This window comes from Orcinus orca, chromosome 15 (assembly GCF_937001465.1).
Source record: "Orcinus orca chromosome 15, mOrcOrc1.1, whole genome shotgun sequence".
In the NCBI taxonomy this organism is placed as follows: Eukaryota; Metazoa; Chordata; class Mammalia; order Artiodactyla; family Delphinidae; genus Orcinus; species Orcinus orca.
In genome coordinates, this window is record NC_064573.1 from 39,112,740 (window position 1) to 39,256,918 (window position 144,179).

Genomic DNA, 144,179 nt, shown 5'->3' on the forward strand with positions numbered 1-144,179 from the left:
AAAAAGGTAGTAGCCATTTTCATGGTTTCAGGGTGGCCTTGACTCTGTGTTGTTCCACAACAGTCTCAGAATAGCCTTTTCTGATTATTGTTTATATCTTGTGAGGCCTAGCTGATGTTTTGTTAGGAACATTATAGCTTAGTGTGAAAATTAATAAAGGGAAAAGTCACCAAAATGGAGTCGGGAGGTCAAAAGGGGGAGCTCTCACACACTTACCACTAGACCTCAATACAGATCCCAAAAGGAAGAGACAAACCCTATCACTCCAGCAGAAGTGACACTACTACCACCAGCAGGAGGAAAAAAAATAATTTCTCCTTGCCTGGCAACAACCCAGCCAATGAAAAATCCACTATACTTCAAACTCCCAGTTTCCTCCAATGGACCTCTTGTTTCTAACAGCCCCTCCCAACTCCTCCTCCTCTATAAAAGAGTTTTCTCTCTTGTTTTACTGGGCTTGCCTGTGGTTTGCCATAGTCGCATGTCCTGAATTGTACTTCTTTGCTGTTCCCACATAAACTCATTTTGCCACTAAAAATAACTGGATGTTTTATAGTATCCACCTGCCGATGCAGGGGACGCGGGTTCGTGCCCCGGTCTGGGAGGATCCCACATGCCGCGGAGCGGCTGGGCCCGTGAGCCATGGCCGCTGAGCCTGCGTGTCCGGAGCCTGTGCTCCGTCCGCAGCGGGAGAGGCCACAACAGTGAGAGGCCCGCGTACGGCAAAAAAAAAAAAAAAAAAAAAAAAGATTCCAGAGAAGTCTGTAGGAATCTAAGTACATTTTTCTTTTAAGATAACATATATTCCACCTTGAGGGGTCAATATTATATCTAGAGCAACTCTGTTTTGATCACTGCCTATCCAAGCTTATGAAATTTTGAAAGAGGAGTTCTAGGACTGGTGGTATTCATTTACCTTTCCTGTTACTTCCCTTCCCTAACACATAGCATCCCCCCTCTTACTTTTTGGTGGAGACAGAAACATCCCTTCCTAGGTGTGAAATGATAGGGATTTTAGACTTTTGAATGTCTTGACTGTTGTGGTGTAAGCCATATAAAAAGTTGTTAATGGGGCATTGCCTGGTGGTCCAGTGGTTAGGACTCCACCCTTCCACTGCAGGGGGCATGGGTTCAGTCCCTCGTTGGGGAATTTACATCCTGCAAGCCACAAGGCGCAGCCAAAAAAAAGTTGTTAGTAATTGAATCTAATTAACCAGGGAATCAACTGATTTTTTACAAGGGAAATATACTAGAGGGAACTGGGTAGCACTCAAAGGAAAATGGATACAAACCCAACAGTTAGTTTTATTATATGTTTTAGCTAAATCACAAGAAAATCACATTAGGTATTAGACTCATACCAAGGACTAACTGAAGATAAAAAGAGCAATATTAAGAATGGGGCCTTACAAGTATTGTGGTCAAGAGGTACCCAGAGTCTTAAACCAAAAGAGAAGAAGAAAAATAACTAGAAAAATAAAGAACAAGAGCATACGTATTAAAGCATGATAATCTGTGATTCTTGGTATTTGGGTCTAGTTCTGTGGGTCTTGAGTAGGAGTTGTTTACTTTATGCAGTTTTTAACTTGATCTGAAGGGCTTGGGTGGATGTTTCTCCTATCTGGAGTTTTCTACTTCTGCGGATTCCTAAGACTCCTCAGATGAAGGTCTTCTCCTGTAACAGTCTTCCAGTGTGGTGGTTCCAAAACATGTCTGTGAGTTGTTGACGCTCCTTCCATCAAGAGGCGGAGTCTATGTCCCTACACCCATGAACTGGGGTGGGCTTTGACTACCTTGTCTAATAAAATAAGACAGAAGCAACGTTGTATGACTTCCAGTTGCCCCTGGGACACTCACTCTAGGAGGCTTCTGCAGTTCTCTAAGGGATCTGCTTATCCTGGGGCTGCCATGCAAAGAGATCATGTGAAGATGAGAGGGAGGAAGGAGGGGAGGAGAGAGACAGATGAGGAAAAGAAGAAGAAGGAGGAGGAGGAGGAGGAGGAGGAGGAGAAAAAGAAGAAGGAGAAGAAGAATGGGAGGGGGAGGAGGGGGAGAGATGAGAGGGGAAGGAAAGAAAGGGGAGGGGAGGGGAGGACAGGGAAGGGAAGGGGAGAAGAGATGGGTCTGAAGGTCCTAGCTCTTTCAACTCCCAGTTGTTTGAGTGTTCCCAGCCCAGGGACCAAACATGAGTGAAGAAGCCTTTGAGATGACACTAGCCACAATCTGGCTGTAACCGCATATGAGACTTTAAATGCTAACTGCCTAGATGAGCTCAGTTAATTCCCCAGATTTTAAAAAGATTTTATTTATTTATTTTTGGCTGCATTGGGTCTTCACTGTTGTGCGCGGGCTTCCTCTAGTTGCAGCGAGCAGTGGCTACTCTTCATTGTGGTGCGCGGGCTTCTCATTGCAGTGGCTTCTCTTGTTGCAGAGCGCAGGCTCTAGGTGCGCAGGCTTCAGTAGTTGTGGTGTGCAGGCTCAGTAGTTATGGCACACGGGCTTCATTGCTCCGCGGCATGTGGGATCTTCCCGGACCAGGGCTCAAACCCATGTCCCATGCACTGGCAGGCGGATTCTTAACCACTGTTTCGCCAGGGAAGCCCAATTCCCCAGAGTTTTGAGCAAAATAAAATGGTTGTTATTGTTTGAAGTCGCTCTTTTAGAGTGGTTTGTTATGCTCCAAGAGACAACCAGAACACAATGAATTGATGATGGCTCGTGTCCATCTAATTGAGAGACTTGTATCCAGGGATCAGTACCTTGGAATTTTATTGTCATGTAACTTGATAACAGCACTTGCTAAGGTCCTTTCTATTGAAATTGTTCTCTGATCTTCTTCATAATCTAAAAGCTCCTGGTCTAAGATTATGTAGAAGCTGATTAGGTGACTGGTGAGGACAATGGCCATGCATACCTTTTGGTAGCAAGACTAAACAGCTTTCCCTAATTTATTATATTTAGTACCATTATCAGAGTAGAGGAGAGTAGTATACTCTATTGAGGATTAATTCATAATTATCCTGAGAGCATCGAAAAAACTCCATAGTCTTTAATTTAGTTCATAAAATGTATTACACACACTATCAGTGGACAAGAACATTTAAACCTGAAATCTGTAAGTAAAATCTTTTGTAGACTGTTATAGTACAGTCTTTGTATATGAACATTAGTATGCTTTTTTTAAACCTGAGAAATACATTATTGAAACATATGTAGGGACTTCCCTGGTGGCCCAGTAGGTAAGGCTCCATTCTCCCAATGCAGGGGGCCCAGGTTCAATCCCTGGTCAGGGAACTAGATCCTGTATGCATGCCGTAACCAAGCATTCTCATGCCACAACTAAGAAGCCCGCATGTCGCAACAAAGATCCTGTGAGCGGCAACAAAGACCCAGTGCAGCCAAAATAAATAAATATTTTAAAAAAGAAACATATGTATATTAATAACTTACTTATACATAGCACAGGGAATTATAGTTATCATCTTCTAATAACTTATAAAGGAGTATAATCTGCAAAACTGCTGAGTCACTATGCTGTACATCTGAAACTAATATAATACTGTAAATCACTTATACTTAAAATTAAAAAAATTTTAAAGTAAAAAAATAACTTACACAAAGTTTAACTTAGAAAGACTGAAATTTTTTAGCTTGTAAATTTTCTTTTATCCTAAGTTTGGTAAACATAAGAGCTCTCATAGCAGTTTTGGGTCCATTACAAAGTGGAGAATGTGAAATAAACTTAATTATTTCTATTAGGTTTCCTTTTTTTTTTTTGTACTGAAATAAGATGCATAGAATTAACATCTTAATTACATAGAATTAACCATTTGAAAACGTACAATTTAATGGTATTTAGTACATCTGCAATGTGTTGCAGCCACCACTTCTGTCTTGTTCCAAAACATTTTTATCACCCCAAAAGAAAATCCACATTAAACACTCACTACCATCCCCCACCTCCCATGCACCCTAGCAACCACTTTCTGTCTCTGGATTTACCTATTCTGGATATTTACATATAAATGGAATCATAAATATGTGATCTTTTGTGTCTGGCTTCTTTCACTTAGCATAATGTTTTTGAGGTTCATCTATCTTCTACCATGCATTACTATTTCATTCATTTTTATGGCTGAATAACATGCTACACTGTTTTTATTATTGTAGCTTTGTAGGAAGTTTTGAAATCAGAAACTGTGAGCTCTCCAACTTTGCTTTCCTTTTTCAAGATTGTTTTGGTCATTCAGTGTCCCTTGCAATTCCATATGAATTTTAGGATCAGCTTTTCTATTTCTGCGCAAAAGACCATTGGGATTTTAATGAATTGCACTGAACCTGAAAATTGCTTTGGGTAGTATTTCCATATTAACAATATGTCTTCCTATCTATAAATAAGATTTGTCTTTCTACTTATTTAGGTCTTTAATTTATTTCAACAGTATTTTATAGTTTTCAGTGTATACCTGAAAATCCTCTTGGTTAAATGCATTCCTAGGTATTTTATTATTTTTGATGTTACTATAAATGGGACTGTTTTCCTAAATTAATTGTCAAATTTTTCATTGCTGGTGTATAGAAATACAACTGATTTTTTTGTGTTCATCTGGTATCCTGTAATTTTGCTGAATTAATTTATTAGTTCTAATTATTTTTTATGGATTCCTTATATATACAATTTTCTATATATAAGATCATATCTTCTGCAATAGGATATACATTTACCTCCTCCTTTCCAGTTCCGATACCTTGTATTTCTTTTTCCTTGCCTAATTTCTATGGCTAGAACTTCCAGTATAATGTTGAAAAGAAGGGGCAAAAATAGGTATCCTTGTCTTTCCTGATCCTAGGGGGAAAGCTTTCAGTCTTTCACCATTAAATATAGTGTTAGCTGTGGGTTTTTCCATACATGTTCTTTATTATGTTGAGAATAAAAATATTCCTACTTTGATGAGCATTTTTTTTTCTTATCATATAGGGATGCTGGATTTTGTCATATGCTTTTTTTTCCCCACTAACTGAAATGATCATGTGTTTCTTCTTCATTCTATTTATATGGTGTATCATATTGATTGATTTTTGTATTTGAACCACCCTTGCATTCTTGGGATAAATCCCACTTGGTCTTCATGTATAATCTTTCAATATGATGCTGGATTTGGTTTGCTAGTATTTTGTTAAGGATTTTGTATTCCTTGTATACCACATATTCATAAGTGATATTTGTCTACAGTGTCTTCTTGTGATAGTCTTCCTTTTTTAAGTTGAAGGGGCATATCTTCTTGTTACTTGGTGGCCATTCCAAGAAAGCCAAAGATAGTTTATGGAAAAAAATGCATTGTTCTAAATTTGAGGCCTGTATTTGGGAAGACAAATTGAGAAATATGGTCAGAGGACCCAAGATATGAAAATAAGTCATAATTATCTAAGGGCATAAACAGTTACAATTACTATTTTGAAAACACAGCAATAATTAACAATGTCAATAAATACAGATCTAACTGCATGTTGTGGAAAGCCATGGTACACTTGTTAGGGGAACCACTGACTAAAACCGCCCACCTTAGCCAGGCCCGATAGTAAACACTTGCATGAGTTATCTTACAGCAGGAGGTCCTACTAAGGAACGCAGAACTAACAAGCTACCACCAGCTGGAAGAATTTGGGAAAGGTCAAAAGGAGAGAGGAGACGTCAGTCCATATGTCCTAACAGCCTCCCAGAATCCTTCTTGCTGGAATCCATCTTGGCAGAGTGATGCACAAACCATTAGGAAGGACCCTGAGTCAGAAGGATTGGCCAGAGACAACCCGGAAACTAACTCCATTACCCTAAAGCCTGAGACTGTGAGCCACGTGGCAGAGCAGTTCTCCTGGGTTCCCTTACCCTGCTGCTCTCCACCCGGGCACCCGTTCCCAATAAAGTGGACATATGAATTATATATATTCTCTCCGCAGCTAGATTTTGCTCTCAGTGACATATATGTAGATATGTATAATTATAAATAACATAGACTAGTGGTGTAAGTACTAAATAAGTCATTCAAGTCAGTTAATGACATAGAAAGGAAATTCTCACATGTATTGGACTGGTTGGGAAAGAAAAGAAGGTAGAATTCAAGGTGGTCTTTAAAGTTAAGGTAGACTTGGGGCTTCCCTGGTGGCACAGTGGTTAAGAATCTGCTTGCCAATGCAGGGGACACAGGTTCGAGCCCTGGTCCAGGAGGATTCCACATGCCACAGAGTGGCTGGGCCCGTGTGCCACAACTACGGAGCCTGCACACCACAACTGCTGAAGCCTGTGTGCCACAACTACTGAAGCCCGTGTGCCACAGCCGCTGGGGCCCACGCACCTGGAACCCATGCTCCGAAACAGAGAGAGGCCACCACAGTGAGAAGCCCATGCACCACAACGGAGAGTAGCCTCCACTTGCTGCAACTAGAGAAAGGCCACACACAGCAACAGAGACCCAATGCAGCCAAAAATAAAATAAATTAATTTAAAAAATAAAGTTAATGTAGATGAGATAGAGAAGGAGGGAATGGGAAGAGTTGGAATCTCAGGTGAAGACAATTTGGGAGAAGATATGAAGCAATTTTGGTGGCTTCAGGGCTCAGGGAATAGTGTTGAAGATACTGTTAGGTCTTGGGAGACAGGTTAAAGTTGGACTAAGTTAAGGCTTAGAACTAGACTAAGCAGATAGGATAAAGAAAAGGATGTAAAATGAGGGAAAGAGAAGAATGTAGAGATAGGAATTGATATTGGAGTGAGAGGAAGAGGAAGGAGAGTTACCTCACCTCTTGAGGTATCTCTGAACCTCAAGCTGTAGTGACATTAAAAATGGGAAAGAGAAGCTATACTTATAATCAAACAAACAAATAAATAGGCAAAGTTCTTGAACAGTGTTTCCCAAAAGATGGCTTAGGAATTCCTGTGGTTTCTTATATACCTTTCTTGAAATTTCTTGTAGTAATATTTAGAATATGACAGCATCTGTCTTCTGTTTCTTTTGTGAATTATCATAGTTAAGACAAGTGCTATGTCCAAATGTGCTGAATTAATTATGAGATTTCTGAAATTAATTTTTAACTATGTAATATATGAATATGTTCTTGTAAAAAATGAAAACAATTCAGACACAGCTTAAGGGCACCAATTCTTATCCTCTCTTATTTGCATACTTATGAATTCTTATAAAATATATACTTTTATAAAACAAACATTATACTGTACTTATTTTTAGTAACTTAAAATAAAAACAATCCACCATTGGATTTATGAATCTTTTAAACTGCTGCATGTATTGTGTAAGAAGAAGTATCACAATTGATTTAGCCATTTACATGAAGAAAGTCCCAACTCTTCACTGTTACTGAGCTGGACCACACAACTAGCATTTAGCGCCTTGTGCAAACACGCTGGTGTTTAAGGGATTTTTAATTACCCCTTGGTAAATACAGTTTCTCCCAGGAGGAGGGTTCTAAGCCTGGCAAACCCCGCCCCGCCTCCGGTCCAGACCCAGGCGGCACGCCCCCCGACCGCCTCTCCAGGGCGCGTCTCTTCCCCGCCCCTTCCGCTCGGCCTCGGCAGAGCCTGTTCGGTGGGCAGGGCGTGGGTAGGCCGTAACGTCACTGCCGGCTGGTCGCCATCTTGCTGGTTTGCGGCCGATCTTAGAAGTGGCGGCAGCGGTGGTGAGGGCGTGGGGAAGGGTGGGGTGAGGGGGCGAGGCCGCGGCGGGAGCGGTGAAACTCTCCTCCCCCTCAGCCTCACCGCGTGGGACGGCGTGAGCACGGTATCGGAGGGATGTCCGCTTTCTCTGAGGCGGCGCTGGAGAAGAAGCTGTCGGAGTTGAGCAACTCGCAGCAGAGCGTGCAGACCCTGTCCCTGTGGCTAATCCACCACCGCAAGCACTCGCGGCCCATCGTCACAGTGTGGGAGCGGGAGCTGCGGAAAGGTGAGTCGGCCGCGCCTCTCGGCCTCTCCCCGCCGCTCCCTGCCGCTCCCCGCCACCCGGCCAGTTCCCTGGCATCCCCGGGACCACCTCCCTCCTTAGGAGCCCCACTCCCCTAGCGACCCCAACTCCCGACTGCCCCGCACGCCGCCTCCCCAGGGCCCCGGGCTTCCTGGCGTCGGTGGTCTGCGGGCCAGGAGGAGCGGCGTGTACTGCGTTTCCTGCAAAGTCTACGTTTAGTAGGTGTTGTTGAAGAAGGTATTGTATAAAGGATTAACATTTCTATTGGTTTAACGCGAAAACAGTAGCCAGGGGCTCAGCACTCCGCACCTAATTACAGTCAGAAATTTAGGCAGTCAGGTTTTTTCATTGGGTACATTATAATGGAGGATAGAGGAGGGGAAAGATTGGTATGGGGAGATACTTCCATTATTTCTATAACACATCAACTCAAACTTGTGAAATTAAGGGGAAACAGTTTTAGAGCTGGGGAGTGTAAAATAAGATGCGTGATGCAATGGAAAGAACTCTGAATTTGTAGATTTCAGAGGAGATGGATTAGGGAGATTTCTTAATTTCTGGATTGCAAGTGCCTCACCTGAAAATGAGGGAATTAGATTAAGTTGATCTAAGGTCCTTTCTTGCTCTATGATTACATGCCTCTGGGGCAGCGTCTTTATTTTGCAAAGCTTTCTATAGTGCTCCTGTAAATGAAGTTAACTTTTTTTCAGCTGTAGTCTGCTGTCACTAAAATATCTAGAAGAATCATTTCACTACTGCAGAGCAGATTTATCCGTAAGAACTGATTGTATGATGGTACGACTGAAAATTAAAATATTTCATTTGCTTAGTCTGAATTTGTACCTTAATTCTTATTTCATTCGGTAAAGAGAATGGGCACTCTTAATTGTTGTTTCAGACATCCTAATGTACCTGATACGATGGTTATTATTAATTGTTTTAACAAGCCATTATTAATCAAGTAGATGCTTGTGTACTGATCCATATGAAAGCCACATGATGATTAATATCAGAGCCAAAATGTGGCATTGGCTATATAGAGTGGAGACATTCTGTATGTTTTCTTGTGTATTTGCTTGTGGTTAATCCCTTAGAACAGTGGTCTCCAACCTTTTTGACACCAGAGACTGGTTTCATGGAAGACAATTTTTCCACGGACCTGGGGGGGAGCAGGATGGTTTGGGGATGATTCAAGAGCATTACATTTATTGTGCACTTTATTTCTATTATTATTACGTTGTAATACATAATGAAATAATTGTACAACTCACTATAATGCAGAATCAGTGGGAGCCCTGAGCTTGTTTTCCTGCAACTAGATGGTCCCATGTGGGGGTGATGGGAGACAGTGATACCCTAAGTGTGTTGCTTATGTCCAGTCTACTCCGTAAGATGCAGCTTAATTGTCACTTGCCACTCACTGATAGGGTTTTGATATGAGTCTGCAAGCAGTTGATTTATTATGGTCTCTGTGCAGTCAAACCTCTCTGCTAATGATAATCTGCATTTGCAGCCGCTCCCCAGCGCTAGCATCACCGCCTCAGCTCCACCTCAGATCACCAGGCATTAGATTCTCATAAGGAGCATGCAACCTAGATCCCTGGCATGCGCAGTTCACAGTAGGGTTCGTGCTTCTATGAGAATTTAATGCTGCTGCTGATCTGACACGAGGTGGAGCTCAGGTGGTAATGCGAGTGACGGGGAGCAGCTGTAAATACAGATGAAGCTTCGCTCACTTGCCCACTGCTCACCTTCTGCTGTGCAGCCCAGTTCCTAACATGCCATGGACCAGTACCGGTCTGTGGCCCAGCAGTTGGGGACCCCTGCCTTAGAATAAGTTGATGTAGAGCCCTGTTTTTCACTTCATATGTAAGTGTATGTGTATTGGCTGTCATGGAGGAATTCACCTGTGAGTGGCCGAAAAGTTTTGAGAAACACAGATATAAATGTCTGGCAAATAGCTGTGAACTTTGAGAAGGCAGGAATTGTCTTTGCTTTTCTACCTTACTAGATATGAAAATCAGCAACAGGTTTATATTTGGGGGTGGGGTGGGGAGGGAAGAAAGAGCATAAGGATTGGTACCCAAATTGTTCTTAAGAACTACCACAAATCAGTAGAAAAATGGCCATACTGTTAAAAGGCATTTTACGTAAGTGGAAACCTGAAAGGCCTATAAATGATACTCAATCTTACTAATCAAGAAAAAATAAATCAATGAAGTACCACTTTAGACCCTTTGGTTTGCAAAATTAAAATTATGATAGGAAATGCCCTGCCAGTCCAGTGGTTCGGACCCGGCGTTTTCACTGCCTGGGACCCCAGTTCGATTTCTGGTTGGAGAAGTAAGCTCCCGTGGGGTACAGCCAAAAAAAGAAAAAAAGAAAAACAGGTGTGACAGTACCTAGGATTGGTGAGGATGACAGGAAACAATAACTCTCTCACACTGCTGACTGTAGTGTAAAAAAGGAGATGTGTTTCCATTTGTTTCCATTTGTTTCCAACTCTAAAGAAGTTGGAAACAAAGATGTGTTTCCATTTGTTTCCATTTGTTTCCAACTCTAAAGAAGTTGAAGGTATATGTCCTTTGGCCTACCAGTTCCATGAATATATCCTGGAAACTCAAGAAATTATGTTTATTGTAGCCTCTTAATAACAAAATTAGATAAACACTTTAAACATCTCATTAGTTAGAGTATGGACAAATATATTTTGTCTTTCATACAGTATAATATAATACTGTCCAACAGTTTTTGTGAATGAACTAGAGCTGCATGAAACAACATGACATGAATATTGGGCTAAGAAAGCAAGGTGCAGACTAATATGCTATATAGTGAAAGTTTGAAAACATGCAGAACAATACTCTATATTGTTTACAGGTATCTGTAGCTAGAACATGCATAGAAATGATTAACACCATAGTCCAAGATAGTGGCTACCATAAGGAAGAGAGGGAATGAAAATGGATCTGTGTTAGCTTATAGTACATATATATGAAACATTTTTTGAAACAAATGGAAAATGATAAGATGTTCTATTAGCTGAGTTTGGGGATGTTTTCATATGTTAAAATGTTTCATAAATAGAGTTAAAGGCATATAAATAGATGCTTTAGGAGGAGAATAGTGTTGGGTGATGATGGTGATGATAGAAATGGTAGTAATAGTGGAGGTGATGATCATGCTGCTGCTGCTGCTGCTGCAGCTGCAGCTGCAGCTGCAGTTCTCAGTGTGCTCTGGGCTTTTCTGCCAAGGGTTTCCTTTCCTTGACACACGATTGTGCCTTTGTAGGGTGTAGCCATTATGTCCTCCCCATTCTCTGCAGTTTTGCTCATCAACTTTAGGATCCTCTCTTTCCTTTAGCATAATGATAGTGACAGTAATTTACTGAGTACAAGGCATTGTTTTAGACATCTTACTGTGATATCTTGACTCCTCACATTATCTCTGCAAAGTAAGTATTTTTGAAAGGAATTGATCAAATTTGAAATGTCAAGAAATTAAGGAAAATTAGTTGAACATTTTGTATTAAGCTAGGCATTCTTTAGTTTCTTGAAGTGTTTAAAGAAGACAAAAATGTGACATCGGTAGGAAAAATTACTGCTCAAAATATGAGAATGAGTAGGTAAAATGATACGTCAGATATGGTAATCATGCAGTTGTGAAGATTTCCCCTTTGTCCACTTTTCTTATTTTTATGTCCTTTAAAGAAAGATAATTTATTTTTGGAGGAATATACCCCGTGGCCCTTATGAAGACCAAAGTAGCTATAATTTCCCTGATAAATGCAATAGAGTGTAACCAAAAACATAAGTGACCATTTTGTTGTTTTGTAACAGCTCTATTGAGTTATAATTAAGATACCATACAATTTACCCATTTGGTTTTTAGTATATCATATATTGTAAAACCATCACCACAATAAATTTTAGAACATTTTCATAACCCATGCCTTTTAGCTGTCATTCCCGCTTCCCCACCTCTAGGCAACCACTAATTTACTTTGTTTCTATAGATTTACCTTAAATGGAATCATATGATATATAGTCTTTTGTGACTAGGCTTCCTTTGCTTAGGATAATATCCTCTAGGCTCATTCTTGTTGTAGCATGTATTTAGTACTTCATCCCTTTTTATGGCCAAATAATAATCCATTGTATGCATTTATCCATTCATCAGTTGATAGACATTTGGGTTGATTCCACTTTTTGGCTATTATGAACAATACTGCTATGAATATTTGTGTACAAGTTTTTGTGTGGATGTGTTTTAATTTTTCTTGGATATATACCTAGGAATAGAATTGCTAGGTCATACATGAACTCTACATTTAATGTTTTGGGGAGTTGCCAGACTGTTTTCCACAGTGACTGCATCATTATACATTCCTGCCTGCAGTGTATGAGGGTCCAATTTCTCCACATCTTTAACAACACTTATTATTATCTGTCTTTTTGATTATAGACACCCTGTTGGGTGTAAAGTGTCTTGTGGTTTTGATTTGTGTTTCCCTGATGACTAATGCTGTTGAGCATATTTTCATTTGCTTATTGGCCATTTGTATGTCATCTTTGGAGAACTGTCTATTCAGATCCTTGCCCATTTTAAAATTGCATTGTCTTTTTTTTTAATTTTAGAATTTCATTTTTTTTTATACAGCAGGTTCTCATTAGTTGTCTTTTATTATTAAGTGTTCTTTATTTTATTTTTTAAATTTATTTTTTAAAATTTATTTTTACATCTTTATTGAAGTATAATTGCTTTACAATGGTGTTAGTTTCTGCTTTATAACAAAGTGAATCAGCTATACATATACATATATCTTTATGTATTTTACATACAAGTCTGTTATCTGATCCATGACTTGCAAATATTTTCTCCCATTCATTGGGTTGTCTTTTCACTTTCTTAATACTGTCTTTTGAAGGTGATTGTTTTAAACTCTGAACTTCTCAGTAGTGGGCTAAATTATAAATTAGCCCACTAATTAAATTATGTTGCATTAATTGCTGTAGAAATATCATCCATGAATGTACCAGAATTTACAAAACAACACTGACAGGCTCTTTCCTACATGCAAACACTAGGCTCTTTCCTACATGCAAGTACAAGAACAACAAGTCTCTGCAAGAGTTGTAGAAAGAGAATAGATAGGAGGAAGTTCTTTGTAGTTGATTAGAGTTGCTGCTTTCAGTAGTCTAGTTGATTGAGTCGTTTACACTTGCCTCTTGTATGTTATTCATATTTGAGTCTTAACAAAATCATAATTGTCTCAGCCCTTTAGAGTATGTTAATTCACCCTGTATTTATTATCTTATATATGTCTAGCATTGGATATATTCCAGTCATAAAACGTGTTTTTTTGGTTTTGTTTTGGCCATGCTGCATGGCTTGCGGGATCTTAGTTCCCTGACCAGGGATTGAACCCGGGCCACAGCAGTGAAAGTGCCAGGTCCTAACCACTGGACCGGCAGGGATATATTTATATGCCAAATATATTTCAATTAAAAAAATAAATAAAAAGAAAGAACGTTGGTCCCTGCCCTCATAGAATTTGTAGTCTCATGGGGAGGGCAAACAACGAACAAGAAAATTGTAAATATAAGTTTTGTATTAAGTGCATTTAAGGGAGGAGAACCTTAAGTAGTTAGATGGTGAGGGAAATGATCTCTGTAAGGTGACCTTCAATTAAAGACCTCTCTGAACCAGCTATGCCATAAATGGGGAGGAGGTATTCAGCTACTGGGATATGTGAAGATGCTGAGGCAAGAAATAGCTTGGAATGCAAAGAGCCAAACCTGTGAATGTTCAGCCCTTGAGTGCTCTTTACTGTTTTTCCCCCACTGGCAACAATTAAAATATTAAAATGCCTAAAGTTTAGATTTTCCTTCTATTTGTAATCACTTGTTAAAATCAGTACTTTGTTATCAATAAACTGTATTAGACATCTTTCAGGGAACTAATTATCACTTTATATTGTATTATAGACTGGGGGATTATGTGTTGGTTATGAAGTAGATAGTGGGTTCCTATAGGTGGTTGTTTTCCAAGTTTTAGCCTGCATAATCTCAACATATTGCCTTTGATAAAGGTTCTTAAATATGTCGAATTAACATTTATATTCATGAATATGGCTTTAGGTTTGTAAGTGGTGCTAAAATAAGTATATTCTTAGATACTCTATTTGGTTTTAGAAAAATACAAAAGGTTAAAGAACATTTTTCATCCTCTTTAAAAACATGTAGCCATATAAATCCTTAAAACGAAGAGATTCTGTTTTTGAATTGACAATTCAATGGCTTTTATATTGTCTAATACTGTTATTTTGGAAATACTATACTTTTTTGTAGTTAGCATTAAACAAGTAAGTTAGACAGTGTTTATATTTTGTTAATTACACTAAGAATTTGTTTTTCTCAAATCTGTATGACTTTTATGCACCTCAGTGTAGTCATCATCCAGCTGTAACAGTTATATTCTTTGTTAACAACTTTAAAAAAGTTAATTTCTTAAAATATCATCAAATATCCAGCTAGTATTTGTTTCCTTGATTGTCTCACATTTTTTAAATTTTAGCCAGTTATTTGAATCAGGATGCAAGTAAAGTTTCTTCATTGCATTTGATTATTGTATTTAAGTTCCTTTACATCTATGGATTCCCTCTTTTATTTTAAATTTATTGTTTGAAAAAATCACATTGGTTGTTACATAGATATTCTCAGGGTCTAGACCAGGGATTATCGACTGTATGATTAAAGGATCCCTTTATTTTTGTAAAAATTATTAAAGGCCCCTGATCTTTCATTTATGTGGTTTATATTTACTGGGAGTTATATTAGAAAGTGAAACCTTGAAAAATATTTATTTAATAATTATTATTTTAAAACTGTGGTACTAAATTGATTTTATGTTAACATAAAATGACATTTTTAATGAAAAATAACTTAAAAATATTAGAGAAAGGAGTGATTGTTTTACATTTTTGCAAATCTTTGTCTGTCTTAATTAAAGACAGCTGAATTCTCATGTCAGCTTTTCCATTCAGTCTTCTTGTGATGTATATCACATAACCGCAGGAATATAACACTGTACACAGGTGAGAGGATGAGAGCGAAAAAGACAAATAATGTCTTAGTATTATTGTGAAAATAGTTTTGAGTTCATGGACTCCATGAAAGGGTTTTGAGGACCCGCCAACAATTCACAAACCAGATACTAAGAGCTAGGCCATTTCCTATTATTGGTAGTTAGATCAAGAGGCTAGCACCCATTGCTTTGCCTTAAGCAGACATATTCCCTCCAAAATGTTAATTCCTACTCAGTGTGAACTTAAACCAAATTTATGAAATTTCCCTTTGGGTTATAATATAATTTTCTTTAGGTTCTCTTTCCTATAACATACAGCTTTTTAAAAAATCGATGATTTGATGTTGTTTTTACGGCTCCAAAATTTAAGGAAATTATCCTTAAATTTCTAATAAAAATAAAGGTGTGCGCCTGCATTAAACAAACATAATTATAGTTCATAATTTTACAAGTGTATTTTTGAATAAAATGAAATTTTCATTTGATATGTAAAAGTTTCTCCTGTTGGTTTCCTTTACTCATCAAATACCTATTGAGCTCCTGCTCTGTTGCTAGACCAAGGATGATTCAGTGGATAAGGGAGACATAGCTTACATATCAGTCAGGGCAACAGACTCTGCTAAATTAGTAACTTCATAGTGATACAAAGAGAAATATCAATATAATTGGGAAACTAGCTTAGTTTAGGCAATTGATTTGAGATTTGAATTTACTAGGAGCTGTACAAAGTATGTAGACATAGTTTTTACTGTTGCTTTAATCGTTTGAATGTCGTTTTATGTCAAACAAAGGTTATTTGACATTTTAAATGTAACATTTCAGTTCACAACTCCTTTTTGGAACTAGACAGGATAATAAAGTAAATATTTTAGGTAGACTTTTAATGTTTTATGTCTGCAAAGAACTTTAAGTGATTTAAGATTTTTAAAATCCTTTTGTTTGTAAAAATGTATGAAGAGGATTATAATAATGAATTATTTATGTAGTCACCTTGCAGTCATCTAGGTTATTTGGTCATTTTTGGTTCTCTTGGCTTTATCAGGTACCTGTTAGTCTTGTTCTTCTTTTTTTTTTTTTTTTTTTTTTTTGCGGTACGCAGGCCTCTCCCTGTTGTGGCCTCTCCCGTTGTGGAGCACAGGCTCTGGACGCGCAGGCTCAGCGGCCATGGCTCACCGGGGCACGAACCCGTGTCCCCTGCATCGGCAGGCAGACTCTCAACCACTGCGCCACCAGGGAAGCCCTCTTGTTCTTCTTTTTATAGCTTTTCCTTAGTCCCTTTTATATCTATAATAACTGAGAAACTAAGAAAAAAATTACCATTCTATATACTTTCCAGGTGTATTTTTTAAAATACAGTATATTTTAGTAGGTAGTAACATGCATGTAATACGAAATTTAAAAGTCACAAAGCCTCCTTTCCACTCTTCTCCCCCTGCCACCCATTTTCCTTACCCAGAATCAATCTGTTAAGTTTATTCTTCCAGAATTTTCTATGCATATATAGTCATCTACATATGTTACAGTTTCTTTCTCTCTTTCATGTTTAGACAAATGGTTGGATATTGTATAGATTTCTCTGTGCTTTTGCTTTTCTTTTTAATATATCTTTCAGATTATGATGTATTTATATATATGATGTTGCCTCGATTAAAAAATGACTGCACTGTATTCCATTTTATGGATGCACCAAAATTTATATAACTGTTACTCTATTGATGAACATTTAGGATGTGTCAGTTTATCTTATAGTTTATAAGTATTAATTTATGTTACTAAATATTCTTATTTTCTTAACGGTTTCAGCTGATAGAAGTGGTAGGCATTGGTTTATCACACCATTTTTTTTTTAAGTTCTTTTTACCTCCACCCATTTGAAATGCCTCCTTTAACATACACTCAGTTTTCATATATATATTTGGCATATTTGTAGACTGTCATTCTGCTCCATTCATCGGACTACTCATGTATCACTGTCACACTCTTTATTATGTTATCACATCTAGTAGGACATCCCACTCCAACCCCCCGCCAGCCTGCAAATTGCTCTTCTTTTTTTTTTTTCCCCAGAGTTTTCTTGTGTCTTCTTGTTTTGTTTTTCCATATAAACGCTAGAATCAACTTGTCATTTGCAAGAAAAAAATTATTTTGGTATTTTATTAGCTCAAAGAGAATTCACATCTTTTTTTTTTTTTTTTTTCTTTCTGCATGGCATGTGGGATCTTAGTTCCCTGACCAGGGATTGAACCCGTGCCCCCTGCAGTGGAAGCTCAGAGTCTTAACCACTGGACTGCCAGGAAATTCCCGAGAATTTACATCTTTATGATGGCTAATCTTCTTAGGCTGAGAACCGTGCAGTCTTATTCTAAATGTATTTGTTGTAATTGTTTAAGTAAGTGGTTCTCAAACTTGTTCAGGTATTCGTTCATGATGCCTTGTAAAGCCCTGTGAAGACCATCACAAAATGCACATTTAAGTTTACAGTAACTGTATAACTTTGCACTAAATGTATCTCATTTAATTCTAGTACAGGCTAATAGAAGAAAGTGTCAGAGGATTGTCATGTTATGCGAAAGCACTTAAAACTGAAAACATTTACATTCATTAAGGTTTTGTTTTTTTCTTTGTAAATTGGGAAAATGGTTTGCATTGGTTGATTTTTGTGATGACATTTTGGTCCAGTTCAAGGAATATTCTTCTTCAAGAGCATGGTTTAAAAACCTTATCTATTTATGAATGGATGAACAAGATGTACGTATATGCAATGGAATACTACTCAGCCATAAAAAAGAATGAAATAATGCCATTTGCAGCAACATGGATGGACTCAGAGATTGTCATACTAAGTGAAGTAAGTCAGAGAGAGAATGAAAAATGCCATATGATATCACTTGTATGTGGAATCTAAAACATAACACAAATGAACCAATCTATGAAACAGACTCACAGACCTAGAGAATAGACTTGTGGTTGCTAAGGGGGGCGGGGGAGGGATGGACTGGGAGTTGAGGGTTAGTAGATGCAAACTATTATATATGGAATGGATAAACAACAAGGTCCTACTGTATGGCACAGGGAACTATATGTGATAAACCATAATAGCAAAGAATATAAAAAAGAATGTATATATATGTATAACTGAATCACCTTGCTGTATAGCAAAAATTAACACAACATTGCAAATCAACTACACAACAATTAAAAAAAACCTTTGTCTATTTAATTCAACATGCTGTTTTCATCTCTTTAGTATTGGAATAAATCATAATGTGTATGGTATTCTATTTTATAGATTATTCTTTTAAACAAGGAGGTTTGGGTAGTTAAGGACCATGTTTTTCCTGAACTATCAAAAAATTCAGTTTTCTTAGTAGAAAATCATGAGTTATCTTGAAGAGCACTTGTGATGGTTAATTTTATGTGTCAAATTGACTGGGCCACAGGTGGCTTTAGATATTTGGTCAAACAGTATTTTGGGTATGTCTGTGAAGATGTTTCTGGCTGAGATAAAACATTTTAATCTGTAGAGTGAGTAAAGCAGGTTGTCCTTAATGTTGATGGGCCTCTTTCAGTCAGTTGAAGGCTGGAATAGAACAAAAAGGCTGATGCTTCTGTGAGTAAGAGGGAAACTTGTCCTGCCTGACTGCCTTCTTTCCTTCCTTTGGACTTAAAGTGAAACATGGGCTCTTCCCGGATCTTGAGTCTGCTTTCTGACAAGTGCTATGCCATCAGCTCTCCTGGGTCTCCAGTTTGCTGACTGCAGATCTTGGGACTTGACAGCCTCTATAATCACATGAACCAGTTCCTTATAATTTCTTTCTGTGTATGCACACACACCTTATTAGTTCTGTTTCTCTGGAAAACCCTGAGTAATGTATACATAATCCAGATTTACAACAATTTAATTAGTAAATCAACTAATACTTAATGTGGATTTAATCAAGTTTATTGTTTTAGAATTTTAAAAATGCAGTTGATGTGCTATAACTAGCACATAAAAACGCTTAATGATTAAGAGTAATTTCACTTTATTTTTAAAATTTATTTTTATTTATTTTTTTGGCTGCGTTGGGTTTTCATTGCTGTGCACGGGCTTTCTCTAGTTGCAGCGAGTGGGGGCTACTCTTCGTTGCAGTGCACAGGCTTCTCATTGCAGTGGCTTCTCTTGTTGAGCACGGGCTCTAGGCGCGTGGGCTTCAGTAGTTGTGGCACGCGGGCTTCAGTAGTTGTGGCTCACAGGCTCTAGAGTACAGACTCAGTAGTTGTGGCACATGGGCTTGGTTGCTCTGCAGCATGTGGGATCTTCCCGGATCAGGGATTGAACCCATGTCCCCAGCATTGGCAGGTGGATTCTTAACCACTGTGCCGCCAGGGAAGTCCCACTTTATATATTTATAATTGACACTTTAGGTGTAATTTTTGCTTTCTTCCATCAATATGCTGATGATTCAATATTCTTTTTTTTTTTTTAGCAGTCTCAATGTCACTGTATTTCTTGAGCACCTCAAACTCAGCATGTACAATGCAACACTTTGTCATCTTTCCCCACTCTTGTCCCACTTCCCTGTTACTCTTCCTGTATTTCCTATTTGAGTGAAAGGGATTACCGTCTACCAGTTGCCTGATTTCAGAACTTCAAGATTATCTTGACAACTCTCTTTATACATACCTCACCTGCAGCTTTTTATTGCTATTTTAGCAGTATTCTGTTTGTCTCTGCTCTCCCATCCCACTGCCCAGCTCCTCATCTTTTACTAGCACTCTTGCAGTAATCCTACTCCTAGGTATATATTCAGAAGAATTGAAAGTAGGTATTCAAGCAAATACTATACAAGAATGCTCATAGCAGTGTTATTCACAGTACTCAAAAGGTGGAAACAACCTGAACGTCCTTTAGTGGATGAATAGATTTATGTGGTATATCCATGCAATGAAATATTATTCAGCCATAGAAAGGAATGAAATACTGATTCATGGTACAATGTGGATGAATCTCAAAAACATATGAAGTGAGGACTTACCTGGTGGTCCAGTGGTTAAGAATCCTCCTGCCAGTGCAGGAGACATGGGTTCGATCCCTGCTCCAGGAAGATCCCATGTGCTGCGGGACAACTAAGCCAGTGTGCCACAACTACTGAGCCCATGCTCTAGAGCCCATGAGCTGTAACTACTGAGCCCACACGCCACAACTACTGAAGCCTGCACGCCTAGAGCCTGTGCTCTGCAACAAGAGAAGCCAATGCAATGAGGAGCCTGAGCACCACAACGAAGAGTAGCCCCTGCTTGCTGTAACTAGAGGAAGCCTGTGTGCAGCAACGAAGGCCCAACAGCAGCCAAAAAACAGAAAAGAAAGGAAAAATGAAGAGAAAGAAGCCAGACACAAAAGGTCGCATATCGTAGGATTTCATTTTATATGAAATATCTGTTGAATACCAATAGAATAGATGATTCCACAAAGGGAGAAAGTCGTTGCCAGAGACTGGGGGGGAGAAGAGTAATGGGAAATGAATGACTGTTTAATGGGTATGAGGTTGTCTTTGGGGGTGACAAACGTGTTTTGGAAATAGATGTAGGTGATAGTTGCACAACTATATGGCAAATGCTCCTGGATTATACACTTTAACATGGTTAATTTAATGTAATGTGAACTTTCTCTCAATTAAAAAAAAGATGATATAGGGAATTACCCAGCGGTCCAGTGGTTGAGAATCCGGGCTTTCATTGCCAAGGGCACAGGTTCGATCCCTCGTTGGGGAACTAAAATCCCACAAGCATTACAGTGTGGCCAAAAAAATAAATAAATAAAAATATAAAAATAAAAAAAGGTGGGGCTTCTCTGGTGGCGCAGTGGTTGAGAATCCACCTGCCGATGCAGGGGACACGGGTTCGTGCCCCGGTCTGGGAAGATCCTACATGCCGCGGAGCGGCTGGGCCCGTGAGCCATGGCTGCTGAGCCTGCGCGTTGGGAGCCTGTGTGCCGCAACGGGAGAGGCCACAGCAGTGGGAGGCCCGCGTGCTGCCAAAAAAAAAAAAAAAAAAAAAGTGATATAAACACATTGCACTTTTATGTGTCTTTTTTGTTGTCACAAACTACATTTTTTTTTTTTTTTGGCTGCGCAGTACACCATGTGCGGTATGCAGCATGCGGGGTCTTAGTTCCCTGACCAGAGATTGAACCTGGGCCTCCTGCATTGGGATCGTGGAGTCTTAACCACTGGACCACCAGGGAAGTCCCACAAACTGCATCTTATATATGTTGTGTGCCCATCATCAGACTTATTATTATTTTATACATTTCTATTTTAATTCACATAGGAAACAAAAAGAGAAGTTACCAACCAAAAAATAAAGTAATACTGGCTTTTATATTTACTCATGTAGATACTTTACTGATGTTCGTTATTTCTTTATATGGCTTCTAGTTATGATCTAGTGTTCTTTCATGTCAGTCTGAAGGACTCTCTTTAGCATTTCTTGTAGGAGACATCTACTACCAATAAAGTCCTTCAGGTTTTGTTTACCTTGAAATGTCTTAATTTCTTCTTCAGTATTGAAGGGTAGTTTTGCCAGATTTAAAATTCTTGGTCGACATTCCCCACCTCACCCCCACCCCCAGGGGTTTAAATATGACATCTCATAGCCTTCTGGCCTCCACAGTTTGATGAGAAATTGTTAATTTTATTGAGGCTCCCTTGTGTTTACATGACAATGAGTCGCTAATTGCTGCTTTCAAAAATTCTTTGTCTTTGTCTTTGGACAGTTTGATTATAATGTTTCTCAGTGTGGGTCTCTGAGTTATTCCTACCTGGAGTTCATTGAGCTTCTTAGATTCGTAGATTCATGTCTTTTTTAAAATTTGTGGAGTTGGGGGCCATTATTTCTCCATATATTCTTTATGCACCCTCTTCTCTTTCTCAGACTCCTATAATGTGTGTTTGTTAGCTTGGTGGTGTCCCACAGGTACATTTCACTCTGTTCTCTTGCCTTTATTCTTTTTCTTTCTGCTCCCCAGACTCCATTTCAATGGTCTTATCTTCATATTTGTCAGTTCTCTTTATTCTTGACATTTTCTCTGGTGTCACCTCCATGTACTTTTTATTGCTATTATTATAGCATTTAACATATAGTATTTTAGTGGTTCTGTGTTGAGTTTCTTATTACTGGAGGACTGAGCCTATTCCTTTGTTTCCTCAACGTAGCATACAGTAGATACACAGTAAGTATGTATTGAGTGAGCTACTGAATGAATGTTGCAAAGTATATAGAATCTGAGACTTTTAGAGCTAGAAGTATTACAGAATGTTTTGCTGTTTTTTTTTAAGAGTAGTGCCTGAATTTGGAACTTCTGACATCTTAAGGCAAATATTGAACTCCATTTATAAACATTTACCTGATTGAGAGAAAGACTTGAAAAACTTCCAGCTTTTTCAGTCTATCATATTGTTCTGCTCTTGCCATATTTATCCATCTTTAGAGAAGTGGTTCTTAAAGTGTGGTAACTGGATCCCCCTTGGTGGATCACCAAGACCCTTTTAAGAGGCATATGGGACAAGGTAAAAAATGTTTTCATAGTACTACTGAGATGTTCTCTCTCCCCTGGCCCTTTTCACTGTGTTGGCATGTTCTGTGGTGGTGTAAAAGCAAAGGTGGGTGAAAACTGGTAGTGTCTAATCAGTAGTCAAGGCAGAGACACCAGACTGTACCAGTAATCATTGTATTTTTCACACCACACATTCACAGCTTAAAAAATATATCACTTACCTGACAGTGCTCATCAGCGTAGCTCAGATTACTAATTTGGTTAAATCTTGACCCTTGAGTGCCTGTGTCTCTGTGCGTGTGTGTGCGTGTGCACTTTTTTCGTTGTGTAAAATATACATAACATAAAATTTAACGTTTTAACCTTTTTTTCTTTCTCTTTATTGTGGTAAAATATACATAATATAAATTTACTATTTTAACCATTTTTTAAGTGTACAGTTCAGTGCAGTTAAGTCCATTCACATTGTTTTGCAGCTGTCATCACCATCCACCTCCAGAACTTTTTTCATTTTCCCAAACTGAAACTCCATTCCCATTAAACAATAATTCCCTTTTCTCTCCCAGCACCTGGCAACCACCCGTCTACTTCCTGTCAGTTTGAATTCAGCTACTCTAGTTGCCTCATTTAAGTGAAATCATACAGTTTATTCTTTTGTGACTGGCTTATTTAACTTAGCATAATATCTTCAAGGTTCATCCATGCTGTAGCATGTGTCAGAACTTCTTTCCTTTTAAAAGGCTGAATAATACTCTTGTATGTATATACCACATTTTATTTATTTGTTGATGACATTAGGGTTGCTTCCACTTTTTGGCTATTGTGAATAATGCTGGTATGAACATGGTTGTACAAATATCTGTTTGAGTCCCTTCTTATTTTGAGTATGTACCGAGAAGTGGAGTTGGTAAATCATATGGTAATTCGATGCTAATTTTTTTAAAAATAAATTTATTTTACTTATTTATTTTTGGCTGCATTGAGTCTTTCGTTGCTGCACGCAGGCTTTCTCTAGTTGCAGCGAACGGGGGCTACTCTTCGTTGTGGTGCTCGTGCTCCTCATTGTAGTGGCTTCTCTTGTTGCAGAGCACGGGCTCTAGGTGAGTGGGCTTCAGTAGTTGCTACACATGGGCTCAGTAGTTGTGGCTCACGGGCTCTAGAACACAGGCAGGCTCAGTAGTTGTGGCGCATGCGCTTAGTTGCTCTGCGGCATGTGGGATCTTCCTGGACCAGGGCTCGAACCCATGTCCCCTGCATAGGCGGGAAGATTCTTAACCACTTTGCCACCAGGAAAGCTCTCTGTGTTTAATTTTTTGAGGAACAACTGTACTGTTTTCCATACTAGCTGTGCCATTTTACATTCCTACTTGCAGTGCACCAGGATTCCAATTTCTGCACGTTTTCATCAGTGCCTGTTATTTTCTGTTTTTTTCTTTTTTGTTTTGAAAAAAGACATTCTAATCGGAATGGAGTGGTATCTGTGGTTTTAATTTGCGGTTCCATAATGACTAGTGATGACTATATATGCAAGAGTTTTTTGCTATGCTCGCTCTTCCATTTTATTGGTCTATATGTCTGTCCTTATGCCTATACTACACTATTCTGATTACGATAGTTTTCTAGTAAGTATTGAAATCAGTAAGTATGAGTCTTTCAATTTTAATTTTCTTTTAAAATATTGTTTTGACTATTTGGGATCATTTGGGAATCTATATGAATTTTAAGATGAGTTTTTTGATTTCTACCAAAATGCCATTGGGAGTTTGATAAGGATTGCATTTAATTTGTAGGTTGCTTTGAGCAGTGTTATCTTAGCAATATTAAGTCTTCCAATCCGTGAAAATGGGATGTATTTCAATTTATTTGTATCTTCTTTTATTTCTTATTATAGTTTTCAGTGTACAAATCTTACACCTCTTTGGTTAAACTTATTCCTAAGTATTTTATTCTTTTTGATATAATGGTAAGTAGAATTCTTAATTTCTTTTTTGGATCATTCATTGTTAATCTATAGAAATGCAATTCATTTTTGAATGTTTTGTATTCTGCAACTTTGCTGAATTCATTTATTAGCTCTAACAGTTTTTTTGGACTCATTAGGGTTTTATACAAGTAACATCTGTGAACAGAGATAATTTTACCTCTTCCTTTCTAATTTGGATGTCTTATTTCTTTTTCTTACCTAATTGCTATGGCTAGAAGTTCCAATACTGTGTTGAATTAAAGTGGTAAAAGTGAACATCCTTCTCTTTTTCCTGATCTTAGGGGAAAAGCTGTCAGTCTTTGACTATTGAGTATTGCATTAGAGGTGATTAAATATCTTTTTAATAATCTGTGTGACAAAATGGGAAGTCTACATAAAGTACCGTATACTGAACATTCTGGAGGAAATATGCCTGTGTGATTGAGTTGTGAGCTAAACCAGATGCTTTTTTCATGGAGCACCATTTTATTTGAAAAAATGACAAGAGAAACTGTGATTATTCAGACACGGATATTTGGCAGATGTTTTCTCAAAAAAATGAATACAATGAACCTGTTCATCAAGGAAGACAACTGACAGTATTTGTTGCCCATTATAAAATTCAAGTTTTCAAGCAAAAATTAGAATTTTGAAAAACTCAAATGTGCCATCATGAGCCTGACAACTTCCCAATGCTTTTAAACACTTTTCCAGTGAAATCAATAGTGATACTTACAAATGTGATTTTTTTATATTGCCTAATAAAATGTTTCAGCAGTTGGAATGTTTGTGTAACTCAGCAAACCAGTATTTTTCAAAAGACTTATGCATGATGTTACAAAATTATACAGGAGTCAAAGATCCATTCAAAGAGCATGGTAGCTTAAAGTATTTTAATGTAAGAGGGTTTTAGCCGTTCATTGATATGTTTTCAGATTCCATATTACAATTTAGAATCTTCTTAAAAACTACAACTTGTTGGATTTTGGTGTAGTTTCAAAGAATATCCACAATTATCTGTAAAGACTGTTAAAACATTTTTCTCTTACCAAGTTTATATTTGGATGTGGTCTGCTTTTTTTTTAACTTTACTTTTACTAAAACAATATATTGTGGTATGTTTAATAGGAAGCACATGAGAATCCAGCTGTATTCTGTTGAACTGGAGATTTGCAAAAACGTAAAACAATATGATTCCTCTCACTTAAAATTTTTTTGGTGGAAATATATTTTTTAAACAAATGTTATTTATGTTAACATATAATTTTAAAAATTGTTTTTAAATGAACTAGCACATGTCTTAAGAATTCCTCTGTTTTAATTTTTAATAAGGTAAGTATTGGTGGATAAACAAAAGTTTTTTGGGGTTCTCAAGAATTTGTAAGAGTATGAAGGGGTCCTGAAACCAGAAAGTTTGAGAGTTGTTCTCAGATTAACAGAGACCATGGGTGCTTTGCATTAATTTTCTTTTAGTTCATCTCTATCTTGCCTAGTTTAATGTAGTAATTGTTTTCGTTCTTAAAGCTTTAGCTTTCAGATTCTTTTGGAGTTAAGTCACTGAAATTGATATTAATGTTTATAAATAAATATGTAGAGTGAACACTGGATTTTGTTTCAACCACCCTCTTCTGGGAGTGCTTTTGTAGTGATTTTTTAGCTTCAAAACTAGAGGACTTAAAATGAAATTTTTGAAAATACTGTTTAGTTTTCTGTAACTACAGATTCACATTCATTTGTAAGAAATAATACAGAGGGGTCCTGTTTACCCATTTCCAGCTTCCCCCAATGATAGCATCATGGGAAACTAGTTTAAAATAAAATCTCTATAGATATTGAAAAACATCATAACTGTAATATTGACATTGATATAGTCAAAATATGGAACATTTCCATCACCACGAGGAACCCTCATGTTGCCTTTTAATAGCCACATCCACCTCAATCCCGGCACACCCTTATTTAACCCTAGTTTATTGAATTTTTCTTTTATGCGTTATGCTTTTAGTGTCAAGTTTAAGAACTCTGCTTAGCCCTGGATTCCAAAGATTTTTTTCCCTGTGTTTTGTTCTAAAATACTTATAGTTTTGCATTTAAGTCCATGATCCATTTTGAGTTAATTTTTATATAATGCGTGAAATTTAGGTCAAGGTTCAAATGCTCCAGCACCATTTGTTGAAAAGGCAGGCTGTCTTTCCTTTATTGAATTGCTTTGCTCCTTTGTCAAAATTGACTTGAGTGTATTTGTGTGAGTCTGTTTCTGGATTCTCTGTCCTATTCCATTGATCCATGTGTGTCTCCCTCCACCAATGCCACAGGTAATCTTGATAGCTATATGATAAGTCTTGAAATTGGGTAGATTGATGCCTTCCACTGTATTCCTTTGCAGAACTGTTTTAGCTACTCTGGTTCTTTTGCCTTTGTCTGTAGACTTTAGAATATAATCTGGTCTATATCAATAAAAATTATTTTGCTGGGATTTTGATAAGAGTTGCATTAATCCTGCCTATCAGTTTAGGGGAAATTGACCTCTTTATTATGTAACATCTTCTAATCCATGAACATGGTATATTTCTCTATTTATTTTGATCTTCTTTGACTTTTTTTTATCAGTATTATGTAGCTTTCAGCATACAAGTCCTGTACTTGTTTTGTTTTATTTACACTTAAGTATTTCAATTATTTTGAGCAATTTAAAGGGATATTTTATTTTTAATTTTATTTTTCTCATATTTATTCCTAATATATTGAAATACAACTGATATAATAGCCAAGACATGGAAACAACCTGAGTGTCTATCAAGAGATGAATGGATAAAGAAGTTGTGAGATATGCGCACACACACACACACACACACCACACACAGCAGAATATCATTCAGCCTTAAAGAAGTGAGGAAATGCTGCCATTTTTAACAATGTGGATGGACCTTGAGGATGTAATGCTATGTGAAATAAATCAGAGAAGGAAATACTGTACAATCTCACTTATATGTTGAATCTTTAAAAAAAAAAAAAAAAAGCCACAAACCCAAACTCAGAAAAAGAAATCAGATTTGTGGTTGCCAAAGGTCGAGGTGTAGGAGGGGGAATTGGAAGAAGGTGGTCAAAAGGTACAAACTAACAGTTCTAAGATAAATAAGTAGTAGGGATGTAACGTACAACAGGATGACTATAATTAACACTGTTGTATGATATGTATGACAGTGTTAAGAAAATAAAGCCTAAGAGGTGTCATCGCAAGGAGAAGAAAATTTTTTTATCTTTTTGTTTTTGCGTCTGTACGAGATGATAGTTAACTTACTGTGGTAATCAGTTCACAGTATATGTAAACCAAACCGTTATGCTGTACACCTTAAACTGATATAGTGCTGTATGTCAATTATATCTCAAAAAACTGGGGTGGGGGAAGCAGCTTTTTCTTTATTTTTATGTGTCAATTTCATTTTTTCTTTTTTTTTACTTTTATTATTTCCTCATGCTTCCTTGTGTTTATTTTGTTCTTCTTATTCTAGGTTTTTGAGGTGGGAGCTTAGATTATTGATTTTAGACTTGTTCATCTTTTCTAGTGTGTGCATTTAGTGCTGCAAGTTTCTCTCAGCACTGCTTCAGCTTTATCCCACAAATTTTGTATTTTCAACATATTTGCATATGCTAGTTGAAGCATTTTTATGATGGCTGCCTTAAAATCTTTGTCAATAATTCTCAAATCTCTGTCATCTTAGTGTTGGCATCTACTGACTGACTTTTTTCGTTCAGCTTGAGAGCCTCCTGGTACTTGGTATGATGGAAATTTTGCTGATCCATAGATTTTTTTGTATTATATTATGTTATGATACTCTGGACCTTACTTAATCCTGTTTAAGCTGGGTTTCTCTGACACTACCGCATCAGGGGAAGGAGGTGTTCTTTGTTACTGTTGGGTGTGAGTGGGAGTTCTGGCTCCCCACGAGACTTCCGCTGATACCACAGAGTTGCTGGGCCACGGTGGAGGTGCTGACTTTCCACTAGGCCTTCTGTGACACCACCCCAGTGAGTGCCTCCTTACTGCTGAGTGGGGTGGAAGTCCAGGCTCCCTCCTTTGCCTTCTCTGACACTAGTCTGGAGAGGTGTTGGGCTTCCACATTACAGCCTTTGCTGGTGTGGATGTGAGTGGGGTCACAGATTTTTCTTTTTTCTCTTTTCTTTTCCTTTCTGCGGTGTGTTTGGTTGGAGTAGATAGGGTATTTTCTAAAAGTTTTTCTGTCTCGCTAGGCTGCCCTTTTCCTGCTCCTTTGACGAGAGTGAGAAGGCTTTTGTTGGAACTTTTTATATCTGCACCTGTTAGGATTTCTGGGGTGCTGGCCTCTTCAACTTTGAATCTGAGATATATGAGGCAAAGTGAAAACTCTGGGAACTCACCTTGTGTTGAACTCCCAAGTTCCCTAGCCTGTCTTCTGCCTTTTCTTTTCCTATGTTTGGTTTATTTATAATGTCTAGGATTTGTATTTGTGCTTTGCAGGAGGAATAGGGAAAAGTATGTCTGCTCTATCTTCTCAGAAGCAGAAGTCCTCTACAAATTGGGCTTTCTATTGGAATTGGTACACATCATTTGGAACTCTGAGACTAGTGTGTTCTACCAGTATTTTCTTGTCTTTGATATTATAGGATATTTTCGGGCTTGCCTGTTGTGTTAGTATTTTAACAAGCTTATTTTAATGTAACTGTATGCTAAACACTAAATTTTACTTTTTATCGGTTTAAAACATACATTTGTTGTATGTGTTTTAAAGTACAGTAGTATGTAAAATTGCTAAGTAAAAATTGATTGCAGAGAGGTCAGATATTCCCAGATTAATCTGTAAATTCAGGGCAGTCTGTAAGAAATGTAAAACTAATTCTATAGATCATTGGGAAATGTGAATGTGGAGGAAGAGCCAAGGCAATCTTTGTCTTGTGAATTTTGACAGTTTTGAAGGGAAAACAATAATGAAAGTAGTGTGCCCTTTTAGGTATCCACGTAGACTGTAAAGACATTGAAATTAGGAGAGTATGATGTCGGTAGAGGAAGAGAAATATATATATATGAAAGGAACAGAGTAGAGATTTGTGAGAAGACCTATTTTATGTGGGCATTTGGTAAATTAGACACTTGAAACTCATGTGATAAGAGATGGAATATTAATAAATGATTCTTAGATTCCTAACTAATATCATATGAAATTAATCCAGTTGAATTAAAGATATAACATTGAAAAGAATCAACTATGGAGTCATGTAAGAAAAATACATATTTATAATCATTTCTAGTTTTGGATCATGAAAGGACTTTCTAAATACAATATAGGCTGTGAGTCATATAGGAAATAGATTTGGCTACATAAAGTTATAAAATCCCTGAATGCAGAAAATATCAAATTTTAATTTAAGCAACAGATTTGGAGAAAATATTTGCACTACCTAAAACAGGAAAAAGCTAATATGCATAACATATAAAATGCTCCTGTGAGTTGATAAAAAAACAAACAGCTCAGTAGGAAAATGGGGAAAATGATGTGAGTGGGGAACTTGAATTGAATTCCTTCAATTTACAAAAGAAGGAATATAAATGACTGAGAAATCAGCTTTAGTAATATATAGGGAATTGCAAATAAAAACAGGATCACTTTACTCCTGAGAGATTGGCAAAGATCTTAAATATTAATAGTATTATGTTGATGTTGGGAAATGAGCATTTTCACGTGGGAGGAGTTCAAACAGTTGGCCTTTTTGATGGGCAACTTGACAATATCTGTCAAAATTTAAACTGCATACCTATCACCTCTGCCTGTCAAAATCTATCCTATAGAAATACTTGCTCAGGTTTACAAACATAAAAGATATTAAAGATTTGAAACAACATATATATATATATATATATATATATATATATATATATATCATGTGACTAAGTAGTTATTAAAAGGAATGAGGCTCTTAAAGAGAGTTTGTAACAGATCTGTTTATGAACACAAAAATGCTTTGGATATATGAAGTGTGAAGAAAACTGTAAAGCATTATGTGTAACATGATCTTACTGAAGAAAAAATTCTGTGTATGTGTGTATCTGTGAATAAGTATATAGTATTTGCAAAGGCACATTAAATGGTATGAAAAGGATACACATACTAAATAATTAACTCATTCATGGTGAGGGTGTGGAGATGAAAGGAGATTTCACTTTTTATGCTCAATTTTTATTTAATTTTTAAATTAACTGTTTATCATAGACTTAAAATTATATACAAAAGTAAGTAAAGACAATAAGATTTTGAACTTCCATGAACCCATCACCCAGCTGCATTGTTACTAACGTTATACCTTTCTGGTTTCATCTACCTAAATCTTTCCTACCCTGATACCTACTTATTTTCCTGTTTTTTTGTTTTTTTAAAGCAAAACCCAGACTTCAAACCATTTAAAACACATATGTCAGGATATATTTATAATAGATAAATTAAGCCTTATATTAAAATTTTAATGTACTTGTAAGAGCTCTGTCACACCTAGTGTGAACAGAGTCCTAGAGTGAACCTAGTCCATGTTCAGTATCCTAGATTCCTTGAAAAATGTCTCTTTATAGTTAATGTTCAAAGTAGGATCCAAAAAGTTCCACTCATAACATTTGGTTAACAGTTCTCTTTAATTTGTGTCCCCTCTCCCCCTACATTTTTTTCATGTAGTTTACTTGTTGAGGAGACTGTGTCACATGGACTACAGAATTTCCCTCCTTAGGCATTTGGGTAATTCCGTCCTTATGGTGTCATTCCCAAAGAATACTGCATTACCTGTGTTATGCACTTCCTGCTGCATCACATTAAGAGATACCTAATGTCAAGTTGTTCTATATTTAGGGATGAGATTGATCAGTGGATTCAGTTGTTATCATTATGAATCCATTATGAAGTTCCTCATCACCTTTCACCCAGTGGTTTTAGCAGCTTCTGATGGTGGTTGGTTAGACTCCTTATTTTATCAGGAGTTGTGAAATTATGAATTTCTAGTTCTTTTATTCTTTCTGTGTTTATTATGCAGAATTCTTTTCTAACAGTGCCTCTCAAAAAGTGTAGGCCTCTGCAGCATCAGTATCACCTGGGAATTTGTTGGAAATGCAAATTCTTGGGTCCTATCCCAGACTTACATCAGAAACTATTGGTAGGAACCAGTTATCTGTGTATTAACAAGCCCTCTAAGTGGTTCTGAGGCATGCTGCAGTTTGAGCATTTGTTGCATAAGAACTTTCTTCATCAGCCATTGTTGACTCTGAAATTCAGTTCATCCAGGAAAAGGAGGATAAATGGCTTATTTTTTCCCCCTTGTCAGCTAAATTAGTTCTTCTGCAACCTTTTTTTTTAAGTATTTTTTATGGATTTATGGATTTTTAGCTATTTGTGTTTCAGACCATTGTAGTCGTTCTTTTTGATATTCTTTTGCCAGTGGCAGCATCTTGGGGCATTGCTTGTGTCCTTTGGATACAACCTTGGTAGTTTTTAAAATAATTTTCTTACTTTCTATCACGACGAGATGTTACAGGCTCATCTTATGTAGTTCCTGCTTTTATTAACAAAATGTTATTTAGGGACCATAGTATGTGTTGATTGATTTCAGTGCATTTCTTTTAGTGCGTTTAATTACTTTAATACTTCTTTCATTGGTAAATGGGGATAATAACTTATTCTGTAGGGTTGTTTTGAAGACTAAATGAGATACGTAATAAACTTTTAGAACAGTGCCTAGGTCATAAGAAACTAGTCAGTATTATTTTAAAGATATTCTTAATAGGCCAAAAAAGTTTTAGTTTCAGTTCCACTCTATAAGCATAATGTGAATATACAATGTGATGTGTATTCTTTAGAACTCTTCCAGTTCACAGTGTCTTTTATAGTGGTGTAATGGTCCAGGATGAAGTTTGTGCTTTTCAAGATTTTAAGAATTCATTTGTTGTGTATACCAAAATGAAGGTTTTTAAAATTTGAGGAAGCAGAATTGCCTTGGGCCTTTTAGAATGGGAAAGATGTCCATTTGTCTGGGCCTAGGTGGAGTTTTTTTTTAAACCAGACATTGAGACAGGAGAGATCATGGGTAAATGCCCTTGCAGGACAAAGTCAGTTGGTGGAGCACCAAGTCAGTACTACCCAGAAGCCCTTTTCAGCATGGAGGCTCAAGTTAATCATTTAATATATAGCTCATGTTTCCATGTTATGACTTCTTTGTTGGTAACTCTTGATCCCCCTCAAATTCTTTCTTGATCTTCCCCCAGAGTAAAGCTATCTACTATGTGTGTGTTTGTTTGGATGTGTGTAATTCAATACTGTTAGATATCTTTCTATATTTGTATATAAATCTATCTCATTTTTTAACAGCTATAGAGTATTGGATTGTATGAATGTACCATGATTTAATTAGTTCTGTCTTTTGTGTTTTATCGTTAATATGCTTAGTGATTTCTTTGTGCATTTATGAGAAGATACCCATAGGATAAATTCCTAGAAGTGAAATTTGCAGGGTCAAGGGATTTGTGCATTACATTTTTCATAGATATTGCCAAATTATTTTTCTAAGAAGTCACACTAATTTATATTTTAATTACAATGTCTGAAGGTATCTAAAGGTGATAATCTTACCCATATTCTTGCCAACTTTAGTTAGTGTCAGACGTTCATCTTGATCAGTCTAACAGGTAGAAAATGATAGTTGGTTTTAATTGCTTAACATTTGTACTTTTTGACCTTCCCCTTCACACTACTTGCATATTTTTCAATGGGGTTATGATTTGTGAGAACTCTAGAATGGAGGAGGGGAAAAGTAAATATTTGAACTCAATACACTGAAAATAAGAAAGAGTGCTAGATCTGTAAGAAAGTAAAGTTTGTCTTCCATAATCAGAATTTGAAGTTGAGGTTTCTGAAAGTAGTGTAATTTTACATGTGTTCCCCTTTCAGCTGCTGGGTGAGGTTAAGACCAGAAGCTAAGCTAGTAGAACAAATAATTAAAGACATAAGTTTAGGCCAAAATTGATTGATTTAGTAAATGTTGAGCAAATTATGAATCAGCTGCTAGCCTTGATTCCATAGATTGGTAGATGAGACTGACAATTGTTGCTTTAGATGGAATTTAGTTGGGAAGCACCAGATTAAATTAAAACAATTATAGTTGGAGTAAATGCTCCATAGGAAAAGTATGAGGTGGTATGAGAGCATATCAGGGCTGCCTAACCTATGTGTAGTGGGTGGTCAGGGAAAAATCAGAGGAAACCATTTAACTGAGGTCTAAAGCATGGGTAGGAGTTGGGGAAATTGGAGGAGGAGTAGTGTTGGGCATGAAGAGAGAGTAGTGTAGAGGTAGAGACAGACCTTTTTGGGCCTTTGGTTCATGTTAAGGATTTAAAATGTTATCTGGAGAACAGTAGAAAATCTTTGAAGGATTTTAAGCAAGGGATGGGCTACCAAAAGTGTGAGGCATCCTGGCAGTGATACAGGAGTATGCCAGCTCTATCCATTTTTCACCCACCTCAGCCATTAAGAAGCAGCCATCTGTGTCTGACTGAACTGTTTGTCCTGCCTGGGATCGATAGGATCCATTCAAGAACCATCTGTTGACTATGCGTTTTCTGTGGCAAAGAATATTACTAAGTTAAAGCAGTTTCTGCCTTACAGCCACCTATCCATCCATATGAACATGTTTTCTAGTCTGTGATTCAGTTTATCAGGGAAATAAATAAATAGGGCTGTCCAACAGTTGTTAATAAATCCTTAATAGATTTTTGTTTCAAGATAATGGCTTTTCTTCTGATGTCCTTCTATAAGAACTGCAGTAATGCTCATTGGTGTGTGTGTGTACATGCATGTGTGTATATACATATATATATTTGTTTATTAAATTTTTTTGCTGCTTCTCTATATAGAATGCTTCCCTTGGAAAGAAGGTTCCTGTATTTACAGATAAAACAACGTTTTTTTTAGCTATTTGTTGTGTTTATGAGCATTATCATCTACTGTGGTTATAAATTTCAATCTACATAAAAACACAGTGATTAAATTAGATTATGATATTCTGTATCATATCAAAACAAGTAGGCATATGGTCTGAACAGTGTAAGAAAATAAGTAATGATCCTATCACTTTCTGATTATGAAGAAATAAAACTAGATTATGAACTCAGTATGAATTAGTGAGACTAGATGGCATTTCTGTAATCCTTTGAATAAGTTTGTTTCCTATTGTTTACTAGTCTGGATTCTTCTTTCTGAAGCTTTGTAATTGATCCTTATTTGAATTGTTTGTGAATTATTGTGAATCCATTTCTTACTTGTGTGATGAACTAAACTTGTATCGCCCTTTTTGGGGAGTATGCTCAACTTTTTAGGTAATACTATGTTCTCTTATATTAGCCAGCCAGACTTTATTATTATTATTATTTGTTTTGATGTACCTATTCATATACAAGGTCCCTGGAAAAGGGCTATACTTAGTACCTACAGGAGCTTAAGATTTAGTTCAGTGAGGTGAGATATAAGAAAATGGTTTCTCACAATACGTTGACTAGTCCTTACTTGGCTTATATTGGTACAAACATAGCAGTATACACACAGACTAACGGGGATATAATATTGAATTTATGGTTGCTTTCTCTGGTGGTGTCATATATTAGTGAAGACAAAGAATTAAAAAAAGAGAACTAACATACTTAGTCATGTCACCTATCATGTGCCAGTTTGTATGGTGCTTGCAAACTCCTGATTGAACAGGAAAGGTTATTTTTGGTCTGTGCCCAGCATGGTCCCTGGCACATAGCAAACATTAAATAAACGCTAGTTAAATTGAATGGAAGATTGAGAAAATATGTGTCTTTATAAGGAAACTGTGAACTGTAAAAACGTAGAAGTTGATTACATCAGACCCATTATTTAGCCTTATATTCTGTTGCCAATAGAGTTATTTCTTTAAGAAATTATGAAATGGCTTGTTTGCCCTTTCTGTTAACTTTGCATGTCTTTGTAACAATTTATGGCTCTGTTATATATAACTTATAAAAATTTATTTGAAAATCATTTTTGTGATTTTCTTCTGGAATTGCTTGTTGTGATTTGTTGCATTAGTTTATTATTTGTTCTACATAAAGTTTTAAATGGAAGTAAACTTTTCTCTGAAAATTTGGAGAAGGGTATAATTTATGGCAATTTCTAGTTTTTCTCATATTTTAGCCTGGGTTCCACAAGGAAAGAAATGAAAATTATGTTTTGGTATTTGGATTCCATACTAAAGCCATGCTCCTGGTACAGAGTTCATTCTTTGGAATATACTGGGAAATGTGTGTTGAAATCTTGAAAATTTTTACTTTAGTGTACATTGCAGAAATGATTCTGAATTATTTTCAAGAGATTAGTAGCTCACAAATTTTAAAAAACAGTGTAAAATGTATACTTTTAAATGTTTGTGGTAAAATAAACATAACAAAAAATTGACCGCTTTAATCATTTTTAGGTGTGAAGTTTAATGGTATTAAGTACATTTATCCTGTTATGCAACTATCATTAGCATCCATCTCCAGAACTCTTTTCCTATTATAAAACTGGAACTCTATACCCATTAAACAGTAACTCTCCATATCTCCCTCACCTAGCCCCTGGCAATCACCATTCTACTTTTTCTTTGAATTTGACTATTCTAGGCACCTGGTATAAATGGAATCACACAGTATATGTCTTTCTATGACTGGCTTGTTTCATTTAACTTGATGTCCTCTGGGTTCATTCATATTGTAGCATGTGTCAGAATGTCCTTTTTAAGGCTGAGTAGTATTCTATTTGTATGTATATACCACCTTTTGCTTATCCATTCATCTTTCGACAGACACTGGATTGCTTCCACTTTTTGGCTGTTGTGAATAATACTGCTAACATAAAATATTTTGGTTGAGTTGCTACTAAATCTTCTCTAAAGGTAGTATCCTCTTTCATTTATGACAGTAGGCATAGTCCAGTTGTAAAGAGGGAATGCTTTGGAGTTGGACTTTTAAGATTCAAATCATGGCTGATCCCTTCCTGTCTGTTTCACTGTGGGCAGATAACCTTTTTGATGTCTATTTTTATTCAACTGCCAAATGCAGATAATAATGGTACCTTACATTATATGGATAAATTAGGTTTTATATATATATTTATCTATATATATATAAAGTGCTTAGAACAGATTTGAGTATTTAAACTCATTTTGATGCTAAGAAGGCAAATACTTGGATTAAATAATACTTCTAATACTTGGATTAAATAAGGCCTTTTCTTTGTGTGAGGTGTTTTGTGGGCAGAGGCAGAGGTAGGTACAAAAAAAAAAAAAGATAGGGTTGAATACTGGGAAAGTTACCATTATTATTTTCATGGGAAAGGGTCCTGGTATCTTAACCAGTTATACTCTATGGCTTGACTAACCAGACAAGCCGGAAGAATCAGAAATTGGTCTCTGTATTGCCATCTCTCCCTTATCTTTATTCTATGCTAGCAACTTTCAAAAGCATGAAAATTGGTGGGCTGCAACTTTAGACAGGCAAACCAGGTTATGCAGTGGGTGGCACAGGTTTGTAAGGTCCGATCAGTTGTGACTCAGTATTTTACAGTTTCTTATGAGAAGGTTGGGATGCTAGTTTCCCCTAAAAGAAAAATGTGAACTCAAAAGTGGGTTAAATTTTAAATTGAATACTCAAATCTTGAGGACCAAGTGCACCTGGCCCAAATATTTGTCTTAAATCCAATAAACGGGCCCACGTGAATAGTGCACTGGATTATCAGTCCTGATCATAAGTCCCCTACACCATCATAATGTGGATGCCACAAAGTATGTTGTTTCTGAATATAATTGTACAACTTTGAATGATTCAATTTTAATTCTAGTAAAATTGAATTATGAAAATAGTCAATATAAAAGATTGTGTTCAACTAATAGGTTTTCCTTTTATATATGAATCTTAAGTCATATTTAATACTACTATGCCACTTAACATTGTAACCAGTAAAAAATGGATTCTGGTCAGCAATTAGTGAAATCTTATCTGCTCTTTTGGGAGGATGACTATACCCACAGAATATAGTGAGTAGGGGCATATTTTTGTCAAGATGAATCAGTTATTTAAGGCCATGTAATCCAAAGGGGGGAAAAAATCTAAACTTTGTCCATTTGGTTTCCCTAACATTTACTCTATTAGCTTGGCAAATATTTCTTTCATAAACAAAAAATATGTAATTGATTGAAGTGATATCTCTTTCAACCTATTTTACATTTTGTATTCTTTTATTTGACAATAATATTGAGTTTTAAATCAACATGGGTATTAAAATAGTCATAAATTCAGTTAAGATTTAGGGTACCATTTTAATAACATGACCAGTCATCATCTTAAGTGGCTGTATTTCATGTAGTGTTTAATAGTTTTAATAAAATTTAGTACAGGATAGTCAGAGGTGAGGATTTCTGTGTATAAAACTATTAGTTTGGAAATAATTATGACTAGCAATCAAGGATCGCTCAGCCAAGATGGATTCCAGTGAGAAGGATTCTGGGTGGTTGGCAGGATGTATGGACTGGCATCTCCTCTCTCTTTTGACCTTTCCCAAATTCTTCTGGTTTGTGGTAACTTGTTAGTTCCACGTTCTGAACCAGGACCTTCTGTTGTAAGATAACTCATGCAAGTGGTTACTATCTTGCCTGAACAGGGCGGGCGGTTTTGGTCAGTGTTTCCCTTAACAGTCTCTTCGTCTCACACTGGCTCTGCCAGACACAGGCGAGGAGGGGCCAGGGCCTTCCTCAAGCTGCGGCCTTGGCTTCCTCCCCGCCCGCCTGCCCACCTGACAGCTGGTCCATCCCTGGCCCTATGGTGCTCGTGTCCATGACACGAGGTGGTAGTATTTTTATTTTTAAGGTTTGATTTTTTTTTTAATACAGAATTAGGCTTTTTATCTTGTGTCATGTAACAGTCTATTTCCTTACCACCAATATCTTTTTAATTTTGGAGTAAATAAATAATTTGGAATAAATAAATAATTTTGTTTTGGGAAAAAAAAGACTAATCAAGGATAAGTGGTTTGGGCGACTTAGAACTGTAAGGAAACAGATATTTCATTGACTATCTCTGCCTCTTTAGTTCTCTTTTTTCCTCACATGAGTGACCTTCAGAAACCAGAGTAGTTATCTTTTAAAGAATAATGACTTGCTAAGTTTGGTAGTAGAATGAGAAGTTAGGGTTGAACATAATACAAAAAGGTTAGTAAGTTTGTCGTAGTTCTCAAACTGCTTAATTCAGGTATTGAGAAAGTTTGTCTAAATTAAGTGAGGATATTTTAATTAGGTTAAATTTTTTTTTTTTTTTTCAGCCAAACCAAACAGGAAGCTTACTTTTCTCTACCTAGCTAATGATGTCATTCAGAACAGCAAAAGGAAGGGGCCAGAGTTTACAAAAGATTTTGCACCAGTTATAGTGGAGGCTTTTAAGCATGTTTCAAGGTATGATAATTGTTTTGGGTACTAGGTAACCTGTTGTAAATGCCTAATGTGTCCTTTTGCTAAAACTTGCCTTAAGACATTAAAATAAAACAAAGTATATATTTCTTTGAAGTTTTCACTTGAAAAGACTTACCTGTAATGGCATTTGTAAATGTGTTAAATACTTGCTGTGAAGGAAACATTTTTTGAGCTGTTACTAAGGTGGGCATTTGGAGTACCTGAATTTCACCTTTTCCTTAAGTAACCAAAAGCAACTGCCATTTTGGAATGAAATTCATTGAGAATGAATGTGTTGAATTGAAAATTTGTGTGCTTATAAAACTATCAATCTTCCAACTAATATTTCTGGAAAAACTTAGTACCCCTTTCATGTTGCTTATAATGATTTTAAGGTTTTCTAGTGTGTGGGTGTATGTCATAACATTTTTTAATGCTTTGGAAATATAGAATATTTAAAATAATCATAAGCCTGTTGAAAATTTTGCTACAGAAAAATTCTGAAGGTAGAAATCTGTACTTTTAAAATGCTTATTTCCAAACATTATATGCAAATATTTGGTAGATTACTGGGTAAACATTATTGGGGTAGGCGATTAAATCAATCTAAAGTATAGAATTCAGTGGTGAATGATGATCTGTGTTGAATGATTTAAGGATGAAAATATACTTACCACATGCCCTGCAGGTTCAGTCACAGTAGAAGCATTTTTTAAACAAATTATAGAGTGTGGAAAGAAAAATTACAGAGTGTGAAACACTGCAGTATGTTGCTTTCTTAAATTAATATTATTTATCCTTCAATTTAGATACTCTTACCATCTTTTCAGGTGCTGGTATTTCTTAGAGTTTAGTCCTGAGCCTTCTTCTGGTGTCATATTCTTTACTAGCCCTCTGGGTGATTTCATACATTACATGTATTTATTTATTATCCATACCATAAAAACTGGCAATCTTATGCTTCAGTCCAGATGTTTTTCCTTTTAGTCCTGTATATCCAATTGCCTTTTGATTTCTAGTTGTATGCCTCCAAACATCTCAGACTCACTGTGTCTGTTATTGAACTCACTATGTCCTTCCTCCCTGTCAAACTTGCTTCCTCTCTGGGTTCACTCTGTTGATGAATGGCAACTCCATCTATCCAGATGCCCATGTGAGAAACTAGGTGTTATCTTGAACTCTCTGTGATATAGTGATTTATAATATATCAACTGTCCTTTCTCCTTCACGCCCCTTATCCCTTATAGTACATATAGTTCCCTCGGTTCTTTAGATTTCTTTCCATTCCAATTACCATAATGTCATTTCTGTATAATTACAGTAGCCTCCAGTATTGTTTAATCCACTTAGGAAACTGTAGCCAGAGTTGCAGAGCTGATACAACACTCTCTTGCCTTTGAGTGGTTCTCGTTTGTCCTAGACATCAAGTCTCAGGTCCTGAGTAAGACTTCAGGTGTTCCTTCATGGCCCAGGCTACCTGTTCAGTCTCCTGTCTCACATTCCCCCTGGCCATCCCCCCACCACCACACTCTCTCACACACACTCTATACACTATACAGTTTAAGCTAACTGAATCTCTTTTAGTTCTTTCTGCCTTAGGCCTTTTAATATATGTTGCTTCTCCCTAGAATTCAATAAAATATTTATTGACCACCTACTATGTGCTAGTCAGTGAGGATACAGTAGTGAAAGACAAAGTTCTGTTCTAATAGAGCTTACATTTTAGTGGATGACAAAGTAATAGACAAGTGAATATATATTAAAATGTCAAAAGATAAGTACTGTGAAGAAACTTAAAGCAGGGAAGGAGCTAGAGAGTGTGATGGTGCTCAGTTGTTTTATGAGATAAAGATTGACTGTTTTGGGGAGGTAGCATTTGAACAGAGACTAAAAGGAGGGATGAAACGAGCCATTTGACTCTAGGAGGAAAGGATCCTAGGTAGAGAAAAAACTTGGCAGAAACAGTGAGATAGCCATGTGCTGGGCATGTTTGAAGATCAGCAAGGAGATTTATATTTAGGAAATGTGGACTGAGAGGTAGCCAGGAAGCAGAATATGTCCACTTTGTGGCCCAGGATAAGAATTTCGCTTTTATTCTTGGTATGATTGGTGGTTCTTAGAGAACTGAGAGCAGTATGATATGATTTACTTTAGTAGGGAATAGAATGAAGGAGATAATTGTGGCTCATTCTATAGTGGTAGTGATGAAGGCGGTGGGAAGTGGTTGGAAGTAGTCTGCTTCCCACTTCCCTGTACATCCAGTCTTTAGAACTCAGATTAAATACATCATTTCCTCAAATACCCCTCCTCACATATCCTTCCTGATCTCTCTTGAAGTGGACTGTGTCTCTCTGTTAAGCCTGTTTTTAACACCCTGTTCTCTTTTGTGGCACTTATAAAAATACAGCTGCCATAAAGCTCCATTTGTATCTCCAGTGTCAGAGATAGTACCTTGATCAATAAATATTTGTTAAATAAGTTTAAAAATCACCCATTAGAAATCTTCCTTAGCTTTATGTTCATCCCCCATTAGGTTAGGGGTATCTTCTTGATAACCCCTAGTCACCAGTACTAACACTTTCATCATTTTTTGTTTAATAATATGTCTCTAAGCTCTTTAAGGGAAGCAGGGAATATGTCTATCTTAGTCACTTCACCCCTGAACTGCTGGTCACATAGTGGAACTCAGTAAACATTTGGGCAGCTTTTTTCAGGGAATGAGTGTCATTGTATTTAAAATCACCATTTTCTTTGCAATAGCACTATGCATTTTACTGTTAATATTTTTATCTTTCTTTAGTGAAACTGATGAAAGTTGTAAGAAGCACCTTGGAAGAGTGTTATCTATTTGGGAAGAAAGGTCTGTTTATGAAAATGATGTATTAGAACAACTTAAGCAAGCTCTGTGTAAGTATATAATCTTTTATCATTATCTCTTCATTAAAATGTATTCTCTGATTAAAACTTAAATGTTCTTTCAATTCAGATGGCGATAAGAAGCCTAGGAAGCGAACATATGAACAGATAAAGGTGGATGAGAATGAAAACTGTTCCTCTCTAGGATCTCCAAGTGAACCACCACAGGTAGTGGCTTTTCTCTGTTAAGGGAGTTAATTGCTAGTACTTCATGTAGCCATCAAGCTTTACTAATTTCAGTGTTTTACTTCTGTAAATTGACTTTTATTATAATTCTGGGTACAGGAAAGAAGCTATGTGAATAAGTCTTATTTTCTGATTAATACATTGCTTATGTTTAATGTAGTGTGCTGTATATTGTATATTAGGCGCTTACATTTTGCGTAGAAAGAGTATTTGATTGCTAAGTATAATTAGGTCTGATGAGATATCTACCATTTAAACAGTTTCCTTTTAAATAAATAAAACATTATATGATAAGACTATTTTGTTGTTTGATTTAAGTATGCTAAAAATTCCATGCCTAGAGATAAGCACCACTCTTTTAAGTATTTTTGCTTTTAAACATGTAAGAATGCATGTTAGAGTTAACGAGTATGTATTCATACAGTTCTATGTAACTATATAAAACCATGTAGTTCCATGGTAATAAAATAAGATGAATCAGAATCATTATCTTAATACTCCATGTCCTCCCAGGTTGATACAATATAGCATTTTCTAACCATCAGATGATTCCAAAAAGACATTTTTACCTTAATTATGTGGGCATTGAGTCTTAAAGCTTCCTGTTTCTATGTTTCAAACATAGGAGGGATAGATAAAATTTTAAAGGAGAAAATGAAGACATAGCCATAGTCTTAAAACAAGGTAAATATTGCCATGGGCTACAAATGGTACAGAAACATAACTCAAAATGTGAGCCAGAGTATGGTTCCTGCTGAGCTTTTGTCTGGAAGCAGACATGGTTTGCATAAATTAGTATCCTGTAGAGTAACAAGAACTTAAGGAGTTGGAGACCTGGACCAGAACTCACTGCGTGAAACCTGAAGGTGGATGGAGCTCTTTCCGCCATGAAAAGAGCTTGAAATAAAGATACAACCAATTACTGCCTGGAATTGTGGATTTATATCAGTGTTAGTACTTAGGAGGCAGAAAGAATTTGACTGAGGGTCTCAGCTAGTACCTGAGTCAAGCCCCTCTTGGGGCTTAATGACAGGAATGCTGAAGCCCATATGGTCACCATGGATAAGAGCTTGAATAGAAATGTAATAGGAACATAACGTTTGGAACAACCAAACGCTAAGGCTTATATTTCTCTCTGTTTGGTAATAATTCAAGACAAGCCCCGTAATGACACCATGAACAGTATTTTACCCCAGTTCTAAATATAGGGTCTTACCCTCTCGTAGTCTACCTCATGAAAGAGTAACCTAAGTTGTACTTCCTGGAGTTTCTGAGTAACCACCTGACTCTTCTCTAGTACTTCTTGTGTAAAATGCTGTCGCGTTTTGTTTTATAATGACCATTTTCAGATTAGTTGTACTGCTTAATTCTCAGTGGTTCAGCTTTATAGTTACCATTTTATATATGTCATTCTTTATAAGAATGGCTAAAATTTCTCTTTATAGAATGTAGTTGAACTCATTTCATTCTCCTCTATCAGGAAGTCCTAGGCTAGTGTTGTTTCAGACAACTTTGCTTTCTTATCTGGATCCTTGACTGAGCGTTGGGAGAATTAGCTCATGTAGGAGTGTGAAGGTGCGATGAGAGTAGGTTGTAATTAAAGCATGCGTACATCGTCAAAACCGTAAAGCCAGGTTTCTTCTTAGAACTCCAGAAAATTTTAGAACTTTCTAAGACTGATTAAAAAATAAAAATATATAAGTTGTTTGGGATACCATGAGAAACAAGCTTCCCGGTAATTGTCATTGCTCTTAAGCTCACTTTCATTGTAGAGGGGAAATATAACAAAATTATTTTTTTAAATATTGGGATTTTAAACATGTAGTGGTGAATTAAAAGCACACTTGGGATAGTATATTTCTTATTAGGTTCCACTCATTCTTATCATGTTTGATCATTTGCTATGTACTAGACCCCAGTGATAGCATTTTTTATAAGGGAATAACTTAAAGAAAAATCAGTTACTGGCTGTCGGTGTCATCTAAATATATACACAGAATTTGAATATCCTATATGTTTCCTATATCCTATCATGTATGTGTGTAATTTCCTAGTGTTCTAGAATCTAGGCTTAGAGATGAAAAAAAGAAGGAAAAAAGAAAAAGGGAGGTGGGATGGGAATGGAGACTAGCAAAAAGAAAATTTACTCCATTTTCTTTGGAATAACTTTAGATATATTATGAATTGTGAAATCATCAGCAGAGACTTGCCCTTCCCTCCTAATTATAGCTGGTATGAAAACAGTGCAACTAAAATATTCTGATGATAAAATACTGGTTAAGCATTATATAAATATTAGTCACCAGATGTATGGAACTTTGTAATATTTTAATGATCTTAGTAATAAACCATAGGATAGTTAAGGTGCCATATTTGAACATACATATTCCAAAATTACATTTCTCTTATGCTTTAACTACTTTATTGAGAAATGGAATTTGGGGGGCTCTTGTATGTTGTGGTAGATGATGATTTGTATCCCCCATCCCCCAATATCCAATTTAATACAAAAAATTCTTATGTATAATGATAATACAGTGACTATAGCATATATAAAACTTGTATTCTCCAGGTTGAAATTATAGCCTACCTTTTACCACTGTATATATTTGGCTTATAAATGAATCACATTTTAATAGTCAGATAATTATTTTTACACTATCTGTCTCCACCACTAGAAATATCTATATGTTCCCAATTTATATATTTCCAATACCTAATATAGTGTAGCTTTTTTCTTAATATGTGAAAGCAATGGACTCTGAAAGCAGTTTAAACTAATAAATAGCCCATAAGGATTAAGGAATATGAAATAAATTTCAAGTCTTTTATATTTGTTTAAGCTTCACTAATTTTGGTTCTAAAGTTGTATAACTTTTTAGACTCTAGATCTCGTTAGAGCATTACAAGATCTAGAAAATGCAGCTTCTGGTGATGCAGCAGTTCATCAAAGGATAGCTTCTTTGCCTGTTGAAGTTCAAGAAGTATCCCTACTAGATAAAATAACAGGTAAGAAAAGAAAATGTGATCTGGAACTTTTTTGGGAGTTGGAGTAAGGAAACCACATATGGCATTGTTTTTGTTGTGTAATAATTTTGTTATTCTGTGCCTTTCTTAGATAAAGAATCTGGAGAAAGACTTTCTAAAATGGTAGAGGACGCTTGTATGTTGCTGGCAGATTACAATGGAAGATTGGCAGCTGAAATAGATGATAGGAAGCAACTCACTCGAATGTTAGCAGATTTTCTTCGTTGTCAAAAGGAAGCCCTTGCAGAGAAAGAGCATAAATTGGAAGTGCGTAACCTTTTCCTTATTTAGTGCTTATTTATTTAATTTATTTTTGGTAGGAATTTTAAAATAGCTTAATATTCCTGAACATTTTGCATTTTTTGGACATAGATCTTTTTAAACAATGGCCCAGGTAAGCTACTCCTTGCATTAATTGGTTTCTTTTTATTTGAACCAAATCAATCTGCCTAAGTAAATTTAGAAATTTGGAATTCGCAAAATTGGTTGCATTTTAAAATTATTCACGTGAAATTCCAGTAATAGTATTTCGTCTTCTGAGCTTAAACCTTTATCTTCAAGAACAAAAATAATGGGAAAATAACAGTTGGCATAAAGTCTGGTGTCAACTACAGTAAATTACGGTTGGACTTAATTTCTGTCTGACTACATGCAGTCTTTTGGGTATACAGTTATGAAATAAAGACTTTTTGCTATGAGTATCCCCAGTCTCCCTGTTCCTGAACATCATTTTTGTTTGGGAAGGTAGTCTTCAAGTTACTCCTTTATTCCTATCCCTGATTCTGATGCTTAACATATTCCTACCCGACTCTTGGCTCAGACACACCCTTAGGTAGAAAGTTATTATTGTTTCTTTAAATTGAATGATGATTGATACTGTTGATGAGAAGTCTGGACACCCCTGGAAGGTGCAGGGGTTAAAAGAAGAAACACTCAAATTTCCTTTGAGTAGAGTAGCCATTGTCAGGGGTGGATGAACCAGATTGGTTTTATTTAAAAGAATCTTTCATTTGATTAGTTCTTGTTTAAATTGTTTGCTGCTGTAGCAATTTCTTTTTCAAATAATATGTAGGAGAATTTCTCATATGTCTGGATCCCTTTTTTAAGACAGTTCTCTTTAAATTTGTAGGTATGTTATGATGCTGCCTCTGTTAAGTTGCTTTTATTTATTAGAGTTTAGTTCTTGTTTCAGCAGTCTCTAATTGTGCCAAAGATGATTGCCATCTCTACCTGTGAAAGCAGTTAATTAGTATCAGCAGCAGAGCTCTCCCACCCCAAATTGTAGCACTGTTTAGCATTGCACCTTTTCAGTCTGCCCCTCCTCTGCTCACATATACACACTCATAGTTGTTGGCATTGTACTCTACCTTCAGAGAGGCTGCCCAATTTTACATAGAAAGGAAAAGATAGAATTTTTCAAAAAAGTACATGTCATAGTTAACTTGCCAGTTTTTGATCTTGTGATGGAACTTCAATCCTAAACATACTGTTACTTGTTTTATTGTTAGCAGAATTAAGGGTAAGTAATGTCATACAATTTTTGTCTTTAGTCTTTGGTATGGTTTCTTTAACTTCTATTGAGCTTCTGTTGCAGGTATTGGACATGGGCGTATCTTCTAACGATGTCATCATCATTAGCATATTCTTCCTGCTAAAAATAAATATCAAAATCCAAAGCCTGAATTGTCTCATGTTTTTGAAAATTGAAGACTGAAGCTTTGTTATTCTACTGCATACTGCTTTCTCACTTAAACTGGTTATATATCACTCGTTACAAAAATAGCATTTATGTTTGAAACGTGTAGAAAAAAGACCAGATACCACCCCACTTTAACTCCCTCTTTTCCCAGTGCCTTCCAGCCAGAGTTCATGATTGATAATTATAGGTGGTGAGGCTGATGATAATAATGGCAGTAAAATTTACCATGTGTCAGGTACCAGCTGGATTTCATGATTGATAATTATAGGTGGTGAGGCTGATGATAATAATGGCAGTAAAATTTACCATGTGTCAGGTACTTTTCTAAGCACTTCACATATATCAACTTATTTAATTCTATGTAGCAGGAAATGTTATTATCCAGATTTTACAGATAAAGGAAACTGAGGTACTGGGAGATTAAATAACTTGCTAAAGGTCACAAAGAGGTAGTGAGTTGTTTAGAACCTAGGGAGTCTGCCTGCAAAATGACAATTTTGCTTTCAGCTTTTGCTTAAATGTACGATTACAGCAACAGCTAAAGCCCTCTCTCCAACTCTGTTTCCTCCCTCCTCGGAGGTAATCACTTTCTTAAAATAAAGTGTTCTAGGAACTTTTTTGTTGTTTTTTAGCATGACTGGATTTTCATATTATAAATAAACCACCTAAATTATGTCAAACGTTTCTTACAAGTAAAAAATATTTAGATTTCTAATAAACTAGGAAGTTATTCCATATAACTCTTTGTAAATTATCATTTATAACTATGTGATTCTTGTGTCAGAAGATGTGAAAATGATTTGAGTTATTTAGATACTTTTTTGTACCAAGTAGGTGGTATCCCTTTGAAGTTGAGGCTGAGAGGTCAGGATTTATACTTACCATATCAGCTGTGATAGCATCACATAGTTTTCACTTATCAGGCATCTTTGAACATCAACTGTGATTGACTAGGTATTGACATGTCATTAATTGCTCTTTAAAAAAAAAGACATAAATTTAAAGTATCAGCTCAGGAATTGGCTATTTCATATTTCTTAAGGAAGCCACTGTTAAAGCATTTGTAATGAATGAAAACATGAAGTGTTTTCAAAATTTTTGAAAATTATGAATCATTTTTTAAACTTGTAACTACCTTCAGCTGGTTATTAAAGCAGTTAACTTAGAATAGACTAATAAACCTAATTAATAAACCTAATTTATGTTTAAAAATCTATTTCATAGATTGCTATGGGAATCATTCGCCATGATAACATCTTTGTTGCTCAATTTTTAATACTTTTTTCATGATTCAATTGGTATAAGAAAACATGCTTTTATAAAATCCCAATTTAGACTTCCATAGAAAATTGGAAATCAAAGTTTGATGGCTCTTAAAAGGAGAAATCAAATCATAGTTCCAAGTTCTAGAAGTCAGGATGGGAAAGCTGTCAGAAAGGATAGTGTTTATCTTTTGTAGTCTTATATCAGTATATTCAGAGTTACCTCATTTAAAAAAAAATGAGGGGGGCTTCCCTGGTGGCGCAGTGGTTGAGAGTCCACCTGCCGATGCAGGGGACACGGGTTCGTACCCCGGTCCAGGAGGATCCCATATGCCGCAGAGTGGCTAGGCCCGTGAGCCGTGGCCGCTGAGCCTGCGCATCCGGAGCCTGTGCTCTGCAATGGGAGAGGCCACAGCAGTGAGAGGCCTGCGCACCGCAAAAAAAACCCAAACAAAAAAAATGAGGGCATAATCATTTTATGAATGTTGTTTCTTTATGTCAGTCCCTTCTGATGGTGTCAGATTGCATCCATTGAGTTGCTTTAAGTTTTGTGCATTATAGGTAGTACCAGAGAGAACATCCTGGTGATGCAGGTTTGTACAGCTGTGCTAGTATATCTGTTGGATTGATTCTCAGAAGTAGAATAAAATAGGTGGGTCAAAAAGAATGTCTGTTTAAATGTTGATAATGTACTCAAGCCCTCCAAAAGGTTTTGCCTTTTTAAACTCCTTGAAGTATAAGTGCATCTTTTCCTGCACAACCTCACCCAGCACTGAATGTCAGTGATCTTTAAAATTTTTGCATATCTGATAGGTTAAAAAAAATTTTTTTTATTCACTCAGATTGGTCATTTAAAAATATTTATTAGCCTTTTTATTTCTGCTGCAAATTTCCTATATCCTTTGGCTACTTTTCTGTTTGGTTCTAAGTTTATGGTTCTAAGACAAATTAATATTTGTCTTTGCCTTTATAGATTCTAGGTTTTTTGGATATAGTTAAGATCGCCTTCTCAATTCATAAATACAAGTTTTCTATAGTTTTTTTCCTCATAATTTTATCCATTAGGTTTTTTGTTCATGGTATATATGATGTAGGGATATAACTAATTGTCTGAAAGTGATAGTAAATGTCCCGTCATTTATTGATTAAAGATTAGTCAATTAATGACAGTCTATATTTTACTATATTGTAAAATGCCATTTCTGTCATTTATTTCTATATATACATGTGTATACATGAATGTGGTCAGTTTTCTGTTCTACTGGCTCATTTGATTTACCCACATTTAGCTGCTTGGTAGATTTTTGTTTTTATTTTCGGTATTTTTCATGTCTGTAATTTTAGCTAATCATTATTGTGCATATGAATTATATTTTCTTCCCACTTATTATCATATATATTTGCCCTCGTAATTAATATTTTAAATGACATTTTGCTAAGTAGACTTTTTTTTTTTTTTTTTTGCGGTACACGGGCCTCTCACTGTTGTGGCCTCTCCCGTTGCGGAGCACAGGCTCCGGACGCGCAGGCTCAGCGGCCATGGCTCACGGGCCCAGCCACTCCGCGGTATGTGGGATCTTCCCGGACCGGAGCACGAACCCGCATCCCCTGCATCGGCAGGCAGACTCTCAACCACTGCGCCACCAGGGAAGCCCAGTAGACATTTCTTAATTGGTCTTTTTAAGAGGGCTTGCTTTTATAAAATTTTGTTTTCCAAAATGTTCAATTTCCATTTTTTTAAGATGCTTAAAGATCAATTTTGTTTTGCCTGAGACATTTAGTGATTAGAAATGCTTAATGTCATCTCCCAATATAGGATATAAGAATGTTTGAAATATATAGCACTGAAAATGCAAATTTAAAAGTCTGTTGCTGAAGGTGTTGTTTTCATGTAGCTTTTTTGATGGTTATTGATTTATCAAATTACAAATACCATTCAAGGGGATAGTAGGAAGAATATGGAGAACTGCTTATGGAATCTTTCATCTGTGGTTCAGTTATTTCTTTATATTTTACTTTGTTTTTCCATTGAAATCATATTGATTTGATTTAAATTTAAAATTAATTTGATAAGATGGAGCTATATGGATTTTTTAAAGGAGCAAATGTTACTATTTTCTTAATGATTTCTTAGATAATTTTTCGAGATCGAAATATATTAAGTCTAAAAACTTTTTATGGTTAATTTATCCATTAGTCAAGAATCATGTAATCTTTTAATTATTTTTATTAATTATGCAAATAAGCTATTTTCATCATAGAAAAAAGCTACATACGCAAAAGGCTTAGCGCCATGTATTGGGTCCATGTATTATTTTGCATATTGTCCTTTTCATGTAATATTTTATGTTCATCTTATCATGTCAGTGCTTTCCTTTTTAATATGGATATATCATAGCTATCTGTTCTTTATGACCAATTGCTTTCATTGGTTTGATATTATAAACAGTATTGCAGTGAACATCTTTTTTTTTTTTTTTGGCCATACCATGCGGCTTGTGGGATCTTAGTTCCCCGACCGGGGGTTGAACCCAGGCCCTCAGCAGTGAAAGCACCGAGTCCTAACCACTGGACCGCCAGGGAATTCCCAGTGAACGTCTCTTTTATTAACCCTTTACTCACTTATTTTTTTTAAATAAATAAATTCATTTATTTATGGCTGTATTGGGTCTTCATTGCTGAGCGCAGGCTTTCTCTAGTTGTGGCGAGTGGAGGCTTCTCGTCGTGGCTTCTGTTGTTGCGGAGCATGGGCTTTAGGCTTGCAGGCTTCACTAGTTGTGGCACATGGGCTCATTAGTTGTGGCTTGTGGGCTCTAGAGCTCAGGCTCAATAGTTGTGGCGCACAGGCTTAGTTGCTCCGTGGCATGTGGGATCTTCCCGGGCCAGGGATCGAACCTGTGTCCCTTGCACTGGCGGGCAGATTCTTAACCACTGTGTCACCAGGGAAGCCCCCTTTACTCACTTATATCATCTCTTGTGATAAACCCCTAAAGGTGAAATTGCTGATTCATGTTAAAGACTTTCAGTAAGATTACACTAGATCATTGTCTTCAGTGATTCCCGGATAATCATTACCTATATAGGTCTTCTCTTCTGAGCCATTCCTTTTCTCTAGAGAAAATGTTTTAAGTTTGCTGGGTAGCTAACATAGGGCATCTGTATTCAGAACCTCTTATCTGTGTGATTTGGATCTCCAAATGCAGATCTTTGGCTTAGTTTCTTATCCCTCATTTTTTGGCTCTATGGGATGAGTTTGAACAGATTGATGTAAAGATATCTATTTGATCTTCATTGTCAACCTTAAGACTCACCGTTATATTTCAAGGAGGTTGATGCCCCAAAGTCCTGAGACTTTCAAAATTACTCAGGGTGAATTACATTATTTTTGGTCATTATCCCTGTTTCAGTTTTTTCCGTCTTTCAAAAATTTCAGAACATTTGTGTACTGTGGTTCCCTCTTCTCTGTCTTTGTGGGTTTCTGCCCTTATAAATTGTTTTATTATTTTAGTGACTTTTTGGGAGGAGTGGAGATAAACATGAGTTCACTTTGTTATATAAATGGAAGACCTTTTGTGTCTAATTAAATAGAACTAATAATATGTTTCATAACTCCTGCCAAATTACTCTTGTCTGTTGCCTGGTTAACAACTGATATTCCTATTCCCTCTCTTAACTGTCTACATCACTGCAGCCAGATCTTTTAAGAAAACAGGTCTCATCATTCCCCTATGTAAAACTCTCCAGTGCTTCCCATTTCACTTCTGGATATTAAACTCCATATAAGGCCTATGAGATCACTAGTCTTGAGTCTCCATTTAACCTCATCTTGTAACCATCTCAAAGGCATCCATTTTGCTCTTTAAGCAGATGAAGCAAGTTCTCACACCAGAGCTTTTGCTTTGCTGATTGCTAACAAGGTGGCTGGAGTGCTCTCTCGTAATCTTTACTTAGCTGGTTCCTTTTTTCATTCAGGTTTAAGTTCCTCTGTCACCTCTTTAGAGCCCTTCTGTATCCATTTCATTTGATTCCACCTACTCTTCTCCTGTATTACATTACTGATGCATGCCAATACATTGCTCCCTACCACTGTATTACATTGTCATTTTTGTTTTTTTAATTTTTTCTTCATGGAACTTACACTGCTTGAAATTTAAAACTTTGTATACTTAGTTATCATCTGTACCTGCCTGGAATGTGAGCACCATGAGAAGAAGAACTTTGTTTTGTTTTTCATGTTTATTGCTATATCCTAAGTGCTCGGAGCAGTCCTTTTCCCCTGGTGGGCAGTCAGGTGTTTTTGTTGAGTGAGTAAATGATAGTTGGCCATCGAATGATGAATGAATGAATGAATGCTAGTACAAATGTAGTTTGCAAGGAGTATGTAATGTTTATATTTTAAATTGGTGATTTCTTTTGTAGTTAAATTACAAAAGAATGATGCTTTGATAAAATGATTAAAGATACTTGATGTTTTTGAAGAAAGTCGTATCCAGCACAAAATAGGTTAACTAATTTTTTTTTTTTTTTTTGTGGTACACGGGCCTCTCACTGTTGGGGCCTCTCCCGTTGCTGAGCACAGGCTCCGGACGCGCAGGCTCTGTGGCCATGGCTCACGGACCCAGTCGCTCCGCGGCATGTGGGATCCTCCCGGACCGGGGCACGAACCCGTGTCCCCTGCATCGGCAGGCGGACTCTCAACCACTGCGCCACCAGGGAAGCCCGGTTAACTAATTTTAAGTCATGTTAGTATAGCCCAGTACTTTAAAAAAAAGTGGTTGTGTGTTCAAGGACTGTGAATTCTAGAACTGCAGCTGAGCATTTTGAACAAAAGAATGAATGACCATTTTGAAATTCTAAAATTATTTTACCAGTTTGCCCTTTTTTTTCCTTTAGTAGAGTAACACATTAACAACATGTTAGAAAACATGAATGACAAATGAACAGTAGTACTCATGAGTCCATAAGTGCAGAATTTGTAAGCATCACAGTGCTACCTGGTGGAAGAACTGGAGCTACAAATGAAATCAGACCTTAATCCTGTGTTTGTTCATTAGGCTCTAATTGCTCTCTGCTTGTTAACTCCTTCGTGGAATAGAACTCATAATAGTAATATCCTTCAAGAGGGGCATTGCTCTCTCAGCTTGCTGGAGCAGCTGAGAATTACTAGGAATGAGATGAGATTGATAAGTAGGTTGGAACCAAATTGTGAAGGGAGTGAATGGCTGGCCGAGCAGATGGTTACAGTAGTCCAGAGGACAGAGAGGACTGGTAGTAGTAGTGTTTGGAGACCTGGTTATAGTTGCTAAGTGGATTAGAATGGCAAGAGATTTACAATAGGGAAACCAAGATATGACTTGATTGGAAATTTTTATATTGTGGGTAATGAAGGCCTGAACCATAGTTGATGATAGCAGTGAGAAAATAAAGGAATGGGCAGGTATGGGGAACAATTAAATCACCATAATTTGTTAATTGGGTCTGAAAAGTAGGAGGAATCAGTGATAAATGAGATATTGAAAATGATGGGGCACATAATTCTGGCACTGACTAAGAGGATATTGAACTAGGGAGCTAGTTTGGGGGGGGGGGGAGGATGATTTTGGTTTTAAGTAGATCAATAAATTTTAGTTCTTTAAAAGAAATTATAGAAGTAGTATGTGCTCCTCATGGTTTAGAAACCATTGGTAAGCACAGAGGCCCCCTAAAGTCTCATTACCCCTTAAATAACCCTTGACAAGATTTGGAAGATGGAATCGATTATTACATTAGCATCTAATGACATTTTTACACATTGTCCTTTTTACACATTTACTGTAAACGTTTTCCCATGATTACAGATATTCTCATTTTAATAGCTAGATCATATTCTGCTTTAAAGAAGTATTTCTTTAGCCAGCTACCTGTTTAGCATTTGTATTTTCCAGTTTCTTGCCATTGAAAAACATTGTTTTGAATCACCTTTTAGCTAAAAATCTTTGCTTATCTGTGATAATTTTCTCAAATTCCTGGTAGGGGAAAACAAGAAAAAGTAATAAGCGATGTGATTTTCATGCTCAAGTCAGGTAGTTTAAGAAAATGAAATGAACGTCCTCTGCAATGGCAAGGGAAGGTGGAAGTGGGGACTCTTATTACATTGTGGATATAAATTCTTATATCACCCATTCTATGTGAAGGACAGTTGGCAATAAGTACCAGAGCCCTTATTTTACATGATTTTTTCCTGCTTTTGGCCTTCTGCCAGATCATTTTAGATTGCATAGTACTCTAAAAGTAGTTAGTGGGACAAATTCTGGGAGCACTTAAAGTGATGGTATAGTTTTTTTTTCTTTTACATTAAAAAAAATTGTAGTTAAGATAGACATACAATTGATCATATTAACCATTTTTAAAAGTGTACAGTTCAGTTGTGTTAAGTATATTCATGTTCTTGTGTAACCAGTCTCCAGAACTCTTTTCATGTTGCAAAACTGAAACTATACCCATTAATCAACTCCCCATTCCCTACTGCCCTGGCTACCTTTCTCTATGAATTTGTCTATGCTAGGTATCTAATAAATGTGGAATCATACAGTATTTGTCCTTTTGTGACTGGCTTATTTCACTTAGCATTATGTTCTCTAGGTTCGTCCATGTCATACCATCTGCCAGAATTTTCTTTTTTAAGGCTGAATAATATTTCATAATATGTATAATACCACATTTTGTTTTCCCAATTATCCATCAGTGGACACTTGAGTAGCTTCCACCTTTTGGCTATTGTGAATAATGCTGCTGTGAACATGGGTTCATAGCAGATATCTCTTTGAGTCTTTGCTTCACATCTTTTGGGTGTATACCCAAAGGGATTGTTGGATCATATGGTAATTCCGTTTTCCATTTTTCTGGGAAAATGTTATTACCATACTATACCATCTATAATGACAACTATTTTAGATTCCCACCAACAATGCACAGGGTTCCAATTTCTCCACATCCTTGCCAATACTTGTTTCTGTTTTTGTTGGTCAGTAGCCATCCTAATGGATGTGAGGTGGTATCTCACTGTGGTTTTGCTTTGCATTTTCCTAATAGTGATATTGAGCATCTTTTCATATACTTGGCCATTTGTTTACCGCCTTTGGAGAAATCCTTTGTCCATTTTTTAAATGAGTGTTTTGTTTTTTCATTGAAAAGTGATGGTTATAGTCTTAGATTGATATTTGTTACTCGAAATAGTTTGGAGATCATCTAACCTACCCAGTGCTGGAAATTATTTTAGCACACTTCCTGAAAGATAGATTAATCTTTCTTCCCAAAAGATAGATTAATCTATCTGCTTGAATGTTTCTGATGTGAAGGGAGCATACGGTTTTGAGAGTAGTCTTCTCCATTTTCTGGGCAGTTGCTAGAAATTTATTATATACTTTTATTTATGAAATTTCACAAAAGTATTTGTTCACCTATATGTGTATGTGTGTGTGTACATTCACATTTATTCGTTGGGGAAAACGTGGAATATACCAGAAATCCAGAATGGTAGATAAAAACCACAACCTACTATTGATATTGAAATTGCATAATTTGAAATAGTAGCCCTCTTTTAGTTTCTCCCTCTCTTCTCTTTCTTCCTTACCGACCAGTTTTATTTATAGAAACCCAGATCCTTTTAGTGGTCTGTAGAGAATCATGTTTTTCTTATTTTTAGATTTTATTACATTATTCATATATTATTTGTCATTAAAAAATTTACTTGAGGGCTTCCCTGGTGGCGCAGTGGTTGAGAGTCCGCCTGCCGATGCAGGGGACACTGGTTTGTGCCCCGGTCCGGGAAGATCCCACGTGCCACGGAGCGGCTAGGCCCGTGAGCCATGGCCGCTGAGCCTGCACGTCTGAAGCCTGTGCTCCGCAACGGGAAGGCCACAACAGAGAGGCCTGCGTACCACACACACACACAAAAATTTACTTGTAAAGTTATTCCAGTCAACTATGTCAAAATAAAGGACAGAGATGTGGAAGTCATGAATAACAAAATAGTGCAAGTCCTGGTGTGTCTGAGAGTGCCTTTCCTTTCTGCTCACCTGTGAATGTCTGCTTGGCTGCATATAGAATTCTTGGGTCACTTTTTTCTTTTGGCCTAATTACTGTATTTTTTCCTTTCTCATACACATTTAACAGTTTGACTATCATATGTCTAGGATATTGGCCTTTCATTAATTTGGCTTGACATTGATATGCCCTTTTATCGGAAAAATGCATGTTGTCTTTTATTTTTGTTAATTTTTTATAGTTTCTCTTTAAATTCCTATTACATATATATTGAACCTTTTGAATCTTTATTCCACATTGCTAATCTTTATTCCACATTGCTTATCTTTTTTCATCATTTTTTCTCCTTTCGGTTATTTTCCTTCAGTTTTTCCCATGAGTTTTTGTTGATGTTGCTGTTGTTTTTGTTGTAGTTGTCCTTCCTCGCAGCATGCTTGTCTAATGGTGGGAGTGGAGAGTTTTGTCAGTTTTTTATCAGTCTCTATTGAAAAAAAGAGATTTATTACAGCTTTTACTTGGCCAGTTCACAGATTCTGCGACTCTGAGGCAAGTGCATAGGAAATCAGAGTCAGAGGAGGTGTTAGGGCCAGAGTTTTGGGTGTTTGCCCAGTCAGCCCAGACCTCACTGGAGCTTTGCCTCTCTTTTGCCAGCCCACCAGCCACACCATACAGCACTCCTTTAGTCATTGTGGTGCTTGGACCCTCTCCGTGCTGCTGGGAGTCCCCACGGGCGCAGGTTGCTTTGTTAAAGTGATACATACGAGAGTCTGCAGTATAAATATCTGTAACGACTGTAAAATAGTCCTGCATCCAGAGCTTGGTGAAGTCTACAGGAGTGTTGGGACCTATTCAATGTAAATGTAAAATACTGCTTAATTTGCTACTGTCTACTTTTTTATAAACCTTAATATATGTTTCTTTGTAGGTTAGCTTCTTATATTTTTTATTACTAGCAATGAGTGCTTAAAGCATTTTCTCTCCTTTTATTTTTGTAGCAAAATTCATTTTTTATTTGAATTTATTTATTTATTTTAAAATTTATTTATTTTTGGCTGCGTTGGGTCTTCATTGCCGCGCACAGGATTTCTCTGGTTGCAGTGAGTGGGGGCTACTCTTCGTTGTGGTGTGCGGGCTTCTCATTGCGGTAGCTTCTCTTGTTGCGGAGCATGGACTCTAGGTGCGCGGGCTTCAGTACTTGTGGCTCGCGGGCTCTAGAGTGCAGGCTCAGTAGTGGCTCACTGGCTTAGTTGCTCCACGGCATGTGGGATCGTCCCAGACCAGGGCTGGAACCTGTGTCCCCTGCATTGGCAGGTGGATGCTTAACCACTGCTCCACCAGGGGAGTCCCTATTTATTTATTTTTTTATACAGCAGCTTCTTATTAGTTATCTATTTTATACATATTAGTGTATATATGTCAATCCCAATCTCCCAATTCATCCCACCACCACTGGCCCCTCACTTTTCCCCTTTGGTGTCCATACGTTTGTTCTCTACATCTGTGTCTCTATTTCTGCCCTGCAAACCAGCTCGTGTGTACCATTTTTCTAGATTCCACACATATGTGTTAATATACGATATTTGTTTTTCTCTTTCTGACTTACTTTACTCATATGACAGTCTCTAGGTCCATCCACGTCTCTACAAATGACCCAATTTCATTCCTTTTTATGGCTGAGTAATACTCCATTGTATATATGTACCACATCTTCTTTATCCATTCGTCTGTTGATGGGCATTTAAGTTGCTTTCATGACCTTGCTATTGTAAATAGTGCTGCAGTGAACATTGGGGTGCATGTGTCTTTTTGAATTATGGTTTTCTCTGGGTATATGCCCAGTAGTGAGGTTGCTGGGTCGTATGGTAATTCTATTTTTAGTTTTTTTGGTTTTTTTTTTTTTGCGGTACGCGGGCCTCTCACTGTTGTGGCCTCTCCCGTTGCAGAGAACAGGCTCTGGACGCGCAGGCTTAGTGGCCATGGCTCACGGGCTTAGCCGCTCCGTGGCATGTGGGATCTTCCCGGACTAGGGCACGAACCTGTGTCCCGTGCATCGGCAGGCGGACTCTCAACCACTGCGCCACCAGGGAAGCCCTAGTTTTAGTTTTTTAAGGCACCTCCATTCTGTTCTCCATAGTGGCTGTATCAATTTACATTCCCAGCACAGTGCAGGAGGGTTCCCTTTTCTCCACACCCTCTCCAGCATTTGTTGTTTGTAGATTTCTGATGATGCCCATTCTAACCAGTGTGAGGTGATACCTGATTGTAGTTTTGATTTGCATATCTCTAATAATTAGTAATGTTGAGCAGCTTTTTACGTGCCTCTCGGCCATCTGTATGTCTTCTTTGGAGAAAAGTCTGTTTAGGTCTTCTGCCCATCTTTTGATTGGATTGTTTTTTAATATTGAGCTGCATGAGCTGTTTATATATTTTGGAGATTAATCCTTTGTCCGTTGATTTGTTTGCAAATGTTTTCTCCCATTCTGAGGGTTGTGTTTTCGTCGTTTATAGTTTCCTTTGCTGTACAAAAGCTTTTAAATATCACTGGGTCCCATTTGTTTATTTTTGTTTTTATTTCCGTTATTCTAGGAGGTGGGTCAATCTCTCCCGGCTTTTAGATTACTTTTCCTAATCCATGGGTTTAGGAAATGTGCAAGTAAATAGGTATTTGAAAGTATATGTTTGGTGAAAATAATGGGCTCTGAGAAAGGATCTTAAGGATCATTTCAGTAAGCAAAGTAAATATATAATGAGTCTTTATACTTTTTATTCTTTAAGTAAAGAATATTTAAATTATTTCCTGTAAATAAAATATTTATTACAACATAAATAATGTAGAGCTTTTTTGGCTGCATATAAACTTTTTTCTAGGCTCTGAGGGGTCTTTTTTTTTTTTTTTGGTGGCGTATATTTTTGACAATGTAGCACTGGCATTTTTTTGCTCATGCTAATTTTGGGACTACCTCTAACTTTTTAAACGTCAGCCATTCTTTTTTATTTTTTTTTAATTTTTTAAAAAAATTAATTAATTTATTTTGGGCTGCATTGGGACTTTGTTGCCGAGCGCCGGCCAGCTTTCTCTAGTTGCGGCAAGCAGGGGCTGCTCTTTGTTGTGGTGCACGGGCTTCTCATTGTGGTAGCTTTTTTTGTTGTGGAGCACAGGCTCTAGGCCCGTGGGCCTCAGTAGTTGTGGCACACGGGGTCAGTGGTTGTGACCCGCAGGCTCTAGAGCACAGGCTCAGTAGTTGTGGCCCACGGGCTTAGTTGCTCCACAGCATGTGGGATCTTCCTGGAGCAGGGCTCAAACCCGTGTCCCCTGCATTGGCAGGCAGATTCTTAACCAACTGCTCCACCAGGGAAGTCCACGTCAGCCATTCTTAATCTTGGAGTTGTTTGTCAGATTCTTATGTAATTAGTTTTTAAAATATATATATGTCTATGTTAATTAATTGAGTCAATGTTTAAGCCTGTAGAGTTTTTTTGAAAACTTGACTTTTGTTATTTCTTGTTTTGGTTCTCTTGGCTTTGTTTCTTCTTCAGATTTCTTAAGGATATATTCTAAATTATAGATAAAAATCATTTTATGTGTTCAAGAGATAAGGCTAAAAACGTGCCTGTGGTTAGAAATTTTTCTCCGTTAATTGACTTGGTCTTGGATTCGTGAACACATCGAGAGGCAGTTTAGCCTTGTGCTGAAGAGTAGGGACTCTGGAACTGGATTACCTGAGATTAGACTCTGGCTTCACCACTTACTAGCTGAGTGACATTTGGCAAAGCGTTTGACCTCTCTGTACCTCAGTCTCCTTGTCTGTAAAATAGAGATAATAATTACACCTGCTTTATATGGTTATTATGAGATTTAAATGATTTGGGTGCTAAACTGCCCAGCATATAGGAAGTACCTCAGAAGTTGCAGCCCAAAACAAAAAGACTTGGAGGTTTTCTAACTAGTTTATATCTGTTCTCTCATTTAACCAGTGAATTTATGTTTTATTTATAGGGATACTCTAAAAAGAGTATAAGATATCTGCAATGTTTTATATCTGTAGTCCTCTCAAAAAGCGTTTATAGTCCTCTCAAGAAGTGTTTACATTCCTAGTTATATTCTTAGCATCTCAGTGATTGCAGCTGGATTCCTAAGTTCTTTTAAACAATATGTTGAATCATTTTCTAAGATTCTGACTTAATCTGCACCAGGCCTACCTCTCTTGTTTATAGAGTCTACCTCTTTTCAGAATTAGGTACAGTATTTGCTGGTGTGTACCTTCTTGGTAGTTCTTCATGACATCTGAGATGTAATTGTCTCAGGAATCGAGTTGGTCTGAAGTGTTTTTTACCTTTTACCCCAGCATTCTGGAATGTAATTGATTCTGTTAAGAGACTTGGACTTAAATAAAGTGTGGTGTTCACATTATTTCCTTGCCTGACTTAGATTTTCACTCTATTCTGTAGAGAAAACAAAAGCAGAATAGATTTCTTTTTACGATGTCAGACTGAGTGGCAGCTTTTCCCACCTCCTAGAACTTATAGAAAAGATAATATATATTAAAATAAATTATAAAACCTAGTGTAGTCTGTCTTTATCATATAATTATATAATAAAGATGTATACATCTTATGTTACATATATATTACCTAAATATAAAATATAAAGATATAATGAAGAGAGGGAGATGAAACAGGAAGAGAAATGAAATGGAAGGAGAGAGATGAAATGAGAGGGTTGAGGTGAAATGTAGAGAGAGAAGGAGCTGCACTGTTCAATAGGTGGCCACTAGCCACAGTGATATTTAAATTAATTACAATTAAATAAAATTTAAATTATCAGCACTAGCCATATTTCAGATGCTTGGTTAGCCACATGTGGCTCTTGGCTACTCTGTTGAATAGTGCAGATGTAGAACATTTCCATTGTCACAGAAAGTTCTATTCATAATGATTGATAAAGATTGCTTAAAAGATAGATGTAGATAAAGTGGGGAAATTATATTTATTACATATGAGGTATGTAATAACTCCACTCTAATAAGAGAAGGAATGCTGTAGGTGCCCCCCTCCCTCAAGTGGCAGTCTTCTTAGAAGGTGGATTACTGACAGGAATTGAATTGAAGAAATAAACCACATCCTGGCATGTGCCCTCTTAAAGGTGGGAGCATCTCATTTACACAAATGCTCTATGCTCAGAAGTGGAACACCGGGAAGAAGGAGGTTGGAACAACACAGTAACTAAGGGTGTTGCAGTGGAAACAATCAGGAAGGTCGACTCCTGTGCATTCCCCCCTTCCTGGGCCAGGTACCAGTGGTGAGGTGTCTGTGTCTTTGTAGGAGCTTGGAACAGGGGAAACGGGTAGTGTCTCCTCCAGGCTGGTGAAACCCAGGAGTGATGGGGATCATCTGTATCTGGAAAACCATTCCCTGGGATAATTCATGTTGGATCTTGTCCACTTTACTGACATCCCAAGTACGTTGTACATACAGTCTAATTACATAAAGGTAGTAACATCACTGGAACCATCAAACATTTTTGAAAGGACAGTACGTAAGACAGCAGATTCAAGAGGGAAGAATTTTCCCCTAGGAAATAGTTGATAGAGGATTCAGCACAGTAATGTAAACTACTGAAAATGCCTAAACACCTCGAGATCCTGTCCCATCGCTAATTAGCATTCATCAGAAAACAGGGTGTCCTCACAGCCATGTTATGAAAAGCTCTGTACTGTTTTGTTCTGATCAACAAAGGAATGTTTGGGAATTCTAGGCAAGTAAGCAAGGAAACAATGTAAGCAATGACATAAAAACCTCAATGGCTATGAAACGAGAGTAGGTGAGAGTGGAACAGTCGAACAAGTGAGATACTTTGTGAAATTTTGCAAAACTAAAATTGTGCTGATGAAGTTTAAACATAGTGTAGTAAGTCAGTGCTCCATTGTTGGCACATGATGCATTCCTAAAAATGTGAATAAAAATAAATTATACTAAATTTTAGTAACAAAAGCATATATTAAGAGGGACAATTTTTGCCCAGAGAGATTTTTTTAAATTACAAACTTCCTTGCTGTAGTTATTGATGTTTTTTAAGCCCCCATGTATTATTTGAGATATAAAGTTAGTAAGGACATAAATTAATTATTAAATATAGACAATGCAATTTAAAAATAATATAGTCAGGAAGAACTGATCTTCAAGTTGAAGGATTTAGTTTTTATTGAACTGGATATTGCAGTGCTGATTTTGACATTTTGACAGCAGTCTCGTCAACTTCTATCTGTCAAGCAGAAGATGTGTAACAATTTGTCATCTTCTCTTGCTTTCTTATGAAATGTAAAGAAGCATTATCGTCCTCTCTTTGGATTTGTGAAATTCCCCTTACTTTTGGATTACTGGAGTTTTTGATGTTGAATCCCAATTCAGAATAGTAAAATTCTGTTTTCATTATCTTTTAGCATGGAACACACAGCAAGCCAGCCAAAGTCCAGGGAGTATCTGTGTGGCAAGTATTCGCCACTCTTAGCATGTCTGATTTTTATCCTTGTATTTTTGTTGTTTGTTTTTATCACAAGTATCAGCACCCACGTACCTCATCAGACTTCTGTACAAAACTGAAATGTTGACAGTAGTATCATGATAGGGTAGCTTTGACCTGTTTGCTAACGAATGTGTGAAAATCTGAATTTGGTGTCACAAAAGCTGTTTAGCATTATCTGTATATAGTGTATATACGTAGGGAGTATTAGGTATACTGGTATATAGTATATATACATTTCACACAAAATGAACTTTGTGTTGTAAATGATAACAGAGTTAAGAGTTTCCTTTGACAGTAGAACTCAGCATGAGGCAAAGGAACAAAAACAGAGGAGAGAAAAAAAGATGGAAAGAAGGAAAACTGGGAGAAAGAAAGAAGATAGGAACAAAGAGTACAGCTTTCTTCACACCTGCCAGAATTTAATGTTGGTTCCTATCCAGCAGCTGCTATTGCCAGATGACTCTTTTTCTTCAGCTCGCTACCTAGACCTGTCCGAGAATTTATCTGTAGGAAGGAGTGGAGCATCTGGATGACTAGTGCTAGTGAGGTAGATTGACTTTTAGGACGTCAGCTCGGGCTCTGCCTGCTAGATTTCATTCTCTCTGCAATCCCATGTTGTTACTCCTTCCTGACTCATCAGTGAGCACCATTTTCCGTCATTTTGAGTGTCTACACTCATAATGAAAACAACAAAAACTCCTATTCATCAAGAAACCCTGCTCTTGGAGCCTCTAAGAGATTATTAGTTTTTAGATTCCCAGAATTCTTTGGCCTCTTGAATGCAATATCCCAATCCTGCATAAGGGAAACATTTCCATACATTATGTGGGTGAAAAATTACCAGTGCCTAACCTGATACCTGCTATTGCACTTAAACTCCATTGTAAGGGAGATCATTTAAATTTTTATCATAAAATAATAACTGATACTTAGCATTTACTCTGTGTGAAGGTACCATTCTAGGTACTGATCGTATTTTTATTTGTGACTATATGAGGTGGATTACTATTATTATACCTGTTTTATGAATGAGAACACTGAGGCACAGAAGTATTAACATTATCTTCAAAGGAAATTTGAAAAATACATTAATTACATTAAAATGAATACATTAAAACCACTTAGCTCCTGATAACACTTCAATGTATTTCCTTAATCTTATAAAAATCATAGATTAAAAACACCATTGTAAGCATAATTATAAAAATGTTAAACAGTTGTAACCGTACTGTATGTACAAATTTACATCCAACTCAGGTATTTATCTTGGTTAGTCTTCAGGGAGTATGGAGTATGGATTAGAATAATGAACTGAGAGTTAATGGGTTTTAGAACTTACTGTGTGAACTTGAAGAAATTGTGCAATATCAAGCCCTTTTTTTCAAAATGTAGATATCAAACCTAATGATTTGTGAGATCTATTTAAGTTCTAAAATTCAGTGCTTTTGACTTTTCTCCTATTCTCTTCTTATAATTAGAAACTTCTGAATACTTTAGAAATTCATTTCTTGAAAGCAATATGCAGAGTTTAAATTTTTTTCCTTGCCTTTTATTCCTAAAACACTTTCCCATCATAAAAACAATACATGCTTATTATAGAAAATTTGGAAAATACTGAAAAAAAAAAACCAACTCAAAAGTTTACACGAACCTCTGAAAACACTTATTAATATTTTAATGCGTTTCACTCCACTCTGGGTTTTTTGTTTGTTTTAAATAATTGTGTATATTCAGTCTCATCTTTTTAAAAATGTTTGTGAAAGTGATTTTTTAAAAACATTATAGGTGGCTAGCATTTATTGTATCTTTTGTTTCCTTTATTTCAAACAGGGGTGGAACTTTAAAAAAGGTCCATTTATCCACATCAGGATAAATAAGTTGTACTTACTGGATTTACTGAAAGAACTAGGTCCATGTGACAGATTGGGGTGGGGGGGGGGATATTTACTATCAAGAATATTGGAAGTTATCTGTTCACTACAAGTCATTTCCTCTCTAAGTTCAGTCCTTCAGTACACCATTGTAATTTATTGGGGGAGTGGTATTTTTGTTAGCTATACCTTCTAATTTATTCACTCCTTACTTTTGAAGTAAGATTCATGTTAGAACTAGAATTTATCTTGTAATTTTCATATCATTGCACACATAAGATTTGATAAAGTAAAATGTGAACCTCTTAGATAGTTAAATCAATCAAAATTTTAAGGAGAGCCTTATGTCATTCACACTAACAGTCTCACAGAAAGAATTCTGTCAGGCATAACTTCCTAAAGCAAAAATTCTTTGTAAAGCATCTGCCAAATTTGGTCATGCTTAGATCAGGTTATGGAGAAAGGCACTGCTTCAAAGTAAAGCCAGTCCCATTCTTGGGATCTTTCTAATATCAGCGATCGTATTCCAATATAAAGTAACAGTCTTGGGTGTTTTTTAGGATTAATAAACTTAGTACATTTTAAAATTGAGGTAATTTGCATACAATGAAAATGTACATATATTAACTAGGCAGGTCATTATCAGTAAATTTGATAAATTCTGATAACTTATTAGATAATAAGTTATCAGAATTTATCAAATTTACTGATAATGACCTGCCTAGTTAATATATGTAAACACATTTTGCTACAGTAATGTGCTTTATATTCTAATTCCTAATGAGATTGTAGTTACCTTTTGACTTTCGGGACCATAGCTAAATGTGTTCAGTTTTCTTTGATTAAAAAGGTGTATTCATGAAACACCAGAAAGATTGCAGAAATAAGAGAACATGGCCCTTTTTAACCTTTTTTGAGTTGCCAACAGGTTTGAAAAATGCACACGCGCACAAATTTGCTTACAACTTCAGTTGAATTAGGGCTGCCTCTAATATGCATCTTTGGCTCACAGTTTAATAACCATTGGTCCATAACTAGTGCAAGTTGAATGGGAATCAATGTGAATCTTGCATTGCTTTCATTATCACTTTTTGCTGCTTAAAAATTTCTACTGTCAGTTCCTACATTTAGATTCCTCTAAGCTAACTGCATCAACATGATCAGGACCTGGCTTGGCATCCCTTCATGGAAGAAAGCCGCGGTCATGTAGCTGTTAGCATGGTGATATAGCTATGGTAACATAAACAGTGTTAAGCTACACTAAGTGTTCAGAATATGGAAAGTACGTTCTGATTTATTGGACGCTGGTTAAACAACAGCCAGATTTATGTATTGAACTCGGGCTGAATTCTGCGTTAGCAAAGGGAATTAACTTAGCACAGTGTTTATTCAGAGGCAGAGGCCAGGATGGCAAAGGAAATGGAAACAAAATACATTGGAGAACAGTTGAACAAATGGGGATATCAGAGATCAGACTTGAGGACAGGCATAATTTATGTGCTACCTGTCTTCAGATGCTTTGAAAGCTATCAGAAGAGAAGAGTTGGGTTTACATAAGAAGGCAGAACCTAGGACCAGTGGATATGTTCCAGGTGACAAGCAAGACCATTCTGGCAATTAGAACTGGCCTAATGTGAAAGGATTACTTAATAAATGTTTCAGCCTCAGCTATCTACATCTACAGCAAACCTTAAATACAGCCCCAATCCTGGCCAGATTAATGTAAAACCTCTCAATAAAGATTTATTTACCTCAGTTTTTATTGCCTGGTAATCACGTACAGCTTTTGAAAAAATTACAAAGCATGCCAAAAGGCAAGAAACAGCCTGAAGAGACAAAACAAGGATCAGCAACAAATTCTTGTATGACACAAATTCTGGAATCACCAGTTCAGGAATTTAAAATAACTGATTAATATGTTAACAGCTCTAATGAAAAGTAGACACCATTCAAGAACAGATCTAAGTAGAGGTGAACATGCTTAAGAAAGAATCAAAAGCAAATTTTAAATGTTAGAACTAAACACTGACAAATGAAAAGTGCTTTTGATGATCACCTCAGTAGACTGGACACTGCTGAGGAAAAAATCAATGAGCTTGATAGTGGAAACTTTCCAAACTGAAATGCAAAAAGAAAATAGAACAAGCAACAACCTCCCCTCCCAAACAAAACAAAAACCAAACACAGAGCATTCAAGAATTGTGGGACAGTTTGGAAAAGTGTAACATACATGTGCTTGGAATACCGGAAGAACAAATGAAGCAGAAGAAATATTTGAAGTAATAATGGCCAAGAAATTCCAGAGTTAATGACAGACATCAAACCACTGACCCAGGAAACGCAGAACAAACACCCGACAGGATATCAAAAAATCTAGTCTGCACTTAGGTGTGTCATATTCAAACTGCAGAAAATGAAAGGCAAAGAGAAAACCTTGAAAAAAGCCAGAGGGAAAAAACATCTTACTTGTAGGCTAAGAATTACAGTGCACTTCTCAGTAGAATCACACAAGCAAGAAGGGAGTGGGGTGAAAACTGTTCAAGGAAAAGCAACCTAAAATTCTATATCCAGTGAAACTGTTCTTTAAAAGTGGAGGATAAAGTATTGTTTGCTGTTACTGAAGGTGGTCAAGAAGAGGTTGAATGACAAGGACAAGAGAAATGTTGGGTCTAATGTTTGCCTCACTGTATTCTATATATAAACAACTGGCTCTGGGAGATGGTAGTATATATTCAGCAAACATGTATTTCAGGTTTTTGAGGAATGTTACAAACCAGATTCCCTTCTTGGAGCTTCACTCTGGACATGAGCATATTGGAGATTGGAGCAGGGATGTAGCAGAGAAACTATGTGTGCTCCCAAACAGCCCAGAACCTCTGATTTGTGGCCTGCCTGTTAAAGCCTTGTGTAACAGTGTTCCATGGGACACCCAATTTGGGAAATATCAAATTGGCTGACCTCCATGACCCTGAAATAGTGTGATTCTTTAGAAACTGGGTAATACATACTAAGGGAGTGAGACCAGAAGGTCACACAGAAAATGAAAATAATTTAGGCTAAAAGGTCACACAACATGAAAATTTATAGAAAGCATAATTAAGTCTACTTCCTAACTTAAATATCAGACAAGTAGAAAAATTAATTTGTTATATCTCACTTCCTTAAATTCCTTCTTCCCACTTGATTTTGAAGTTGCTTACAAATAAATGACCTCAGTTATATGCTGCCTATCAGCTCCTGGCTCCCCCTCCCCCTCCAAGGTCAAAACTGATGATTAGTGATAGGTTCAACTTTCCTGGAATATTGGTCATCGTTCCTGATTGGACTAGCCCCTTGCCTTTTCTTGTTTCTTTTCCCTTGTGTCTTCTGTATGTTGCTGCTATTATTATTAGTCTTTCTTTTGTTTTGTTTTTTTAAGTCTCTAGGCCCATATGCTGTTATTCATGAGAAAATGACAGCTCCTCTCCATTACTGGGGATTCCAGAGATTTTTTTTTTTTTTTTTTTTTTTTTTTTGCGGTACGCGGGCCTCTCACTGTTGTGGCCTCTCCCGTTGTGGAGCACAGGATCCGGACGCGCAGGCTCAGCGGCCATGGCTCACGGGCCCAGCCGCTCCGCGGCATGTGGGATCTTCCCGAACCGGGGCACGAATCCGTGTCCCCTGCATCGGCAGGCGGACTCTCAACCACTGCGCCACCAGGGAAGCCCTCCAGAGATGTTTTAATGGCAGAATTAGACTACCTAATACAAGTCACAGTTTGTTTCCTAAACATGTTGGATTTTGAGTTTTAGGGACATAACCGTTAGTCCTGTGACTGTGGTGATCCTATATTTCATGTAAGGTAGATTTCAGTTGGATAACACACTTCTAAAGAATACCCATCCCAATAACAATTTCAAGATACGAGAGGCAGGATAGCATAATGGTTAAGCATGAGGACTCTGAAGCCAGACTGTCTGGGTTTCAAGCTTTTTTGACCTTGTCTGTTGACCTAAGAGGAAGTTTCTTAATTAGTGGTTAATTGTGCTTTAGTTTTATTATCTGTAATGCATGGATAATAAGAGTCTCTACCTATGAAGATTAAATGGACCACTTAGAACAGCATTTGGCATTTAGTAAGCACATCAAAATCTTGGTTCGGGTCACACTCAATCTAGAAATTTATAAAGCTTATTTATAACAGTATCTACCCTCATTACAATTTAGCATTTTTGATTTTTTAAAACCCAGCCGATAGCCAGGTAGGCATTGGGTTCCTTGCAGAAAACTAATTCCCTGAGAAAATATTAAATCTTTTTTCTACTTGTTAATCCAGAAGGCTAATGAGCCTTCATGGTAATAGAATTATAATTTACTAACAGGTGGGAATTACCTATTCCAAGAATATTTTAGAAGTAAAATCTGCTTTTATTGTAGAATACTTATTTAAGAGAATGATAGTAAGCCCTCAAAGGAACTGCAAGATATAAGACAGTCTGTTAGATGACATTCATTTACACTAAAGTATTTCCCACTAAAAGGTAACTTTTCTGCAGATGGTCAAGGAAAAATGGTTCCATCAGAGATGTGTGGGATAATGTGAAAAGAAATGAGAAAGGATTTGATATTTTACTTTTAAAATAATTATATATACAATAGTTTTTAACAATTGCAGGACTAGATCCCAAGCTAAGTTTGGGTATTTGTTTTCTAGAAGACAAGTTAGGGCAAATCCTGAGATCTTTACCTGCTTTACACTCTGTTACCTGGAGATGGCAACAGACTTGACTAATCTCCCCGACATCATGGAATTTCTTGGCCGCCTTTAAGAAAATAAGTGGTATTTTTAAAATATTGATTGATACTTCAATTAACTTTTCCTGTCTAATCTAGCAAAGAGCCCCAACCCCAGGGTAAGCAAAATGAAGTAAATTATGGTGGATCCTGAAAAATGAGAATCAGAGCTTCTAAATAGTTACATTGAAGAAAGTCACTTAAGGAAGACTTGTTAACATTTAAAGAGAGGCAGAAGACGTAATGAAATACATATCAAAGAACAAAACCATTTAGGGGTCTGCAGAAGAACAAATAAAATGAACCAGGATTATGAAGATTACCATCAACCTAAGGGGTTCTATAATATGTTCTGAAGATTATGTCTTGATACTATTTTGAATGAAGATAACTAGCTCCACCTTCAACGTTAATTTGTGCTTTTGTGACCCAAGGACCAACTTATTTTATTCTCAAACATGTAGTTACTATGACGACTGATTAAAAATGATGTAACAGGTAAATTTTAAGTAGCCAAAACTGAACCAACCAGATTTCAGACTGAGAATACATATAGTGAGATATAAAGGGAGAAATTAAATTGCTTAGGTGTTTGCATAGATACAGCTTGTGGAATACTATGGAAATAAGATATCGTATGGAAATACTACATCACTCCATCTTTAAGAAATGCTGTTGTGGAGAAAGTCTTTAATACTAGGATGTCCATGTTTTTTTGGCTGAAAAAAATATCCTCATATGTCTTTTAAAACTGGGGGTTGTCCAGCCCATATTGTTATACTTGAAAGGCACCCTAAACATTGATTTCACAAATGAAAAGTGAGAGAGAATGCATTATCAAAGCCTTGTTTTCAGAGCATTCCGGAATCTGGATTACACTCAAACTTGATTCCTACAAAAGCTACACAGCTTGCTCACTAGAATCAGGATTGGGCTTCCTAACTTGATATATTCCTCTTTCTGCTGCAGCAGCTGTCTCTCAGGAAGTGGGTAGGAAGGAAGGGGCAGTAATATGGTAGGCATGATGCTTGAAATTGTTGACCACAGCCCTTAATGGCCACTAAAGATGCACATGTGGGTATAGTTGAATTTCTCCCAGTTTTTTTTTTTAATTCAGTCATGTATGAAAGAAGAGAGCAGAATTATTAGTAGCATGTGCAAGGTAATGGCAGCCCCTATATATATATATATATATATATATATATATATATATATTTAAATTCAGAAATAGTTAAGCTATTTATTTTAAGCAACTGAAATATTAGAACAACTGTATCTGGATCAGCCCTAAAATGAATAAGAACTCCAAATTTTAGGAAATTTATCCTCTTAGCTGTTTTTGGTGCAAGATGGTTCTGATACCATCCCCGAATGATAACTGCAGTTCTGTGGCACTTCATAATTGGAAAACTTCCACATTAACTTATTTAAGCCTCACAGCCCAATAAAATAGATACCCATATTTTACAAAGGAAGCAGCTGAGGCTTAGATAATCTTAGGGTGCCCTTGCCTAAGATTACAGGTAGTAAATTGAGGAGGTGGTACTTGTATCCAGATCTTTTGACCTAATGCCCAGGAGAATCGACTGGGGACCTCTTCACACCCAGTGTTCTGCTGAACACTGTAAGGAATATAGATACACACAAAGTGTGTTTCCCCCTAATTATGAAAACTAGAAAACAGTATAGTAGTATTTAAGTTCAGAAATAACTTGAATAGTAGCAGATCATAGGAAGTTAGTGTGAAACTAAAGTAGGAAAAGTTTCTATGGCAAAGTTTGGTCTTAAAATAGGTCTTGTAAAATGGAGATTTGGACACAATGTATACTCAACATTAGCTGTAAAGAAAAGCATTTCTAGTGGTGGTTCAGATTTCAACCTAGCTCTAACCCACTCTAACTGCACACAAGATAAATAACACCTCCTGATTCATTAATGTTGAAATATAGTCAGACGAGGGTTTGCAGTTTTAGGGTGGTGGTGGTGGTGATACCGGCAAGTAAATTAAGAACAAAAATACAGACCTTGTTGAATGAGGGGGGAATAGTGAGGGAGAAGTAAAATGACTCATGTAAACAAACAGTCAACAGGAAATGAGGTGAAGCATTGGTTCCCAAAGTGGCAGCTGATCTTTCAGCAGAAATTCTGCAGGCCAGAAAGGAGTGGCATGATGCATTTAAAGTGACAAAAGGGAAGAACCTACAACCAAGAATACTCTACCCAGCAAGACTCTCATTCAGATTTGATGGAGAAATCGAAAGCTTTACAGACAAGTAACAGGTAAAAGATTTCAGCACCAGCTTTACGGCTGTTAATGGAACTTCTCTGGGTAAAAAAGAAAAGGCCACAACTAGAAACAAAATTACAGAATGAAAAAGCTCACATATAAAGGCGAACATACATTAAAGGTAGGAAATCATCCATACACAAAGCTAGTAGGGAAGTTAGACAAAAGTAGTAAAATTATCCGTCCACAATAAGGAGGTAAGGGATGCACAAAACAAGATGTAAAATATATCAAAAACAGTAATTGTGAGGGGAGGAGAGTACAAATGCAGGGTATTTTTAAATGCATTTGAAATTAAGAGATCAGCAACTTAGAGCAATCACGTATATATATAGACTTCTATTACAAAACCTCAAGGTAACCGCAAACCAGAAAATCTATAATACATATAAACACAAAAAAGAAGGGATCCAAACAACACTAAAAATAGTCATCAGATCACAGGAGAAGAGAACAAAAGAAAGAGACCAAAGGGGACAGGGCGGGAGGGATAAATTTGGAATTCGAGATTAACAGATACAGACTACTATATATAAAATAGATAACAAGGACCTACTGTATGGCACAGGGAACTATATTCAATATCTTGTAAAACCTATAATGGAAAAGAATCTAAAAGAATATATATAGATATATTCTTTAAATATATATTATATATAACTGAACCACTTTTGCTGTACATCTGAAACATTGTAAATCAACTATACTTCAATTAAAAAATTAAAATTAAAAAAAAGACTTTTAAATACACAGACTAGTCAGAGCATGATACCTTTGCAGTAAAAGCAGTTCAGTATTTATTGCTGAGGGAAGGGGCTTAATTTTTTAATGCTTTGGCTTTTCAGCAGTTTTTTTTTTAAACTTAAAATTAGGTCCTTCCCCTTCTTTGGGACTGGAACAGAGCTAAATTCTTTTAGGAAAAAAAAAGGTTATTTAGGTTAAAACACAAAATAAGTCTTTTGAAAGCTGTTTTTGCAAAATGCAGGTTTAGTTAGAAAAGAATGAGAACAATGAAAGAGACTTATGTAGTGGCCTTACCTATTGATGTGTTTATCAGATTAGACTATCACACCTTTGACTTTCCCTGATACATGCATGCCACTGGGTCCACGTTTGTGTTTTCTCTTTCATGCTTAGGGTAATTTTTCTGGTTTACTGAGAATAAAAAGAGATATTTCTTTTCTCCCACTCCAGCTTTATTGAAGTAAAATTGGCACATAAAATTGTATATATTTAAAGTCTACGATGGGATGATTTAACACATGTATTTGTGAAATGATTACCACAACCAGGTTAATTAATATATTCATCACATGGCTACTTTGGTGATGAGAACACAAGGTCTACTCTCTTAGCAGTGTATCAAGTGTACAACAAGTGTACAACACAGTATTATTAACTATAATCACCATCTGTACGTTAGATCCCCAGAGCATATTCATTTTATAACTGAAGGCTTGTACCTTTTGACCAGTATCTCCCCATCTCCCACCCCTGCTCCACCCCAGTCCCTGGTCACCATCATTTTCTGTTTCTGTGAGTTCATCTTTTTTTTAAGGGTCCGCATATAAGTGAGATTATATAGTATTTGTCTTTCTCTGTCTGGCTAATTTCAGTTAACATAATGTCTTATAGGTTTGTGCAGGTTGTTGCAAATGACAGAATTTTCTCATTCTCATAGCTGAATGTTCCATTGTATATATGTACCATGTCTTTATCCATTCACCTGTTGACAAAGAGTTGGGTTTCTTCCATATCTTGGCTATTGTGAATAATGCTGCGATGAACATGGGAGTGCAGGTATCTCTTCCAGACACTGATTTTGTTTTGAGGTCAGTGTTAGATATTTGTTCTGACACCAGGAGGGCGCTATCTGTTTTATTACATGTTTCTCATGCAAAATCTTTGAGTCAGGTCTGTGGAACTAGGAGTGGGACAATGGCAAGCTTTTCTTTAAGTGATGCCCCTGCTATAGGAGCTGAGCCGTTGGTGAAGGGAGGGGGTGCAGGAGCCTGTGTTCCTCTTGGCTTGCCTCTTCTCGTGAAGACCACCACCTCCTGAATCGGGGGCAAGGGTTATCCGTGCCCCAGTATTCTCAGCTTCTGCATCTAAGGTAGAGCCTGTGTTTCACGGAGTGGGGCTGAGCAGAAGGGCGCCCTCAGGCTCTTAAACTTAAAATTTTTGAACCCTTAATCCTCTCTTTTTTTGTTTACTTGTAAAGTAGCCTTGACTTCCCCGCCCCCCCCCACATGGCTGTATTTTATTCTCCTATTGCTCAACTTTATTTTCTTCATTTATACCTGAAATAATATTGATATTTATGTTTTTTTATGCCTCCTTCCCCCTGAAATGTTAGCTTTGTAAAGGCAAGAGACCTCATCTGTTTTGTTTAACACTGTTATCTCCAGCGCTTAATAAATATATACTAGCCATATGCTGGGGACTGCCATCACAACACTCCCAGTCTTGTAGGGCAGAGAGGAGGATTGTAAATAGACAGTCAACAACATTTTTCTAAAGGTGTGCATTCATGGTGCTGTGATGATTCTGACCTAAGAGAATTACTATCATTATTGTACATCAGAATCAAAACAATATACATATCTTATTGTAAGCATTGTTGCCATAGGAAGCCAACTTGTGGAATCTTGGAGCCTCTTTCTAGACCACCAGTGAGGCAATTGAAAAGTTTTGGGACTATGGCCTGGATCATAGAATTGGGTAGTTCGTCAGGTTTCATCTGGTTTTTTCTTCAGGCTAACATCAAATAGTTAACCAGGGCTACTTAAATCTTTTGTCTTTCAGATGAAAGTCTGCCTGTGACAGTAGCAGAAAGCTTTTGATTACTACTTTTGTTCCTAATATAGTAAAGCACGATTTTACTCGCTTATGAAGGATAATCATCCTTCTCACAGGATTATTGAGAGGATTAAATGAGTTCGTATTTTAATGTGTGGCATATTATGGGCATTCAATAAATGGCAGCTTTTGATTATGTTTACCAAATTTCTTGTATGCAGTGTTGCCAATTGGGAGAAGGCTTTTATCAATAATTGCCACAGATCCTTTGAATCAAAGGATTAATATAAACCTTAATAATTGAAGTACAGCCTATCTGGATGCTAGAAACTAGAAATTAGGGTGAGCAGTAATGACCACTAAAGGCACATAAGACATTTCTCAAAACATCTAGCCTCGAGAGGAGCAGAGAGTAATTACTTCTGAGCATGTTTGAACAGCATCTGGCTATGTCATGCTGACCCCAGAGTACTTTAGGTGTTACTTATTAGAGAATGATTTAGTAAGAACAGAGGGACAGATGGAGATATGTGTTTGCCCCCCATCAGCATGTGCTGAGGAAGACACGTATGCTAAATGAGATGTGTGTGGAGATCCGACTGAAGAGTATGCATCTAGAATGAAATACTCTGGTGCTTCTCTTTTGTTTGCCACTCCGAGCTGTTATGCTGAAACCTACCTGATGTTCCAGTGTGTCACTGGCAAAGGGGAAAAGGGAACAGGAAAATCTTACCTTGAGGTTATAGATCCCAATTAAACTCTCTTTTACTCAACCTTGATCTTCATGATGGATTAGAAATTCAGGAACAGGCAGACATGGCAAAGATTGACCCCTCTCTTGTGTGCCCAAAGCTCTCCTAGAACATGTCCAGCTTTCAACCTTGTCTGCTTTGTCTGCCATTGTGCCCAGTTCCTCATGCTTCAGAAATCTTCTCCTTTCCCTTAGAGCAGTTGCGATATAGTAATTCTGACAAACTCCTTTCCCCAGGTGTAGTTATTCTTTAAAAGAGGAGGCTCAGTAACACAAAGTTTGCTAACTGATTTCATTTTAGACAGAAAAACCGTGGAGAAGTAGCTCACAAGTTGGCTGTGTATTAGCATCCTTTGGGGGAGCTTTTACAAAATTTGAGAGCTCTGGATCCACTGCCAGAGATTCTCATTTAATTGATAGATAGTGAGGCTGGAGTTCTCTTGAAAATTCTGAGTTTCTTCAAAAATTTCCTAGGTGATTCAGTCAGAGTTGAGAAACAGCTAAAGAAGAAGGGCTCTTGGTGGAGAGACCCTCGACCCCAGATGAAAGCTTATCACTCACCTGGTCTGTCTTGAGATCACCCTCGGTCAGAGGGAAGGAGAGGGCTGTAGGCTTTATAGAGGGAATAATACCCACTTTCTAGGTTCCCCTCTTCACATCCCACCTCTGCTAGGTGATGGAGTAAAGAAGGGTCCTCTCTCCTTGTTGAAGTCTGGAAACTTCAGTTAAAAGATATTTCCACTACAGAGAATGGGCTGTTTCCCCCTAAGCCAAACATGATCTTAATTAGTTTCCAGTCTCTGACTCCTTAGGCTGCTGTTTGCAGGGTTGCCTAACCTTCTTTTTGTGGCATTGTAATCCTTTGGTGATCTGGCAAAGCCTTGGACCCCTTCTCAAGTTAAATATTTTAAATATAGAAAATAAAATGCATAGCATTACAATGGAAGCAAGTTATATTGAAGTAGAGCTTATTGAAATAATAAAAGTACAGTAATATATGCTTCTTTACTGATACATTAAATTACATGTAGCAGTTGGTCTAATAATTTCAAAGTAGTCATAAATGTAAACAATATTTTAAGATAGATGTGAAAAACTGTAAAGTAATATTGAAGCAACTGGTTTCTGTTAAACTCACAGATACTGATAATGCTCCTGTGGTCTGCTGCCAACATTCAGAATTGAAAACAGTGCTAAATTTCAGTTTAAGTTTGTGAAAATAAATATATACTTTTTCTTATCCAAGCTCCTGTATACCTGAAAATCTTATATGCTGTGGTTAAGTATATTAATATTTTAGTCTTCTCTTTACAAGTGTGAAACAAGAGCTTACGATTGTGATTTTTCATAATAATGAGTTTACCTACTTATTTCCCAAGTCCCTCTTTTAATCCTAAAGCTCACATTATAATCTCGTTATTCAGCATAAACTGAATGTTTTACCAGATTTAATGTAGAGCATTAGCTAGATAAGCTAGATAGCTCTTCTCTGAACTCCCAGAAGTGCTAATGAGAGTGGTTTGATGTTACAGGAATACAAGCGCAAGTTAGCCAGAGTTTCCCTGGTGCGAAAAGAACTCAGGTCCCGGATCCAGAGCCTGCCGGACTTATCTCGATTGCCCAATGTTACTGGCAGCCACATGCACCTGCCCTTTGCGGGGGACATCTACAGTGAAGATTGATGACCAGTCTCTTTCCAGGGCCCAGGACTTTGCAAGAGATGGAGACAGGTTAGGTGGATAGTCCTGTAGTGTTATTTTTGTATATTGTTGAGAGAGTGACATTAACAAAAAGAAATAAGTAATTTATAAAATTGTTTAAAATGTTGGTTTGTTTACTATTTTATTGGTAAGTTAACATGACTTAGTTTAAACAACGTGAATCTCTGTGTATTAATAAGCTCACAAATAGTGATTATTTTCAAAAGATCTTTTTGTAAATTTTTTTGATTCAGGGTCTTGTGAGAAATTCCATGTTTCTATTTCTTCATGTATTTTCAAATGATTTTCTTTATTTTCTTCAGTATCTAATCACTGTATAGTATGTAATTCCTAAAGAGTAAGAACTAATGAGGAGTTTGTTGAGAATTTATTATGGTATAGTTAGGACTTGATTGTAGAAGGGACTAAGTGTTCCAACTTAATTTTCACCCTTCTCCCCAACCAAAATATCAGTTCTGTGCCTCTCAATGCCTTTGATTCCTATTTCCTAGAGGTCAGTAATTTAACAGTAAATATGGATGTCATTTTGAGAGTCAGATCAGAACCTAGAGAACTTTTCCACTATAGTACTATAGGGGTTCCATTCCAACTGCCACAGTGTAGAATAAAAGGAGTGTTAAACAGGGACCCCCTTGAATAAACTGTTTATTATTATTTGGATAGATTAATATGAAAATGCTTTGGAAATGTTATGAATTTTGACATTGTACCAAGAGAACAACTCTGATTCTAGAACTGATTTCTAGTTGTCAAATCAGGCTCCTTTTAACATAATTGATCCCTTTAACACAAAGCCATCTGTGGGATTAAAAGAAGTGTAAAATAATGATACTTTATTATTCTCTTAGCCATTTAACTTTAAAAACAATAGTATTTTTAGCTTTAATATCTCAAGAACACAATATTCATTAATGTTCAGTAAAGTAGCCTGGAACATTATTAATGTTTCCTTAAGGTTTTTGAATGACTGTATATTTGGAAATTAAGCAGTGCTACACTACAGGGTAGATCTGGTAAATATTATATTTGTATATTTAGAATTACCAAAACAAATGTACTTTTTTTTTTACCTTTTATTTCTAACCCTGTGTGTTAGAGCAGTTGCATGCTCTCCTGCTTTCTCTTTAAATCACATTGTTAAGCTGTGGATTTTGTACTCAGTGATGACTTAGAATGAACGTTTTTTTCATTCATTACTTTGCATATTAGAAATTTTTCTTTTCGTTGTAAGAAGATTCAATTGAGATAGTCAATAAAACATCTTTTAGATCCCACAAGCCAGTTATGTCTCACTAGTCTGAATGGCTTCACTCTTTCTCAGTATTAGAGATTATAGCTAAAATGAATTTCTATGTGAAGGAGAAGACAAATATTTATTTTTAGTAGCCAGTAGTTTTGGGAACAGTGCTTTTAACAGTTTGACCTCTCAGAAACAGACACACAGAGAAGTAGTTCCCACATATGGCTTATATTCCAAAGTTTTTTAGTCAACTTTTGGGACTCGGGGCACATTTTTTCACAGGAAGGGTAGTAATTAGATTCCCTGTGAACACTACCACAGAAAGCTCACCCAGGAATCTAATCCACTTAACCATGAATATACTTAACTTGTAATGTGGTTGACAAATTACTGGTAGTAGATCCTGACCAACATTTGTAACGTCACTAAGAAAATGGTGTGTAGCAGCCAGACTTACACATTGGGGTGTATGTCTGTCTTGTGTACTTCTGTCCCTAGGTGTAGGATATGTAAGAAAAAGATTCAGCATGGTGGTGGAGGGTGTAACCAATGCACAATTATTAAAACCTGGTTATACCTGTTGTAAAAGTATGCCACATAAGTTAATTTTTGTTAAAGTGAAAGCAAAAGCTTGTGTATTAATTTATTTTCAGCATCTTGACCTTATTTATGATCTGCTGAAGTGTTGATTTATCTATTCAAAATGCATTTTTTCCATTTAAAACTAATTTATAAACTATGTACTCCTGGGAAGATTTGAAACCTATTAGAAGTTTGTTGAAATATTTTCACCATTTAAGACAGACTTCTGACATAGATACTGATTTTAATGCCAGTATCTGCTCTAAATATTTATGATAAAAATGCATTATTTTTTAAAGAGCTTGATGCGATTTGTGATAAGTGATAGTACTCAACCTGAATCCTACTCCCAATTTCACCCTTTGACCAATCCTCCACAAACCTTCAGTTGTTGGTTGATTTACTGACTGTAAACACAAATGATATGGTCTGGTTTAGAAGTTATGTTTTCAGCCTTATGATAATTAACATGGTAAGCCTTAGCAGTAAATAGCTTTCCTTTCTAAAAGGGAGACTACATTTTCTCAAGAAATGGGGCTAGCTGGGGGTACTATAATACCAGATTCTGAATCATGAGCATTTTCTTCACTGTGTACGTGAGGCAAATCATGCATTTTTGAGTGCAGCTTGGCCTGGCCCCTCAGGAGAAAAGCATGTCACCACACTTGCAGTAGGGGTATTTTGGTTTGAATGGATACCATCATTCTTTTCTCCACAAACAGTGCAGAGAGCTATCTGGAGTGGCAGTTTGAACAGATTCCCTGGCGTTCCCTCTGCTCCTTCCATCATTACAGTAAGTAAAAGAACCACATGGGGGAACCCGGGAGTCTGAGAAAAAGAGCTGTGCTTAATAGCCAACCTCCCTTTCTATGAAAACCAGTCCAGGTGCAGCTATTTTGGTACCTCTTCTCACATGCACTCTGCGTCAGGGTGTTTCTGTAAGAACTCCTTCAGGGTCAGCAACAGCCGGGATGACCTTGTCATCTTGACTTGCAAAATTAAAATAACAAACCTAGGTTGTCAATTGTCACTGTAGATGAGCAACTCATCTATTATCATTATTGAACAGGTTCTGAGAAATCTTTAGAAAGAAAACACTCAAAAGTACAAATTAATAAGGAAAGTTAGAATGTCCTTTCTGAATTTTCCATTCAAAAAATTTATATTATATGAAATAACATAAAGCTCTATACTGCTTTGATTTATATTAAGAAGTAGCTCCTAAGATGTAGTCTTGTTTAATAGTTGTTGCACTGTATCAAAGCTTTTTAAAGTGTAAATCCAATTCTTCTCTGTATAGAAAGGGAGCATTGTGTTACTTACTGAATTTATTTATACAGAGCATTTGTTGCCATCTGTAATTCCAGCCATCCACACATGAGTCTGTTCTGAGGTGGCAGTAGCACACGGGAAGATGAAGTTTCCCTATTTCTTTACCCCTTTTTCTTTGGTGGTATCTGATGAAAATATAAGATGTTCTTAATAAAGTTTTACGTTCTTTTTGAGATGTGTAGATTATTTTTGTGAATTTGTTTAATTGGATATGGGGTGGGGAGGGAGACATTGATGGACTGGGAGGGAAACAAAGTACTGGAAGTGTCCAGCAATATTACCGTGGAGAAACTGCCAAAGGAGATTCTGTTTGCATGGTCAATGGGAACCGAACTTGAGCGAACATCCGAATCACCTGGAGGGCTTATTAAGCTATAGGTTGCTGGGCCCCACCCCCAGAGGTTCTGGGATAAGGCCTGATAGTTTACATTTCTAACAATTTGATGCTAATGCCACTGAGTTTAGGGACCACATTTTGACAACCGCTGCTCTAGAGTAACTTTCAAGTCCGTGACTTGCTTCATGATTTAAAATTCCAGGTAATTTCAGGCAATTCCAAGTAATAAGATAATAAAGTATGGGTTTTACAGTTCCGTATATAGCAGGTTCCTTTGGGCAGAGAACGAGACCATATCTTGTTTTGTGACCTACTGCACAGAAATAAATAGTGCTTTTTTTCTTTCTTTTTTTTTTGCGGTACGCGGGCCTCTCACTGTTGTGGCCTCTCCCGTTGCAGAGCACAGGCTCCGGACGCACAGGCTCAGCGGCCATGGCTCACGGGCCCAGCTGCTCCGCATCATGTGGGATCTTCCTGGACCGGGGCACGAACCCGTGTCCTCTGCATCGGCAGGCGGACTCTCAACCACTGCGCCACCAGGGAAGCCCAGTAGTGTTTTTGAGTGAACAGATTCACTTGGTACCTTGAAATCCCTGGAGTACAGGTCCTCTCACCACATCTTGAATTTAAAGCAGAATTGGAAAATACTAGAAATCTGAGGGAATCTCTAGGGCAGTGTTTGCCAAACTCCTTTTATAAGACTCACTTGGGACGTTTGCAAAAAGGGCACATACCTCCTGAATCAGAATTCTCTGTGATTCTTATCTAGAAAGTCTGGGAGGTCTAGTCCTTAGGCTAGTGCCCCTGGTTTTCCATTCTGGATGGCCTCTGGTCACTTTATCTGTATCCGGGTGCTTCCCATTCCCATTCCCATTCCAATCTTCTCCCCTTGCAGCAGTAGGTTTTATACAGTGGGACCTGCATCCAGAGATTCTGTTTCTGAAGATTTGGGATAGATTTGGAAATCTGCATTTTAAACAAGCTACCAAGATGATTCTGATGCAGGTAATTCTTGACTGTACTTTGAGAAACAATGCCCTGCAAAGCAAATTATGGTCTATAACATACAATGATGGTAGGTCACGCATTTATGGTACTTACTGTACACCAGGGCTGCTCTAAGCACTTCACATATCCTTTGCGATAGATGCTCTGATTATTCTAGTTTTACATATGGGGAAGCTAAGACACAGTGTAAATTCTGTGTGACCCTGAGCAAGTCAGATGGTGAAGCTGGGATTCAGACCCAGCTCCAAGTCTGACTCTGAGCCTGTGCTTCTGAACCACTTCATAGTGCTGCCTGTTATACTGATATGTTGTGTAGCAGCTCCATCATCACCATATCCACATTTTGCATAACGTGAAGTTATAGTGAAATTATAACATGCAAATATTCAAATTAAAAAGTAACATCTTAGCTAGAAGTGTGGTGAAGGAGGGGGGCTTTTGAAAAGATATTATACGCAGTTGTCTTGTGTGTTGTTTTTATTGAGGTAAAATGTATGTAACATAAAATGCACCATTTTAAAGTGTACTCTGGCATTCAATACATTGATGATTAACACTGTTGTGCAACCATCACCACCATTCATCTTTAGAACATTTTCATCTTCCCCATTTAAAACTCTGCCCATTAAACTATAACTCCCTCTCTCTCCAGCCCCTTGCAGCCATTTTACTTTCTGTCTCTATGAATTTGACTTCTCCAGGTACCTCATATAAGTGGAATTATAAAATATTTGTTATTTTGTGCTTGGCTTATTAAACTTAGCATAATCTCCTCTAGGTTCGTTCATGTTGTATCATGTGTCAGGATTTACTTTTTTTTTTTTTTTTTTCTGTACGCGGGCCTCTCACTGTTGTGGCCTCTCCCGGTTGCGGAGCACAGGCTCCAGACGCGCAGGCTCAGCGGCCATGGCTCACGGGCCCAGCCGCTCCGTGGTATGTGGGATCTTCCCGGACCGGGGCACAAACTCGTGTCCCCTGCATCGGCAGGCGGACTCTCAACCACTGCGCCACCCGGGAAGCCCAGGATTTCCTTTTTTTTTTTTTTTATAAAGTTTCTCACCACAGACATTCTTTTAAAATTAATTTATTTATTTTTGGCTGCGTTGGGTCTTTGTTGCTGTTCGGGCTTTCTTTAGCTGCATCGAGCGGGGCTACTCTTCGTGGCAGTGCGCGGGCCTCTCATTGAGGTGGCTTCTCTTGTTGCGGAGCACGGGCTCTAGGTGCACGGGCTTCAGTAGTTGAGACACACGGGCTCAGTAGTTGTGGCACGTGGGCTCTAGAGCGCAGACTCAGTAGTTGTGACTCACGGGCTTAGTTGCTCCGCGGCATGTGGGATCTTCCCAGACCAGGGCTTGAACCCGTGTCCCCTGCATTGGCAGGCGGATTCTTAACCACTGCGCCACCAAGGAAGCCCTTGAATTTCCCTTTTTAAGGCTCAGTAGTATTCCATTGTATAGATATAGAATGGTATATTTTGTTTATCCAATGGATATTTTGTTTATCCACATTTTGTTTATCCATTCGTCTGTTGATGGACCTGGATTGCTTCCACCTTTTGACTATTGTGAATAATACGACTATAAACATGGGTGTACAAATATCTGTGCAAGTCCCTGCTTTGATTTCCAATTGGTTTTTTCAAAGCAATTATTTATATTAGTATCAATGAAGTAGAGTTAGAATGAACTATTGATAGGGATAGTCTAGACAACATTTTAATGAATACCTATGTTTAAGGCATGGTGTTAAATCTTGTGAGATATACAGAGATTATTCAACTGCATGGCTGCTCTCAAAAAACTTACAATCTAGTGGGAATGGATACAGTAACAATTTTTAGAATTGACCAAAGCTTGCTTTTATTTTTAAACTAGCATATTTTTTCCAAGCCAGTGGTTCCATAGGCCAGCATTAGCCTCAGCTGGGAACTTCTTTGAAGTGCTGAAGTCTCAGGCTCCAGACCTACTGAATTAGAAAATCTAAGGCTGGGGACCAGCAATGTATCTTTTAAACAAGCCCTCTAGGTAATTCTAATGCACACTCAAGTTCCAGGTTTGTTTTGGGTACCACTGTTCTAGGCATCCAACACCTTACCTCAACACTTTATTCTCAAGTATGGGAAAACTTTAGAGGGAATAAAAGGACTTGGTCCAACAAAAGCTATTGTAAAAAAGTGTGCTTTTCCTGACAAGCCAAGGAATGCTTTTTATCTGCCTTATTTCTACTCTTAGGAACCCCACTCTGTCTGCCCTGGCAAATTTCTCCATATTTTCTTATTTCATTTCTCTGTCTAGTGCATCTCTTGTCATTCTTCTGAGGCGGGTAGAGTGAAGGAGAAACAGTAATGCAGTCTGGGCTCTGACCATTATCTGCCTTATCTAAAAGACTGATTAGCCCTTGGTATAATTACACCACCACAGGTTTAGCCATTTTAATTGCTGAAGTCCCTGTGATTTTATTTCCAACTTGTTGGATGCCATCAAAAATGAAAACTGTATTTTACTGCCCTTTTTGTAAATGAATCACTGACTAAAATGGAATGACTAAAGTGAATTTTAGAATTACACATTTCACATTTGAATTCTATGCATCATGGAAAAGGTAAAAAATTGAAATTTTGAATTAATTTAAGTGAAATTGTTATGCAGAGCCATTAGCTTATTCAGATGTATCTAGAAAAAATCAGTTGTATCGGTATTGTTTAGTTTGGTTGATTGTCTTAAAGTCATTTCAAATATACAAAGAAATATTTTTTAAAAATAAAACGTGTTTATTTATGGAAATACAAGTTAAACAAGAAATTCTGAGGTTTAAATCATACATTAATACATTATTACATTAGTATTTAGTGTTTCCTTTTTCCAGCTCTTGATATTTATGTTATAAAATCTTGTAATACTCTTATGGGATTGAGTTACTAGCAGAGAGCTCACAATGCTATTTGATTCTTAAGGGTCTTTGCATAATTTAGTGATAACTGCCATAAGGTGCTTGTGGGTTTGGTTGTGGTTTTGTGATTTGAACTGTTAGACCGCTTAACAGAGGGAAATTCAGTTTTCATTCTTCTTTTTCAGCTGGTATTTGAGCTCTGCAGGACCTCGGGCACACTTCATGTCCATGTCCAGTTCCTTGTGCCTTTATCTAATTGATAGTTCTTGATACCCTATCCTAGTCATTAGTGCTTAGCATTCTCCCTGTTAGAGTTGCTTGTCCCTCCCTACCTTGGCTAGCATGAGGAAGAAAGACTAACTTCTTTCTATTTCCTTTGTCTTTTCTTCCTTGCTTTTATGTCCATTGATGGACAGAGCAATTACAATTGTGGTAAAGTTTTACATCAACAGAATAAAGCTCTTTTACTAGTTGGGTGTAATTTTCCCACCAGGAACCAATAAAAAGCAAACTACTAATGATGGAGCTTATTGATTGGTTAAAATATAATTTTTCCTTAACCAGCAGGTTTTGCAACATGGCTTAGAGCTTTTTTTTTTAAGGCTAGTATGTTTTTCAAAATGTATGACTTAGAAATAATATTTAAACAGAAAACCTAATTATTTTAATATAGTGGAAGTGTTTTAGAAATAATATGTAAACAGAAAACCTAATTATTTTAATATAGTGGAAGTGTTTTTAAGGGCGTTTTGTTTTGTTTTGTTTTGTTTGCGGTACGTGGGCCTCTCACTGTTGTGGCCTCCCCGGTTGCGGAGCACAGGCTCCAGACGCGCAGGCTCAGCGGCCATGGCTCACGGGCCCAGCCGCTCCGCGGTATGTGGGATCTTCCCGGACCGGGGCACGAACTCGTGTCCCCTGCATCGGCAGGCGGACTCTCAACCACTGCACCACCAGGGAAGCCCCTAGGGCGTTTTTAAAAAGCTCCATATTATTTAAATTAGTTTTAGAATCCTTGTAGTTATACAATGTAATAATTGGTAATTCAAATAACCCAGGGCAATAGGTATGCAATTTTATTTTTAGATGTTACTTAATCATAGTCATATATGAAATTTAATCTTTACTAGATATATATTTTGCAGCTTAATAATTACCTTTGAATACTTTGATGAGGTTAGATATAATGAAGAGATTTCCCAAGTGCTTGTTTGCTGTCATTTTAGAAATTGTAAACAGTTACTTTCATCATAAAAAGTTAGAGGCAGTGTTAAGCATCATTTGGTTAAAATATTCCTCTATTTCATATTTGTTTTTGAACATTGATTTGGTTTCCATTTTTGTTATATTACTGAGTGCATTACATGGATATGATAGCATTCTGTAGGCAGTTTATAATTTCTTGGTACTGTAGTAGAAATCTCATTTGTTGTTAAAGTATAGTATTAAGGATATATAGACTTGTTTCATTGTATGCCACTTAGTGAAATTGTAATTTGTATTTTATGTCCTCTAAGAATGCACAGTGTACTTTTCTAAAGGATGAAAACTGTCAGTAATTGTTTGCAGAGGTCTTCAGATTAAAAAAATTAAGCAGTCTTCTATTTCAAAAGACATACTATCAAGAGCCAACAAAATTCAGCTGGAGTTGGAACAGCAATTGAAATATATTTCTTTGCTGTCTAGGAAGAAGTTTAATGAGTTCTTTACAGTTTCAAAAATGGCGCCAACTAAACTGTAGTGACTAGTAAGAGGAAGGTGGTCTCAGAGTTTGTAGATTCCCAAGAAAACTGTAGTTTCCCAGTCCAAAATTCCCAGTCCAGCTTTTCAAGATTTCATTGACCTAAGTTGTCAGAAGCCCAATTAATAGGGATGTATAGTGTCTAAATAAATCCCTCCTTTCCATTTAATACAGCAAATGTAGTTTCTATGGTTTTTGAATGAATGTGTTGAGCCTTTAATATATGGAAGTTACCATACCAGAAGCTGAGAGAATTCAAACATGAGTAAGATGCAGCTCTGCCCTTACAGAGCTCAGAATCTAATGTGGGAAACAGATACTGACTATATTATAATGTATTAAGTTCTACACAAGTGGTATGAAAAATGTGGAACACTGAGAAAAGAATGGTTGATGTCTATGGGGAACCGTTGCCTAGAGCTTTATAGAAAAGATGAAGGACATTGGAATTCATCTCTGTTAACTAACCATACGTCAAATAAGCAATGAAAAAGATTTTTTAAAATGTGTTCTGTACCTGAACACAACAATACTGATGAATTAAATGAAAATTAAGCTAAATGAAATAATATATATAAACATACCTTTTGCTCAGTGGAAATCTGAAGGCATTAGATCTTACTCATGTTGAATAACATGGCTAGGTTTAGGGTAAGTCTACTGGAAAGAAGGGTAAGATTTTAAGGAAGAACGTAGTTACCTGATTTCAACCATGTGCTGCATGGGCCAAATGACAGAAGCTGTCTTCAGGATTGTTCCTTGCCCCCCCAGCCCCTACCCCAAGCCACAGCTATATGTGTAAGTACACGTATGTGTGTATGTATATATACACACACACATTTCTCTGTGGCTAAAAAGGTGATGCAGTTTTTTTATTCTATTCATGTTGTTGGAAATTCTGTGATAGATAGAACATGGTGTTTAGTTTCATAAAACCCAACTCTGTGTCTGAACTGTATTGCAACAATTGTTAAAGTATAGACCAGTAAAATAAAGACTCTAGCATATAGAAATGAAACATGATGTGCAGTCTGATTTCTTTCACTATATTGTCATGACTGGGATTGACTATCTGACAGGGAGAGTGGAACAGATGGCAGCTATCTGTCTGAACTGTAGACCAAGGAGCATGCCACTTGTTCTTGCTGCTAACTAGCTAGATTTACCCTTGGGTAAATGCAGCAGCTCGTTTGTTTAACCACATAATTTGAGGAATGCCGTTTCTGACTGTGTAAAGGATTTGAGGCAACAGCCAGGACTACATACTGGCTGAGGTAAAATATTTGAATTCTCTTTGGAGGAGCATCCCTCACCCAGCTTTGGCTGTGTCGCTCAGACCTGGACCTTTAAGTTCAAGACTCAAGTGAGGGTTCTGTTCACCGATTAATCTAAGGACTGATTTGTTGGAATCTACTATATTTTCCTGCTTTTATTGAATTAATAATTCCCCTGCATGAGCCTAAAGGCTTACATATTTAATTGAGGTTATGAAACTCCCCCAGGTTTCATAGCCTCAGGTTTCATTAGGCTTACTGATCTGAGTAAGTAAGTGTTTTTCTCTTGTCAGAATTTAGGTACTATAGTTTTCAAGGAAGTGCCTAGAGAGAGTATTATCATATTTGATGTGTGTATATAAGACTGTGGTAAGAAAGTTTGTAAATTCTTTAGAAGAGAATTGGTATGCCAGAAATAGTTTAGGTAGACCATTCTCTCTGAGCACTTTTATCCTAGACAAGATGCTGTACCTTAGAGAGAGATACTTGAAGCTCAGGGGAATAGTGAAATTCTTACTGAATTGATGTGAGGGAGCAACACAGCACTGATTGGAATCTTAGCGGTGGAGTGTGCTCTCCCCAAAACCCAAAAGTCAAGTTAGATTTTTATTTTTATTTTTTGGCCACACTGTACGGTTTGCAGGATCCCAGTTCCCCGACCAGGGATTGAACCCAGGCCACAGCAGTGAAAGCCTGGAATCCCAACCACTAGGCCACCAGGAACTCCCCCAAGTTAGATTTTTAAACAGAAGTTTGAAGTCAGCCACCCAACTGCTCCTTTATATTCCATTTGTCAAACAGTCGTGTCTTTCATCAAGACAACAGCAGAAGTTTAGGAGATATTTAAAATTCAGAAGCATTGCCTGTATTGACTTGGGAGTTCAACAAAAACTGCTTTAAACCTCCCCAAAACTGTCACTATTAAATAAATAGTCCTGCTTTTGGCCACAAAATTAAGAAGTTAAATTTTACCTACCTAAAAAACTTTTGTCTCTTTTCATTAATCATATAATTATCAATTATATTTAAATACCAGGTATCCTGCCTGGTGTGCCCCTGAGGGTATACGAAAAAAAGTAGCTGGTACTATAGCTAGCTAGTAATACAGGGAGAATTATTTAGAGCTATACACTGTAAATGTAATTCCAAGATACTGAAACGAAAATCCCAAATACAGATATTTAAGACCACTACCCAATCTTTGTGCAAAGTTTCCCTAAATTCAGAGTGAAATTTTGGAATAACTAATCTGAAATGAGTTAGATCTAATGCTATGACTGGTGATTTTACATTTTTAAAAGTTAAGGATTCAAAGACATACTTTAAATAGTGTAAATCATATGTATATTTGATGTGTGTGTGTGATTGCATATTAAAATTAGTAAGAAAATATTCTCTAAAAAGCTAATAGTTCTAAAAAGATAAATTTTAAATATTTCATATCAAGAAAAGGTTAAAAAGACTTAGGTTGAATTGACTATATCAAAAACTATATACTTTAAACACCTGTACCACTGCGTTCTCTTTTGTCTGTTAACTTTAATGACAATTGATAATTGACCTCAAGATTTATAACCAACATTTTGGGGTGCACAATATATAAGAGAATATGTTGATTCCACAAGTGTTGCTACAATTTCTGTCCTTGAGAAAAGTAAAAGATGATTTGGAATTATTCTAAGCAGACATGTATATAAATCTTGTATTTACAACTCGTAGAGCCATTACAGGAAGACCCAGTTGAGGCTGTAAGGGCCTCTTGTCCATAATTCTGGAGGTTGAACCACTTGGAGTTTCTGCATTTCATGAAATGAATTCATAGGTCAGACTTCCATTAACCTCCACTACCTACATGCCACCTCAAGAAAGCAGTCACCAAAGTAAATCTGTCACTTGTTAGAACACCAAATTGCCTTGAATTGAACCTGAACTTAGACTGAAGATATATTAGACAAGTGTTGATATTGTTAAAGAAAAAAACAATCTAACACTTGTTAAAAGACTTTATTCAGGACCTTTGTGATAGGTATCAAGACTATTCCAATAGGGGAGAAAGTTTGAGCTCAACTCTGTGCTAAAGACAGCTGGGGATTTATGGCCAAGGAGCAGAGTAAGAGGATCGGTGGATGGAAAATTACTAAAAGGAGATGTTGAGGGTGGGGAAATTCTTGCTAAACTGACTTAGCAGGATTTTTGCTATAACTGGGCTAGGCAGGCCAAATACAAAGCCCAAGGATGAGGCCTAGTCAGAGGGCTCAGAGAAGCTTGTCTAAAGTTTGGTCAAGAAGAGGGTCTTTGTCCATATAATTAAAACCAAAAAATGTTTACAAATACCTCAAAACAATTTGCCTACATCATTAACGAGATGCTTTCAAAGGACAACCACCACAGGGCAATGCTAGATCTTGTTATTCATCTAGTGGTTTTATTGTTGGTGTTCATAGTTTTTCAATTTTTTTGATCAATTATGATAATACCACAAATTTCTTGAGCACTTTCAACATGCCATCCACTCTTTTAGATGTTTTTCACGTACCATCTCATGGAGTCCTCACAGCACCTTTCTGTGGTAAGTACTATCGTTACCCTCATTTTACATATTAGGAAACAGACTCAGAGAAATTAAGAATTTGCCAAAGATTACACAGTTAATAAATGGCACAGCCAGGTTCTGCAAGGCAGGACCACGAAGACTACAGTCTTAACCAGAAGGTTGTACTTGTTTTTAAGAACAAACAAGTAATTCTTAGAATTAATTTTATTTAAATGAACAATATATGGCTTATCAGGTTATAAAAGAAAAGATACTTATATTTGGTTGCAGGGTTAAAACATTCAAATAGGCATTTGGTAATATTAGAATTAAATTTTAAGTAAAAGAACTCAGGATTTTTAAGAATTTATCTTTTCCAGCTCTGCCTCTGCAGTGGTCTAGGTACTATTACTATTCCTCAGTAGAAGTATCAGCAACATCCTATTTCTGGCATCACTACTAATTTGTGCTCAAAAGTAGTAGGGTTTCTTGGAGAGGGGCTGCTTCCACATCTTCTGACTGAGAGAATGAAGATAGTCTGGAACTTTTCTTTGCGAGAAAGCAAGGCAGATGCTTTCAAAGTTCTGATGGGGCTGAAAGAAAAAAGAAGGCAGCTTAAAAGGGCCTCTCATTGGTCAAGATGTAACAATTTAAACATCAAAATACAAAATAGAGACTAAATTAAAACAAGTAGTCTATAGAAAAATTGGGATTTTCTTTTCAAATAACTAGTATTATATGCAATTGATTTTTATTCAGAAAAATTCCTATTTATATTTAATTGTACGTTTAGTCCCAGGACAGATGGAAGCATACTGAACACTTTCTGGCTGAGTTACACCCAGGGGTTACAGCCCGCACAGCTCAGACTGGGAGGCACACAGGCACAAGTCTCACCAGGCTACTGTGTGCGAAGAGCTGTGCAAAGGCTTGTGATCAGGGCTTTGAGCATTTCTCTGTGTGTTATACATCAATAAATGGCTTACTAAAAGCAAATTAAAAAGGCTGAGAGTAAGGATCCAGTAGAGGGAGAAGATGAAGAAGGCAGGGCTATTCCACTGGCCAACTGCCCTGGGTCAGAGAAGGGGTGAAATCCAGGATCGATGGCCAGACTGGCCTTGCTGGGGAGGAGGAAGGCTGCCTCTTCTGGAACAGGAGGGAAGCAAGAGAGGCACTGGTGAGAAAGTGAGAGAACTCAGCTTAAAAGTAGAGCAATGTGGGCTTCCTTGGTGGCGCAGTGGTTGAGAGTCCGCCTGCCGATGCAGGGGACTCGGGTTCGTGCCCCAGTCCGGGAGGATCCCACATGCTGCGGAGCGGCTGGGTCCGTGAGCCATGGCCGCTGAGCCTGCGCATCCGAGCCCTCCACAACGGGAGAGGCCACAACAGTGAGAGGCCCGCGTACCGCAAAAAAAAAAAAAAAAAAAAGTAGAGCAATGTCTCAAATGTGCAATTGTACTTTGACTGACCCACCTAGGAACATTACTCAGAGTCCTAAAATCTGAGTAGGGATCACATTAAAAGTCACCATTGTGCTTTTGCAGTTGCGGCCCAGGGGCTGTGCTGAGGGAGACAATAGTGGACAGCATGGAACCAGGGTATATTGAAGATGATTTTGGTCTACAGATTGTCAACTATCTGGTGCCAAAGTTCTTTGTGGACACAAATGAGGCAATATTAGATCTTTGTCTCCCCTTGCCCCTTTCCCACCCATTCCTGTTGGTTTGATTTTCCCTCTCAGGGTTCTGCCCACCCCATCCCTCTCTGGCTGGTGAGGGCCTCCAATTAGGCTTGCTGCAGTCCACAGGATCAGTGGTTCTCTGGTCACATGTTCCAGTCTCCACATCCAATGACTAGACAAGTAGCCCAGAGCTAAGCGAGCTGTGTTCAGGAAGCACTGTGGTAGCTGGGAGGATTCATCAGCATATGAACAAGTGCCATGGCAACGAGATGGAGGTCCAGGAATCAGGACTGCTCGTAGTCTGAGCCCTGCACATGTGCTGCTTCTCTTTATAAGACTATCATTTTCACTTAACTATCTACACTGTAATATTTAAAATATTTTATTGAAGTATACTTGATTTACAATATTGTGTTAGTTTCAGATGTACAGCATAGTGATTCAGTATTTTTGCAGATTACACTCCATTATAGGTTATTACAAGACTCATGGTATAATTCCCTGTGCTGTACAGTATATCCTTGTTGCTTATCTATTTTATATAGAGTAATTTGTGTCTGTTAATCCCATACCCCTCATTTGTCCCTTTCCCCTTTCCTCTCCCCTTTGGTAAGCACAAGTTTGTTTTCTGTATCTGTGAGTCTGTTTTGCATATACATTCATTTATATTATTTTTTAGATTCTACATATAAGTGATATCATACATTATTTGTCTTTCTGTGACTTATTTTACAAAGCATAATATTCTCTAGGTCTAGCCACATTGCTGTAAATAGCAGTATTTCATTCTTTTTATGACTAATATTCCATTGTATGTATATGTATGTGTATATATGTCTTATTAATCCAGTCATCTGTTGATGGGCACTTGGATTACTTCCATGTCTTGGCTATTGTAAATAGTGCTGCTATGAGCATTGGGATGCATGTATCTTCTCGAATTAGTGTTTTCATTTTTTCCAGAAGATACCCAGGAGTGGAATTGCTGGATCATATGGTAGCTCTGTTTTTAGGTTTTTAAGGAACCTACATACCCTTTTCTATACTGGCTGCACCAATTTACATTGCCGTCAACATACGCTGTAACATTTTTAGGTAATTTTTAATTTTCATTTTTAAAATAACAGCTTTACCACATCTTTTTTTATCTTCATCTGTTGATGGGCACTTAGGTTGTTTCCATATCTTGGCTATTGTAAATAATGCTGCGATGAACATGGGATACAGGTATCTTTTCAGATCAGTGTTTTTGTATTCTTTGGATAAATACCAAGAAGTGGGATAGGTAGATCTTGTGGTAATTCTATTCTTAATTTTTGGAGAAATCTCTATACTGTCTTCCACAGTGTCTACACCAATTTACATTCCTACTAACAAACAGCGTACAAGTCTTTCCTTTTCTCCACATCCTTGCCAACACTTTGTTGCCTTTTTTGATACTCACATTTCTGACAGGTGTGAAGTGATATATCATTGTGGTTTTGATTTGCATTTCCCTAATAATTAGTGATATTGAACATCTTTTCATGTGTCTGTTGACCATCTGTATGTCTTCTTTGGAAAAATGTCTATTCAGCTTCTCTGCCCATTTTTTAACAGGTTATTTTTGCTGTTGTTGTTGAGTTATATGAGTCTTTTATAAATTAATCCCTTATCAGATATATCATTTGCAAATATCTTCTCCCATTCAGGTTTTTTCATTTTATTGATGGTTTCCCTTGCTGTGTAGAAGCTTCTTAGTTTGATGTAATCCCATTTATTTTTGCTTTTGTTTCCTTTGCCTGAGGAGACATATCTAGAAAGATAATGCTAAGACTGATGTCAAAGAGCATATTGCCTATGATTTCTTCTAGGAGTTTTGTGGTTTCAGGTCTTAACATTCAAGTCTTTAATCCATTTTGAGTTCTTTTTTTTTCTTATTTTTTGGTGGTAGGCGGGCCTCTCACTGTTGTGGCCTCTCCCATTGTGGACCACAGGCTCTGGACGCGCAGGCTCAGCGGCCATGGCTCACAGGCCTAGCCGCTCCGTGGCATCTGGGATCTTCCCAGACCGGGGCACAAACCAGTGTCCCCAGCATCGGCAGGCGGACTCTCAACCACTGCGCCACTAGGGAAGCCCTTGAGTTCATTTTTATGTATGGTGTGATAGTGGTAGTTTCATTTTTTTGCATGTGGTTGTCCAGTTTTCCTAGCACTATTTATTGAAGAAACTAACCTTTCTTCATTGTATGTTCTTAAGAAAATTTAAGTTTTAAACTTTTGAGCAGCAAAGAGGCTTGGAAACGTATTATAAAGTATCTAAATTGTTTATTTAAAGAGGTTTTAAAAGGTTGAATACAGTCCTAGCCTATCATTTAAAGAATGTTTATCTATGTTCCAGGAAAGACTTATGATAAACTGTTACTATGTTATTTTTTTTAAAAAATTGCAGTATAATTGCTTTACAATGTTGTGTTAGTTTCTGCTGTACAATGAAGTGAGTCAGCTATATGTATACATACCTCCCTCTTGGACCTCCCTCCCACCCCACCCCCCATCCCACCCCACCCCCCATCCCACCCATCTAGGTCATCACAGAGCTGAGCTTCCTGTGCTTTATAGCAGGTTCCCACTAGCTAGCTATTTTACACATGGTAGTGTATATATGTCAATCCTAATCTCCAAGTTGGTCCCACCCTCCCCTTCCCTGACTGCGTCCACATGTTTGTTCTCTACATCTGCGTCTCTATTACTGCCCTGGAAATAGGTTCATCTGTACCATTTTTCTAGATTCCATATATATGCGTTAATATACGATATTTGTTTTTCTCTTTCTGACTTACTTCACTCTGTATGACAGACTCTATGTCCATCCACATCTCTACAAATGACCCAATTTCGTTCCTTTTTATGGCCGAGTAATATTCCATTGTAAATTCCATTGTACCACCTCTTCTTTTTCCATTCATCTGTCATTGGACATTTAGGTTGTTTCCATATCCTGGCTATTGTAAATAGTGCTGCAATGAACACTGGGGCACATGTCCTTTTGAATTTCGGTTTTCTCAGGGTGTATGCCCAGGAGTGGGATTGCTGGGTCATATGGTAGTTCTATCTTTAGTTTTTCAAGGAACCTCCATACTGTTCTCCACAGTGGCTGTATCAATTTATATTGCCACCAAGAGTGCAAGAGGGTTCCCTTTCTCCACACCCTCTCCAGCATTTATTGTTTATAGATATTTTGATGATGGCCATTCTGACCCGTGTGAGGTGATACCTTGTTGTAGTTTTTTTGTGTGTGTGTGGTACGCGGGCCTCTCACTGTTGTGGCCTCTCCCATTGCGGAGCACAGGCTCCGGATGTGCAGGCTCAGCGGCCATGGCTCACGGGCCCAGCTGCTCCACAGCTTGTGGGATCTTCCTGGACCAGGGCACGAACCCATGTCCCCTGCATCAGCAGGCGGACTCTCAACCACTGTGCCACCAGGGAAGCCCTTGTAGTTTTGATTTCATTTCTCTAATTAGTGATGTTGAGCATCTTTTCATGTCCCTCTTGGCCCTCTGTATGTCTTCTTTAGAGAAATGTCTATTTAGGTCTTTTGCCCATTTTTTGATTGGGTTTTTTGTTTTTTTGATATTGAGCTCCATGAGCTGTTTGTATATTTTGGAGACTAATCCTTTGTCCGTTGCTTTCTTTGCAAATATTTTCTCCCATTCTGAGGATTGTCTTTTTGTCTTGTTTATGGTTTCCTTCTCTGTGCAAAAGCTTTTAAGTTTAAGTCCCATTTGTTTATTTTTGTTTTTATTTTCATTACTCTAGGAGGTGGGTCAAAAAAGATCTTGCACTGGTTTATGTCAAAGAGTGTTTTTCCTATGTTTTCCTCTAAGAGTTTTATAGTGTCTGATCTTACATTTAGGTCTTTAATCCATTTTAAGTTTATTTTTGTGTATGGTGTTAGGGAGTGTTCTAATTTCATTCTTTCACATGTAGCTGTCCAGTTTTCCCAGCACCACTTACCGAAGAGGCTGTCTTTTCTCCATTGTGTGTTCTTGCCTCCTTTGTCATAGATTTGGTGACCATAGGTATGTGGGTTTATCTCTGGACTTTCTATCCTGTACCATTGATCTGTATTTCTGTTTTTTGTCAGTACATACTCTCTTGATTACTGTAGCTTTGTGTAATAGTTTGAAGTTGGGGAGCCTGATTTCTCGAGTTCCATTTTTCTTTCTCAAATTTGCTTTGGCTATTTGGGGTCTTTTGTGTCTCCATACAAATTGTAAAACTTTTTGTTCTAATTCTGTGAAGAATGCCATGGGTAATTTGATAGGGATTGCACTGAATCTGTAGATTGCTTTGGGTAGTATAGTCATTTTCAAAATATTGATTCCTCCAGTCCAAGAACATGGTATATTTTTTCCATCTGTTTGTGTCATCTTTGACTTCTTTCATTGGTATTTTATAATTTTCTTTTTTTTAATTGGAGCATAGTTGCTTTACAATACTGTGTTAGTTTATAATGTACAGCAAAGAGAATCAGCTAAACATATACATATATCCCCTCCTTTTTGGTTTTCCTTCTCATTTAGGTCACCACAGAGCACTGAGTAGGGTTCCCTGTGCTATACAGTATATAGTTTTCTGAGTACGGGGTTTTTTGCCTCCTTAGGTAGGTTTATTTCTAGGTATTTTATTCTTTTTGTTGCAATGGTAAATGGGATTGTTTCCTTAATTTCTCTTTCTGATCTTTCATTGTTAGTGTATAGGAATGCAAGAGATTTCTGTGCATTAATTTTGTATCCTGCAACTTTACCAAACTCATTGATTAGCTCTAGTAGTTTTCTGGTGGCATCTTTAGGATTTTCTATGTATAGGATCATGTCATCTACAAACAGTGAGTTTTACTTCTTTTCCAATTTGGATTCCTTTTATTTCTTTTTCTTCTCTGATTGCCATGGCTAGGACTTCCAAAACTATGTTGAGTAATAGTGGAGGGTAGACACCCTTGTCTTATTCCTGATCTTAGAGGAAATGCTTTCAGGTTTTCACCATTGAGAATGATGTTTGCTGTGGGTTTGTCTTATATGGCCTTTATCATGTTGAGGTAGGTTTCCTCTATGCTGACTATCTGGAGAGTTTTTATCATAAATGGGTGTTGAATTTTGTTAAAAATTTTTCTGCATCTATTGAGATGATCATATGGGTTTTATTCTTCAATTTGTTAATATGCTGTATCATATTAATTGATTTGTGTGTATTGAAGAATCCTTGCATCCCTGGGATAAATCCCACTTGATCATGATGTATGATCCTTTTAATGTGTTGTTGGATTCTGTTTGCTAGTATTTTGTTGATTATTTTTGCGTCTATGTTCATCAGTGTTATTGGTCTGTAATTTTCTTTTTCTGTGATATCTTTCTATGGTTTTGGTATCAGGTTGATGGTGGCCTCGTAAAATGAAAGTGGGAGTGTTCCTCCCTCTGCAATTTTTTGGGAAGAGTTTCAGAAGGATAGGTGTTAGCTCTTCTCTAAATGTTTGATAGAATTCTCCTGTAAAGCCATCTGGTCCTAGACTTTTGTTTGTTGGAAGATTTTTAATCACAGTTTCAATTTCATTACTTGTGATTTGTCCGTTTATATTTTCTAATTCTTCCTGATTCAGTCTTGGAAAGTTGTACTTTTCTAAGAATTTGTCAGTTTCTTCCAGGTTGTCCATTTTATTGCCACGTAGTTGCCTGTAGTAGTTTCTTATGATCCTTTCTATTTCTGCATTGTCAGTTGTAATTTCTCCTTTCTCATTTCTAATTTTATTGATTTGCGTCCTCTCCTGTTTTTTCTTGATGAGTCTGGCCTAAGGTTTACCAATTTTGTTTATCTTCTCAAAGAACCAGCTTTTAGTTTCATTGATCTTTGCTATTTTTTTTCTCCATTTCTATTTCATTTATTTCTGCTCTGATCTTTATGATTTCTTTCCTTTTACTGACTTCGGGGTTTTTTGTTTTTGTTCTTTTTCTAGGTGCTTTAGGTGTAAGATTAGATTGTTTTGAGATTTTTCTTGTTTCTTGAGGTGAGATTGAATTGCTATAAACTTCCCTCTTAGAACTGCTTTTGCTGCATGCCACAGGTCTTGGGTTGTCGTGTTTTCACTGTCATTTGTTTCTAGGTATTTTTTTATTTCCTCTTTGATTTCTTCAGTGATCTCTTGGTTATTTAGCAGCACATTGTCTAGCCTCCATGTGTTTGTGGGGTTTTTTACAGTTTTTTTTCCTGTAATTGATTTCTAATCTCATAGCGTTGTGGTCAGAAAAGATACTTGATACGATTTCAATTTTCTTAAATTTTCCGAGGATTGATTTGTGACCCAAGATGTGATCTATCCTGGAGAATGTGCTGTGTGCACTTGAGGAGAAAGTGTATTCTGCCACTTTTGGGTGGAATGTCTTATAAATATCAATTAAATCTATCTGGTCTATTGTGTCATTTCAAGCTTGTGTTTCCTTACTAGTTTTCTGTCTGGATGATCTGTCTGTTGGTGTAAGTGGGATGTTAAGGTCCCCCGCTATTATTGTGTTACTGTCGATTTCCCCTTTTATAGCTGTTAGCACTTTCCTTATGTATTGAGGTGCTCCTATTTTGGGTGCATAAATATTTATAATTGTTATATCTTCTTTTGGATTGATCCCTTGATCATTAGGTAGTGTCCTTCCTTATCTCTTGTAACAGGCTTTATTTTAAAGTCTATTTTATCTGATATGAGTATTGCTACTCCAGCTTTCTTGTGATTCCCGTTTGCATAGAATATCTTTTTCCATCCCCTGACTTTCAGTCTGTATGTGTCCCTAGGTCTGGTCTCTTGTACACAGCATATATATGGGTCTTATTTTTGTATGCATTCAGCCAGTCTGTGTCTTTTGGTTGGAGCATTTAAGTTATTTACATTTCAGGTAATTATCGATATGTATGTTCCTATTACCATTTTCGTAATTGTCTTGGGTTTGTTTTTGTAGGTCTTTTTCTTCTCTTGTATTTCCTGCCTAGAGAAGTTCCTTTAGCATTTGTTGTAAAGCTGGTTTGGTGGTGCTGAATTCTCTTAGCTTTTGCGTATCTGTAAAGCTTTTGATTTCTCTATCAAATCTGAATGAGATCCTTGCTGGGAAGACTAATCTTGGTTGTAGGTTTTTCCCTTTCATCACTTTAAATATGCCCTGTCCCTCCCTCTTGGCTTGCAGAGTTTCTGCTGAAAAATCAGCTGATAACCTTATGGGGATTCCCTTATATGTTATTTTTTGCTTTTCCCTTGCTGCTTTTAAAATATTTTTTCTTTGAATTTAATTTTTGTTAGTTTGGTTAATATGTGTCTTGGTGTGTTTCTCCTAGGGTTTATCCTGTATGAGACTCTCTGTGCTTCCTGGACTTGGGTGGCTATTTCCTTTCCCAATTTAGGGAAGTTTTCAACTATAATCTCTGAATATTTCCTCAGACTCTTTCTATTTCTCTTCTTCTTCTGGGACCCCTGTTATTTGAATGTTGGTGAGTTTAGTGTTGTCCCAGAGGTCTCTGAGACTGTTTTCCATTCTTTTCATTCTTTTTTCTTTACTCTGCTCCTTGGCAGTTACTTCCACCATTCTATCTTCCAGCTCACTTATTTGTTCTTCTGCCTGTTATCCTGTTGATTCCTTCTAGTGTTTTTCATTTCAGTTATTGTGTTGTTCATCTCTGTTTGTTTGTTCTTTAGTTCTTCTAGGTCTTTGTTAAACATTTCTTGTATTTTCTCAGTGTGTGCCTCCATTCTATTTCCGAGATTTTGGATCATCTTTCCTATCATTACTCTGAACTCTTTTTCAGGTAGTTTGCCTATTTCCTCTTCATTTATTTGGTCTTGTAGGTTTTTAACCTTGCTCCTTCATCTGTAGTATATTTTTTTGTCATCTCATTTTTTTTGATGGGTGAGACTGTGTTCCTGTCTTACTGGTTGTTTGGAATGAGGCTTCCAGCACTGGAGTTTGCAGGCAGTTGGGTAAAGCTGGGTCTTGGTGCACAGATGAGGAACTCTGGGAGACCTGACTCCAAGGAATATTCCCTGGGGTCTGAGGTTGTCTGTTAGTCCAGAGGTTCAGACTCAGTGCTCCCACCACAGGAGCTCAGGCCTGACCCCTGGCCTGTGAATCAAGATCCCACAAGCCACGCAGCAAAAAAAAAAAAAAAAAAACCAACATGGCGCATAACAATAACAAAGAATAAGAAATAAAATTAGAAAACTAATAGATATATTAGAAACAATAAAGGTATAAATGAAACAACAACTGGAAGAGAAAACAGAACCATAATAGCAAAAAAAAAAAAAAAAGGCCAGAAAAGGCCTTGGCTTAGTCAGGGCGTGGGGCTTAGCAAGGGTGGGGTTTAGGCAGGGGGCTGGGGCCTATGCTCAGGACCCACGGGGCCAGAAAAGGCCCAAGTGGGGGGCGGGGCTTAGGCTCAGCACAGCTGGATGGGGCCCTGGAGTGCTGCCGGCCTCAGAGTGCAGAGTATCGGGGCCAGGACCTCAGCAGGCTTGCCAGGGCCCAAGTGGGTGCGGGAAATGATAGCTACATTCCCCCCCAATCCTCATACCCCCAAGGGTCTGTCCCCATTCACCTCTACTCTTCCTCCCTCATCCTCCAATGCCCCCACACAGCCAGAGGGGGCCCTGGAGGGTGGAGGACAAGGCCCATGACCCCAGCAGGCTCCCTGGGGCCCAAGTGGGCAGGGGAAATGCTAGCTGTGCTCCCCTCCGATCCTCTGAATCCCCGAGGGTCTCTCCGCATCCCTGTTGATCCCCTCACAGTGAGTGGGCCTCTTGAGGCATGGGAACCCCTCCCCTACCGCCACCCCTCAGGGGTGCCAGTCCCATTCCACCTCCACCTCTCCTCCCCCCTCGCTCCCCCGCCCATGTTCTGCCTTATCTTTTGGGGGTTCCTCCCATACCCTTGGGTGTCGAGGTCCCCCACCAGCATCTGGTAGGTGCCCTAGTTGTGAGGAGACGCGGACTCTGCGTCCTCCTACTCCACCATCTTGACTCTGCCTTCCCATGTTATGTTCTGATATAAATTTTAGACCTAAAAATAAGTCTTCACCAGAGCAAATGAAATGCCACTTATGGTGAAATATTATACTTTATTGTTTTTCTGAATTATCAATAAGGTTACAGACACCTAGAAAGGAGTATGCACACCTCTCATAAAGATCTCAATTTCCTTATGAAAGAAAATGACATAATGAAAACTTAAGGGAGGAGAAAATAATAATATAACCACTCAATTCCATATATATCTTTACTACTTACAAGGACCTTTCATAGATTTTTGATCCTCACAATCACCTGGTGAGGTAGGCAGGTTTCAGTTTTTCATTCTAATGAGGTATTTTCTCCATAAACACTGAAGAATGCCAAGAAAAGTTTGCTCTTGAACCCTAGTTTCCATGTATTTTAAGAATAAATAAGTTCTTTAAAAGTAGGTTTTCTGACTAACTTTAGTTTCAGAAATTACATTAAACATTTCTTATTTTCATAGTCCATCCTTTACAAAGAAGACAAGAAATTTCTGAAGTCCACCTTTGGATTCTTTTTGGATTCACTCTGACTAAGCAACATTTTTAGTTGAGAGAAGTGTTTCTTTGTTTTGCTCACGTTCTTTGAGGAGCAAATGGGTGTTGACTGTCCAGATTTAGCTCTTCTGAAAAGAAACATAAAGCCACACTTAGGTATGCTGACAAACAGCAGTTCTTCCTTCTTAGCCTAGATACCTGCTACTAGAATCGTTTTCTACTCTTCCATAATTATGGCCATATATGAGCAGTGGCTGTACCCAGCAAAGTCATTCCAATTTTATTTAAAAATCTTCTCACTAAACAGGCTACAGGCAACATTTAGGAGGTATAATGAGGGTTCTGGAAGCTTCTTTCACCACCTGAAAGAGAAAGCTAAAGGCAAAGTGTCATCAGGTCTGAGTTCCTTGTAAGTCTGACACCAAGATTCATGACAGTTCTAAGCAAGGACTTTAAAAACGTATTTTTTCTTCACAGCTCAAGACCATTTCTTTCTCAAAAGTGAAGAATATCAACCTACACATATAGGTACCATTCCATTGTATTTTTGCCCCTACAATATAAGCTCCATGGGGCAGACACTTTGTACAACTAACTGTATATTCCAGTGCTTTTTAACAGTGCCAAGCACAGAGGACGCCCTCTAAAAATATCCACTGAATAGATGATTCCCCATCTGGTATGTGTGTATTTATGCCTCGTTCTATTTCCTTCCTTCTAATTGTGTTCATCCCCCCAAACAATATTTGGGGTTTGTCAGTCTCATCCCTTTTCTGACTCCCCATCCATGATAAATGTGAAATAGCTTTCTCTTTCCTGCATATATCTAAGAAGGAGTCTGGTCCAAATGCAATTGAATTATTTTAAATATGCCAAATGTTCTTTTATCTGCACATGTCCAATAAAGTAGAAACTTCCATGATGAATTCCTATTGTACCAAACATCAAAATAACTAGGAATATAGAGAAAACTGGACTTGAAATTTTAAATGTCAAACCCAATATAAAAAAAACCTCAATTCAGTAAAAACAAATAATCCAGTCCCTGCTGAATTTTGTTATTGATTTTCAAGAAACTACCAGATTCTTTTGTAACAAAATGTTTAAAAATTCCTTTCACAGTTTCTATGGAGCTAAATTTATTGATTAGCATAGTGAAGAGTGTATTGAGGATTATTAAAAATAAAACATGTGCCCAGTCACACAGTTAACTTAGTATCATTTCACAAATCCCTATTCAGTTAGATTTCCACAGGAATTTCTGATACAGGAACAGCAAGAACAAAGGTTTAGAGCAGGAAAGTAAACTGAGTGCTTCAGTTTTGCTGACACATAAGATGAATTAAGGCAAGTAAGAGAGGCAGACAGATTGGTGCCAGGTAGTGGGGGCTGGAAATCCATGCTGGAGTATTTGTTCCATATGCTACAGAGTGAGGTGCTAAAGCTTCTAATCAGAACTGTGCTTTTGGACTTCCTGGTGGCACGGTGGTTAAGAATCCGCCTGTCGGGGCTTCCCTGGTGGCGCAATGGTTGAGAGTCCGCCTGCCGATGCAGGGGACACGGGTTCGTGCCTTGGTCCGGGAAGATCCCACATGCCGTGGAGCAACTAAGCCCGTGCGCCACAACTACGGAGCCTGCGCTCTAGAGCCCACGTGCCACAACTATTGAGCCCACATGCCACAACTACTGAGCCTGCACTCTACAGCCCATGAGCCACAACTACTAAGCCCATGTGCCACAACTACTGAGGGCCTCATGCCCAGCACCCATGCTCCACAACAAGCGAAGCAACCCCGTGAGCCTAGAGCCCATGCTCCACAAGAGAAGCCACTGCAAGGAGAAGCCCACACACCACAACGAAGAGTAGCCCCTGCTCACCACAACTAGAGAAAGCCTGCATGCAGCAACGAAGACCCAACACAGTGAAAGATAAGTAAACAAACAAATAAATTTATAAAAAATAAAAATAAAAAATATCAGACTAAAAGCCTTGAAACTAGGAGCAGGAAGACTCAGGGAATTATTGTAGTAGTCCTGGCAAAGAGTGAATAATGACCTGAACAGATAGCAGCAGCAGGGAGAAAAAGGAAAGAATAGCTGCAGACACCTTGGAAGCAGGATGGGTAGAAACTGGCGACTAACTGGACCAAGACTGAGCAAGTAGGATTGTCAGCTATACTCACCATTTCAGGTCAGAATGTCTAGAAGGGCATGTTCATTTACAGAATAAAGAACCTAGGAGGATGGGCAGGTTTGAGTAGTTACCTGTGGGGACATGTAGGGGTGGGAAGTGGATATATTTAATAGGCAGCTGGGAACAGGCCCAGGGAGAGACTGGAAGTAGAGGAATACACCTGGAAGTCAGTGCAGTGATGACTTCCTCAACTGCATGGCAATTTCAGGGAGTGTATTAACAGAGAAATTAGAACTCATGGGTTAACACTGGTAATTTAAATAGCTTAATGGATTAATATACCTGAAAATCAATGCTGGGCTCTTGGCTTTGGAACCAGACATATCATGATTTAGTATTGCAGAACTTAGAGTCTTTCTCTCTGGGGTCTTTAGGCTGAGTTTACTTGCAGGAGTGGTAGGATTGCTCTTCAATGTTGATAGAAAGCTTCTACTTTTACCATGATGTTTAACTGTTCTGTTGCATGTTTTACAAGTAATCACCTGCCATAAAAAGAAGAAATAGTGGGTCTGATTTCTCTTATAATTTAATCCAATAAACTGCATGCTCATTAAATTCATATACATAAGGGACTAAACCAGGTACTACAGGGTGAGTAACAAAGGCTGCCCTCAGCAAGCTTGTAAACTAGCAGCAGGAATCAGACAAGACACAAACTTAAAAGAAAATCTTCAATAAAAAGTTAATGGCTAAACATTTGTATATAATTTAAAACACCTTTTTAAAGATGATAAAGTCTTTACTTTCTCAATGTAAAACCATGTTCGGCGGGGAATGGAGGAGACTGGGAATGATACCCTTTAACATCTGGAAAGTTGTTCTTTATAACAATAGTAGACATTTAGCATTTTTTTGCAGACAAACTCCAAGCCTTTTCCCAATACAACATGGCAAAATATCACTGAAAAGTTAATTGACTCCTTCAAACCTTTATTCTGTAAATACAGGTCTAAAGCAATTTATAAAACCAATCAAATGAATCCTCACATTCTCATACTTCTTCACTTCATTAGCGATAGAGGTTGACTTTCTTTTCAGGATTCATTTTTCAACACATGGTTCATTTTATAGCTAAATGCCTTTCTTCTACATATCTGACTCACAAGGCACAGGATTCAGCCCAGGCCTCAACAAAATTAACAGAAACCAGTTTAGCTGAGAAGTACTCTGATGTTCATGAGCAGGTAAAAATGCATTTATAGAGGTCTATTTAGGTTACTTTATGCTTTCTATAAACAATCAATTTTATGACAAAGCAAAATTCATTTACCTGTCCAATTATGGTAAACTCCTAAATATGGCAGTTCCAATCTAAGTTATTACCGACTGTAGTCTTGGGCCAGACATAATCTGTCATAATGTCCAGAATGCCCAGCACAGTTCCTGGTAGTAAGCAAGCACTCGAATAGTTGATGAATGTTAACACAAAACATACAGATAAAGTGTATCTGATACTGGTCTCTATACAGTAAACCAGAGTAATTTGCTTTTGGTTGTTTTATTGCACTTAACATCCCCAATACACAGCATTGTCTGGCATAAGATAGATCCTCAATAAATGTTTGATGAATGAACATAAGATGCACTTACCTTTGTTGGGCATAAACTTAAATACATACTGACATGGAGCGGAGGTGACTGAAGAAGTAACACTGGTACCTAATACATAAGGCAAGAGCTTTATGTATACCTAATACATACTGTTGTTCGAAGAAAGGAACCATTAGCTGAAAAAATAATTTAGTGGTAACTGCAGTTCAGGTGAAGTCACACTGGTGAGCTCAAGAAATGCTCAACTTTGTGAAAATAATTGTGTTCAGCAATAAGATCTGGGCAATTGAGAGTTCACGATGTTTGGTTTTAGGTAATTGTGAAAAACAAAAATAAGCTGTACTCTTGATGAAACAGTAATCACTAGAAAGAAATCCTATGTATATATTTTGACAATCTAAATATACTACTACAAACCTCTGAGTTATATTCAGGCTAATTCTTAACCTCATCTTAAGTGAAAGAAAAGAAAATTCTGGTTTACTTATACATACTGGAATTGAAATCTTACCAATACACTTGTGGAGTCTTTGTACTTTTTCAAAATTTTTGCTTCTTTAAAACTGAGTGTATAATTTCTTGCTTCTCGATTAAGAAGCTTCTGTATTTTGGGTGTCAATTTGGGTTTGGGTTTGAGACGTACTCGAGACTTATCCTGAACCAGCAACTGGAAACAGTATGGACATGTTCCTTCAAAAGTGCTTTTATCACCTAAAATTATACAAATGAAACTCACGAGTCAGCAAACAGAATATTTTGTTACTGTAAACTATCAATATTATAAATGCAAAAGAGTATATTATTTAATACAAGCAAATATACATTTTCCTTAAGCACACTCAAAATATGAGAATTTACAAAAGCATAAATCAGCAATAATTTATTTTATAAAACACTATAATTCTATCCATTCACTCCTTTTAGCAACAGATAGGTAAGTCCCCACCCTTTGCTACATTGTTCATTACTTGCTACCAAGTAAAAAAGGCTGTATTTCTCATCAATTTTACAAACACATTTATCACAAAATAACAAATTATATTGTGACTTTTCTTTTTAAAACAATTAGCACAATTCTGTGGTTGTGAGCTGGGCTTTGTCTGCAGTACAAGGTAACAGGACAACAGACTTGCCCCAGGACCTTTATGCAATCAAGAAAGCATTCACTGACCATCTACCATGCTAGGCTGTGGAGACATAAACATGGAAGTAAAGGAGTTGCTACCTTTATAGAACTCATGCTCTTGGGGAGCCCTAAACAAATAAAGATAAGATTGGTAAAAACTGCAACAGAATATGATTAAAATGCCCTGAAAATTATTAAACTCTGCATAGACTAGCCAGAAACACTTCCAACAGGCTTGAAAAAAGTCATCACAGGTGACTGTAAACTCTTATCTGTATTTGGAAATGGCATCTATTATTGGTAACGGGCTTTCAGGTACAAGTACAGTGAAAAAGCAAGCATGGTTATTTCGGGAAAGGTGAGGTGTGAAGGTGATGCTGCTGAAAAGGAAGGTGGGCACACTATCTGTTATTCAATAAATATTTATTGGTGAGCCCTGTGTTAAGTGCTAGGAATAGACAGCACTACAAAAAGCCAAAGACCATGTTCGTAACATAGCTCTGCCAAATGTAAAATTCATTCATATTTACTGAGTGACAGTTAAGTGCCAAGCACTGTTCTGGGTGTGGGAAATACCACAGAGAACAAAGGACAATTCATGCAGAGAGACAATGAATACAACAATGCCAAATGTTAAGTGCTGGGGAGAAAAAAGAAATACAGGAAAAGGAGAATGGGGCATAGCGATGGAGCTGCTATAATCTTAAATAGGGCAGGCAGTGAAGGCTTTGTGGGGTGACATTTGCAAGAGACCAGAAGGAAGTGAAGGAAGAATCCAAGGAGATATGTGAGGTAAGATTTCCAGGTAGAAGGAAGGGCAGGTGCAAAGGCCGTGAAACAGCACAGGGGCCTGGCAGTGGTTGGAGTTCAGTGAACAAAAGGGAGAGCAGGTCGGAGAGGTAATGCAGACCTATGACATAGGGCCGTGAAGTCCCTTTAAAAGATTTTCACTTTTACCCTGAGATGGGCAGTTATTTCAGAGTTGGTAGCAGAGAAGTGACATGATCTAGCTTAGGTTTCTCTTAGGCTCACGTTGGCTGCTGGATTGAGAATGGACTGTAGAAATGCAAGGGAGCTATTGCCAATAATCCAGGAGAGAAACTGATGGCTTGGACCATGGTGGTAAGTTGGATGTGGAGAGAAGTGGCTAGATATTGGATATATTTTAAAGCCAGTGGGATTTCTGGCGTACTGGCTTGGGGAGGAAGGCTGTTAGTGAGTCAAGAGTGGCTCCTAGGTTTGGGGGCTAATTCTTAAGGATGGGGTTACCATTTACTGAAATGGGAATAACTGGAGGAGGCGGGTTGTCGTGTTGGGGGATAAAGCTTGAATTTTCGCCTAGCATAATATTCAAAAAAAGTTGTCAACGTATCTGGATGAGTCTAGGATTCGCGGGAGTGGTCTGGACTGGGGATATAAATTTGTAAGTCCTCAGTATGCAGAATTTAAAGGCCATGAGAGTGGATGAAAAACTGTCACCAAGGAATTGAGTGTAGCTAGAAAAAACGTCCAAGGGATGAGTCCTGGGACACTCCAACATTTGTAAGTTGGGGAAATTAGAAGAAACCAGCAAAACAGAAGTACTGGCTAAAGAGGTAGGAGGTGAACTTTGTGATGGTCCGGAAGCCAAGTGAGGAAACTATTTCGAGTAGACTGATCAATGCGTCAAATGCCGCTAATAGGTCAGGCAAGATAAGGCACGTTAAGGAATTTGGATTTTTTACGAAACTGAGAAGCCTCTCGAGGGAGTTTATTATGGCAGTGGGTCGATCCGATTCTTTTGGATCATCCTGAGCGTTGTGGGGAATGAAGGCGAGCGGGGCGACGACAGCCTGACCCACAACCAACGGGCGTCCTCCCTACCGTGTGACGAACTGTAGGCCCAGCTGCAAAAGAGAAAGAGACTCATAAGGGACAAGGAAACACCCCCTAGCGGCTAGCCTCCCTCTCCCCCTCCCTCCCTCTCTTACAGGAGATAGCGGGCCTGGCCCGGGCAGCTATCTTGTAGTTTCCACGCCGCAGCCTCAAGGTAGTGCTTCTGCCTCATAGCCACCGCCACCTCTGCACCGCTGAGACCCGGTCACAAAAAGAGACTCCGGAAACCGGATTCCCAACGTGGCGGACTTTGACGTCGGGATAAGAGCTCCCTCCGGAAACAGGTGCCCTAGGCTGAAGGGTTCCGGTGCCTTCGCGTCCGGTCCGGCGCGCAGGCGACCCTCCCCCCGCCGTTGGCCCCGCCCCCCGGTCCCACCCCCGTCCCCGCGGGCGAGGTGGCGATCACCTCAGACGATAGTCTGGGTGGAGCAGCTTGACTGGGCTGGGGTGGCAGCGTCAGGAGCCGAGGGTGCCGCCCGCCTCTCCGTCTTTGTCTGGTAGCCTCCTTTACCATACCCCTGTTGTCATTTCATCAGCCCCCGTCGCCCTCTAAATTTGCGGGCTGGGGTACTGACTTGGGCCGCGGCGGGCGGAAGCGCGGTCCGCAGGGGGCAGCTGGGAGAAGCGAAGCCTCGAGCTTCCTTCCTAACTTCCGTCAACTGAAATTCAGATGACATAACGTTAACCAATTTTAGGTGAACAACTCAGCGATGTTTAGTACAACGGCAGTGTTGTGCAAACACCACTGTTACTAGTTTGGAAACATTTCTGTCAGCCTACCGGTACCCCATTAGCAGTTACTCCCCATTCTTCCCTCCCTCCCAGCCCCTGGCAACCACTAGTCTGCTTTTTGTTTCTATGGATGTACCTATTCTGGACATATCATATAAATGGAATCATACATGGAATCTCTTGTGTGAGGCTTCTTCCATTTAGTATAATGTTTTTGAGGTTCATCCACTTTGCAGCCTATATCAGAACTTCATATCTTTTTATGGCCGAGTAATATTACGTTGTATGTATGTACCATGTATTGTTTATCCATTCATCCATTGATAGACATGTGAGTTGTTTCTACCTTTTGGCTATTGTGAATAATGCTGCTATGAACTAGAACATGTATTTGCTACTGTATCTGTTTTCTATTCTTTTGGATTTATACCTAGCAGTGAAATTGCTGGGTTATACTGTAATTCCATTTTTAACAAGGATTCCAGTTTCTCCACATCCTCACCAACACTCATTTTCTGGTTTTTTAATTCTAACCATCCTAGTAGTGTGAAGTAGCATCTCTTTGTGGTTTTGATTTGCATTTGTCTAATGGCTAATGATGTTAAGCATCTTTTCATGTGTTATTGGCAATTTGTATATCTTTGAAGAAATGTCTGTTCCACTTCTTTGCCCATGTTTAAAAAAAATTGGATTATTTGCCTTTTGTTGTTGAGTTGTTAGAGTTTTTAAAAAATATATTCTGAAAAAAAAAGGAAAAAACAATATATTCTGGATACTAAACCCTTATTTATCCTTCATTTTTAAGTTCAGGAAGGAGTCAAATGATGCAAAAGTTTGTAAAGAGAAACTATATATTTACTCCTATATAGACATATTTTAATTTTTCAGAAGAAAAGTTATTACGTCTGCTCTTCCCACCTTTCCATCCTGCTTCTGTGAGGTGATCAACATTAGCAGTTGGGTCTCTTCTCCTTCTATGACCTTACACATGTAAGCACTTGTATGAATGTATAAATATCCCCAATCGCCATCACCACACAAACAACAACAACAAAAAACCAAGACATACACAAAAACCAAAAACCAAAAATAGAATGTTAGTCCTTTACGATATAACTTGCCTTTTCCCTTAACAACAGGCCACAAACATCTCTCCAGTACACACAGTTCTCACATGTACTTTTTAATAGCTGACAATATTACAAAATGTAATGAACCATAATTTATTTTCCTATTGATGAACATTCAATTTTTTTTCAGTTCTTTGCTAGTTCAACTAGTATACCAGCAAATATCTTGTATATGCTAATGCTTTTTATTTCTTTTGTCTGAATTCCTAAAAGAGAAATCACTGAGTGGAATGATATCCATATTTTAATTTGCTAGAGCATTCAAAAAAGGTTGTAGCAATTCACACTCCCAGCATCAATATGTGAGAGAACTGGGTCAAACTGGATGAGTGAAAAGGCGAAGGTCTTTAGTTCACTTAAATACCAGTGAGATAAAGCCTCTATTCATTTATTTCTTGATGGTTTGCATTTTCTTTTGTGAAAAGAAATCGTCACTGGGCTGTTTATCAATTTCTAGGAATCTTTGTATTTTGGTGAAATTCATCCTCTGCTTGTCATTTATGATGCAATGTTTCCTCACTTAACTCTTATCCTTGGCAAGGTTTATAGCATTTTTGCCACACAAGATTTTGTATGTGGTCAAAATCTGCACGATTGGGTCTGGGTTTTCTGTATAGTGTTAAAGGGCCTCGTTTATGCTGAAGCTAGACAACTGACTATTCATCCAAATGTTTTTCTCATACTTTTCTAGTTTGGTTTCTTCCATATACATCTCTTTTTTTTTAAATAAATTTATTTATTTATTTTTGGCTGCGCTGGGTCTTCGTTACTGCGTGTGGGCTTTCTCTAGTTGCGGCGAGCAGGGGCTACTCTTCGTTGCAGTGCACGGTCTTCTCAGTGTGGTGGCATCTCTTGTTGCCGAGCACAGGTTCTAGGTGCACGGACCTCAGTAGTTGTGGCATGTGGGCTCAGTAGTTGTGGCTCATGGCCTCTAGAGCGCAGGCTCAGTAGTCGTGGGGCTTAGTTGCTCCATGACTGTGGTATCCTCCTGGACCAGGGCTTGAACCCATGTACCCTGCATTGGCAGATGGATTCTCAACCACTGCGCCTCCAGGGAAGTCTCTCTTCCATGTACATCTTTAAACCGTATGAAATGTATTTTCACTTAAGTATGAGGTAGAACATATAACTGGAATTTTTTCCAGATGCACAGCAAGTTATGCAAAGATCCCTTACTAGCTAAACTAGTCTTTTTCTACTGGAATTGAAGTTTAAAAAAATATGCACTGAACACTGCATATGTGCCAGGCACTTTTTAAAGTGTCTTGTATTAATTCACGTCATCCTCACAACCCCGTGGCATAGGTGAAATGTCAGCTTATCTATATAAGTTTTTTTAAAATAAAGTTGCATCTGCTTCTAGATTTTTTTTGTTTCACTAGCCGGTAAAGCAGAAGAGGAGAAACGCACTGTATACACATGTGTACATACTCCCCTGGCCCCCAGCACACTTTCCTTCAGCTATTTCCTTCTATCTGCTCTGAACACTGCACTCCTATAACCAGATGCCTCGTCAGCACCACTACTTGCATCACAACTTATTTTCTCAGACGCCGTGGGGCCCAGATAGCACCCTTGGCTTCCCCCACCAAAGAGCCATTGCTGCTGCTGCTTCCCACCCCTTGTAGCCACTCCACCCACAAGCTCTGCGGGCTCCCAATCAGAGGCAGATCACGACTCTGCCCACTTCTCCTCACACCTTGGCCATCCTCTCTTCTTTTGCCTGCATCCCTACCTTGGCTCCTACATTCTTTTCCTGCTTCCTTTCTCCCAGTCCATTCTTCACAGGGCAGACAAAGTGACATTCTTAAAATGTAAATCATTTGGGGGGACATGGAGTGTCCTCTGCAAGCTCCTCGTTGCACTTGGAACACAAGCTCCTTGCCCTGCTCTCCAGGGCCCCATGTGGCTGGTCACTGCCCCACCGCAGACCTCACCTTGTCTCACCTACCTATACTCATACTGCTCCTGTCTTGCCAGCCTTCTCTCTGTCACTCAACATATCCTGCTCAGACCCACCCCAGGGCCTTGGCTTTGAATGAGGATCCTTTCCATGGCTACTTTTCCTCCTCATTCACCTTGGCTCAAATATCACTCTCTCAGAGAGGCGTTCCTTGACCACCCAATAAAGAACTGCTCCTGGCCCACCCACCAAGTCACTCTCTGCCATAACTAGTTTTTATTGTCATAGTAACCTCACTATCTGAAATTGCCTTATTCATTCATGGTTTGCCTGTTCTCCTCCTGTTATCCTCCTGAATGCCTTGGCAACAGGACTTGGTCTGTCCTTTTTGTTGCTCTTTACGTGGACCCCAGCCCAGGGCCTGGCAACAGAGCAGGGGCTCAATAAGGAGTTGCAAAATCATACTGGAAGGAAAGGAAGTTGAAGGGGTTGAAAATAAAACTAGATTGGCCATGAGTTGACAGTTGTTGGCAGTGAGTTTGTTATGTTTATTTATTTATTTTAAACTTTTTATTATGAAAAATCTCAAACATATACAAAATAATCACCATAATGTAATGAACCTTCATATATACACCACACAGCAACTCTCAGCATCCTGGCATTCTTGTTTCATCTCTAACTCTCCCTAATCCCCTTCAATTATAATAACAATTGTAAACATTTTTAAGGAAAAATGTACCTATGTTGAAATGTACAAATCTTAAATGTACAATTTAAAAAGTGACTATACTCCTATCAAGATATAGAACATTTCCAACCCCCTGGAAGAGGAACTACACTCTATCAAGATTTTCCTCATCCCGTAAGTCCCTGTAGTGATCTTTCCCAGTCACCTGCCCCTCAAAGAGGCACCACTTTTCTTCTCCTTCTCTTCCTCCTCTTCCTCCTCTTCCCCCTCCTTCTTCTTCTCCTTCTCCTTCTCCTTCTCCTTCTCCTTCTTCTTCTTCTTTCTTCTTCTCCTCCTTCTTCTTTTTCTTCTATCATATATTAGTTTCACCTGTCCAGAATTTCATACAAGTGGAATCATATGATATACACTTTTCACATAAATTAGTTATGACTTTCTAGAACTTCACATTAATGGATTGAAATAGTATGTACTTCTTTTACTGTTTTTATTGCTGGGTGGCATTCCATTTTATGGTTATACTACATTTTGTTTATTCATTCACCTGTTGAACATTTGGACTGTTTCCAGTTTTTGTCTATTTTAAATAGAGCTGTGATTAACATTGTTACACAAGTCTTTTTGTAACCTATATTTTCACTTTTCTTGAGTAAATAATAGTAGAATTTCTTGGTCAAATGAGCATGTTTAACTTTATAAGAAATGGGCAAATATTTTTCCAAGGTATTTGGATCACTTTGGATTCTCATCAAGAATGTATGAGAGTTCCAGTTGCTCCACATTTTTGCTAATATTTGGTGTTGTCAGTCTTTTAACTTTTGAACAATTGTAATGGTATGGAGTGATATCTCTTTGTGGTTTCAGTATTCACTTGACTGGTGAATAATGATATTGAGCACTTTTTCGTGTGCTTATTGGCCATTTGTGTGACTTCCATTGTGAAGTGTCTATTCAAGTCTTTTGCCCATTTAAAAAATTGTGTTTGTTTTTATTATCAAATTGTAGGAGTTTATTTTATTTTATTTTATTTCATTTCATTTCATTTTGCCACACCACGTGGCTTATGGAATCTTAGTTCCCTGACCAGGGATTAAACCTGGGCCCTTGGCAGTGAGTGTGTGGAGTCCTAACCACTGGACCACCAGGGAATTTCCCATTATATATTCTTTTTCTTTTTTTAATTATTTATTTATTTATTTTTGGCTGTGTTGGGTCTTCGTTTCTGTGCAAGGGCTTTCTCTAGTTGCGGCAAGCGGGGGCCACTCTTAATCGTGGTGCGTGGGCCTCTCACTGTCGCGGCCTCTCTTGTTGCAGAGCACAGGCTCCAGATGTGCAGGCTCAGTAGTTATGGCTCACGGGCCCAGTTGCTCCGTGGCATGTGGGATCTTCCCAGACCAGGGATCGAACCCATGTCCCCTGCATTGGCAGGCAGATTCTCAACCACTGCGCCACCAGGGAAGTCCCCCCCATTATATATTTTTAATAAAAGTCTTGACTACCCATTTTCTTAATGGTGTCTTTTGATGAGCAGAAGTTTTAATTTTGATGAAATCTAATTTGTTAATTTTTGTTATTTTTCTTGTATGGTTATTGCTCATCTAGCCTCAGATTGTAAGATATTCTCCTATATTGTCTTCTAAAAGCTTGGTAATTTTGTTTTTATGTTTAGGTCAATGAGATATCTCAAATTAATTTTTGTGTGGTGTGAGGGCAGGGTGTTAGTAGTTCCAGCAACATTTGTTGTAGAGACTAGCTTTTCGCCATTGAATTTATCTAACACCTTTGTCAAAACCAGTTGATCACTTAACTGTGGGTCTATTTCTGGACTTTCTAGTCTGTTGTATGGATCTATTTGTCTACCCTTATGTAGATACCATACTGTCTTAATTACTATAATTTTGTAATAAACCTTGAAGTCAGGTAGTGTAAGTGCTCCAGCTTTGTTCTACTTTCCCAAGATTGCTTTGGCTATTCCAGATCCTTTGCCTTTACATATGCATTTTAGAATTTTCCTGCCAATTTCTAAAAGGAGCCTATTGACATTGAATTGTAGGGAGACCACTGTGGGGAGAATTGACAGCTAAAAAATGTTGAATTTAAATCCATAAATGTAGTATATATCTCCATTTATTTAGGTCTTCATTAATTTATCTTTGCAATGTTCTGTTGTTTTCATAAAAGACATGTAAGCCCTGTAGAGTATAGGGCTTACATGTCTTTTATGAAATTTATTCCAAATACTTTATGCTTTTGATGGTATTGTAAATGAGATTATTTATTTATTTACTCATTTATTTGGCTGCACAGGGTCTTAGTTGCAGCATGCTGGATTTTCATTGCAGCATGCTGGATCTTCATTGCAGCATGTGGGATCTTCATTGTGACATGTGGGATCTTTAGTTGCAGCATGTGGGATCTAGTTCCCTGACCAGGGATCGAACCCGGGCCCCCTGCATTGGGAGCACCGAATCTTAGCCACTGGACCACCAGGGAAGTCCCCAAGATTATTGTTTAATTCCACTTTCCCAATATAGACATACTATTGATTTTAATATATTGACTTAGTTAATCTCACACGTTAGTTTACGAGTAATCTAGTTAAACTCATGTATTAGATCTAGAAGGTTTGTTCCTATAGTTGATTCCTTAGGATTTTCTATACAAATGATCATGCCACGTGCAAATAGGGGTATATATAGTTCTTCTTTTTCAGTCTATGTGCCTTCTGTTTCTTTTTCTTCCCGTATTGAACTGGCAAAGACCTCCAATACAATAGAATTGGCAAGAGCAGAAAACCTTACTTTCTTTCTATTATTAGGGAAAATGTGTTTAGTGTTTCACCATTAAGAATTAATTAGTTGTAGGTTTTTCACAGATATCTGCAATCGAATTAAACAAACTCTCTTTTGTTCCCAGTTTACTGAGAGTTAAAAACATTTTTTTCATAATGAATAGGTATTGAATTTTGTCAGATGCTTTCTTTGCATCAGTTGAGATAGTCATATGTTTTTCTTTATTACCTAAATATGGTGGGTTACACTGATTGGTCTCTGAATGCTAAAGAAACTTTGTATTCCTAGGATTAAACCCTACTTTTTCATGATGGATTTATGTATTGTTATGTTTGATTTACTGATATTTTGTGAATAATTTTTGTATTCATATCTTATAAGGTCTTTGGTATCAGGGTTATGTTGATCTCATAAAACAAGTTGGAAAATGTGCCTTTATCCTTTGTGTTCTGAAAGAGTTTAAGATTGATGTTATTTCTTCCTTAAATGTTTGATAGAATTTACTAGTGAAACCATCTTAGGCTTAGGTTTTCTTGAGAGTTTTTGGTAATATATTAAATTTCATTGATAAATATAAAGTTACTCAGATATTCACTTTTTGTATTAGTTTTGGTAAGTTGCATTTTTAAGCTATTTGTTAAATGGTCTTCTTTAAGTAAAAAAGAAAAGGCCATAAGTAGAAATAAGAAAATATATGAATTATATTCCAATAAAGATGTTAAAAAAGAAAGAAAATATATGAAAGAAAAACTCTCACTGGTAAAGGCAAGTATACAGTAAAGGGAATGGACCAGCCACTTAAAAAGCTAGTTTGAAGGTTAAATGACAAAAGTACTAAAATCAACTATAACTACAGTAAGTAGTTAAGGGATACTCAAAATTAAAAGATATAAAATAAGACATCAAAAACAAAACATTGTGGTGGTGATGGAGTAAAACTTTAGGTGCTTTTAGAATGCATTCAAAGTTAAGGACTATCAGCTTAAAATAAACAACTGTACATATAAGTCAATATTTAGGAACTTCATGGTAACCACAAACCAAAAACCTACAATAGATACACAAAAATGAAGAGACAGGAACCCAAAAATAACAATAAAGAAAATCATCAAATAGAAAGGGAAGAGACCAAGAGAAGAAAATAACAGGGAAGAACTATGAAAACTACCAGAAAACAGTTAACAAGATGGCAAAAAGTACACGCCTATCAATAATTACTTTAAATGTAAATGGACTGAATATTCCAATCAAAAGATGTAGGGTGGCTGAATGAATAAAAAAAGAAGACCCATCTGTATACTGCCTACAAGAGACTCTCTTCACATTTAAAGACACACAGAGACTGAAAGTGAGGAGTTGGAAAAAGATATTCCATGCAAATGGAAATGAACAGAAAGTTGGGGTAGCAATACTCATTTCAGACAAGGTAGACTTTAAAACAAAGTCTACAATAAAAGACAAAGAAGGACATTATATAATAATAAAGGATCAATACAAGAAGGGGATATAATATTTGTAAACATATATGCACCTAATACAGGAGCACCTAAATATATACAGCAGATATTAACAAATGTAAAGAGAGAAATTGACAGTAATACAATAATAGTAGGGGAGTTTTAACACCCCACTTACATCAATGGAGAGATCATCTACTTATCCAATAAGGAAAATTGTCCTTAAATGACACATTATACTAGATGGAATATACAGAACATTCCATCCCCAAACTGCTGAATACACATTCTTTTCAAGTGCACATGATATGTTCTCCAGGATAGAACACGTTAGGCCCACAAAACAAGTCTCTAAAAATTTAAGAAGATTGAAATCATATCAAGCATCTTTTCTGACCACAATGATATCAAACTGGAAATCACTTACAAGAAGAAAACTGTAAACCCCACAAATACATGGAGACTAAATAACATGCTGCTAAACAACCAATGAATCAATGAAGAAATCAAAGTGGAAATTAAAAAATACCTTGCGATAAATAAAAGTGGAAACACACTTTTCCAAAGTCTATGGGACACAGCAAAAGCAGTTCTCAGATGGAAGTCCCTACTGATACAGACCTACCTCAAGAAACAAGAAAAATCTCGAATAAACAACTGGACTTTACACCTAAAGGAATAGAAAAAGAAGAAACAAAGCTGCAAAATTAATAGAATGAAGGCAATAATAAAGATCAGAAATAGAGACTAAGAAATAATAGAAAAGATATATGAAACTAAGACCTGGTTCTTTGAAAAGATTAAAAAATAAACTTTTAGCCACACTTATCGAGAGAGAGAGAGGGATTAAATAGATTCAGAACTGAAAGGAGAAATTACAACTGATACTACAGAAATACAAAGAATCATGGGACTACTGTAAGCAATTACATGCCAACAAGTTGGACAGTCCAGAAGAAAGCTAAATTCCTAGAAACATACAATCTTCCAAGACTGAATCAGGAAGAAATTGAAAATCTGAACAGACCAATTACAAGTAATGAAATTGGGGCTTCCCTGGTGGTGCAGTGGTTAAGAGTCTGCCTGTCAGTGCAGGGGACATGGGTTCGAGCCCTGGTCGGGGAAGATCCCACACGCCACAGAGCAACTAAGCCCATGCACCACAACTACTGAGCCTGCACTCTAGATCCCACGAGCCACAACTACTGAGCCCACGAGCCACAACTACTGAGCCTGTGAGCCACAACTACTGAAGCCTGTGCACCTAGAGCCTGTGCTCTGCAACAAGAGAAGCCACCGCAATAAGAAGCCCGCACACCACAATGAAGAGTAGCCCCCACTCTCTGCAACTAGAGAAAGCCCGCGCCCAGCAATGAAGACCCAATGCAGCCAAAAATAAATAAATTAAAAACAAACAAACAAAAAACAAGTAATGAAATTGAATCAGTAATCCAAAAGCTCCCAACAAAAAAAAGCCCAGGATCAGATGGCTTCACAAGTGAATTCTACTAAACATTTAAAGAAGAGTCAACATTTATCTTTCTCAAACTACTACAAAAAATTGAAGAGAAAGGAATGCTTCTGAACTCATTCTACAAGGCCAGCATTGCCAAAGCCAGACAAAAACACTACAAAAAAAAGAAAATTACAGGGCAATATCCCTAATGAACATAGATGCAAAAATCCTTAACAAAATATTAGCAAATTGAATTCAATAATACATTAAAAGGATCATACTCCATGACCAAGTGGAATTTATTCCAGGAATGCAAGGATGGTTCAGTATCTGCAAATCAATCAGTGTGATACACCACATTAACAAGATGATAAAAATCATATGATCATTTCAATAGATGCAGAAAAATCATTTGACAAAATTCAACATCCACTTATGGTAAAAACTTTCAACAAAGTGGGCATAGAGGGAACATATCTCAAAATAATAGAGGCCATTTATGACAAAACCACAGCACACATCATACTCAATGGTCAAAAATGGAAATCATTTCCTCTAAGATCAGGAACAAGACAAGGAAGCCCACTCTTGACACTTTTATTCAACATAGGATTGGAAGTCCCGGTCACAGCAATCAGAGAAGAAAAAGAAATAAAAACCATCCAAATAAGAAAGGAAGAAGTAAAATTGTCACTGTTTGCAGATGATGATCCGATATATAGAAACCCTAAAGACTCCACCAAAAAACTATTAGAAATAATAAATTAATTCAGTAAAATTGCAACCTACAAAGTTAACATACAGAAATCTGTTGCATTTCTATACACTAATAACAAAATATCAGAAGGAGAAATTAGAAAACAGTCCCCTTTACAACTGCAGCAAAAAGAACAAAATACCTACCTAAGGAGGTAAAGATGTGTACTCAGAAAACTATAAGACATTGATGAAAGAATTTGAAGATGATGCAAACAGATGGAAAGATATACCAGGCTCATGCATTGGAAGCATGAATATTGTTAAAATGATCGTATTACCCAAGGCATCTACAGATTCAGTGCAATCCCTATTGAAATACCAAAGGCATTTTTCAACAGATCTGGACCAAACAATCCTAAAATTTATATGAAACCAAAACAGACCCCAAATAGCCAAAGCAATTTTGAGAAAGAAGAACAAAGCTGGAGGTATTATGCTCCCTGATTTCAAACTATATTGCCAAGCTTTAATAATCAAAACAGTATGGTATGGCAAAAAAACAGACACAGATGTGTCTTTCACACAAGGAAACAGAATAGAGAGCCCAAAGTGAACCCATGCTTATATTAATCTATGACAACCTACTTAATGGGAGAAGATATTTGCAAATGATATGTCTGATAAGGGGTTAATATCCAAAATATATAAAGAACTCATTCAACTCAACAACAACAACCTAAAAAAACCCAAGCAAATTTAAAAAATGGGCAGAGGATCTGAATAGACATATTTCCGAAGGAGACATACAGATGGCTAACAGGTATATGAAAAGAGGCTCAACATCACTAGTCATCAGGCAAATGCAAATAAAAAACAGTGAGGTATCATCTCACACCTGTCAGAATGGCTACTATCTAAAAGATAAGTAACAAATGTTGGTGAGGATGTGGAGAAAAGGGAACCCTTGTGCACTGTTGGTAGAAATGTAATTTGGTACGTCCACTATGGAAAAAAATACGGAGTTTCCTCAAAAAATTAAAAATAGAACTACTATATGATCCAGCAATTCTGTTTATGGGTATTTATCCAAAGAAAACAAAAACACTGATTGGAAAAAAATAAATGCACCCCAATGTTCATTGTAGCATTATTTACAATAGCCAAGATATGTAAGCAGACTAAGTGTCTATCACTAGATTAATGGATAAAGAAGATATGGTACACACACACACACACACACACACACACACACAGTGGAACATTATTGAGCCATAAAAAGAATGAAATCTTGCCATTTGTGACAACATGGATGGACCTAGAGGGTATTATGCTAAATGAAATGTCAGACAGAGAAAGACAAATACCTTATGATTTCACTTATATGGAATCTAAAACACAACACTTGAACAAAGATAAAACAGAAACAGACTCATAGATACAGAGAACAAACTGGTGGTTGCTAGAGGGGAAGGAATGGGGAGATGGGTGAAATAGGGCAAGGGTTCTAAGAGAGTTACAGACTTCTAGTTATAAAATAAATAAATCATGGGCACATAATGTACAGCATAAGGAATATAGTTCATAATATTGTGACAACTTTGGTAACATATGGTAATTAGACTTATAGTGGTGAACATTTAGTAAGCATAAAAATATCGAATCACTATGTTGTATACCTGAAACTAATATAATATTGGAAATTAATTTTACTTTAATAAAAAATATATATAAGGCTATTCAGATATTCCATTTCTTTTTGTGTTATTTTTGGTAAGTTTTATTTTTTATTTATTTATTTTTTTTTTGTAGTACACGGGCCTCTCACTGTTGTGGCCTCTCCCGTTGCGGAGCACAGGCTCTGGACGCAAACGCTCAACGACCATGGCTCACGGGCCCAGCCACTCTGCGGCATGTGGGATCTTCCCGGACCGGGGCACGAACCCGTGTCCCCTGCATTGGCAGGCAGACTCTCAACCACTGCGCCACCAGGGAAGCCCGGTAAGTTTTATTTTAAGCAATTTGTCTGTCTCATCTAAACTGTCAACTTTATTGGCATAAAATTATTTATAATACTAACTTATTATCTTTTTCATGTCTGTAAAATCTGTAGTGATATCCTCGCTTTAATCTTTGATATTGTGGTTCTGGGTAAGGATTGAGTGAACACACTCCATTCTGTCCCTCCACTGAATGTAACTGTAAAACCTGGACAGAATGCATAGGGCACCTACAGGAAGACTGAAAAGTGAATAGTAGCAGGCTAAATGGGAAGACAACTTGAAGTACCAGTGAGCTAGATGTGAGTTTATCATTTTTGTTCATTTGGTGGCAATGTAGCCTGGGATGCATGTAGAGGGAGCTCCAGGGGAGGCCCTTTAGTTCTGGCTGATTATCAGGAAACTCCTAACACTCAGAGAGAGTGTGTGTCGAATTCTCCATGTTTTTTCTTCTCCCAATTTTCTGTAGCCCCAGCCCCTAAGCCTTCCTGTGGTGACAGCAGCAAAGGCCACAACAAGAACCAGCAGGAGCCAAAACTCTGAGGAAGGGGAACATTCCTCCCCAATTTGATCAATCCCTATTGCTCCTTTTTAAAAATTTTTTTAATTAATTAATTTATTTTTGGCTGTGTTGGGTCTTCGTTTCTGTGTGGGGGCTTTCTCCAGTTGCGGAGAGCGGGGGCCACTCTTCATCGTGGTGCGTGGGCCTCTCACTGTCGCGGCCTCTCCCATTGCGGAACACAGGCTCCAGACGCGCAAGCTCAGTAGTTGTGGCTCACGGGCTTAGTTGCTCCGCGGCATGTGGGATCTTCCCAGACCAGGGCTCGAACCCGTATCCCCTGCATTGGCAGGCAGACTCCCAACCACTGCACCACCAGGGAAGCCCCATATTCTTTTTATCCTCTTTCTGTCTTCTGCCACTTGGCCAAAGATGGCAGCAGTCACAGGAGTACACAGAGTGAAGTAACTTTCTGGCCATAGGATCCAAAGGGGGAATTGTAGAAAACTGCACAGTACTGGGGAGATTGTGTAGAAAGAGGTGCTCTTTCTTAATTTTATAGGAAAATCTCATAAAGTTGTACATGAATTTCTGGACTCACCACTAGGCTCTGCACACATGGGTCTGATCAGGATAGCTGTGACTTTGAAAACTGAACTAACAGACAATCGACCAGGTTCCAGATGACTGAGTGTCACATGTTCAGGGTCTATCCAAATGGTACTGCAAGGGCTTTGAAAACTGAATTTACATTTGCCACAACCCACAGAAGGCAGGGTGAACTTGTAGCCCAAACCTAAGCAAGTCTATTGCCTAAGACAAAAATATGTCCATTCTCCATAGAATTTAAACAAGACCTAGAGTCATTACACAGTATTAAATTTTTCCAGGAGACAGTAAAAAAATTCTTGGTACATTAAAAAAAACGAGGAAATTCTCAACTCACATGGCCAAAAAATCAACAGACATCAAAGCTGAGATTGACACAGATGTTGGAATTATCTGACAAAGACTTTAAAGTACCTATAGTACAAATGCTCCAACAAGAACACTCTTGAAAAGTAGAAAGACAGCAAAATTTCCCATGAAGGGCTAGGTAGTAAATATTATTGGGCTTTGCAAACAATTTGGATCTGATTCATCTGCTCAGTCCTATGAAAACAGCCATAGATAGCCATAAACAGTACATAAACAAATGGATGTAGCTATTTTCCAATAACACTTTATTCATGGGATTTGGTCAGAGACCATAGTTCACCAATCCCTGGACTATAGTGTTTTGAAGATATTCTATATATTTACTGAGTTTTTGTGTCTAATTCAATCAATTATCAAAAGCAGGGTCTTAAAGTCTTTCACTGTGATTGTGGGTTTGCTTATTTCTCCCTTCAGTTCTGTTAGTTTTGCTTAAGGTTATTTTGAAGCTCTGACATTAGGTGCATAAAAACTTATAATTGTTAAGTTTTCCTGATGGATTAACCCCTTTTTAAACTGGAAGTTTAGTTGATGTACAATATTATATGTTACAAGTATACAATATAGTGATTCACAATTTTTAAAGGTTATACTCCATTTATAGTTATTATAAAATATTGGCTATATTCCCTGTGTTGTACAATATATCCTTGTAGCTTATTTTATACATAATTGTTTGTTATCTCTTAATTTCCTATATTGCCCCTCCCCCTTCCCTCTCCCTACTAGTTTGTTCTCTGTATCTGTGAATCTGTTTATTTTTTGTTATATTCAGTATGTATTTTTTAGATTCCACATATAAGTGATATCATACAGTATTTGTCTTTCTCTGTCTGGATTGACCTTTTACAATTATGAAATTTCCCTTTTTATCTCTAATAATATTCTGTCTTAAAGTCTATTTTGTCAAATATTAATATAGCCACTTCTGATTTCTTTTTTTTGTGGGGGGGGGTTGTAAAAACACATAACATTAAATTTATCGTCTTAACAACTTGCCTCTCACTGTTGTGGGCTCTCCCGTTGCGGAGCACAGGCTCTGGACGCGCAGGCTCAGTGGCCATGGCTCATGGGCCTAGCCGCTCCACGGCATGTGGGATCTTCCTGGACCGGGGCACGAACCCGCATCCCCTGCATCGGCAGGCGGACTCTCAACCCCTGTGCCACCAGGGAAGTCCCACCTTAACAACTTTTAAATTCAGTAGTGTTAAGTATATTCATATTGTTCTACAGATCTCTAGGACAGTTTCATCTTGCAAAACTGAAACTCTATAGCCATTAAACACTAATTTCCCCTCCCTCTCTCCTCAGCCCTTGGAAACCACTTATCTACTTTCTGTTTCTATGAGTTTTGACTGCTTTAGATATTTTGTATGAGTGCAATTATACAGTATTTTGCCCTTTTGTGACTGGCTTATTTCAGTTAGCATAATGTCCTTGAGTTTCATCCATGTGACAGCATGTTACAGGATTTCCTTATTTTTAAAGGCTGCATAATATTCCACCATATGTATATATCAGGTTTTCGTTAACCATTTGTCTGTCGATGGACACTTGGGTTTCTTCCACCTCTTGGCTACTTTAAATAATCCTGCAGTGAACATGGGTGTGCAAATATCTCTTTGAGATCCTGCTTTGAATTCTTTTGCATATATACCAAGAAGTGAGATTGCTGGATCATATGGTAATTCTACTTTTAATTTTTTTAATGTTTTGCTCTACCTCCACACTGTTTTCCATACAGTTGCACCATTTTATAGTCCTACAAAGAATACGCAAGGGTTCCAATTTCTCCACATCTTTACCAACACTTGTCATTGTCTGTTTTTGTTTGTTTGTTTGTTTTTTAATAGTGACCATCTTAATGGATATGAGATGATATCTCATTGCAGTTTTGACTTTCATTTCTCTTATTATTAGTGATATTGAGCATCATTTCATGTATGTGCTCGTTGGCCATTTCAGATTTCTTATTCTTTCTGTTTGCATGGCATATCTCTTTCCATCCTTTTACTTTCCACTTCAGATTTCTTATTCTTTCTGTTTACATGGTGTATCTCTTTCCATCCTTTTACTTTCAATCTATTTGTGTCTTTGTAGTTAAAGTCCTTTTTTTTGGTAGATAGTATACAATTGGGTCTTGTCTTCTTTAGATTTTAATCCAGTCTTACAATCTCTGTGATTTAATTGGCATGCCTAGTGTATTTATATTTAATGTAATTATTGATATTAAGATGTGACATCTTTGAGGGATCAGAGGGCAGACTGTCATAGACAGCGTAATGGCCCCTTGAAGATGTCCATGCCCTAATCCCCAGAACATGTCCATATGTTACTTTACATGGCAAGAGGGATTTCACGGATGGGATTAAGTTTACTGACCTTGAAATGGGAAGATTATCCTGCATAATCTGGGTGTGCCCAATCTAATTACATTATTCTTTTAGAAGCAGAGAAACTTTCTGGGCTGGGTCAGAGAGATGAGACAGTGAAGAGTGTGAAAGGGATTGAACCTACAGTTGTAGGCTTTGAAGATGGAAGAAGGAGGCCTCAAGTCAAGGAATGTGGCAGAGGCCTGTAGGAACTGGGAATGACCCTCAGCTGACAGCCAGCAACAAGGCAGGAAACTCAGTCCTACAACTGCAAGGAACTGAATTCTGTCAAAAACCTGAATGATCCAGAAATGGATTCTCCCCTACATCCTCTAGAAAGTAGTGTAGCCTGTCAACACATTGATTTTGGTCAAGTGAGATCTGCACAGGACTTCTGACCTCCAGGACTGTAAGATAATAAATCTGTGTTGTTTTTAAGTCACTAAGCTTGTGGTAATTTGTTGTGGCAGCAATAGAAAACTAACACAACACATATTTTGGAGTTCATCCTCTCCATAGATTCCTCCGTGCATTTTCCCGCTAACTTTCCCATTCTTCTACTGGCCTTGTGTCTCCTTCAAGCCAGTCAGGCTGTGGCTCTCTTCAGCTGGAGCTGCTCATGGATTGGGGGTTGCCCTCAGATAAAAATCCACAACCTCACAAATTTCAACAATTTCCATTCATCTTTCAAGGATGCTTTCCTCTCCACCTTCTACCTTCTTTTGGTCAACCTCCAAGGCCTTCAAATATTTTTTTTAAATGTTTTGCTCAGATTTTAGAAATCTTATCTGCATGAAGATTAGTCCACCATCACCAAAAGCTAGAATCTATTATACTCTTCTGCATACTTTTATTCTGCAATTTTCTTTTTTTTAAAAATAAATTTATTTAATTTATTTATTTTTGGCTGCGTTGGGTCTTTGTTGCTGCGCATGGGCTTTCTCTAGTTATGGCGAGTGGGGCCTACTCTCTGTTGAGGTGTATGGGCTTCTCACTGCGGTGGCTTCTCTTGTTGCAGAGCACAGGCTCTAGGTGCGCAGGCTTCAGTAGTTTTGGCGCAGGGCCTTAGTTGGGCATGTGGGATCTTCCCTCCCCAGGGCTCGAACCTGTGTCCCCTGAATTGGCAGGCGGATTCTTAACCACTGGGCCACCAGGGAAGCCCACCAATTTTCTATAATTACAAAAAGAAATAAAAATGGATTGCACAGGATTTTGTCTTAATTTTTTTGGTCTTAATTGTCTTAAATTTTCTAATTCGAAGGCTAAAAATGAGTTGCCTTCCCTTAATATGGCACTTAAAATACAGTAAAATGAATAAAAAGGAAAGTTTTCAAAAGTTTGATATGGCAGGCGTGGGGGTGGGCAAGAACCCTAATCTTAACTGCTAGGAGGTTAGGAAGCCTTGTTTGCGGGTTTAATCCACCACATGCAGTTCCTTACAGTCACCAGCAGGGGGAAAAGGTAGTTTTCTGTTTCCGATGGATCCCGGCGCCTCGCAACTAATTCCCTAACCAAAGGGAAAGAAGGGAAGAGTGCCGGGGAGATCTCGGTCAGTGTACAGAGGTAAGTGGCCTAGAGCGGTCACTCGGAACGCAAGGACCCGCGAAACAGAATATACATAGTCCCAGCAGCCCTGTCTTTCCAGGCACACGGGATAAGTTGGCTGGAACTCCCTGCTGACCGCTCAGCCCTGCATGCAGGGCTGCAGCAGCGCAATGCCTGCTCCAGAGCGGCCGCAGAGGCGCGGGCAGGAGGGGGACCCAGGTGGGGCCGCGCGCCGCTCCGCGGGTGACCAGGTGAGCCCACGCCCGAGTCCGAGTGGGAGCCAGGTGAGCGTACGCCCGTGTCCGCCGGTGACCAGGTGAGCCCGCGTCCAGCGACTCTAGGGTCCCGGTCAGAGTCGGGTCATAGGACTCAAGCAGTCAGAGGGCAAAATGGTTTGAAGCGGACAGCGAAGCCGGCTGGTGCTTCAAGATACCGGCCTGCACAGTTGTGTCTTCCAGGGCGGGGATCAGGAGATTGGAAAGGACATTCTCCTGCCAAGTGTGTTCACAGTATTAGCCTTAAAAATAAACCATGCTCCTGAGATGCTGTGTGTGGAAGGGGAAGGAGAGTGGTTATTTTATTAGCGCTGAATGTTAACTATTCCCTCCAGGATCTTGGCTAAACTCTGTATCTGGTGACCAGTCGTAGAGCCTGGGTCTGTGCCCCAGAGTAAATGCGTGGGCAAATGATGAGCTGCGGCTGGAAAGAAACAGCCACCACTTTCGAGATCTTTAACATGGAAAGTCAGTGGGTGCTGAAGCAGCGAGAGAGATTGGAGACGGAAAGCAAAGAACAAAGATAAGAAGCAAAGATATGGGAAGTCAAGGAAAGGAACCGCGTGGAAACAGCCGGGTGGACCCCGCAGCTCGGTGAGGCGCGCAGGTTAGCAGCAGGAGTGCGTCCGGGTTGACGTCTGTCTGTCGAGAGCCAGACCCTAGGCAGATTGTTGGAGTCAGAGGAAGGAGGTCATTGTTTCAGAACCCACTGGTTATCGCTGGTATTTTAAGGTTATCATGGTAGGGATAGAAACGTGTGCACCATGTCAGCAAGTTTTCTTCTGACAAATGGTCAAATGATAAGATGTACACATTTAATTGGATTAGGAGATAAATTGCCAGATGCTTTGTTTTTCTGCACCCTGATGAACATTCAAAGAGGAATCTCTGGAAAAGCCTTTCGTGTATAATTAGACTTTAGGATTAAAGGGTTGCAAAACAGCACAACAAATTTTTTAATTACTCTAGGTCTTAATAATACTGCATGTAGCAGCAGTAGTACTCTAATTATGTTTAAAAAATATTTCAACAATGTGTCCTTTTTTTTTTTTTTAACATCTTTATTGGGGTACAATTGCTTTACAATGGTGTGTTAGTTTCTGCTCCATAACAAAGTGAATCAGTCATACATAAACATATGTTCCCATATGTCTTCCCTAATGTGTCCTTTTTTAAGATAGCTAATTACTAGTTTTAAATAGACAGGAATCTAAAATATTCCAATCATTTGAAATATATGCAAAACATCAAATAAAACATTTGCCAAACCCTACACGAAAATGAGTGAAATAATAACATAGCCAACTTCAGCTACTATTCAGAAGAGATGTATTAGGCTACAATGCAGCCATTTCCCCTGTCTTTGTATTTGAGCACTGTGGGCTATTTGTTACTGCAGATTTGGTCTGTGTGCCCCAGTTAGGCCTGTAAAGTTACTTGACTGTCCTTCCCAGTTCTCAATTTACCGGTCCTAGGGTCCTCCTATGCACATCTGTTAAAAAAAAAAAAAATCCCATTCTTGTGTTTTAAAACTTGCCTGTTTGCTTGACATTTAAGAAAATTTGGAATGGGGAGGAAAGGCTCATAAATCAGCCTCAATTGTTGGAGAAGGGATCATCTGACTGCGTGGAAAATGAGAAATTAGGGGTTTGGGGTAGGATATGGTGACCCCATTTGAACTTTACATACTATTTCTTCCTAAATGGGGAGGAGTTTAGAATAGGCACTCAAGCTTCGTTTTGGCTGAAAGACATTAAAAATATTTTTCTCAGGCACGGTTTACATGGAAGTATTAAGGAATCTCTTTACATTTTCTCATAAGCCCCCAGGGACTGATGCCTAGTACCTTAGAGGCACAAGTTACTTGCCACTAAACATTTACCTTTGCTTTAGTATATTTTATATGGCTCTAACGGAACTTAATGATTAATCAGGATTTGTGCTATTAGTTATATATATATATATGTACATATATATATATATATATTTTAATAAGAAATGTTGTGTTGTGGGCTATGTGATTCCTTCTGTTGGCTGTTCACATTTGAGCTGCTGCCCACTGGAAAATCCAAATAATCATAACTTAGGTAAGATAGAGGTCTATCTTTTTTATTGATTTATTTTTGGCTGCATTGTGTCTTAGTTGTAGTGCGAGGGGCTTAGTTGCCCCACAGCATGTGGGATCTTAGTTCCCCCACCAGGGATCGAACTCTCATCCCCTGAATTTGAAGGTGGATTCTTTACCACTGGACCACCAGGGAAGTCCCAGAGGTCTGTCTTTTTTAAATGTGTAAATACTCTGGAAGTAGGCAGTCCTTGGCTGGTGTAGCAGCTCCTGTATCTCACCAGGAACCTTCTTCCTTTCTGTTATCCTCAGTGTGTAGCATCGATCTTCCAGGTTGCCTCATGGTTGCAAGGTGACTGCTGAAGTTCCAGTCATCATACCCACATTCTAGGTGGGAGCAAAGAAGAAAGGGAGAAGGGCAGAGGGCACCTGGTAGCTGAGTAAGATTTAACAACTTCCACTATTTAGTGACGTGTACCTTGCCTCGATATATTTTGTGGTATATTGTCCACATAGATGGCTGCCAATCATTCTTGTATGCTCATGTCACTTTTCCCATCAAGGAGTGGAGTCTCTTTCTTTTCTCATTGTGTGGGGGCTGGCCCTGTGACTTGCTTTGACCAATAAAATGCATTGGAAGGCCTCACTAGGCCTTGTTGTTTCTGTTTTTACCCTCTTGGGATCTAGCTACCATGTAAAGAGACTTGGACTAGACTACTTAATAATGAGCAACCATCTGAAGGGAGGCTCAGCCAGTCCCCAGCTATTCCAGCTACCCCAACTGAGGTATCAATCATGTACATTAAGTCATCTTGGTTGTACCAGCACCCGCTGAGCTCCAGGGGATACCACATGATACACAAGAACCACCCAGCTAAGCCTTGCCAACCTACAGAATTGTCAAAAATGATAATCATTGCTGAATTGTGTTGAAACACAATCAGTTGGCCCCCTGCCTCCAAATGCCAGGATGGCCAAGAAGTGAGGTTCATTATTTGGGTCCTTGGCTGCATTGGAAGTGGTAGAAATCTGTTATTATAGAGGAAAGGAATGGCTATCCCAGGTGGGGTTGGGGAGGGGTGAACAGTTGTACACAGCCACCAGTTACCTGGTGGCAGCTTGAAACAGAAAAGGCACATATGGGACCTCAGGAGCAAGGTCCTATGGGATCATTACTCTCAGACTTTGGCACGTGGGCCGTGCTCCTGTGTTTGGCCTCGACCCTCTTCCTCTGTTCCAAAGCTTCTGTCCTGCGTGACCTCAGGCTGCCTCAACCCCCTCTCTGTGTGCATTGTGAGCTGGCAGCTCCTCACTGCTGTCAGGCTGCCTGGCTCCTGTTCTCAGAGAGGAGGTCTGATCGAATCAGATCTCCATCCAGCCAGGCCACTGCACAGTCAGTGCCGTGCTCTGGATTGGCTGCACATCCCTTCCCCTGATCCCTCTATCCCTTATCCAGCCAGCCCTGTCAGGAGAGGGCTGTGGCCCTTGAGCTCTGGAAGAACTGGATCAAGTCCTGGCTACACCCTTTTTCTGGCTGTGTGATCTTGAGCAGGCTTTATTGTTCTGCCTCAGTTTTCCCATCTGTGAAATGGGGTCAATGGTACCCACTTTATAGGGTTCTTGTGAAAATTAGAGAGAGTGCATGTGAATACTAGTGTGTGCTCAATAAATGGCAGCCATTACTGTTATTTTATTTTAACTTACATAAGCAACTGTGTGCTCCCTTTGTGGAATTGATGATCTTGAAAAGTTAGCTATTCATCAAATGATATCTTTCCATAGATGTCTGTCATAAAACAAGAATCCTTTCCCACTGAAAAGTTTATTTTCAACGCCATTACTACATTTAAAAGCTTCTTTTAAAATACTGCAAAACTTTTTTCAAAATCATGAATTGAGAGGAACAGTATCTAATTATATACCAAAGGTAACCCAAAGTTTCTCCATAATATATGTACCTGTTTTTGCTCTGTCGGGGGTAAGTGAGGAGGTTGGAAGTATGGGGTGTTTGTTCCTCTGTGTTACATGATCCCCCAATGCTGCTTTTGGGTGGGACTTAGACTGCTCCTTTGGGACAAAGGCAGCTTGAGAGAAAAACCAGTCACGTCTGGGTGCTCTTGAAGACATACTTTGAATTTGTTTTAGGCTGTGCCTTAACCAAAGGTTAAGTGTGATCTTCCATGTGGGGAGGGTTTTAAAAATATTGTAAAGTGAATTTTCTCATAATTGCTTATGTAATAGCTATAGGCAGGGATGTTACAGGTTGTTGATGTGTTTTTTGATATTTTTTGTGGCTGTTTACAGTGAGGACAGGCTTGCCATTCTGCTTGTGATAGACCTTTAAACTTCCTGCTTGCATTATATATTACTTCCGTAAAGACAAATTCCTCACGGAGGACTTTTTGCCTTTCCTAGATTGTGAAGCACTATATAAATGTAAGTGTCACTATAATTCTTTAAGCTGGACACACATTTACTTGGTTATGACATGTCTTTTCATAATACCTGAGGGTCAGGTAGTACCACACGTAGAAACTGATGATTGACTTTGTGAGCTTGAGACTGACAAGGGCTCTGTAACAGGGTAGAGTATACACTTACATCTTAGTGCACTATATTGATATGAGGCAAGGAAGAAAAACTGCTTTTCCTAAAACAATTAGTTTCTAACTTATTTATAAGCTAATCTACTCATAAATTTCAGACAGCTCAGGAGGGTATAAGACCTCCCTCCCATCCCCCATAGCTAGACAACCACTAAGAGTCTCTCATTCTCCAATTAGCAATTTTCTGTGCATACACACCCGAAGTTTGTAGTTTACACTAAGGTTCATTCTTGGTGTTGTACACTCTGTGGGTTTTGACAAATGTATAATGACATGTATCCACCACTATAGTATCATACAGAATAGTTTCACTGCCCTAAAAATGCTCTGTGCTCGACCTAGTCATTCCCCCCACCCTCCAATCCCTGGCCACCACTGATCTTTTTACTGTCTTCATAGTTTTTGCCTTTTCCAGAATGTCATATACAGCAGTTCCCCTTATCTGCAGGAAACAGCAGTTCCCCTTATCTGTAAGAGTTACGTTCCAAGATCCCCAGTGAATACCTGAAATCCTGACTAGTATCAAACCCTATATATACTAAATTTTCTCCAATACTGATGGACGGGTAGCATATGCAGCATGGATACACTGGTCCAAGGGATGATTCATGTCCCTGGAGGGACAGAGCAGGAAGGCACAAGATTTCATCACGCTACTCAGAACAGCACACAATTTAAATCTTCAATTCATTTGGGTAGAATACCAAGGAGTCCTACATCATTCGGTAAGGGTATGTTTAGTTTTGTAAAAAACTGCCAAAGTGTCTTCCAAAGTGGCTGTACCGTTCTGCATTCCCACAAGCAATGAATGAGAGTTCCTGTTGCTCCACTCCCTTGCCAATATTTGCTGTTGTCAGTGTTTTGAATTTTGGCCATTCTAATGAGTATGCAGCGGTATCTTATTGTTGTTGTTTTCATTTGCAATTCCCTAACAACAAATGAAGTTGAGCATCTTTTCATGAGCTTAACTGCCATCTCAATAACTTTTTGGTGCGTTATCCGTCCACATGCTTTGCTTATTTTTAAACCAGGTTGTTTGTTTTCTTATTGTTGAGTTTTAAGTGTTCTCTAACAGTTCTATATCAGATATAGCTTTGGCAAATATTTTCTCCCAGTCTGTGGCTTGTCTTCTCATTTTCTTGACTAGAATTTTTTTAATTACTGAAAAAATCGTATCCATTGTAGCAAGTGTTACAAAGCAGAGATATTAAGAAAAACTCAATAATCATCTCTTTGCCTCTGATTGTATCCTTTGAGGTAACTGATCTAAAGAGCTTGATTTGTAACCTTCTGCATCTTTCTGCTCAAATGTGTTTGTGTGTGTGTGTGTGTGTGTGTGTGTGTGTGTGTGTTTATGGAAATGTACGTGGGCTTCTTCCTTATATTTTTGTTCAAGAATAAGTTTCTGTATACATTTCTCCATAATTTTATTTTATCCCCTCCCTCTAAACAATTCACCACTGGTATATGTCTAGCCAAATATGTATAAATGTGACGTTTTTTCTTCATGGCTGTGCAATATTCCTTGGTATGGATATTATAATTTAGCCATTCCTCTAGTTTTAGGGTGGATATTTGGGATGTGTCTAGTTTTATTTTCCTTTTCCATTATAAACAATGCTGGTGCTTTTATTCTTATAGGATAAATTCCCTGAAGTGGGACTCTTGGGTCAAAGGTGGCATGAATTTCTAATTTTATTGGATATTGCCAGAGTATCTTCCAAAAGATTGTAAAAATTCATTCCCTCACCAGCAATGTATGAGAAGTGCATTTCCCCACATCCTCATCAGTGCTGGATGTTAGCAGCCTTTAAAACATTTTCCCATCTGCTGGTATTGCTTTAATTTGCATTGTTTTTATAGCTAGTGGCCCTGGGTAGCTCATTATAGGCATGTGGGTTCGTTGTTCATATCCTTTGCCCGTGTGGTTAATAAGTTTAAATGTGGCGGCCTTTCAAAGGCTGAAGTAGGACAGAGCAGGCAGTGCAGGCACCAGGTGGACAGAGGGTAGATTCCCATCCTCTGGGCAGCTGCCATTATCACAGTAGGATGGTGACGCCTACCATTAGCACCTCCTCCACCTACCTCTGTGTCCCTGGGTCACATCCAGGGTCTCTGGGTAGCACAACTCCAGGGGCCACGTTCACCTGGTGAATGGACAGTGTAGGGGGGAGGAGTGAGATTCCCAGAGGCTCCCACGATTGTGCCGCTGGAGCTGTGCATTGCCAGGACCCTAGTCTTGCTTTGGTGATAGCACTTGCAGGGCTGCACCATGACCTCCACGTGACTGTCTGTTTGCCATCTTTTCAGACTCTGTGCTTACTTAACTTTGATCCCCAAAGCCTAGTATAGTGCCTGGCACATAACCAGGCCTGTTGGAAAGTGTTGGCTGATGGAATGAGTAAAAGTGTCTGCAAGAGCTGGCAGGTCTCAGAAGGTGGTAGGCGAAGGTGGTGGTGGTTTGTGTGTGTATGTATCTTTATATAAATATCAGGTATTGGGGCTGGCCTTAGCGTAGGGATTGCTGCCAGGAAGCTCATTCTGCACATGGATGAGAGGTACCCAACAGGTCAGAGACCCTACCCCCCTTTTTTACCCACTTCCATCTAAGACAGTCGCCCCTAAGACCCCTTTCTGTTGTTCCCTGTCTTTCTGACTTTATGTAGGAGTCACTGTCCTTTCCTGAGAACTCCTTCCCACCCACAGCTCAAGGGGGTTTTGTATAAGAGGTCAAGGGTTGTGTTAGATGAAGCCAATTATTCCCCAGAATATTTCTCCCAGGGAACATGGGTCTGCAGACCAACCGTTGGCTTATGTGTCGTTTGAAAGGAACTGGCTGAACCCTGAAACAGAGGTCAGAAAGATCATGACGAGCTATTAATAATTACTTCCCCCTCCCCAAAGCTAATTAAAGCTCCCACAAAGCATTGAAATTTACTTAGTTGACTTGAGTCACAGTGGAACCATAAGGAGGCAGGGGATAGAAGTGTCTGTTGCCAGAGCACATGAATGCCAGGTGAAGATTAGAAAAACCTTATAAGAAAGATAAAAGGCAGAGTTTTCACTTTGAACTTGAAAAACATCCACGCTGCACAGAAGTAAGTGGCCGGAGTTAAACCTGACAAAAACAAACAGAATGCAGAACTATCATCATAGGCATTTAGAGCTGTGGGTCCTTCTTAGAAGGTGCATAATGCATTTACCCTCAGGGCATTCTTGTACATTTATTCCGTACTTTTGTCATGTTTTCCTGTCCTAAACCTAAACGTCCTCTTTATCATCATTTGATAGGAAAAGGCCTTGCAGGGCACCTGCACCAGAGGCCAGGAACCCCTCTTATGACCGTGAGTGAGTCTGGGTCTGGTACAGCCACAAGGCCAGGAAAGGAAGCTGGGAGGTGGGGGGAGGGTCCTTCTCTCCATGGAGGGGCCTTGATTTCCATCCTGAGGTTTTCAAAAAGTCCTCACCCTCTCAGGCATTGGCTGTGAGCATGACTTTTCTCACTGAGCACATTCCTCTAGGGTTTGCCGACATTCTCTTCTCAACTGTCAGTAACACCTTGACTATCCAGGGTCTTTGAACACGACTTTCCTGGATTAACAAATGTCAATCCTTTACATCCACATATTCTGTGCCTTTGAACATAAATCATTCCAGAAACATAGCACACGTTTTGTCCTTACTCAGCTGAATGGACTGCTTTGTTTTGAGGGGATGGGGAGTGACCCCAGCAACTGCTGTGGGTTAGTTCCCTGGGAAGGAGCACAGGTGGGCTCAGAAGAGCTCCAAGCGCTGGCCTGCTTTCCACTCTGCCTCCTCACAGAAGTGCAAAGGCAAGCGTGGGGCTGCAGACCTGGAGGCAATTTAATGAGGCTGCTTCCTTCAAAAAGTAATGTGTTACAAGCAGAAGCAGTCTTTCCCCACAATGCACAACACTTGGTTTTTTTTGCCTGCGCTGCATGGCTTGTGGGATCCTAGTTCCCCGACCAGGGATTGAACCTGTGACCCCGGCAATGAGAGCATGGAGTCCTAACCACTGGACAGCCAGGGATTTCCCAGCAACACTTTTAATTAGTTAATTAATGGCTGTGTTTGGTCTTTGTTGCTGCACGCGGGCTTTCTCTAGTTGCGGTGAGTGGGGGCTACTCTTCATTGCGGTGGACGGGCTTCTCACTGTGGTGGCTTCTCTTGTTGCGGAGCACGGGCTCTAGGTTCGTGGGCTTCAGTAATTGTGGCAGGTGGGCTCAGCAGTTGTGGCTTGCAAGTTCTAGAGCGCAGGATCAGTTGTGGCGCACGGGCTTAGTTGATCCACGGCATGTGGGATCTTCCTGGACCAGGGCTCGAACCCATGTCCCCTGCATTGGCAGGTGGATTCTTAACCACTGGGCCACCAGGGAAGCCCAACACTTTCTTAAATGCCAGAAAACTCTACCTTTTCCTTTTTCTCTGCCATTATCCACATCCTTTGATTTTCCACTGGTATCCCAAACGTTGTCTCTTGTTTTTGCCTCTAACACAACACAACTCTTTAGCTTACCTCACTCATATTGAAGTGGCTAAAACATGCAGGAGAGACATCCCTCACCATCTTCAGGTTTTATCCAGAGCTCACCTTCCCAGCTGAGCGCACTTTTGCCGACAAAACACAGGACTACAATTCCTCCACAGCTTCCTCGATATTTTATTTTTTTCACTGAATTCCAAGCACAGGAAATATTTGAAAACTAGGGCTTTAGTATTCTGAGGCTGAAAGTCTTATAGAGTGCTGTGCCAGTCATTAAGCTGCCTCTTAGCTGCAAACCCATCCTGGGTTGGATGCTGGTACAGGGGCTCTGCAAACCTCATTTTTGCTTTTCCTGCTGACACTCAGTTAGGCTGTGCCAGTAGGGGGTGCTAGATGGAAAGGGCAAACTGCAGGAGGAAGGGACATGCTCCCCTCTTCTCTTGGCTTGTGGCTCCTGTGAACATTATTCCAACAATGGTTGGTCACCCTGGAGGCGGCAGTTCCTCCCACAGAGGCAGCTGGATCCTGATGGATCCTGTTTGTAGTTTTTCCAACACTTGCAAAGCTACACTCATTATGCTCCTCTGTGAGACCCAGTGTCTCCTCCTAGAGATCTGGGCTCCAGGCACACTGGGACCTCCATCCAAGCTCAGAGACACCAGCACCAACTGGTCAGCGCCCCTTTCTCAGAGTTTTGGGTCCCAGGTCTGGATCTCATTCTTCTCTGAGCAGCTCAGAAACACCAGCATCAGTGGAAGCATCTCTTGCCCTCTTGTGTCTGAGGAAACTTGCCTTCCCTTGCTGGAGAACTTTGGCATGAAATGTCTCATGAAATGATATTCTGAATAATGGCTTGGACCATAAGTTGAATCACTGAGGTAAGAATGATGGATAGAAAAAAAAAAAAGCTTCGACTTTTTCCTTGCTCAGGGGGGCCCCATGTCTTGTCTAGCAGTAGACTCATTTACTGTCTTCAGGCAAATGCCTGGTTCTGCAGTAACCATTGGATACAGTCGAATAAATTGAATGCAGTCATGAAAGGTCACTTTCTCAGTGCATTTGTTCACGCTTTGCAAACGGCTGGCAAAAATGTGGCACCTTTGAGAACCTGGAGAAAATTAGATTTCTTCCCAGGCACCAAAGTTTCTTCTTCTTTTTTTTTTTTAAATGGGTGCCTGTAGCATAAGAATATGCAAAAAAGTCAATGTGTCCTTTTTTACTCTGTTTCAAATCAGGGGCACATGCTCCACTTATGAGGAAACTGACAAGTGACACTACAAAGACCCATTTCATCAGCCTTGTACAACTGCCCTAGAGAAAGAGTACTTTGAAATGCATCTATCTGAGAACGCCTCACATTGTCCACCAACTCCATGGTCTGATGATTCCTGTCATGACTCACTTTGAAATGGACAAGTCAATCTTCAGAAAATACATAGTGCAGTCAGACATACTTGTCCACTGAAATCTTTGCCTTTGGCTGAGCACTGAGCTGACCTTTCCTTGAAAACCTCTCTCTCCAGAGTAGGGCGGTGGCCAGTGGCTTTCACAGTGAGAGGCTGAACCTGCTAAGAATATGATGCTTTGTCTTTTCCAATCTCTGATGTCCTAGATGCTGATGCCTTCTCCTGGTTAAGGCTGCTTTCTAGCAGAGCCTGAGACAAGGGCTTTGCTGCAGACAGTTCATTTGGGAGGTGATTCTGGGAGAGGAGAGGGTGAGTCAGAGAGGAGCGGGGGCTCTCTCTCTGGGTAGAGGGCTCAGTTCTGTCAGAACACCTCTCAGAGTTGTCTGCTGAGGGCCAGAGCCCAGAGCATTTCTCCACTGGCTCCTGTTGCCCATTGGTTGAAGACTCCCTGGGCCTCTTCCCTGCCTTGCATCTCTAGGCTGCAGGTAGAGTGGGATGGTGTGGGAAAGCGGAAAGGTGCGGCATAAGCTGGAGGGCCTGTCACAGCTCACGTGGAACTGTCCCCTGCAGCTGCACCTCCTATTAGGGGGGATGAATGTGATGGACATCATAACCAGAGGTGAGCAGCTCACTTTGCAGCCAGACCACCTCAGATCAGATCCCTGGCTCCAACGATGATTAACTGTGAGATCTTGGTCAAAAAACCAAACATCACTTTCATCGTTGGATATTATTATCCTCTTGGGGATAATAATAGTACCATTACCGAAGGCAAGTTCATGTGCCCGACACACACTGAGGCCCAACAAACTGAAACATAGGAGTTTGGAGCAAAGAAACTTTTATTGCAGGGCCGTGCAAGGAGAACGGGTGGCTCATGCCCCAGAAAACCCTGAACTCCTCCAAGTGTTTCAGCAAAGCATTTTTAAAGGCAAGGTGAGGGAGGGGCATGGTTGGTTGCTACCTCCTTTGTGTAGGAATCCTTTTTCTTGCAGCTGTCCAGGTAGGTCAGGTCATGATGTTCCTGTAAACCTCCCACAAGACAGATGTTATTCTCTGTTCTGCAAATTTTTATCTCTACATGAATGGAAAAGTATTATTATACCCTTAAAGGTCAGAGCCTTGAGAATGGGCTATCCTGTATATTTCAGGCTATAGGCAACGTTCTTAACTCAAAGCAAACGCTATAAGAATACAAAGGTTAAACTAAAAGAAACAGATCTAATATGGAGTCAGATTTGTTCTTCCCTATTACGGTACCTCATGGAGTATTGTGCTCAATAAAGATTAGCTATCGTTACCCAACAACAGTCTCCTAGTCTAAATTGTGTCCAGAGTTCCCTTTTCTCTTTCAAGGTGAGCCAACTTCTCTGTGCTTCCATATTTCTCTCGGGGAAACGTGGAGACCTGTGTCAGCACACGCTGATGAAGCACGCCTTATGTCTCCTGCCGCATACCTCAGGGTCTTGCAGCTTAGCTGCCTCTCCAAGGACTCCCACGTGGTCCCCCTTCTCCTTTTCCATCCCTCCACTTCTCTACTTTTCTGCCATCTTCGTTGTCTGGATACAGAGGGGCTGCAAAGCTCAAGCCCTCAACATGCCCTCCTGGTGCTGCTGGCTGCACCCCTGTGGGGCTGGTGTCACATTGTAATTTCTTCAAAAATTCACTGCAACTCGCTGTACTTTCTTGCAAGTGCTGATGTAAATGTTTCTCTGCCAGAATCTGGTAACATTCTAATACTTCCAGGACTTAGATTAGTGTCGACACTTTTGTTGACCTTCTAAAGACAGATAAGGTGAAGTGGTTTGGCTAATGTCAGCTTTCAGGGGCCTAATCTTTCCAAATTGACTACAACCATTCTAGATCTTACTTTCTGCTAGGAAAAACTGTGATATCTTCTGGCAAACAGGAATGTTTTTCTTTTTCAGATAATAAGAGTTATGTAAAAATTAAGCTACTTTTTTTTTTTTTTTTACTTTGGTTGCTAGGATGCTCTGAGTTAAATTGTATGTTCCAGTATAAAAATTATACTTCACTGTTGTTTTCTGATATATCTATCTTTTCCACTGGATATTTAATTCTTATTTTAATTGTCCTAATATATAGGTCTTTGTATTGTAAGCTGACTCAAATCCTGCTAGAGGCAGTGCATAAGTAGAAAGTGATGTGTGAATTATTAGAATTGCCCCCATTAAAATACAGTCACTGTTGGTTGTTTGCTCTTCCTGAGTATAGCACCTTTCAAAGCCAGAATTTCTGAAGCCTGTTACGCAAGATGTGGTAGTTTCTATTCTATCGTTTAATAATTCAGAAGACACATGACATTTTAGTTAGGACGTTTTGGGTTGCAGTTTACTGAAAATCCCATCTAATTCACAGGCCTTGAACATTAGAGGAGATTCACTGAGTCTTGTGACCCAAGTGCTTGATGGGTTTCAGGCATGGTTTGATCAGGGTTCTGCCTATGGATCTATTTCTCTTAGTTTCTCCTAGATTGCTCACCTCTGTGTTGGCTTTTTCTTGAGGCTGACTTCATTCATAGGGGTAGGGGCTGCCAGCTGCCTCTGTGCTTTACTCTGATTGGGCCACACTCTGTGCGAGACTATTCCTGAACCAAACACTGCAGCAGAGGAATAGGGGTGCTCTGATTGGGCTGGACTAGTCAGGTCCTACCTGCAGCCGCGACCCCACACAAAGTCCCCGGGCGCTGCATGGTAGGGTGGGGTGGAGTGGAAGAGAGAAAGGGAGGTTTATTGCTCACTCCATCTGACAGGGCCAATGAAAAGAGAACAAGAGAAGGACTTGGACCTACTGTGAGGAGCGCTACTATAAAACTGTGTGCATATGCATTTCTTTGGGATGAACAATGCCAGATTGTGCCTTGGCAGGTCTTGTAAATTCTATCAAAACTCTCTCACTCTTTTGTTGGCCTCCAGAAAGAATTTGTCTTGCGATACCTCTAGATTGGGGCAGGTGGAAAGCTTCCTGCAATTATACTCCTTATAGGTAACGTTTCTCTACCAGACATTTGCAGTTTTGTAGGGTCCATCAACCAGTTGATAGCGGATTTGAGACGTGAGTTTAGTGCATCAGAGAAGGAGAGGCGGGTTCCATGTGCCCAGGGAGCAGCCTGGTGCCTGGCTCAACGTGTCCACCAATTGCTTTATGGGAGAAAAATCCCTAGAGGAATTAATACACTTCTGCAAAGAGGGCTCAAAAGGGTTCTGGATTCTTTTCCTCTTAATTAACCAAGGAGTATTTCACTTCTTTTTAGAAGTAACTGTTTTCTTTCCCAGTTCCTATATTTTGCTGTATCTGATTATAATTTATGTCTGAAGTAAGCATTTCATAGAGGACCATCAGAATTTATGGAAAAGAAGAAACCCCATGTGTGCACACGCAGGTACACATACACCCTGACTCACAGATGACTGTTTCCTTTACGCCAGCGTCTTTTTCATTGCTGGACTAAGGGTAGGACAATGGCCTCTGCCAAAGGCCTCTTCTTGGATAGGCACTGTGGCTTTCAAGTTCCCTTGCAGAGCTGTGGCTTGGCCGTATGCTGCAGCACAGGCGTACATACTTTTGGTTTCGAGAGTAAAATGACCCAGGGTAGCAGGATGGGCATGTTGGCTGGGGGAGGATGGAACCTGCCCCAGCAGACAAGCTGTGCCATTTCTGTACCCAGCTGTCCTGAGAGCCTGTTCGCTGCTGGGTGAGGCCAGGGTACTTGAGTCTCACTGGGGCTTGTAGTGAAGGATGAATCTTGGTGGCTTTGTCCTCAGTGAGGAAAACCAGGCCAAGGTGGCCCAGGGCTCTCTATATAACAGGGTCGCTGCGTGTGTTCTAGGTGTTGTCGTCATCCCTTCAGTAATTACTGTCAGCTGCTTAACACCTCTCCCCACCCATCTTCACTTCTACCTAAAAAAGCAGAAATGAGGAACTTGGAAAGGCCATTTGTTGAATCCAGTGTGTTTTGGGTGATGGCACAAGACAACCGAGTGAACGGGACTGTTTCTTGCCCTGAGAAACATTGCTGCGGGCCCATGTTAACAAAGGCAAATTCCCCCCAAAGTGGAGCCAGTTGGTGGAGGTTTGTGCGGGCGCTTGCTTGAGCTTAGCCAAGGAGTGCCAGGGAGGACAAGGGGAGGACTGGGAAGGGCAGGTCGGGGCTGGAGACCAGACCACATAGAGGGCTCACCCTCAAAGGGAGTGGTCAACCATGCAAACTACAGTGCCAAGGGTTGCAGATAGCTCTGGATTGATCAGGCTGGGACATGACCTGACTCTGTTGAAGCTCTGGTTCTTGGGACCCAGTCCAAGATCAGGGCCTTGTTGATCAGGCCCCTGAGGCAGAAGCCCCATCATATGAATATTGTGAACATTGGAATTTCTAGAAAGACCCTTGGATAGGGAGATCTGCCTGGGAGAGCAGTTTCAAACTTAGCACACTCTGTCTTTAGCAAAAGCCCGGGAGATTACTCAAAGGCTGCGGAATGCAGCCACAGCTCCACCTGCCAGGGATTAAACTGGGAATGCGGGAATGCTGGTCCCGGACCCCGACTGTGCTCAGCATCCTGCAGAGTTGCTTTCACCTAACTGGAGTCTCAAGGTCAGCCTACCACCCTGATGTGGATGAGGGACTTCACTATGTGACACAGTCTTTGGTTCATGGGCACCCTCCGGAGAAATGTGACCTACTTGAAGAACAAGAAACTGGTACTTCTCAGCATGAGACTTATTTTTATCTTAAGGACACTGTGAATCAGGTAAGCTTCTCACAGTGTTGGAAGTTTCTTAAAGCCAAATGTGAGTTTTCAACCTGTGTATAGGGCTTTGTACATTTTCATGTTTACTAATTCCTGGCTCCATTTTACTCCTTTATGCTTGTTTCATTCCTTCCTTTTCACCTACTTTTTGCTTATGTTACCTTGATGCATTTTATGTACCCTTTTAGGTTGTCTTCCAGTGGTGTTCTAGAACCTTTGCAGTTGTTAAATATTCAGGCATTTTATGAGCCCCCCGTTAAACAGTTGATAGCTTGAAATCAGCCATAGTGGGAATATTTACACCACAGACATAGGCAGGCACTACAAAATAGGCCTTCCCCCCCACCACCAGGGAACTAGTTTACCAGCATACTACTGTTTATATCTTATCTAGAAAAGGTGAAGTCTTAATAGATGTTTTTTTTTTAGGACCTAGAGATTATCATACTAAGTGGAGTAAGTCAGACAGAGAAAGACAAATATCATATCACTTGTATGTGGAATCTAAAAAAATGATACAAATGAATTTATTTACAGAACAGAAACAGATTCACAGACACAGAAAACAAACTTATGGTTACCAAAGGGGAAAGGTGGGGAGGGATAAATTAGGAGTTTGGGATTAGCAGATACATACTACAGTAGTCTATATAAAATAGACAAACAACAAAGACCTACTGTATAGTACAGGGAACTAAATTCAATATCTTGTAGTAAACTATAATGGAAAAGAATCTGAAAAAGAATATATACATATAACTGAATCACTTTGCTATACACCAGAAACTAACACAATTTTGTAAATCAACTCTACTTCAACTTAAAAAAAGTTTTTTATTGTGTTTTTTACAAGTACTATGAAATTATCTATCTTATTTAAATATTGCCTATAATTTTAAATCTAAAGAACATTGGCACTGTTTTGGGTCCAAAAATGTTTCCAGGGTACATAAATTTATGAGATTATTTTTTATTGATGACAAAGGAAAAATGGGATTCATCCAAACGTGCCTTCTAGTCAACTTGGCTGTTGTGCAGCTGTTCTGTAAAGGAGAATATTTATGTATGGGGACGTGGTGACAGCTGTTTACATTTCTGTTTATTTCATTTTAAGTTGTACTCTGGTAGAGCTAAGATTTTGGTAAATCTAGCAGTATTAGAAGTAAGTTGATATCCCATTCAATGTGGGATTGTTGTTAAGAGACCATTCAATGCAAATTAGAAGTGATAATAGCTCTGGTTTAAAAGGGCAAAGAATTAGGGCTGGGAAGGGAAAATGACTCCCTACAGAGGACAAGGGTTTTGCAGTGACAAATGTGAACGTTTGCTCAGTCCAGGAACTGAGAGCCAAGGAGGAGTGGGGACAGAGCAAGGATGAGGAGAGCTGCATGGCTCCTGGCAGGCTCCTCTGGTCTCGGCTTGCCTTGGAATGAGTGTGAATAGCTGCAGGAAGCATGTTTGGTACCCAGAGTTGGCAGCCCAGCAATTGCAAACTTCGGCAACAGCACGAAGAGGGAAGAGAAGATCTCTGACAGTAAAACGGCAATTCCTGGGCCACAAACAATGATACTGAAGACAGCTGGAAAGTCCCCCAAACCTGAAGATTCCCCCAAAGGCACTGCAACAGAACCATTCATTGACCGCGGAAGAGCTAACAATGTCTGTGTGCTGACTCCCATGCACAGGAGTGTGCTAGAAAACACTTTCCTTGTAGCCCGTTTAATTCTCCAAACAGACTAAGAAACTGATACATAGATGGCTGGAAGTTACTTGCCCCAGGTGCTCAGTGATTAAGAGAAGGAGCCAGGATTTGTGCCTCTGCTCTCAACTGCTCAGATCAAACAGAAAGAAAAGGTTTGCGTGGATGGTGATGATCTGAAATGCGGTGATGGGGGCACAGGGAGCAGGTAAGTGAAGAGGGACGATGTAAGCAGCATGAGAATGATCTCAGAGAGGCAGCAGTGAGTGGTGGCCTGAAGCAAGATCTTCATTCCCTGCCCAGGAATTGAACCTGGGTAGCCTGGATGAAAACCAGGAATCCTAGCTACCAGAAGCCCTGGCTCCTGCCTCCAGTGAAAAATGCATTTCTCACGGAGGCAAAAACTGTAAAAACAGGTACAAAGTTTATTATTAGAGGCACAGCACAACAGTGGGAGAGCACACAGTTTGTTTAGTTAAGATAGAAGCAAGGCAGAGAGGCACACCGGGAGAGAAAGGATGTGGGCGTCCTCCCTAATGAGGAGGAACACAGCAAAGAGGCGGTTAAGTGATCTATATAGGGCAGTTCTTCCGGGTCTTTGTTTACCTTTGGCCAATTACCTGGTTTCTTTTTCCACACCTGACCTGCCCTAGGGCCCTCCCCAACAGGCGTGCGCAACTTTTTTCCAAGATGGATTTCAGCCCAGAGGCCTATGGGATGGCCTTAGCATCACATATTATGGGGCGGTGCCCCCTCCTTTTTGACCCCCAAGGAGCTTTTATGCACATG

The 144,179-nt window shown here is 38.5% G+C and overlaps 2 protein-coding genes across 6 annotated transcripts; one reads left to right on the top strand and one right to left on the bottom strand.

The window, feature by feature from the left end:
• Window positions 1-7,644: 7,644 nt before the first annotated feature.
• On the top strand, window positions 7,645-80,228 carry RPRD1A (regulation of nuclear pre-mRNA domain containing 1A). 4 transcript variants are annotated; one of them, XR_004478935.2, is made up of 8 exons: window positions 7,653-7,952; window positions 38,935-39,064; window positions 41,862-41,968; window positions 42,048-42,145; window positions 45,046-45,172; window positions 45,282-45,457; window positions 46,785-47,076; window positions 47,158-50,811. XR_004478935.2 is itself a non-coding variant. In XM_033412338.2 (8 exons), the coding sequence occupies exons 1-7, from the start codon at window positions 7,802-7,804 to the stop codon at window positions 76,860-76,862; spliced, it is 939 nt and encodes a 312-aa protein (XP_033268229.1). In that variant the 5' UTR covers window positions 7,655-7,801; the 3' UTR covers window positions 76,863-76,910; window positions 79,446-80,228. The 4 variants fall into 4 exon arrangements, 3 of the variants coding, with proteins under 3 accessions (XP_004283505.1, XP_012393583.1, XP_033268229.1); XM_033412338.2 differs by lacking the exons at window positions 46,785-47,076; window positions 47,158-50,811 and adding exons at window positions 76,713-76,910; window positions 79,446-80,228 and having other exon boundaries at window positions 7,655-7,952; XM_004283457.4 differs by lacking the exons at window positions 46,785-47,076; window positions 47,158-50,811 and adding an exon at window positions 76,713-80,228 and having other exon boundaries at window positions 7,645-7,952.
• Window positions 80,229-100,620: 20,392 nt separating this feature from the next.
• Window positions 100,621-108,065, bottom strand: C15H18orf21 (chromosome 15 C18orf21 homolog). Of its 2 annotated transcripts, none has more exons than XM_033412263.2 (5): window positions 107,914-108,065; window positions 107,807-107,829; window positions 105,329-105,528; window positions 103,549-103,748; window positions 100,621-101,197 (listed from the first exon to the last, which is right to left on the bottom strand). In XM_033412263.2, exons 1-5 carry the CDS (start codon window positions 107,988-107,990, stop codon window positions 101,047-101,049), a joined length of 651 nt encoding a protein of 216 aa, XP_033268154.1. In that variant the 5' UTR covers window positions 107,991-108,065; the 3' UTR covers window positions 100,621-101,046. The 2 variants fall into 2 exon arrangements, with proteins under 2 accessions (XP_033268154.1, XP_004283506.1); XM_004283458.3 differs by having other exon boundaries at window positions 100,621-101,200; window positions 107,914-108,062.
• Window positions 108,066-144,179: the final 36,114 nt, after the last annotated feature.

What these genes read in the sequence shown, in the direction of transcription:
- RPRD1A (XM_004283457.4), top strand. Translation starts at nt 7,802, where the DNA reads ATGTCCGCTTTCTCTGAGGCGGCGCTGGAGAAGAAGCTGTCGGAGTTG. An exon ending in ACAACTTAAGCAAGCTCTGT is followed by an intron (nt 41,969 to 42,047) that starts GTAAGTATATAA and finishes CTTTCAATTCAG; the next exon opens with ATGGCGATAAGAAGCCTAGG. An exon ending in CTCCAAGTGAACCACCACAG is followed by an intron (nt 42,146 to 45,045) that starts GTAGTGGCTTTT and finishes ATAACTTTTTAG; the next exon opens with ACTCTAGATCTCGTTAGAGC.
- C15H18orf21 (XM_004283458.3), bottom strand. Translation starts at nt 107,990, where the DNA reads ATGAGGCAGAAGCACTACCTTGAGGCTGCGGCGTGGAAACTACAAGAT. An exon ending in GGCCAGGCCCGCTATCTCCT is followed by an intron (nt 107,830 to 107,913) that starts GTAAGAGAGGGA and finishes TCTCTTTTGCAG; the next exon opens with CTGGGCCTACAGTTCGTCAC. An exon ending in AAGACTCCACAAGTGTATTG is followed by an intron (nt 103,749 to 105,328) that starts GTAAGATTTCAA and finishes TTTTTATGGCAG; the next exon opens with GTGATTACTTGTAAAACATG.